Genomic DNA, 144,179 nt, shown 5'->3' on the forward strand with positions numbered 1-144,179 from the left:
ACAGATGCAGGGGACCCCGTTGTTGCAGGGAGTGGTCAGACTCGGCCCCGGCCCTCCTTGATGTCCATATGAATGTGTCGGGTCCATGTAATGTGGATTGTATCTGCGGTCACCGTCATTAGTGTGTAATGAGCACAAGTCATTCCTCCTCACTATTGTGCTGCTCAGCGTCTCCCTGCGGGGGGCTTGTCTGCTGGTCTATGATATACTGTGGACCTCAATCAGCCTCAAGTTACTAAAGACCTGACCACCCGGCGGGAGGTAACCAACAACACACAGGAACCAGGACTATATGGATAGACTGTGTATAGATTTATTTAAAAAAAATAAAATAAACAGCCACACCGGAAGAGAAAACTGAAATAAATGCTTGTTGCAGCCCTTATGGTCATCATTTCCCCGGTCCTCTTTTCTTTTCCACCTTCACAACCTTTTATTTTATTTTTTTCTCTTGTGAATCTGACATTAAAAATGAAGCAACATTGCAAAAGGTCTTCCATCAGTTTTGTATCTTCCATCAGTTTTGTGTCTTCCGTCAGTTTTGTGTCTTCCGTCAGTTTTGTGTCTTCCGTCAGTTTTGTGTCTTCCGTCAGTTTTGTGTCTTCCGTCAGTTTTGTGTCTTCCGTCAGTTTTGTGTCTTCAGCTCGTGTACAGACCGATGTATAAGGGCAAACACATTCTGGGATGTAGTAAGAGAAGCCTGGAGTCAGGATCACGTGAGGTCATCAACGTCCTCTCCTCCTCCTCCTCCTCGGTGAGGCCTCTTCTGGAATCCTGGGTCCAGTTCTGGGCACCACGTTATATAAAACACAAAGAAGAGTGACCAGGATGGGGGGCAGCATACTGGTGTCCGGACCCCTCTAGTCTTTATTCCAGGTGCACTAACAGCTCGGCGTTACATTGAATTGGTGGAACCTGTGGTGCGGCCATTTCTCCAAAGTGTAGCAGGAGCCGTCTCCAGGCCGTGTGTGGCTGGTGCCACTTTCAGCCTAAACGTGCCATGATACAGAATAAATCGAGATATTTAAAAAATGTTTTTTATCCTTCTTGGTGTTGCAATTTCTTTATTTTTTTTTATAGAGCGCTAACATATTCAGCGCTTTACAGTTTGCACATATTTTCATCACTGTCCCCAATGGGGCTCACAATTCCCTATCAGTATGTCTTAGGAGTGTGGGAGGAAACCAGAGAACCCGGAGTAAACCCACGCAAACATGGGGAGAACATATAAACTCCTTGCAGATGTTGTCCTTGGTGGGATTCGAACCCAGGACTCCAGCACTGCAAGGCTGCAGTGCTAACCACTGAGCCACCGTGCCGCCCACAATTTCAACAGAAACTATTGGCTACCAAAAATCGGACATGTCGGATCCTTCACTTCCCTACAATCAGTTTTCCGAGGCTCCCATACTTATTGGACTGATAGGTGACAGCATGAATTGGTCACATTCTGTCTGTGCAGTTGTGTTGGTGAATATCCTGGTGTGAACAGTGATCACTTCCAGCTGAGATATTTGCACTTTGTCGGAAGCCCCTCCATTCTCCCGAGGGGCCATCACTGTCAACGCAAAGAAGATACTGAAGGAAAAAAATGCAGAAAGCATTGTAGGAAGTTTATACTGTATTACCGGTGGACTGGACGAGACTGACAGCTGATCAGCGATGGAGCTGGCTGTTTCTCCAACCCGTCCGATACTGATGACCTGTCTGAGTGTTGGGTCATCAATGTAATTTGGCCAGAGATGCCCTTTAGTTTTCTCACCTACTATGATAAGTCTTTCTTGGCTTTCTTTGCATATAATGCCCTCCTCTACATACACAATATGATCACCATAGAGTGACCTCCAGCGCATTGTATGATGTCCCCACAACCCCCTATACAAACTATGATGTCCCCACATCCCCCTATCCACAGTATAATGGTCTACATCCCCCACCTTTCCAATGCATGATGGCCTACAACCCCCCCTATACACAGTATGATGTCCCCACATCCCCCTATACACAGTATAATGGTCTACATCCCCCACCTACACAAAGTATGATGGCCTACAGCCCCCTGTACAAATTATGTCCCCACAAGCCCTTATTCACAGTATATTGGTCTACATTCCCCACATTTCCAATGTATGATGGCGTAAAATCCCCCTATGCAAAGTATGATGGCCCCACAACCCCCCTATACCTAGTATGATGGCCTCCTACCCCTCTATACAAAGTGTTATGACCTCCAGCCCACATATACAAAGTATGATGTCCCCCACATGCCCCTATACACAGTATAATGGTCTACATCCCCCACCTACACAAAGTATGATGCTCTCCAGCCCCCCTATACAAAAAGTATGCAGGCCTCCAAACCCTCTATACAAAGTGTTATGACCTCCAGCCCCCTATACACAATATAATGGTCTACATCCCCCACCTACACAAAGTATGATGGCCTCCAGCCCTCCCTATACAAAATAATAATTTTAAAGGAAAATAAAACTAAAATAAAGCGGTTGTATAAGTGTGAGCACCCTCTTATCACTAGGGATGTGGTTGTGTTCAGAATTATCCAATCACATTTACACTCATGTTTCTCTTTCTAATACCTTGGAAATGTTTTTTGTCCTCTTTTCCTGACATAACTTTCAACAATGAGACCCTTTGCTGTGTTGTCAGCTCTTTATGGACTAGAAAATGTCAGGGAAATCCTCCGTAGGGTTAATCAGAATCACTGTAAATGACGGCGGCCGAGCGCTGACTACTATGAAACATGAGGATAAACGTGATTGGCTAATTCTAAAATAAAAACACATCCCCAGTTATAAGAGGGTGTTCACACATATGCAACCACACTATTTTACTTGTGTTATATATATTTTTTCCGCCACAAAATTCTTTCACTTTTTTTTTCTCAATGGATTTTTACAGATTATGGGAGACAATAAATAAGGATTTTTTTTTACATGACAAAAACATGGAATTTTAAGGGTGTGTAGACTTTTTACATCCTCTCTGTATGTATCTATCTATCCATTTCGCTATCAAATGTAATATATCATACTATATTATAGGCCACGTACCTATGTTAATAAATTTGGAGCACGTTGCACCGTTTTAACTGATTATACCCAGTACACCGTCTGTAGCAGGTGGCGACTGTGTAAAGCTACAATGGCCGCTATCAATGACAACTCCGATTCTCGAAGTTTAAACAGTTATCTAAAATTTTCTAAAAAATAAGAAACAATATCAAATCCAAAAGAAAAAAAAAACTAAAAAAAAAAAAAAACAACTGACACATCCGGGTGTCCCTTCATCAGCTGGGAACTCTTGATCTCAGCACTTAGGTCCTTTCCATGGTGCGATGTTTCAGCTCCGCATATTTGGGTGTTTGCTTTGTGACACTTCCTATCCTTTCGTGTGTTAAATCCCCCATATGGAGGAGGAGAGCTCCCCCGATTTCCCCAAACTCAGGAACAATCAGTCCAAATCCACAAAAACGCCTTCAAGGCAGCACTTAAACACTAAGGGTGTGTGCACACGCTGCAGATTTTGCTGCGGTTCCGCAGCGGCTTTGGCCGCTGCAGACCCGCAGCAGTTTCTGCTGCGGTGTACAGTACAATGATTCCCTATGGGAATCAAAAACCGCAGTGCAGACGGTGCGGAATTTTCCGCGCGGATTATCTGCGGTTTTCAATCCGCAGAAAGAATTGACATGTCAATTCTTTCTGCGGATTCTCCTGCGGTTTGCCATCTCCTCCATTGAGGAGATGAAAAACCGCAGGGCAAAACCGCAGAGCAATCCGCAGGTAAAACCGCAGGTCTTTTGACCTGCGGTTTAACCTGCGGATTTTACAAAATCCGCGCGGATGAATCCGCACCTAATCCGCAGCGTGTGCACACAGCCTAAAAGCACCAAGAGAAAACTAGTTGCATATATTATTATATATATTACATCATATTATAACACATTATATACTTTCATTATGTTATATTGCATCAGATAGATAATAGATAGATGATAGATAAATCATAAATGATAGATAGATAAATAGATTAATAGATAGATGATAGATAGATAGATAGAGAGATGATAGATAAACCATAAATGATAGATAATAGATGATAGATATATCATAAATGATAGATAATAGATAGATGATAGATAAATCATAAATGATAGATAGATAGATAGATTAATAGATAGATGATAGATAGATAAAAAATAGAGATAGAGAAATAATAGATGGATAATAGATAGATGATAGATAAATGATAGATAATAGATGATAGATAAATGATAGATAGATAATAGATAGATAGATAGATGATAAATAGATGATAGATAATAGATAGATAGATAGATAGATATATATAGATGATAGATAGTTGATAGATAGATAGGATGTTACATTTTTATGGTATGTGATGTTACATTTAATGTTTTATGACATGATAGGAGATTACTAGGGATGAGCGAACCCAAACTGTAAAGTTTGAGATCCGTACTGAACCCTGAATACAGACTTTTGACAGGATGTCCGGTTTACTGTTCGGGATCAGAAGCCTAATAAAGTTTGTTGAAAGACTGCAGAACAGCCAATCAACAAGCTGTTAGGCTGCGAGCACGTCAGCTAATGGCATGACTCGGACTGTATAAATGCCAGATCACGGGTGAATCATAGAATCATAGAATCGTAGAGTTGGAAGGGACCTCCTGGGCCATCTGGTCCAACCCCCTGCTCAAAGCAGGATTCGCTAAATCATCCCAGTCAGATGTCTGTCCAGCCTGTTTGAAGACTTCCATTGAAGGAGAACTCACCACTTCTCGTGGCAGCCTGTTCCACTCATTGATCACTCTAACAGTCAAAAAGTTTTTTCTAATATCTAATCTGTGTCTCCTCCCATTCAGTTTCATCCCATTGCTTCTAGTCTTTCCTTGTGCAAATGAGAATAAAGTTGATCCTTCTACAATGTGACAGCCCTTTAGATATTTGTAGACAGCTATTAAGTCTCCTCTCAGTCTTCTCTTTTGCAAACTAAACATTCCCAAATCCTGCACCATTCTGCTTTGCTCAGTGTAAGGACAGGATGCAGCTGGAGTGAGGGACAGTTTTAGGTAGCGCACGCTGCTACAAATCCACTGTGTGAGCTCAGTCACCAGTGGTTCTCAGCCGGGACGGTCCAGGTTGAAAACTATTCATGCCCCCCAGACATTGATTACGGCGTGTGACAGAACGACGGACAGATATGGTATATTGTTGTTTTTTATTTTAGTTTTATTACAGGAGACAAGGGCTTCGGTGGAATTAGGAGTTTGGTGAGGATAAATGTGTTTCTTATTTTTAAATAAGGATGGAAAACTGTGCTTTGTTTTATTTCCAATAAAAGACTTTATTCTGGCTGTGTCTTTATTTACCATGTACCTATAGGATTAGTAATGGATAGGTGTCTTATAGAAGCCTCTCCATTACTAAGCCATAGGTTTGATGTCACCTGACAATAGAAAGGTGACCTCAGCCCCACAAACATGAATCTCACTTGCCACCGCTACAGGGCAAGTGGGAAGAGCCGGGCAAAGCGCCAGAATTGTCGCATCTAACGGATGTGTCTTTTCTGGGCGGCTGCGGGCTGCTATTTTTAGGCTGGGGGTCAATATCCATGGCACCTTACGAGCCTGAGAATACCGGGTCCCAGCTGTCTGCTTTAGCAAGGCAGGTTGTCAAAAATGGGGATCCCATGCCGTTTATAAAAATGATTTATTTAGCTGTAGTCCCATCAGCTGACGCCAGTGACTGGAGGTAAACGTCATCCCTCCAATCACAGCTGCAGTCTCACACTGTCATTTGACAGCATGGGAAAAGGCCGGCGGTGACAGCACAACAAACACCCGGTGTTCAGGGGCCGAATTCGAACAGTAACAAGGACTTCTTGGTGAAGTTTGTGTTCGGTGTTCGTGCCCGAACAGTAGGTGTTCGGTATGAACGTCGAAGTTTACTGTTCAGGTTCGCCCATCTCTAATGAGGAGTACTCGCCCTCTTTTAACCACTTAGATACCGCTGTTGCAATTGACAGCAGCATTTAAGGGGTTTATCGGCATTGATGGGTTCCAGAACCATTCAGAGTTGATGCAGCAGTCAACATTAATTTCCAATCCCCCAAAAAATCTGACGGCATCGGTCTCTTAAAAGATGATCATAATAATAATAATAATAATAAATGTTATTTTTATAGCGCCGACATATTCTGCAGCACTTTACATTTCAGAGGGGATTTGTACAGACAATAGACATTACAGCATAACAATAATCACATACAGTAGATTATAACACATACCAAGAGGAATGAGGGCCCTGCTCGCAAGCTTACAGTCTATGAGGAAAGAGGGAGACACGAAAGGTGGGTGGTAACAGTTACCCTGAATTGTATGGACCAGCCATAATGTTAAGTGTGTAACAGTACAGACACAGAGGGCTAATGGATGCATAAAGCATGTGGGAACATGATGCGGGGAACCTGGTTATGGTAAAACTTTTGGCTCTGCCACACAGGGATAGATTAGGTTAATGTGTTGGGGTGGTAGGCCAGTCTGAATAAATGCGTTTTCAGGACACGCTTAAAATTGTGGGGATTGGGGACTAATCGTATTGACCTGGGAAGTGCATTCCAAAGAATTGGCGCGGCACGTGTAAAGTCTTGGAGACGGGAGTGGGAGGTTCTGACTATTGAGGATGCTAATCTCAGGTCATCAGCAGAACGGAGGGCGCGGGTAGGGTGGTATACTGAAACAAGGGAGGAGATGTAGGGTGGTGCTGAGCCATGGAGGGCTTTGTGAGTGAGGGTAATAAGTTTATACTGAATTCTGGAGTGGATGGGTAGCCAGTGTAATGACTGGCACAAGGTAGAGGCATCAGTGTAACGATTGGTGAGGAATATGATCCTGGCTGCAGCATTCAAGACAGATTGGAGGGGGGAGAGTTTGGTAAGAGGGAGACCGATTAGAAGAGAGTTACAATAGTCGAGATGAGAATGAATAAGAGAAACAGTAAGAGTTTTTGCAGAGTCAAAGGTAAGAAAAGGTCGAATTCTAGAAATGTTTTTGAGGTGCAGATGACAAGAGCGAGCCAGTGATCGAATGTGGGGGGCAAAGGAAAGCTCGGAATCAAGTATGACCCCAAGACAGCGGGCCTGTTGCTGGGGAGTAATAGTGGAACCACACACAGAAATGGCAATGTCGGGTATAGGTACATTAGTAGCGGGAGGAAACACCAGGAGTTCAGTCTTTGACAGGTTCAGTTTCAGATATAGTGAGGACATGATATTAGACACAGCGTTTAGACAATCGCCGGTGTTTTCTAGAAAGGCTGGCGTGATGTCAGAAGAAGAAGCGTATAATTGGGTGTCATCAGCATAGAGATGGTACTGGAAACCAAATCTACTGATTGTTTGACCAATAGGGGCAGTGTACAAGGAGAAGAGGAGGGGACCTACAACCGATCCTTGGGGGACCCCAACAGTAAGGGGAAAATGAGAGGAGGAGGAACCGGCAAAAGATACAGTAAAGGAGCGGTCGGAGAGATAGGAGGAGAACCAGGAGAGAACGGTATCCTTGAGGCCAATGGAACGGAGCATAGTGAGGAGGAGCTGATGATCCACAGTGTCGAATGCTGCAGAGAGATCCAAGAGAATTAGCATGGAGTAATGACCATTTGATTTAGCTGTTAGCAGATCATTAGAGACTTTAGTGAGGGCAGTTTCAGTGGAGTGTAAAGAGCGGAAACCGGATTGGAGAGGGTCGAGAAGAGAGTTTTCTGAGAGATAGCGGATAAGACGGGAGTGGACCAGGCGTTCCAGGAGTTTAGAGATGAAGGGAAGATTAGAGACAGGTCTATAGTTAGCGGCACAGTTTTGGTCGAGGGATGGTTTTTTAAGTAGTGGATGTATGATGGCATGCTTAAATGAGAAGGGAAAATACCAGAAGAGAGAGGTTAAATATTTTAGTTAGGTGAGGGGTGACAGCAGGGGAAAGGGACTGAAGGAGCTGTGACGGAAATGGGTCACTGGTGCAAGTAGTTGGGCGAGAAGATGCAAGGAGCCTGCTTACTTCTTCTTCTGTGACTGGTTCAAAATCAGAGAGTGAGTTAGATGCAGTGGGGGAGGGAGGACGGTGCATGGTATGAGGGGATTGGGAGATAATTTCCTGTCGGATCTGGTCAATTTTTTCTTTGAAGTAATTGACCAGATCGTCAGCTCGGAGCTCCGTGGTTGGGGCCTGTACTCTTGGATTGAGTAGAGAATGAAAAGTGTCAAAGAGACGTTTCGGGTTATTGGACAGTGAGGTGATGAGGGTGTTGAAATAGGTTTGTTTGGAGAGGTGAAGGGCAGTGTTGTATGTTCTAAGCATAAACTTAAAATGGATGAAATCTTCGTGTAGATTGGATTTTCTCCACAGACGTTCGGCACTCCTGGAGCACCGCTGCAGGAAACGTGTTTGCACCGTGTGCCAGGGTTGTCGCCGTCTGCGTTGTGGTGTTCTATTTATAGGGGGTGCAAATTCATCCAGGGCACTTTGAAGTGTTTCATTGTAATGCTTCAATGCAGAATCAGGACATGAGAGGGAGGAGATAGGGGCCAATGAAGACTGCAAGTTCTTCAGAAGTTTCTGGGTGTTAATGGCCTGTATGTTTCTATAAGTATGGACAGTGGGGGTGACCTGAGCAGTTCTTGATAGAGAATGAAAGAAGATTGTGGTCAGAGAGCGGGAGAGGGGAGTTTGCAAAATCATCCACTGCACAAAGCCGAGAGAAGACCAAGTCGAGGGAGTTTCCGTCTTCATGCGTTGGAGAATTAGTAAGCTGCGAAAGGCCAAATGAGGAGGTTAGAGATAAAAGGTGAGTAGCAGATGGGGAGAGGGGAAGAGCAATGGGGATGTTGAAATAACCCATGATGAGGGTAGGGATGTCACAGGAGAGAAAATGTGGAAGCCAAGTGGCAAAATGATCCAGGAACTGATGGGAGGAGCCAGGAGGACGATACACCACCGCCACTCGCATGGAGAAGGGGGTGTAGAGTCTGACGGCATGGACCTCAAAAGAAGGGAAGACAAGTGTGGGTACTTGAGGGATAACCTGAAAGGTACATTTTGGTGATAGGAGCAGACCAACGCCTCCACCAGCTCTATTGTCTGATCTTGGGGTATGAGAGAAGTGAAGCCCCCCGTATGAAAGAGCAGCAGCAGCGGTAGTGTCTGACTGCTGGATCCAGGTTTCAGTAAGAGCCAGGAGGTTAAGAGAATTAGAAAGGAAAAGAGGAAAATAATAATAAGAGAGAGCTGAGATCTTCATCCTGTGCGTCTCCTCTGTGCTCGCTACTGAACTTCCTGGTTCATGAATTTTGCGCAAAGTATAAAACAGTCTTTTTCCTGCCAATAATCATTTTTGCTACTTTTTCAAAATGACAAAAAAAATAAAAAATTGGTCTTTTTGCTCGACGCTAACAAAATCACTGCGGGTGGATGGGATGGGGGGGGAAGGGGGCTAAGGTGGAGTGTCGGCAAACTTTGGGATTTTTAAAAAAGTTGCAAGAAAAGAATCGGACGAAAACACACGGAGTCACTAACCTTCACCCACAAGGACTAAAGAGGGAAAAAAAAAGTCAAACCAGGTGAGTACATACAAAATAGGCTTTAGAAAAGGTGCAAATAGAATAATGAATTGATTGCAAAACTAGACAAATAACAGACACAAAGGCGACAATGCTCAAAGCAAATGGCAGTGTGGGTGTTAGATAATCTAGGGACTGAGAATATACAAGGGTGAACTTCATGGAACAAGGGCTTTTTTTTCCCAAACTGTGTATCTACTGTATATAGTAAAAATAAACCGTGCAAAATGACAACTCAATGCAGAATAAAGCAGCTGATATAAAGCTGTGGCAGCAGAAAGATAAAAAAAATAATATGACTCTTAGGCCAGGGTCACACTAGCGAGAAATACGGACGAGTGAAAGGCGTAAAAACCACGAATTTCACACGGACCAATGATTCTCTATGGGGCAGCTCCCATCAGCCGTATATTTCTCGCGCGTATTTTACGGTCCGTGCCAATCGCAGCATGCTGCGATTGTCAGCGTACTACACCCGTAGTACACCAATGCAAGTCTATGGGTGCGCAAAAAATACGGATTACACACGGACCACACATGTGACTTGCGAGAAATACGCAGGTCTTTGGCTGGTGACAGGAAATGGGACAATCCATCATCAGGAAGCCGAGACATGCTAATTAGCTCAAAAAGCGCTCCAGACATCCCGGAAGTACGCCTCCACGGAGTACAGCAGCGTCATGGCACCCTACTACCTCAATGTGGAGATGCTTATTGTCTTAGTGCAGGAGCGCCCGGAAATCTGGGACCAACGTGATGCCCATTATGCCAACCGGGCAAGAAAGGAGGCGTCATGGAGGCGCATATGTCGCCAGATGTTCCACGATTTTGGTGATCGGCCACGTGAGGAGCAGCAGAAACTGAGTAAGTACAACCCAAAAACTGTTTAAAATTACCTCACATCCAAAAAGGCATTTGGAATAAGGCCCACCCCTTCCTTCCTGTGCTTCGCCTTTTTGCCTCATGAGGCGGGTAGAATTTTATTTGAACCATTGTTTTACACTGACATAATTTGTCCCTGTCCACAAGCTCCTCATCCTCCTAGGCAACCAAGTTAAGTGTAGTTACTTGACCCCTGAACTATTGTGACCCTGTGTATCTGGCCTGGATGCCCCAATTATATATGCCACCCTGGGTAGAAAGCACACCCGAGAAGGCCACATGCCTAGGCCACTGGTAGCAAATTTTATATATCAAATATGTGAAATTGATAATATTTCCTGTCACATTGCAGTGGAAGATGTGAGGAGACGCTGGCGCAGCATCCGCGACCAATACGGGCGGGAACGTCAGCAGCGGTCCAGGAGTGGTGATGCGGGCCGCAAACATATATATTACGACCGCCTCTCCTTCCTGGCTCCTATTCTGGATCTGAGACCTTAAGTAGATACCTCACACCACATTACACAGATATTTTACATGGACCAAACTAATGTTCTGAATTTTGGCTCTGTTCTATTTCATAACAGAACTCAGTCAAACCTTACGGAAAGGGAAACTGGCTCAGATACCGAGCTCATCATTGATCCTGTGGCTGGAGGAGAAGAGGTGGCTGGCCCATCTTCTCCCCCTCCAAGAAGCATGGGTGAAGTTTCCTCTCCTGAAAGCCCAGCGCCTGTACCACAAACCCCACCACCAGGAGCACATCCACAAGCTGGACCGTCTGCTGCAGCACCATCCGCCATACAGGAGGAGCAGGGCAACATGAGCAGCAGCCCAACTGCCCAGATACGGGGCTCCCCACAGCCTGCTGGACCATTCCGGCGAGGAAGAAGAAGGCGCCATATCCCTGCCCAAGATACCCGTACCAATGTTGACACGGGTACTGAACTATCTGGCTCGAGTCAATAATGATGATGGGGAGGAGGCATACTCACGCAGCCTGGCCCGTTATCTTCGGGCCCTTTCCCGTGAGGTGAGGCTACAAATTAGAGGATGTTTTCAGATCCTGCTTGATGCAAGCACACACCCCAATACCCCATATGAGTTATTTGAATATCTGGAGAGGTGGCAACTTTCCCCAAGGAATCTGATGCACCTTAGACACCTCACACACATGCTTGCTCAAGCAGGCTCTGAGGATCCTCAAACACGTGGGCCTACACCTCACCCCCTTCCTCCCCCTACCCAACCTTGCCCACAGCAGCCACATATGTCTGCCTCTAGCCAACCTCACCAATATGGCCACTTGTTCCCACACAGTGTTGGAGACTGGTCCCAACCTGGTTGGGGACGACATGGCTATTTTGGTGGGTATGAGCCACGGGCCTACCAGCCCCAACAAGAGGCCCCTCTCCAATTTCAGTCAGCCAAGTACCCACCACAATCACCCACAATCACAGGAGGCAGTACACTACCCACATCATGGGCAACAGTATGCCCCCACACGGGGCGATGGCCAAGTTGGGCAAATTAGCCAGCAGCAAACACAGGCTGGTCTTCCGCCTTCTCCTCCCCCAACCTACCAACATTTGTAATGTTGGAATATTGTTCTTGCATGATTGTGTTTTTTTTGGGGGGGGGTCCTGAAAATGTGTTGGTTGTAACTTTGCAAATCTGCAAAAAGGCCATTTTGGGCCATTGCCACATTTACCATATGGCAATAATATGTGTTTTAAAAAAACAAAAAAAGGCAAAAGCAAAAATTTGTCTACCAAATTTTACGTCTCTGTCTCAATTATGAAAAAAGTTATCAGCACACTAACACACTTACCAATGCAATTACACAGTGAATCATAAGGGGTTGAAATATATATATTTACACAGACAGAAATCAAAAATTTATAACAGACACAGCATGCTCTGACCAAGAAGTTTCCCCCTCAGGTGACAAAGTAATTTGTGACAATATCACGCACTTTGAGCCCAGAGAGCGGTCTACGTTGAGGGTTGATAGGTGGTCTCACCCTACGCACATTGTCCGACCCACGCACAACACCAGCAGAGGAGGAACAATCATGTATCTTGGTGAAGTTATGAAGAACCACACAGGTTTTAACAACTTCATTCACATTTTGTTCACTCAGCTGAATGGCAGACTGGAGTACCCGCCATTTGGCACAAAGAATGCCAAAGGAACACTCCACCTGTCGCCGAGCACGTGATAGGCGCAAGTTAAAAATTCTGCGCCGGTGGTCCAGGTTGCGCCGGGGATATGGCCTCATGACATTGCACGTTAACTGAAAAGCCTCATCTGCCAAAAGGACATAAGGGACTGATTCTTGAGTGGAGCCTGGTAGCTGACGTGGTGGGGGTAGATCCAACTGGTTGGTGCGTAGCCGCCGAGCCATAATGGAAGTATTGAAGACTCGAGAGTCTCCCGTCCTTCCATAGGCCCCAATGTCAACAATTATAAACTTGTATTGAGGGTCGGCCAGAGCCAACAATACAACAGAAAAGTATTGTTTATAATTGAAGAATTGGGAGCCAGAGTTCGGCGGCTTACGCACCGGGATATGTTTGCCATCAAGGGCCCCAATACAATTAGGAAAATGGCATTCCTCCTCAAAGTCCCTTGATATCCTCAACCAGTCTTCCATCCTGGGCTCGGGCATGACGAGTTGATGGAGTCTTGTCCAGATTTCACTACATGTCGACCTGACTATGCCAGAAATGGTAGATCTTCCAATGAGGTACTCATGGTGGAGGGCGGCATAAGACAGGCCAGTGGACAGGAAGCTGAAGAACAACAGAAATGGAGCATTTTAGAAGGCAAAAATTAAACAAATACCAGGTACATACATACCAAACTTTTTATTGTTTCATATCTACTAACACATTTTTTCTAGCATAATGACTAAGTGATTTTCAGTACATATTACACATAATATTCTGGTATGTAAGTTTTAATATATCTGGAATAAGATGAGGGCAAAAAAATTAGTCCAAACATAAAAATACATACTTTGGGCAACACATCATGAACATAGAGAATGTGGTTGTGTAGTACATACCGTATTGTGAGTAGAAGTCGCTCCTCTGCAGATATAGCTTTGCGCATCCTTGTGTCCTGAAAGGTTATCCCAGGGCGCACTGTCTCCAAGAGGAGATCAAATGTTGCAAGGCTCATGCCACAGTATTGGTAGAATTTAGCTGAATGCTCCCGCAGAGAAGAATAGAGGCGGTGAAAATGACCTCTTGTGAGTCGTTGCCTCAAAAGTGGATGTACCCACATGCGTCTCCTCCTCCGCGGATCCACTATCACTGGGTATGGGTGACCAAAGCGGCGTGACAAAAGCCAGTTGAAGAGAACACGGTCAGTTGTGTTGAAACTCAGACTGTCTGCCATGTTGCACATACAACACCAACACACCTAGTGAAGGCAAGGTGACAAATGGACAGAATGGAGGCAGCCACCTGTTCCTGAGGCAATAAATAGGGTGCAGGCTAATGATTTAAATAGTTAGCAGGCCTCAAAACCGTTAAATGTCCATTTTGCAAGGCTGCGAAAAAATCTCACCTTACGGATTACATACGGATGCTGACATGCGCAAAATACGCGACCACACCTTGCTTACGGATGACATGCGGAGCACTATTTAGGGGACATTTCTCCGTATTACGCCTGTAAAATACGTATTTTGCGCCGGTTAGTGTGACCCCGGCCTTAGAAAACGATACTACCAACAAATGAACTGAAGCATATGCCAAGTAAAAATTCAAGGGTTTTTTATTTAACAGATATTGACACAAAATTTTTAAAAAAGGATTCAGTGGATAAATACACACATATATGGACCTGAAAACACAGGAATTAATATACCCACATAAGAATATTCAAAAAATGGATAAACATCCAGAGCATATGAAAAAATATAATTTTTTTTTATTTTTAAATAGGGTTCCTCAGAAAAGGCTACCTTATGTATGGAGCTAAGCTTTTTTGAATGTTAATTAATGTCATATAATTCAATATATTTCTCTTTGCAATCAGTGCTTTTGGACTTATATTGAATACCAAATTTGTCTGACATATCACATTCACAAATATAAAATTTTATATTTTTTTCATATGCTCTGGATATTTATCCATTTTTTTGAATATTCTTATGGCGTGGGTATATTAATTCCTGTGTTTTCAGGTCCATATATGTGTGTATTTATCCACTGAATCCTTTTTTAAAAATTGTGTGTCAATATTTGTTAAATAAAAAAAAAACCTTGAATTTTTACTTGGCACATGCTTCAGTTCATTTGTAGGTAGTATGTTATTTTGGAAGTGCCTTTTGTAACTAGGTCATTTCTTTTTTGGTTCTCTTAAACTAGTTTCATACTAGCGTTTATTCCACGCAGCGCACGGCACCGCTAAGCCCCTCCCCCTGCCGGCTCCCTGCCCGCCCCATCCGGTCATCACCGCCTACTATCACACATGGACGCTTGCGATTTGCGCACCCTATCTTTAGCATAGGGTGCGCAGATCGTGCGCTAGTAGGATTTTGGCGTGCGCTGCGCACTTTTGAAGGTGCGCCCGTGCGCGCCGAACACAGCATGTTGCATTTCGGCACGCACGGCGCACCTTCAAAAGTGCGCAGCGCACGCCAAAATCCTACTAGCGCATGGCCAGCGCACCCTATGCTAAAGATAGGGTGCGCAAATCGCAAGCGTCCATGTGCGATAGTAGGCGGCGATGACCGGATGGGGCGGGCAGGGGGCCGGCAGGGGGAGGGGCTTAGCGGCGCCGTGCGCTGCGTGGAATAAATGCTAGTGTGAAACTAGCCTTAGAGAAAGAGTTGTGTCACACTGTATCATACATTATCTAATATTATGGGATGTTTGATTATATTACCTATTATTTTATTTGACTTATTTGTATCTGAATTTCCCTGTACACCGATGTGATGTAGGTGAAGACATGGCGGCCGCGACACGTCGCTCTGATGTGCAGATCGGTGACCTGAGAGAGTCGGAATCCACATCCACCTTCTTCAGGTGGAGGAAGGGAAATTCATGCCTGGAAGTCAGACACAGGATGGAAGCACCTGCAACCTCTAATCTCAGGCTCCTTAGCAAATCACTGTCCCTCCCCCCATAACAGAAGCCTCTGTCCCTGTTTACAGGGGGCTGCACAGAGGGAGGATATTTCCACATCTGAAACCAGGATGCCCCTAATGCAGACGGTTATCACATCTACGAGCCGGTGCTGGCTGGAGAAAATTCAGCATGCAAACCTTCCCTCAATGTCTTCCCGAAAATCTCCAAATCCTACAAATAATTAATATCCGGATAATTTGTGAAGTTGCTGTAGAGTGCAAGAAAATAGTGATGAGCGAATGTGCTGGGATAAGGTGTTATCTGAGCATGCTCAAGTGATAACAGAGTGGCTTTGCCGTGCTCGAAAAATATGTTCGAGTCCCTGCGGCTGCATGTCTCGTGGCTGTTCAACATCTAGGGATTACCTAACAAACAGGCAGTCCCTGCGTGTGTTACGGCTGTCGAACAACGGCGAGACATGCAGTCGCGGGGACTTGAACATACTTTTCGAGCACACTGAAGACACTCGGGTAGCACCAGGGCATGCTCAGATAACACCTCATCCCATCACTAGTAGAAAATATAATGAGAATTCACATTTTTTTATTAATACTTTTGTTTTGTCATTTTAACTTTTTGTTTCTTATCCCCTTCACATCATTTCCCATTTTATTTATTTTTTTTTTTTTTATTTTCTCCCCTTCTTCCAAGAGCCATAACTTTTTTTTTTTATTTTTCTGTCCACATCACCGTATTAGGTCTTTATCTTCTGCGGGACGAGTTTTACTTTTGAATGACACCATTCGTTTTACCATATAGTGTACTGGATAATAATATTAATAATAATAATAATATTAAATTTTATTTCTATAGCGCTGACATATTCCACAGCACTTTATAATGGTACTATAGCGCTATCTATTAATGTCATATCTATTATAGTTATAATTGGGCCCACCTCCCAAAAAAAAGAAAATAAAATAAAGAATAATATGCGGCGCTGTATGTGTCATATATCTTATATCTATATCAATCTCTTACGGATATTTTCATATCGTAGCTCTCTGTCTATCCGTTTTTTCTTACCTCTATCTGTTCATCCATCATCTGTTTTATGTATACTATTATTTTTCTGTATTTCATTTTAAATCCCTGAAAATAAAATATAGCATAAGGCTGACCATGTTTGGACATTTCCTGCTCTCTAAAACTTTTGGGATGAGCAGGGATGACATGTGTATTGAGACTCCCTTATCATCTGTTAGTTCCCCGGCAGGATACAATGACTTTTCTGGCCCTTTACAATGCCGTCTACTCTGTATTCAGAACCTATGCATCACTTTTACACCTGCAGGGCAATCTCACACCTGAGCACTTTGATCACTGGGACCGCCTATTAAGCCTTTGCTATAAAAGGTGAGCTGGATGGACTTGAGCCAAAATTAGACCTGAGGAACCCTCAACTTCTCCCAAGCCTTAGTGGCCAAGCTTGGGCTGAAATAATGGAACAAGAGCAGAATTATCAGCAAATATCTTCAAATGGTAGGTGGCATTTCTACATCTGAAAGTCCTCTTGAGGAATTTCTAATGTCTTCTTTGACCATCATGTATGTTACATCGCAATATCTAATCAATGTTGTAAATGTTCTTGTAGGAAATGTCTTCTCTTCTGACAACCATAAACCTAGTCAATCGCCACAACCCAACAGCGTGAGCCGTCCTCTACAACGGGTAGCGGCGTCGGCGAGCCAGCGACGGAAGAGGATAGTCTACTCTCCAGAACAGTTGGACGCTCTTGAGAGCCATTTCAAGAATAATATGTATCCTGACATCTACAGTCGGGAACGGCTGGCCAGGGACATGTTACTGCCGGAGTCAAGGGTCCAGGTATGAGAATTTTCCTCTTGAAATCATTTATACATATTGAATTCTCAATGCAATGGTCAACTTCTTCTGGTACCTCAGCGTGTCAATGTGGCTGGTAGCCTTGAATTTGCAAGCAGCGATCCAAAAAAGTTCTCGGATCACACAGCTGAAAAATCAAAAACAAATCTTTATTTCACACTGTAATAATGTGTAGATGGTCACATTCTTATGCGTTTCTGGCTATCAGCCTTTAGTCATAGAATGACTTTTTGACGGGTAGAAAATGTTTGCAGCATGGCGTTTTGATCCAATATTGGTTTCGGCTACATTAATGTCTTGACCTGGTGTCTGTTATATCAAGTTCCGAGGAAGAAAAACTTACTTTTTTTTTTTTTTTCTTTTGAGGTTGTCAAATTTTTTATTCCATATTTTTCTCTTTTTAAAATAGACTTGGGAGCATGATATTTAGTAGCCCTCTTCCATGGGTAAATTTGATCATACTTATAGTCCATACGGTCTCTCAAATACTTCTTTTTCTTTATTACCATGATGATCTGCTCCAGTTTAGCAATGTTATTTTTTAAGAGCATTAGTCAGACCATCAAAATTCAAATCAGAAGCAAATTTCGAGACAGACTCTGAGCTGGTCTATTTCCTCTTTTAAACTTTTCTAATTTGCCTTCTTCCTCTTTGATGATTAATTTCATTAGCTCCAAGGAGCATTTTGAAAGAATCTTCTATTCTGTGAGGAACTCATCTGAATTTTTTTTTTTTTTTTTTTTTCTCCCATACTATCATCAACAGTCCATCAGATAAGGGATATTTTGTTTCCAACCATGGCCATCCTCCTGGTTCAGGGTACCATACTGTAATACCAACTGTATCTTCCAGTCTATAACCCACTGACTATCATAATCCTAGAAGCATTTCTTATTTGTCTTCACCCATTTTGCCAAACTCTGTCCTGAAATCCAATATCTTACTAGTACAACTTTTTTTGTATTTGTTGGAATTATTATATAGGTTGTACTTAATGAACATCTCCTCCTTCCCTTACAGGTCTGGTTCCAAAATCGAAGAGCAAAGGCAAGAAGAAAAGGAATCGTGTCCACTGTTCACCATTTTAGAAGCACATTAGAAGACCATTATGTGCAGCCTTTGCCATCTGCTCCTCATCCTCCTCCCATGGTCAATCAGCAGTCAATGGCTCCTTTGCAGCAGATTCAACCGATCGGGATCGACCAGCAAGATTTCTTTAACCAATCTGGGAACACCTTAACGCATCAACATTACTCACATCTGGTGTCAAGACAGAGGCCCATCACAAAATCGTCTTCTAGTTCTTACCACCAGAGTGTCCACAATGGCTCAATTGGGAACGAATATTTGTATAATAACATGGTTCAAAATAACCAGACTATGGACTTAGGAGGACAAATTCAAAACAACCATGCCATGCAATACAATGGCTTCCCACCCAACAGGAGGTTCCCGATGCAGATGAATGGGAATACATGGCACATTCAGGCCTCCACTGCCAATTCTTCAGCCGGAGTCAAAGACTTATAGTGGTCGGCTGGGCAGCCTGTCTCCTGTAAATATAGACTGGATTGATAAAGTGGATTATATTTCTGGATGGCACTTTACTCATTGGTCTAACTTTTTTTTTTGAGCGTTGCCCACTTTTATATTATCTGGTTTTTGGGCTACAACCAGTGTGCTGGCACCTATCCTTTACTCTGAAGTTGGTTTTGCAATACACCTTTTATATAATTGCCTAAAATTATCCGTCATCCACTTCTGTCTGGATGTCCTCTAATCCCACAATCCACCGCACCGGAAGTACACCGACCGCCATATTGGAATACCCAAGTGATGGGTATTCCAATATGGCACCCGCTGATGGTACCAGGCCCTTCCGCAGAACCACCAGTGGACACCCACGCCGGATCCCCTGCCACTGGACCAGCTGCCTGACTGCATGTGCCGGATCCCACCGCTGCCTGCCTTCCCACCCACATCTGTGCAGTCACAGCTGGCAGGAAAGACCATGGCTTGCAGCCTGTGCTGGAGATGGGTTGTGGGCACCCTCTGGTGCTGCACCCCATCTCCAGCACAGGCCACAAACCACCGTCTTTCCTGCTGGCTGTGACTGCACGGAGGTGGGTGGACAGCCAGCGGTGGGATCCGGCACGTGTAGTCAGGCGGCGGGGCACGCCCCACACACACTGCCCTCCCGATGCAATCGCATCGGGCTCACCTCTAGTATGTAATATACCACAAATGGCTTCAGCGTAAAGGATAGATGCTAGCACACTGGTTGTAGCCCAAAAGCCGGATAGATATTAGAATATATAGTTTTTGTTTGCCAACATTAATTTTACAAAAAAATCAAGTATAAATGATTTCTATTTTTTTTGTATAGACTTTGTTTTTACACATCAGGCATTTTAGTATTTCTCTTGCAGTATAAAAAAAAAATAATAAAATAAAACAAAGTAAACATTTTTACACAATTTGCAACCCAAAGAAGGAAAAGTAGAGGAATTAAATTATGTGCAAATAATTAAATTTTAACTAAATTTTCAAAATGTCTCGACTTATTATGAGCAGAAATCCCCCACATTTATATGCCTTGTCAGGTACTGTTTATTAAAAAAAAAAAAAAAAGCCTAAGCTGCTGGTCCACCTGCATCCAAGATGTTTGGCACAGTACCTTGGGGAGCAGTGCGCCTCTACTGCAAAACAGGGACCTCTTACTATTGCTCCCCCCCCCCCCCCCCCATGCCACTGCAGCTGCCAGTCTCACTGGAGGAGGCAGCAAGAAGTAAGTGGCAGGTATGGCGACCATTACAACTCTAGAGTCACTGCCCACTGCTGGGGAAAGTCCAAAGCATTTTAATCAGTGACAAACGTTGAAAAATCGACCAAAAATGCCACGTATGGGGCGTGTGTGGTGGAATTAACCAGTTCAAAGCTGGACCATTTACCCCCCCCCCCCCCCCCAATCCTGACCAGGCAAAAAAAATAAAAAAATTCTTACCATACATGTAGTTTAAAGAGCTATATAAAAAAAAAAAAAATAACTTGTGTGGATATTCAAGCATTTTTTTTTTTTCCACTTAATGATCACTGTGTCTTTTTACTGACATGAGATATGAATAGCACCCCCCCCCCGATGGGTGACAATCCTGTAGTTGTTGGGTGTACACTTTAGCTGACAATTTGCCTCATCAGCCACGGTCAGTGTCGTCACCAGGTATGGCTGTTTAACCCCTTAGATGCTGATGTCAATAGCGTCTACAGCATCTAAATGGGTTAAGTGCGGGGGGGGGGGGGGCTCCTCTTTAACCCTATAGGCAAATTGAGATTACGATTGTGTGGTCTTCATGTTTACCGTGTCAATTCACGGCCTTAATCCCCCATCACACATAGCGAAGCACCAGCAATCCCAATAACGATATGAACTGGTCAGGATCGCTGGTGTGTCGCCATATGATCGCTGGTGAGCTGTCACACAGGCAGCTTCACCAGCGATCAGGACACAGTGTGACTCAGCAGCGATCTCGCTGTGTGTGTGATGGGGGCTTTAGAGCTCGCCGGTTGTAGAGGCCTGTTCAGAGGTTAGTGACATTTGGGTGGCAAAAATAATATTCTTACCCATCATGCAACTTTGCATTAATTCCTGAAATGCACCTGACGGGTTTTGAATGTGTTGGGGGTGGTGATGTTTTTAAAATGTTATCACTTCTGGGAGTTTTCCAATATATAGGACCCCCAGAGAGTCACTTCAAAATGGAATAGGTCCCTGAAAAATAAGTCTAATAAGTTTCCTTGGAAAAAAAAAAAAAAACTGACTACTACACTTTAAACCTTTTAAAAATGCTAACAAATATAAAAATTTTTTGCAGATGTAAAGCACACATGAAGGAAAGGTTATTTGTTAATGTTTTGTGTTGTGTGACTATCTGGATTAAAGGAATAATCATTAAAAGATTGAAATTTGATAAAACATCAATCTAAGGGTCCCGTCACACACAGCGATATCGCTGTGTATGACATACCAGAAACCAGCCCCCCCTGCCGGGTATCGCTGATCGTCCTGGGCCATTTTTTTTGATCGTTGACCAGCACGCAGCGGGAGACCAACGATCAGCGACGCTGGTTTCCAACGTAAACATCGGGTAACTAAGAGCCGTGTGGCTCTTAATTACCCGATGTTTACATTGGATACCAGCTTGCTCGCTGGTCCTGATCGCTGGAGGGGCTGTCTATATGACAGGTCACCAGCGATCAGCCTAACGATGTCCCAGCGATCCCATCCACGTCGTATCGTTGGTGGGGTCGCTGGGACATCGTTATGTGTAACGGGGCAGAAAAAATCACTGGGATCTAGAGAAGCGTTCCAGAGGTATTGGGTCGCCCTCCCAGGGCTGTGGGGGTAGTCGGTACCGGGCCAGTCCTTCAGAGGGGAATGTCACAGCAGCGGTGACCTGGTCCATGGCCCTGGGCGCCCATGTAAAAGGGGATTGAGTGATGGGAATAAAGTTTATAAGTGATTCGTTACGCCACCTGTGGTGTTCGGCAATGAAGATGTTAAGCCGACGCTGCAGACAGATCCTCTGGGACAGATGGTGTGGTGCAGCAGTGATGTTATAGCCCTCCACAGGCAGGGCTGTAGTCCCAGGGCAGTGTAGATAGGTGTTGGCAGTGCAGTGTACGGCACAGGGATGTAGCAGTGCCGGAGAGTTTGTAGGAAGAAGGCAAGGACACAACAGGGTGCAGTTTCTTTACCTTTACTTGGCAAATGCAGTCCAGGGTCTCGATTACAGATGGCACAGGAGCAGGATAGCCTGGAAGTGTGGCGCCCATGAGGCTTCAGTTGCCACAGAGGTACTGCACCTCCTCCTGAGGTGTGGTGCCCCACCATCCAGCTAAGGTGGGAACTCCTTACCACGTTCCAACACCTGCACCCCTCACCACAAAGTAGTGTAGCAAAGCCACATTGCGGCTCCTTGCTTAGAGAGTAGCAGAACACCTTTGGTGGTTCCCTGCTTGGAAACACGAAACGTGCTGGGAGGTGGGTGGAGTTTAGAATACATAAGAGTGGGAAGGTATAGGACTTAAGGTCAAGTCAGTCGGGGAGTCACTCAGAGGAGTGAGGAGAGAAGATCCCTAAGAGAGGGATGGAGGAAGGAGGTGCTGCAGCAGATCTCAGTGACCTGGGTCTGCTGGCATGGGAAAGGAAAGAAGGAGAAAGACATTGAACTGAAGCCTGAGCTTCCATAAGAAGGAGAGACTAGTACGGAACGTAGGAGTAAAAGGGGACAGAGGACGTGGGTTAGGAGAGAACCCTGCCTAGAAGTTCTAAGCGCAAGGCCGGGGCCCGGTCCCCGAGGTTGTATGGACACTAATGGTTCTGCAGCAGACACCGGTGGAGTAGTGGGCTGTAAATGCACTACTCCCATCTAAGGCTTGGGACCCAACAGCAACTTGGATAGTGAGCTGGGACTCAGGAGTAAGGAGTCCCCGAAGCAGGCTACAGCTGTCTGCTGTACAAGAAGAGTTCTTGGGAACATCTGTCAGGAGGCACTCAAGTGTAACTCAGTACTAGGAGTACTTCACTTAAAGGCGCTATAGAGGAGACGTTCGGAAAGGTACATGTTGGCGGAGTGTTGGAAGGGAGCATCCTATCTTGCCTGGAGGTTGACTGAGCCAAGGACCCGGAGGACACAGCACGGAGGCAGGCATCTGTGTGAACTGCAGACTGTGAGTAAAGCATTGGAACTGCATGCCCTGGTGTCCTCCACTTATTCCCGCACCACTACACCCCGCACTACTACATCTGGGTACCAGTCTCTACACCGCCTGTGCCTCTCCTCCATTGCTACATCTTCACTGCCCTGGGACTACAGCTCCACCTGTGGGGAGCTTCACCATCTTGGCTGCAACCTACCACCAGTCCCAGAGGATCTGCATGCAGCGTCGGCCTAACACCTCACTTGCCGAACACCACAGGTGGCGTCACGAACTATACATAAACTCTATTTCATTGTTCATTCATCCCCCTTTTTGCCATGGAGCCCCAGGGCCACGGACCGGGTCACAGCTTCCGTGACAACTCCCATTGAGATCAACGGGCCCGGTACCGAGTACCGCGTTAGGCCCTGGTGGGGCGCTCCAGAAGCAACTCAGGAATCTCTCTCTCAGATGGGTTGTGTAGTCTCCTTCCTAGCGCTTAGTTGAGGTACATGCAGCACTGTGTAACACTGAAGTTCCTCCTTCTTATCTTCTTTTAGAACTACCTCATATGGCAGACAGCTGTAGCCCTCTATCTCTCTTGGCCCACCCGTTGCTGTTGTGCCTCTGAGTCTTAGGTGGGAATAGAGCATTTACAGCTTCCTACTCCTCTGGTTTCTGTTGCAGGACCTTCAGTATCCATACAACACTGGAGACCAGGCTCCAGATCATGCGCTGTCACTGGGAGGGAGCTCTCTATCCTCAGCTCAACCTCCAGCTTCTCTCCACACGTCTACACTCGTTGCCCTCCTCACACTAACCGACTATATCCCTTCCTGGCCCTCAGAGAGCACGCCTCCCCCAATTCTGGTTCAGAGCTCCCTCTGCTGGCCTGGAGTGAGAACTGTGTTGCATGACATGGTTAACTGCTAGAGAGACCCTTCATTGCCTCCAAGCCTGACATCACCCTCCCTAGAGGAAGGCAATGCCACTGTGGCGACCATACTCCTGGGGGCGCCACAGTATTACCACAGAATGGAGACACTGGTCAGATTTAAAAAATTTGGCCTTGTCACTAAGGGGTTAAGTCACGGTCATATTCTCATGTTGCATTGGACTCTATTTATGTCACTGCCAAAATTGTCTGCAGTATTGGTGGAAATTAAGGGAAACAAGGTTCTTAGTCCCCATTTTTCTTACTGACCACATAGGACAATTAAAATACATTTAAGAATTAGTTCCCCATTCTGTAACAAATATTTTTATAGGAGCTAGGCTAGCAGCAGTGATTTGGACTGACAATAGTACTTTTATTTTTATTTATTTTTACACATTGTGCCCTTCCATGAAGTCACAAGACCGTGGATGGGACATTGAAATATTTCAATTTTCTCTTATTTCTCTTGTTACCGGGCTGGTGTATTTGCCCCAGTTACAGAGGAAATGCAGCGTCCAGGTGTTCTAAGACCCAGCAGCTCCTGCTCCCTCCTTATATGCAGCGATCACACACTGCTGTGCATGGACGAGGAAACGCTGTCAGCGATTATTACCACATACATAGAGCTTCTTGAATGCCGTGTATACAGTGATGGAGAAGGCAGAGACAGTAATAAGACATTTGTGCCTTCTCTATGGGGATTCTGGCTGTGACAGTCGGATACCCGCTTCTACCGATACACAATCACATGTAGCCGCACTCCTATACAGCAACATTTAGAACATCACTGCAGGAGTGGGAGTGGGAGCGGGACCAGCCAATGAAAGTCTATGGGTGGTCTGGAAGCCATTAATGAGTCTTCACCACCCATAGCAACCAATCACAGAGCAGCTTCCATTATACAAGAGCAGAATATGAAATGAAAGCTGCGTTATGATTGGTTGCTATGGGCAACAAAGACACATTTCTCAATGTCCCGTTTCTCATAAGATCAGATCGTCCTGCCGTGAATTTTGGAGCCATATGTCTGATATCTTCCCTTATTACGGCTCATGGGAGGAGAAGGATTTTCCCATAAAATATCCCCCATTATTAATAAATGCTGGGAAATGTTGGGATCTCTAGGGTGCCAACCTCCACGCTAGGTAGGGATAAGTATAGTCTAGGGTAAATGTAGGGATATTACCCCCAATTTGTGATTTATTTTGCCACCTCTGTGGCGTCCGCCTTTCTTTGAGGATTTGTCGTGTCACGTACCCCCCTTCCTTTTTTTATATAGGCATCACTATATTAGATATGTTCTATGTGGATTGTGTCTGTGCCTCCTCCATTGGTGACAGCTTATGTGATGGTGCCTGTTATGAATACAGTGCTAAGCTTTATAAGCCACGAACAGAATATTGATCTTCTTACTTCTGTTCAGTACTTGCGTCCATTTAGCGATTCACTTTAGGAGCAAGTCGCACTAGCTTATGATGATGATGAGCGGGAGTTGGTAACCTCCAGGAGAAAAAGCAAGCATTGAAAATGTGGGCGAGTGTGTGGGGAAGGGGACTTGACGGACAGACATGACTGGAAGTAGGAGGGGACGATGTGTGCACTGTAGACAGGGATTGGCAATGACAGAAAGGTAATACGGCATCTTCCGCGGCAGGCCTGCACCTGCAGGACCCAAAAGGACTTGAGCTGCCCACCTGTGGATTACAAATTTGAGACTCGGTTCAGGATCCGGGGCAGTACCAGAAGCCGGACAACATGGCTATGATACTTCAACGTTGAGAAGAGGCCCAGGTGTTTGCCGCTGCTTTGGATGAACTGGGGCTGTCTCAAATTCACCCTTGGGGGAAGCGGTGTAGACTGGAGACCGCCGCCCCCTCATACTGGACCTGGGAAGATGGGTGAAAAAGCCGACCATCGCCCCACCCAGGAGCGAGGGTGGCCCAAGTGGGAAGGCCGGCTGTGGCTGTTTGGCGCCATTCGACTGCTGTACACCGGACGGGGTGCGACGCTGCAGCTGCCGTGGCCTTGGACGCCTGGAATGGCGGCGGCGTCAAGAGGTCGAGTCTCGCTGGGAGACCTGCTTTCTGGAGCCATTGACAGCCCCCCAGACATCGAGCGGAGAGGAGGAGCGACGGTGGGCCCTGCGGGAGCAGCCACCAAGGACATAGTCTGGGAGCCTCTCCGCGGGACCCACGAGCCTGGAGGCTAACCCTGTCGGACGGCGGGGTGAAGATCGGAGGTTGCGGGAGGAGCCGTGGGGTGGCCTGTCGGAGGCCGCGGCGCCGGGGAAGGTGAGAGGTCCCCCGGCTCAGCCTCTAGCCCCCTCCACCCCGCCTCCTGCGTTCCTGTGGGCCCGGCTGCAGAGGGCTCTGCGGCGCCTCTGTTCACGTCCCCGAGCCGCCACGTCTGGTGTCGCTGGTGCGGAACCCACCGGTGGCCGTCCCTGCTACATTCCATCTTGCGGCGGTGGCCTATCCACCGCAGCCTGCCGCCGCTCTGGTCCCATCTACGACTCCGGTTGCGGCCTGCCCCGTGGCCACATCTATGTCACCCCCGGAGTCGGCTGCAGCCTGCTTGTCGGGCTCTGCGGCCTACCTGCTGGGAACCACTACTGCTCCTGCCCGTCCCCAGCGGCTGCTGGGATCTGCGGCCACCTCTGCCCTGCTCTCAACCCCGGCCGTGTCCCGCCCACTGGACTCCGAGGCCTACACCGGACCCTCCGTCTAGATCGCGGAGATCATACAGAAGAAAAAGGCCAGGGAGGGAGGTCTGGAACCTGCTCTATGAGAGAGGGGAGGCTGGCATGATGGCTTCACGATCTACGGGGCGACTTGTGTACACCAACCTGGAGAAGGGACACGGGTTCATTCGGGACCTCACAACCGGCCAGAAGGTATACATCAACGTGACTTCCATCCGTCACAGCCAACCTTTGCGGGAGGGGAACTTGGTGTCGTACTACAAGGAGTACTGTCCCCGCGGCTACTACGCGGTAGCCGTAATCGCTGAACCTGAAGGCCACTCCCTGCATCCCGGGAGCTCCACGGCTGTGGGGCCCCTTGCTACTGGCTGTCAGGAGATGGCCCGGACTGTCAGGATTTCGCTGCACTGTTGTTTGACCTTTTCTCCTGACATAGCGGAGATGTGGGGGAGGAAGTACTAATGCTAAAGGAAGGGGGAGTAGTTATATTCTGTTTTAAAGCTGCTGTGAGAAAATGTTATGTTGAACGAAAAGGGGAAAAAAAAAAAAATGAGGGGGGTTACTTCGGTTGAGTAACTCCTATTGTTATTAACCCCTTAAGCCCCAAGGGTGGTTTGCACGTTCATGACCGAGCCAATTTTTACAATTCTGACCACTGTCCCTTTATGAGGTTATAACTCTGGAAAGCTTCCATGGATCCCGGTGATTCTGACATTGTTTTCTCGTGACATATTGTACTTCATGTTAGTGGTAAAATTTTATTTATATAACTTGCGTTTGTGAAAAAAAACAGAAATTTGGTGAAAATTTTGAAAATTTGGCAATTTTCCAAACTTGAATTTTTATGCCTTTAAATCAGAGATACGGCACACAAAAAACTTAATAAGTAACATTTCCCACATGTTTACTTTACATCAGCACGATTTTGGAACCAAAATTTTTTTTGTTAGGAAGTTATAAGGGTAAAAAATTGATCAGCGATTTCTCATTTTTACAACACCATTTTATTTTTATGGACCACATCACATTTGAAGCCATTTTGAGGGGTCTATATGATAGAAAATACCCAAAAGTGACACCATTCTAAAAACTGCACCCCTTAAGGTGCACAAAACCACATTCAAGAAGTTTATTAACCCTTTAGGTGCTTCACAGGAATTTTTAGTATATTTAAAAAAAAAAAAAAAAATGAACATTTAACTTTTTTTTCACAAAAAAAATACTTCAGGTTCAATTTTTTTTATTTTACCAAGGGTAACAGGAGAAATTGGACTGCAAAAGTTATTGTGCAATTTGTCCTGATTACGCTGATACCTGATATGTGGGGGGAACCACTGTTTCAGCGAATGGCAGACCTCAGAAGGGAAGGAGCGCCATTTGACTTTTTCAATGCAAAATTGTCTGGAATTCAGATCGGACGCCATGTCGCGTTTGGAGAGCCTAAACAGTGGAAACCCCCCACAAGTGACCCCATTTTGGAAACTAGACCCCCCCAAAGGAACTTATCTAGATATGTGCTGAGAACTTTGAACCCACAAGGGCTTCACAGAAGTTTATAACACACAGTCGTACAATTAAAAAATCATATTTTTTCCACAAAAATGATCTTTTCACCCTCAATTGTTATTTTTCCAAGGGTAACAGGACCCTAAAAGATATTGTGCAATTTGTCCTGAGTGTGCTGATACCCCACATGTGGGGGTAAACCACTATTTGGGCGCATGGCAGAGCTCGGAAGGGAAGCAGCGCCATTTGACGTTTTTGGCTGGAATTGAGATCGGACACCATGTCGCGTTTGGAAAGCCCCTGATGTACCAAAACAATGGAAACCCCCCACAAATGACACCATTTTGGAAACTAGACCCCCCAAGGAACTTATCTAGATGTGTGGTGAGCACTTTCAACCCTCAAGTGCTTCACAGAAGTTTATAACGACTGGGCGTGAAAATATAAATATCGTATTTTTTCAACAAACATCATCTTTTAGTCCCCTTTTTTTTTTTTCGCCAAGGGTACCAGGAGAAATTGGACCCCAAAAGTTGTTGTCCAATTTGTCCTGAGTATGCTGATACCCCATATGTGGGAGAAAACTACTGTATGGGCACACATTGGGGCTCGGAAGGGAAGTAGTGACGTTTTGGAATGAAGACTTTGATGGAATGGTCTGCAGGTGTCATGTTGCCTTTGGAGAGCCCCTAATGTACCTAAACTATTGAAACTCCCCACAAGTGACCCCATTTTGGAAACTAGACCCCCCACGGAACTTATCTAGATGTGTGGTGAGCACTTTGAACCCCCAAGTGCTTCACAGAAGTTTATAACGCCTGGGTGTGAAAATAAAATTTTTTTTTTCCACAAAAATGATATTTTTGCCCCCAATTTTTTATTTTCCTAAGGGTAACAGGAGAAATTGGACCCCAAAAGTTGTTTTGCAATTTGTCCTGAGTATGCTGATACCCTATATGTGGGGGTAAAACACTGTTTGGGCGCATGGCAGAGCTTGGAAGGGAAGGAGCACCATTTGACTTTTTCAACGCAGAATTGGCTGGAATTGAGATCAGATGCCATGTTGTATTTGGAGAGCCCCTGATGTGCCCAAACAGTGGAAACCCCCCAATTCTAACTCCAACCCTAACCCAACACACCCCTAACCCTAATCTCAGCCCTAACCCTAGCCCTAACCCTAATCTCAGCCCTAACCCTAATCTCAGCCCTAACCCTAGCCCTAACGGGAAAATGGAATTAAATACTTTTTTTTATTTTATTATTTTTCCCTAATTAAGGGGGTGATAACGGGGGGTTTGATTTACTATTTATGGCGGTTTTTATTTTTGGCAGCTCTCGCACGCTAAAAGACGCTTTTTAATTGTAAAAATAGTTTTTGCATCACCACATATTGTGAGCTATAATTTTTCCGTATTTTGACCCACCGAGTCATGTGAGGTCTTATTTTTTGCGGGACGAGTTGACGTTTTTATTGGTACCATTTTCGGGCACGTGACTTTTTTGATCGCTTTTTATTCCGATTTTTGGGACGCAGAATGAACAAAAACCTGCGTTTCAAGAATTTCTTTTGGGGGGAGTGCGTTTACACCGTTCCGCATGCGGTAAAATTGATAAAGCGGTTTCATTCTTCGGGTCAGTACGGTTACAGCGATACCTCATGTAGGTTTTTTCATGTTTTACATAGTTATTAAGGTTGAAGGGAGACTTTAAGTCCATCTAGTTCAACCCATATCCTATCCTAACTTGCCCTAACATGTTGATCCAGAGGAAGGCAAAAAAAAACCCATGTGGCAACAGTAAGCTTCACATTGGGGAAAAAAATTCCTTCCCAACTCCACATACGGCAATCAGACTAGCTCCCTGGATCAACGCAATATTGAGGAAACTAGTGTATATACCCTGTAATATTATACTTTCCAAGAAAGGCATCCAGGCCCTTCTTAAATTTTAGTAGGGAATCACTCATTACAACATCATATGGCAGAGAGCTCCATAGTCTCACTGCTCTTACAGTAAAGAATCCGCGTCTGTGAGTATGCTTAAACCTTCTTTCCTCCAGACGTAGAGGATGCCCCCTTGTCCCCGTCACAGGTCTAAGAGTAAAAAGATCATTAGAAAGGTCTTTGTACTGTCCCCGCATATATTTATACATTGTAATAAGATCACCCCTAAGCCTTCGATTCTCCAAACTAAATAACCCCAAGTGTAATAACCTGTCTTGGTATTGCAGACCCCCCAGTTCCCTAATAACCTTGGTCGCTCTTCTCTGCACCCGCTCCAGTTCAGCTATGTCTTTCTTATACACCGGAGACCAGAACTGTACACAGTATTCTAAGTGTGGTCGCACTAGTGACTTATATAGAGGTAAAATTATGTTCTCCTCATCAGCATCTATGCCTCTTTTAATGCATCCCATTATTTTATTTGCCTTTGCAGCAGCTGCCTGACACTGGCCACTAAATGTGAGTTTGTCGTCCACCCATACACCCTGGTCTTTTTCAGTGACTGTTTTGCCCAGTGTTTTACAATTAAGCAATGAAAACCATTTTATATAAAAAATAATTATTTTTGCATCACTTTATTCTGCGAGCTATAAATTTTATTCTTTTGCGGATGACTCTGTATGGTGGCTTGATTTTTGCGGGACAAGCTGACGTTTTCAGCGATACCATGGATATTTATATGCGTCTTTTTGATCGCGCGTTATTGCACCATTTGTTCAGTGGTATGATAATCATCATTTTTTGCTTCATTTTTTAAGGGGTTCGCTAAAGGGGTTAACTAATGGGACAGTTTTATAGGGCGGGTTGTTACGGACGCAGCGATACCTAATGTGCACTTTTGTTATTTTTTTATTTTCAAAAAAATGAATTTATTGGGGAATATTTTTTTTATTTACCAATTTAGCGATTTTTTTTAAAATTATTTTTACACTTTTTTTTAACTTTATTACATTGTCCCAGGTGGGACATCACTGTCCTGTGACAGATTGCTGATCTGTCACATCACAGATCACTGTGCCGGGTGTCAGCTGTGATAATCAGTTGACACCCGGCTGCGATCAGCGGCGCTCACCACATGGGCGCCGCTGATCGCTATGACGTACTATCCCATCCCTGGGAATTAAGTCCCAGGGCACATTGACGGGATAGTACGTCTCATGGCAAAAAGGGGTTAAAGTAGTGGTAATCATATATACGGTATGTTAAAAGTTGATTTAATGAGTAGTGTGTGTAACAAAAAAAACAAAAACAAAAAAAAGTGCGTGTGTAACAGGTCCCGGGTACGAGGTAGATGTGACGAAGACGCCGACCATGACTCTTAAGTGAAGGACGAAGAGACGAAGAACATTGAACCAGACAGTGGTCCGTCAGTCAGGTCCCCGACACCACGGACACCCCAAAAGGATGGGCGGGCACCAGCGATGACCTGGTAGGCGAAAGGCCTCAGTCATGGCGTTCCGTACAGTAGAGGGTAACAGAAGGGGAGATACATGCCGTAGAGTAGTCCGGGTGGACCTCGCCAACCTGAAAGAAGTGATCACGTGGCGTGCACGCAGGCAAGTAGCAATAGGCTGCTCGGAACATGGTGCTCCCGGTTTGGTTCAGCCCCCGTGGGCGGTGGGTTTGGCCCAACGACCGGTCCGACAACAGACTGTGGACAAGCTTTAGGACGACGTAGGTAAGGGAGTACGATTGTCGGGATGACAATGGACAAAGGAAGGGGGAGTGTGGGGAAGGTGACTTGATGGACAGACTTGACTGGAAGTAGGAGGGGACGATGTGTGCACTGTAGACAGGGATTGGCAATGACAGAAAGGCAACAGCAGGGAAAGACAGAAAAGGGAGTGCAGTACCGAGATTTGACCACAAGATGGCAGGGGGAGTGTAGTTCAGAACTTAACATCAGCTTACGCTATAGAAACTGCTTAGTCATGGGGGGCGGGCAGATAGGAACCCAGGAGGGAAATTCCCAGTGAGAGGGCATAAATAGGACTGGTTGGGGCTCCAGAGGTTAGGTTAGTCCCGGGAGGAGCTCAGCAGAGGAAGACTCAGGACAGAAAACGGAGAACGGTGAAGAGCTCGACCAGGGGACTGACAGGGGAAGACAGTCAGGGGGGGTGGCCCTGACATGACATACCGCAGGACAGACGAGGCCCTGGGGGTACCGATTGGACAACGACCTCGGGCAGGTGAAGCGCTGGCGGTAGATTGGTCTAGGACAGCCCCAGCGAAAGATCCATGAGAGACGTCATCAAGACTAAAGGAAAGGTGAAAGGTACCCAGGCCTGGAAGCAGAGAGCTGTAAAGGAACTGCGGTGCATGGCTAAGGTCGTCAGGAGGACGGCCAATAAACCCGGATCTGTTACAACTGAATTCTGCCTCCGTCTCGTCTTTGCATCGTCCGGTCGTGGTAAGCAGTGGACCACCCCCCAGTCCGGGCCCCTACTACAAGTGCACCAGAAGTGACGCGTGTGTGTCGGCGCCAGTTATACTGTATGCGCTCCAGCAACCGGAAGCAGAGTTTAATCCCGGCTGTGCTTTCCATTCACCGGAAGTGAAGTGCATGCTTCTTCTGAGGAGAGCGCCATTAAAAATGGAAGCAGCCTAATGTAGCACCTCAGCAGCCCTGCATACACACACCTTGGTGCGGCTCCCCTGATGAGTCTTAACTGACGAAACACATCGGGATGGAGGCTATGGCCATCAGATGGTGAATGGCGAGCTGGGTGGAAAACCACCATGGTTACTTACCGGTAGCCGGTTTTTCCGGAACCCATGACAGCACCACCTGAGAGAGGGATCCGCCCCGCCAGGACAGGAACCTAATGAGACATAAGGGGCAGCACCTCTCCCCCGCTTCAGTTGGGTAAGGCTAGTTTCACACTAGCGTTTAAACGACGCGCGCACGGCGCCGCTAAGCCACGCCCCCTGCCGGCTCCCTGCCCGCCCCTTCCTGTCAGCGCCTCCTCCGAGCGCACAGGGCTGCATGCGTTATGCGCACCCTATCTTTAGTATAGGGTGCGCAGGCCGTGCGCAACTATGAATGTAGCGTGTGCTGCGCATTTTTGAATGTGCGCCGTGCGCGCCAAAATGCAACATGCTGCGTTCGGCGCACCTCCAAAAATGCGCAGCGCACGCTACATTCATAGTTGCGCACGGCCTGCGCACCCTATGCTAAAGATAGGGTGCGCATAACGCATGCAGCCCTGTGCGCTCGGAGGAGGCGCTGACAGGAAGGGGCGGGCAGGGAGCCGGCAGGGGGCGTGGCTTAGCGGCGCCGTGCGCGCGTCGTTTAAACGCTAGTGTGAAACTAGCCTTACAGAGCATTGAGAGGACTTCCCGGTTAGTTACATGTTTAATCCAACACCACAACACTCAAAACACCCTACTAATTGTGCACACCCATATAGTGAAAAAGGGGGGGAATGTACGGGTGCTGTCATGGGTTCCGGAAAAACCGGCTACCGGTAAGTAACCATGGTGGTTTTCCCTTCACCCATGACAGCACCACCTGAGAGATTTTTGGAGATTTCGAAACACCTTAGGGAGGGACCACCGCTTGCAGCACCCTTCTACCAAAGGTTAAGTCAGCAGAGGAGGATAGATTTAATCTATAGTGCTTAAAGAAGGTTGAAGGTGAAGCCCAGGTAGCGGCCTTACAAATCTGTTCGATTGATACCTCTGCCTTTTCAGCCCAGGAGGTCGCCACGGCTCTGGTGGAATGAGCCTTGATGCCGTCAGGAATCGGGATACCACTAGCTGAATAGGCTACACTAATGGCTTCCCTAATCCATCTAGCAATAGTCCCTTTTGAAACCCCATAGCCTTTCCTGGCACCCTGAAAAGCTACGAATAGGGACTGTGACCTCCTCCACTGGCTAGTGGCAGATATGTATTCTACAAGAGCTCTCTTAACATCTAGATTATGGAATTTTTCCTCCCCCAGATTTTTTGGATTTTCGCAAAAGGATGGAAGGACAATTTCCTGACCCCGATGGAAATCTGATACTACCTTGGGCAGATAACTGGGGTCTGTTCTTAACACTACCCTATCCTGAAAGACTTGCGTATAAGGAGGATTTACTGAGAGAGCCTGTAAGTCGCTTATCCTGCGGGCTGATGTGAGGGCTACTAACAGGATCGTTTTTAGGGTCAAAAACTTTAGGGGTAGCTGATGTAATGGCTCATACAGATCTTTTGTAAGGGCTTCTAACACCAGGTTTAAATCCCAGGGGGCTATTCTTGGTATTGGAATAGGCCTAGTTCTATGGCAGGATTTAATAAATCTGGCTATCCACCTATCTGATGCCAGTTTGCAATTGTAGAGCGCCCCTAGTGCCGACACCTGAACCTTAAGTGTGTTTACTGCTAACCCCATCTGCAACCCAGATTGTAAGAACTCTAGGATGGCACTAATCGGGGGTTCTTTTCCTAACGGCTTACCCAAGAACTGTAGGAACTTATCCCATGTTCTGCTGTAGATGTTAGTAGTCACCGGTTTCCTGCTTTTTAGCAGAGTGGCCACCAGCCCAGGGGAGAACCCCCTATCCATTAAAAGCGACCTTTCAAATTCCACGCCGTCAGATGGAATCCTTTGACCTGAGCATGCAATATTGGACCCTGAGCTAGTAGGTCCGGGATTTCTGGCAGAACCCATGGATCGGAGAGGGACATCTTCCATAGCAGAGCGAACCAGGGCCTTTTTGGCCAAAATGGAGCTATTAGAATCACCCTGGCTTGATCGTTTCTGATTTTTCTTACCACAGTTGGGATCAGAGCTACTGGAGGGGGGGGGGAACGCGTAAGCCAGACTGAAGTTCCACTGGATGTGCAACGAGTCCACTGCCCATGGATTTTCCCTCGGGTTTAGAGAGCAGAACCTTTCTGTTTGCCTGTTGTGCTTGTTTGCAAAGAGGTCTATCACCGGTTCCCCCCAAAGCTGAATTATCTTTTGAAAAATGGACCGGTTTAGCGTCCATTCTCCTTGCCTCAGGGTATTGCGACTCAGGAAATCTGCCTCTATGTTTTCTGCCCCTTTTATGTGTAGGGCTGTCACAGAGTGTAGGTGTTCCTCTGCACTGCTCAGAATGTCTGTTGCTGCTTCCATTAAGGAGTGTGATCTTGTCCCTCCTTGGTGGTTGATGTATGCCACTGCTACCTTGTTGTCTGACATGATGCGTACATCTCGACCCTGGAGTAGCGGAATGAAGTGGCTTAGGGCCTTGCCCACTGCCCACAGTTCTCTCAGGTTGGAGGATGCCTTCCTTTCTTGAGGTGTCCAGGAACCCTGACCTATGAGGCCCCTTAGGTGTGCCCCCCACCCCGAGGAGCTTGCATCTGTTAAAATTATATCTGTCGCCTGTCTGTCCCATGGTATTCCTAAGGTCAGGTTTGTCTCGTTCAACCACCAGTTGAGAGAGTCTCTGGTTTTTAAGGAAAGCTCCAGCTTTCCTTCCAAACGCCCTCTTAGCGATCTTTGTGCTCTTAGTATCTCCCCCTGGAGTTGCCGGGTGTGAAACTGAGCCCACCTGACCGCCGGAATACAGGATGTTAGGGTACCTAGTAGGGACATTGCTTTTCTTAATGTCATACATGGTTGGTTTCGGCCCGCCAAGGCCAGATTTTGCACCTTCTCTATCTTGGACTCTGGGAGCAGACACTCTTGCCTTTCTGAGTCCAGTATAAATCCTAGGAAGGTCTGTTTCTTTAGCGGTTGTAATTTTGATTTTTTGAAATTGACTATCCACCCCAACTCTTGCAAGGTGTTGATCACCTGAGTCAACTGTGCTGTACAGTGGTCCTCTGAACTGCCCACTATAAGAAAATCGTCCAGGTATGGTATTATGACCGTATCGTGAATCCGGAGAAAAGCTGTCACTTCCGCTATGACCTTGGTGAAGACCCTCGGGGCTATGGATATGCCAAACGGAAGAGCCCTGAACTGAAAGTGCCTTAGTGTGCCCTGAATATAAAGCGCTACCCTCAGGTATTTCTGGTAATCTGGATGGATAGGGATGTGATAATACGCATCCTTTAAATCGACTACGGCCATGAAGCAATCTTGATGTAGCAGCTTCACTGCCGTAGTTACTGATTCCATCTTGAAGGTCGGGTTCCTTATCCATAGATTGAGGCGTCTGAGATTTAGGATTGTCCTGAACGACTGATCCGGTTTTTTTATTAGAAAAAGGGGTGAATAAAACCCCTTTCCTTCCTGTAAGCGTGGCACCACGGACAGTACCCGCTTGTCCATCAGGCTCAGGATTTCTGTTTCTAAGGCCAGTTGTTCCTCGGTTATCTTCCTGATAGGTGTGATGACGACCACAGGTTTTGGCTGACGAATAAAGGGGACTTTCAGGCCTTCTTTTAGGATGCTCAGAATCCAGGTATTGGAGGAGATCTTTTCCCAGGCCTGGAAAAAGAGTGCCAATCTCCCTCCTACTGGAATACTGGCGTCATTGTGGTGACTTTTTTGAGGTGGAGGTGCCTCCACCAAACATAAACCCCGATTCTTTCTTCCTTTTATCCTCCCATCTTCTTCTGTCAGCGGGAGGACGCCCTCTATTGAATCTCCCCCTCCGAAAGGGCTGTCTCCTCTGATCCATAGGGAATCTGGGGAAGCCTTTTTTCTTATCGCCTGCTTTCTCCAGAATATCGTCCAAGTTCTTGCCGAACAGGAATCGACCATCGCAGGGGAGAGAGCACAATTTGGCCTTGGACTGAAGGTCACCTTGACAGCCCTTAAGCCATAACGCATGTCTAGCAGCATTTGATAGTGACGCTGCTCTGGCTGTCAATCGCATAGAGTCCGCCGAGGTATCTGCCAAAAAAGCCGCTGCCCCGTGCAAGAGATACATGTCTGATAAGATCTTCTCTCTTGGGACCCTTGACGCCAGCTTCTCTTCTAACTGCTGCAGCCAGATCATGAGGGAGCGTGCCATGCAGGTGCCCGCTATCGCCGGCTTTAGACCTCCTGCTGTCGCTTCCCATGCGTGCCTCAAATATGAGTCCGCTTTTTTGTCCAGCGGGTCTCTAAGAACCCCTGCGTCTTCCAAGGGCAGGGCAGACCTTTTGGAAGACCTGGACACCGCTGCATCTATTTTTGGGACTTTGTCCCATGTCTCCGTATCCTTGTATTCAAAGGGGTATCGTCTCTTAGAGGCGGATGGAAGGGCCCCCGATTTTTCAGGCTTTTTCCACTCTCTCAATGAGCGCCTGGATTTTCGCGTTTACTGGAAAGGTTCGTTTTTTCCTCTCCTGAAGCCCCCCAAACATGACGTCCTCTAGGGTTTTAGCCGCCCTTTCTTCCTGTAGGCCCATTGTGGTTCTAATGGCCTTTAGGAGGGCATCTGTATCTTCTACAGGGAAACATGGCTTACCCCCTGTGTCACTATCTGAGGAGTCTGAGGAGGATGATTTTTCCGCCTGAGATGATACTGACGAGGAATCTGAGGGGGAATTAGGGAAATCCTTCCTGCTTTTTTTCCTTTTTTTCAATAAGGACTTAATTGAGCCTTCCATTTCTGACCTGAGGGCAGATATTAGATTGGCTGCGAAACTAGGCACTTCCTCCGCCATAGTCCGCTGAATGCACGAAGCACAGAGATCTTTTTGCCAGTCTCTTGCCGTGGGAGATTTACATATAGCACAATCCCTATTGTTCTTCTTGCTTCCCGCTTTTCTGGGCCTTTCCTACAGGGTGAAGCATACAATAGAAAACCCCTATTAATATACTGCTAACATTCACGAAGATCACTCACCACCCGTAATCAAGGGTACCGGACTTGGAGACAGCGTCGGAGCACGTGACCCGCGCTCTTTGGACTTTGAGGAGTGCCCCGACCTGCGGCTGGGGCGACTGCTGCTTGAATGGCTTCCATGCTTTCTGCCAGAGGGCTGTGAGGGAGGCAGGGACGCTGAACGTTCCTGCTCGGACTCCATTTTGCACCACCGATCTACAGCTGTCTTCCTCCTTTTAAATTGCATGCCTCCGCCTGGTGAGCGTCTTCCTCCCCTCCCCCCTGCGACCGCCGGCCCAGCGCTTCAGAAAGCCGGCCGGCGTCGCACCCGGCGCCATTACACCGTCGCCTTCTGCTGACGTCAGCCGGTGCACCCAGCATTCCAAGCGCCGCTGACGTCAGCAGCCGGAAGACGCCAGCGTCTCTCCCCTACCACGGGGATCGAGATGCGGCGTGCGCGAGGGGAGGGCGGCGCGGTGGGGGATTCCCGGAGCCACCGGGATCCCATCCACGCCCGCACGAACCCGGAGCCCCAGGGACCCCGGGGACTGCGCTTCCAGGACCTGACGGCCGGCGCTACAGGTATGCTACCTGTTCTTCCCGCGCCGGGACGGGCCTGGGTCTCTATCTTTTCTCTTCGCCCATGACAGGCACTGCTACAGTGGGATTCCTTCCAGGACAGGAACCCAACTGAAGCGGGGGAGAGGTGCCGCCCCTTATGTCTCAGTAGGTTCCTGTCCTGGCGGGGCGGATCCCTCTCTCAGGTGGTGCTGTCATGGGTGAAGGGAAAAGGTAAATTCCCCTTATACCCGGTGAGAGCGTTCCATTTATTACTATTCTGACTTTAATATTACACTATATGTGATATACATGCATTTTCTGTTTGCTGTAATGATCTACAAATGAAAGGGATTATAAAAACTTAATTCCAGCTCAGCAAGTTGTACTATGCTCATCCACCTGGGCTCAGACACCGGCCTCACATCAAGGAGAATAGAAAAAAAAATAAATAATGGAGGTCGGCTCAACAGGACTGGATTATCTCTTTTTCCAAAAGAATTTATAGCGCATATAAAAGAAAAAGTTTCATGGTTGACATGACTCAGTCGATGCGTTTCGACTACACTAAGCAGTCCTAGTCATGAGTAAGACTGCTTAGTGCAGTCGAAACGCATCAACTGGGTCATGTCAACCATGAGAATGTTTTTTTTTATGCAATATAATTTCTTTTGAAAAATGAAAAGGAAAAAAGGAAAATCCAGTCCTGTTGAGCCAGACTCCAATTTTTTTCTATTCTCTTAAATGAAAGGGATACCAGTGGCGCTAAGATCTGAATACCTGTGTTAGGTGCAAATGTGTTTTCTGGTGATATGAGGAATATAGCACCTGAATATGCAGCGGTCCCCTCATTGCACTTCCAGGCTGGGCCTGCATGAAAGCTATTCGGTATCATTTATGTGAGCATCGAGAATAGGCCTGCTAGATTAAATAGTAAAACCACTATTAGATGCATCAATCCAAGTCTTTGTGTATAAGGGTAAGGTCATTTTGATATAAGGACCGAACAGGCATTCATTCAAAAAGCTGTGCTGTAATTAAAACAAGAGTATACGCTTTTTTCTGAAAGCAAACCCACACACTGATTTGGGTTAAAAAGTTGCATTTTTTTTTTGCACATTAATCACTGGCACTTTATGAGGTCATTTTGTAGTTTTTTTTATTGCATAACTAAATAAAAAGTTATATTTTACCTCTTCCCCATTTCCTAATATTTTGGGGGTACACGTTCTAGCTAAACTAACGTTAGTGGGGCTGAACTGTGATAATCTGCAGGTCGTGTGGAACTGCTTTGGAAGAAGAGTGGTTGTTTTTGCATCCACACTTCCTGCATAACCTTAGAAAGCGAAAAAAATCCACAGCTTTTGCCCAGTTACTTGCATTTATTTGCTGCAGATTTCACACCATAGAACATATAAAGACACAAATCCACTACTACTAATTATCCAAAGTAGATTATTAAACAATATATCCAAAAACATTTATATGCATAAAAAGATATGAGAAAAACAAATGGGGAGCCACATAGTAAATATTGTGAGTGTAACTTCAAATGTGGGTCAAAAAGCTACTGCAATTGGGGGGGGGGGGGGAGGTAGTAGTGTCTGAATGGCATCCTCTTGGCACTGTGTTCCTCTGAGAAACACGATTTTCCATTTTACATTAATACCAAAATCTCAACCTGCGGACACTGTGTACAGTCACCTTTATTAAAATGATGTTAAATCTACACCTAACCAATTACATACTATTATGTAATAAATGAATAGCCCAAGTTAGAAATGTTAAAACTTAGCATTTAAAAAAATTCCTCCCCCCCCCCCCCCCATTACATTTCCTAGAATGAGTTTCTTATGGATCCAGCAGTCCATCGCCAAGATCAGATGGTGGCAGGGTTTCTTAGGTTTCCTGATGGAACCTTGTCGTTAGTCAGTAGGCTGGTCACTAATGCCCAAATCTGAGGTGAAGGAGCTTGGCTTGTAGATGTCATTGGGGTCTAGTTTGGAGCGAGTATATACACATTGTGTTTATTAGAAGACTTCTGGTCTATAGTGACTGTGGATCCAGGGGCTCCATCACTGTCCCAACCCCTGACTATATCCTGTTTATCCCAAATGAGACTTTCCCAACTGAGAAGACCCTCCGGTCAAGTCAATGGTCTCCATACCAATTACGTCATTGTAGACTTGTTTTTGCACCACCATGTTTGTGCCATAAGACACATTTTGCCAATAGACATTACTGGATCGATTCTGAACCTGGAGTGATGGATAAGGAATATGGACGATAACACATGGAAGGCGGTAGAGGAAGAAAACGTGACTCTGTTCAAGATCTTCATTTTCTTGGCTACCATTGTTGGCTGCTGTAAAATGTTCTAATGTTGTTGTACATCTTTGTCTTCAGAAACATTCTATTAATGGTGAAGGTTTCCTCTCTGAAATCACATTTCGAAGCCTCGCTTTTGCCCTCAGATTTTGAAACCAGACCTATAAAAAGGCAAAAAAAAAAAAACAAGTCAAAGAGAAGAGTGTATGCAGATTAGCAGGGGTGGATTCAGCAGTCTCAGCAGGAGAGGGACCAAGATCTGTAAATAAGTGCCCAGTATCGCTACTCTGGGTTCTCCATCTCTAGGCATCATCAGGAGCAGGATCCGGATGCTGTCTGAAGTGTAAACTGGTAGGAAGGGCTTGAAAGTGAGGAGCAGCAAGTTAATATTGGGGGAAGAAGAGAGGGATTTGGTCACTCTGAGGCAGACATTTGCCATAGAGCCCAGCTAGAGTTGAGGAAAAAGATTCCTACTGCCCTGGTCCAGTCCATCCCAGCAGTTTTCACTCCCGAGGTAAGAGGACCCAGGATGCCGGCAACAGAAATTAACTGGTCCAACAGCCATGGAGACCTTGACTGGACAACAGACCAATGGAAATGTTTTTGCAGTATCTAGAAGTAAAGAAAATCAAGGAGTGGCGATACCAGATATCCTCTGTTGACCCATAGCAGGTCCTCATCTCTAGGCCCAGCAGTATCTAATTATTACCCTCTGACTCTTTGGATGGGAATGGTGATATCACTAACTGGAGCCAGTTGCAGTACAATCTTTGGCCAATTCAATCAACTTTGGCCTAGCATACACATGACTTGACCAACAATGCCTCCATTTTGAAGTCCACTGGTCAACTTCCAACCTCTTGTATGGGCTAAGAAATAAACACATAGAGTTCACCCCAAGCTCATTTCCCACTCCTGCAGCTCTTTATTGGAGGTAACGTACCTGGACCTTTGGTTCACAGATGCAGACGTTTTGCCAGCTCCTCATGGTAAAGAGAAGTTGGATACTTGTTGGCTTGAAATTACAGCTCTAAAGTGTCAGCTGTGCTTGGGTGTAGGGTGTCCTCTTTCTCCGCAGTGAGACCTCACAATTCCGGCCTTGGATTTGATTTTGTCGTCCATTCCTGCCCATTTAAGCATCAGTGATCACCAGAGATTGTGACTTCAGCTCATCTAGAGAAATAGAATAATAGATCAAGAGTAGTGGTGCACATTTATTAGGAGTGACACAAGAATTAATCATTGCCAGTAATTAAAGGCTTCGGCCATAACCTGTGTACACGTTTTGAGCCACTTTTTTAGTGAAAGTTGCTGTTCATGGAGTGCCTCCAACTTGTGAGCTAGATACATTACACTCCCTCTCCCAAAGCAGCATTGAATACACAACTATATACAAAAAGGGATGTTTATAAGGCAGTGTTCACATGGTGCACCCCCTGCAGAGGGGAATAGACAAGCTTGCATATAACACGAGAGGCCCCTTTACATTTAACGATGCACCAGCGATCCTGACCACGATATGACCCGGTCAGGATCACTGGTGCATCGCTAGTGAGCTGCCAAACCGGCAGATTTCACTAGCGATGCAGCGATCGTTACTTACCATTCAGACGCGGCGACCATGACGTCCTCCCGCCCGCGTCGCTCGTCGGCAGGAAGCGCCCGACGAGAAATGGAGCTGCGCAATCAGCGACAGACAGCGGGGGAGCCAGTCGGAGGCAAGTATCACACATAGCGATATTGCTAGCAATATCGCTATGTGTAAAACCCCCTTAAGTGATATTGCAAACTCTTGCTCCCATTCATGGCCGCACTTGCAATCCCAGCTTTAGTCAATAGCATCAAACTATTTATGGATATACTAATTGACCATGCAAACCAAGCTCCTGGCCAAACCCAGCCATGTCTGATTCCTCCACTGCATCAAGATGCTCTGATCATCTCCAGGTTGAACCCTTTTATATGGATATGAGGGCAGTGATTGGCTGCAGACAGAGGAGGAGCTCACTGATCTCAGGTAACATAGAATAGGGTGCGCTACAATATACGCAAGACAAAAAGGGTGCAGCATAATGCATGAGGTCATGTGAAGCAAACTAGAGAGAAGGAAAGGTCAATGCATATACAATGTGCACACCAGTTATACAAGAAAGAAAAGAAAAAAAGCAATTTTATTGACACCAAAAAAAATAAATAAATAAATAAAAAAAAAAAAAAAAGGAAAAAAAAAAAACCCCATGTATCCACATCCCTGGGTGCATGATGGTCTGGATAGCAAAGCATGTAAACGTGTATAATACAATGACACAATCATGGAAAATAAAAGGGAGCAGCGTGAATGGAATTGTAGGCAATGAAAATAGGAAAAATGGATGATCACCCATGAGAGAGGTACCTCAGAAAGAACAATAAACCAAAGATGGGCATTCTCCATAGTTGGTATAGTGACCAAACAAACCACAATAAGCCCTCAGACTACAGCACATGCATGATAAAAACCACATGGGAACGGGGTCACCAATTATAAAATCGCATCTCAAAAGTAAACCTCTGGAGGAGGCACAATGGGAAGGCATGTTCAAAAAGCTAGGATGCAAGAGGACAATCCCTGCAGTGGGTGAGAAGAAAAAGGATGAGGGGATATGGGTAGATAAAGTGCCCAAACACATGACACGGTCATCCCAATGAGAGAACGTAGGCCTATCAAAAGGTCAGAGCGAATGATACCATAGTAAGCGGTAGCTCCGGAGACCAGGTAAGTGGGGAGAGCACCACGAGTATCGCCGCGAGCACCGCTTCATCAGGGGAAATGTGCTAGTCGGAGTTAGCAACACATGGGGCTGGAGTTTATGCATTCTCTCCACACTTTTCATGAGGGCACTATATATGGGTCCATTTGCAGTCCATGCTCTACCCAAGCAACACCGCACCCCATTGGACTATGCGGTGTTTTAGTATTTTTGTGATATTTCCTCTGGTAACCTCCCACAGACCGCTTTCTTCTGCCATGGCTGCACCCCACACGACATACCGGTAGTTCATTATTAATCTGGGCTGACATTCATACATGTGTTGCCGACACCGGCTAGCACGTTAGTCCAGATTAATAAATGATTACCGGTGTGTCCTGTAGTGTGCAGCCGTGGCGGAAGCAAGCCGTCTGTGGGAGGTTATCAGAGGATCAGCTGATTTTTGATGACACACGGTCGGAGTCAGCAGGTGCGCTGAAGAACAGCTGTACAGCGGATACCAAATGACGTGCAGTCGGGGTCAGCACATGCGCCATAAGCAAGGGACTTGTGTCTGGGATGAGCATAGCCAACAAGCAACGGATATATGAAAGCCACTTGTCAAGCATCTGGCCACCCTGCTGTAATGGATGTTGTAGACAGGTGTATGCGAGACAAAGCGGTACCCTTGAGTGCAAAGGAATAAAATGAAGTAATAATCCTAATGATCACGTTACCCTAAAGTAAGTATATATGTTGTGTAAGGGGACAATGATTCCAGACAGATGGAGGCCAATTGAGCTGGAAGCCCAGTATGGGCCCCACATAGATCCGGTAACTGGTTAGTCCCCAAAGGGAAGAAAAGGAACCTAGAAATATCAAAGCCAAACCAAATGTTTTATAGGTCAACTACACCAGAGCAGATCCAATAAGCAAGAGACCCGAAAATCATAAGTACCAAAGAAATAGGAACATGAATAAGAAAAAAAAAAAAAAAAAATCAATTCTCCTAACTTGTGGGTCACAACTTTGAGGTGCTGGAGATGGAATAACAAACATACAATGAAAGTTGACAGTCCAATGGAGGAAGATCAACGATGGAGATGGATCCTCATAGTCACAATGGTCCAAGTTAGCTAGTCCAGGAACCCCGTGAATAGAAGTTCTTCATTGAGTCCAGAGGGAGCAACAGAGTGTAGATAGAAAATCCATCTTGACTCCACTTGTAGCAATTGTTTGCGGCAACTATCACCTCTCCCGTTGCCAACGATCCTTTGTAGACCAAAAGAGATTTATTAGTGGATTTACCACCATGTTTGGTCAGGAAGTGGACAGCAACAGGGGATAAGGTCTTACCCTTCTTGACATCCAAGGCTGCCAAATGGATGGTTGATAGATGCTTTAGGGCTCGTTTTCTCAGTTCCTGGGAAGTTTGGCTAATATACAACCTGTGGCAAGGACAAATAATCGCATAGATTACATTTCTCTTCTTACCCACTCAAGTCATACAATAATTGTATTATGCTCGCTCAAACTCCCTATACTAGCCTCAATTGGGTGACCAGGTGGTATCGGTGTTCTTATGAACTTTAGGCAGCAAGTAGAAAGTTGGTGTTCTAGTGTTTTCCGCCTATATGTACTTTTTTCATTTGCCAAAATGATCCCCAGAAGATGGGTGTGGGATCAGAGGGCAGCCTGGCATAAAATCTCAGGTTATCAAGCGGTCTCTGAGCTTCCTCCAAGTACATGTGGGTGGGAGCAGTGTGCATGGAAAGTAAGCAGCAATGAAACCAAGAAGAAAAAATAAATAAATAAATAAATAAATAAATGGTTGATCACCCATGAGAAAGGTACCTCAGAAAGAATATTTAAACAAAGATGGCCGTCTTCAGTGTGGAACTGGAGCAGCTTGGCCCCAGCAGAGAACATCAGTCTTGGGGCCCACTGTGTAGCTACATAGAAATAAGTACAAGACCATGAATTGTGCTGTAAAACACGCTAATATCAGAGTATAATACAAGGTAGTACACCTCTTCATGATAGAGCAGGGGTTGGGGTAGCCCCTCTCATAGAATATACGACAGCCCCCCACATAGTATTGGCCTGCATTATATTCTATAGTATTATGGCCACCACGTACTCACGCGCTCACAGATATGGTCTGAAAAATATGGTATAAGACGCACCTAGACTTTAGAGGAGAAAAATGGGAAAAAAAAATTGAAGCAAAAAAAAAAAAAAAAAAAAAGTGGTCAATTCTGTACCGATATTCCCCCATTCTGAGAATCTCTCTCCTGCTAAGCGTGGCCCCCTCATGCCCCATACTGCTAAGCGTGACCCCTATCCTGCCAAGCATGGCCCCCCCCCAAAAAAAAAAAAAAAAAAAAAAAAGAAACTAATACCATTCTACTTCCTTTCCCTTAGCTTCCTCACAGCGTCCTGTTCTGATGCCTGCAGCTGATTTCAGCTTGTAAGCAGCGCCTGAGCGTAATGTCGTGCAATGCTTACAAGCTGAGGACAGCTGCTGGAATTTTCATTGCTCCCCAAATCCGAGACTATAGGAGTGGAGAGCAGTGAATATTCATTTAACTTCAATAGCGGGCAGTGATCGCTGCAGCCACAGGCTTCCTGGTGCTGAGTGATCACATGTGTCCGCTACTAAAGAGAGTGAATATTCACTGCTCTCCATGGACATGGGAAGCAGTGAACATTCATTTCTCTTTAGCAGTGGGCACAGGCTTTAGCCACAGCAGCTGGTTCCTGCCCCGTCACCCACTGCTCCGCTGGCACTGGGTGGCCTCCTTGACTCACGGACCCCATAGCAGCTATGGTGTGCCACCATTAGCAACACGCCACTGGCTGGGGACCCCAAGCAGCTGCCGGCCCTGTATGCCAGCAGATGTCAGTGCTTGGGCCTTACGGAGAATTCTCCGCTTCTCTGGTGTGCCTGGGCATAGCCATAGTTGGTATAGAGACCAAACAAACCACAATAAGACCTCAGACTACAGCACATGCATGAAAAAAAAAAAAAGTATGTAAATGGAGTCACCAATTATAAATCGCTTAAATGTAAACCTTTGGAGGAGGCACAATGGGACGGCATATATGGGTAGATAAAGTGCCCAAACTCATGACAGTCATCCCAATGAGAGAACGCACGCATACCTAAAAGGTCAGAGTGAAGGATACCTTAGTAAGCGGTAGCTTCGTAGACCAGGGGAGTGGGGAGAGCCACATGTGTATCACCGCAAGTGTAGCTTCGTCAGGGGAAATGCACAAGCCGGTGTCAGCAACACATGTACAAATATTAGTCCAGATTATTAATTGATTGCAGGTGTCCTGTAGCGTGCAGCCGTGGCAGAAGCACGCGGTCTGTGTAAGATTACCAGAGGAAATATCACAAAATGCAAAAACACTGCATAGACCATTAATGGGGTGCAGTGTTGCTGAGGTAGAGCATGGACAGCAAATGGACCCATATACAGAAAAAAAAACAAACAAAATCATCCGCAAGCATCCATATGAAAAGTGGAGAGCATGCATGAATGCCAGTCCCATGTGTTGGCACCTTTCCCCTGATGAAGCTGCGCTCGCGGCGATACAAGTGGTGCTCTCCCTACTCCCCTGGTCTCCAGAGCTACCGCTTATGGTATCATTCACTCTGACCGTTTGATAGGCCTATATTCTCTCATTGGGACGACCGTGTCATGTGTTTGGGCACTTTACCCATATCTCCTCCTTCTCTCCTACTGCAGGGATCATCCTCCTACAGAGATTTAATTCTGTGCATGGGAGGGGGGGGGGGGGGGGACAAAAAAAAACCCACATTATAATGCGGTTTCATCTTTATGAGTTTAAAGCTGCACATAGAAGCTTATTGAGAAATAAAAGCAAAACCACAGAGTCTTTAGACCAGGGGCGTATCTAGGGGGGGGGGGGCAGTCAAGGCATGTGCCCCGGCAGGTGGCACATTTGGGCCACCTATTGCGGTGGTCCGCAGTGTCTCCCCGGTAGCTGCATTCTTCTGCCCCCAGACTGGAAGTCGGTTGTTCTCTGTGTCGAGCTGACAGCCGGCACACAGAAGCTGCAGCACACCGGCTGCCAGTGTTGAATAATGTGGTGTTTGCAGGTACGCAGGATGCAGTGACGAGTCGTGAGACAATTTGGTGCTTTCTATAATAACGTTTATAAGACTAGAGGGAACTTTCCTCAGTCACGGCCAGATCACCAAAATGGATAACACGTTGCCCTCGCAGGGGCTCTATACAAGCAAACACAAACGGGTAGAACACGACTACTTCCGGCAATAGCCGGTCACTATAGGGCCGCGGTATGGCCGACTACGGGTCCTTGAATATATAGTCAGCTTAGCCGTACAGACGTCCCTCGTCGTTCGGGATGGTGGTCTTTCGACATAGTAGTTACTAGGCCCAGTTGCTGAGGCGTTGACGAAGTCTTTGCGTGCTCCACGCGCTGATGACACTGGAGCCCCACAGGCCCCGGCGGAGTCCTTGGACGGATGGGCTGCAGCCCCCGGACTGGGGCAAGCGGCAGCGATGTGTGGTGGTGAATGACAGGCCACCTGCGCAGCTAACGGCTGCGACGGGGAGTCCGGGGTCAGCAGAGGCCCGGCGTCTGCTGCGGACCGGAGCGCGACAGTGGTGGCCGCCGATGGCACTGTACTTGCCGCGGCCACTGGTGAGAGCAGGGCTGCTGCAGGTGTGGAGAACAGGACGCAGCCGCGGGCTGGAGCAAGACGGCAGATGGCAGCGGCCGTGGGCTGAGGGGAGGTGGCAGCGGCCGCGGGTTGAACTGTGGCCACGGGCTGGAGCGGGGCAGCAAGTCTCGGATGATCGCCTTGGCACAGTCCTTCTGGAGTCCTCGGTGAGCATCTTCCCTGGCACTGGTAAGTCGCTCTAGCTCTCAGTCGCTCCCACGGTCTCCTGCTTCCTCTGTCCCGGTCTGCTGACTCGTCGTCCCGGAAATTCCACGCCTCCTTTATACTGGTCCCTCCCCCAGCCCTTCTGTCTGTCACACCTGTCCATCCCCAAATTCTGTCCCCTGGGGACAGTTTCCCCCCGGAACCCAGATGACAGCTCCCTTGGTTCCGGCTCGGACACTTGATGGGGGCCGTTCCTCCCACACCCCCCCGCCCTGTATGCTCGCCAGTCCTCAGGAGAGGGTTTTTGTAGACTTGGGTTAGTTTTTTGGGACGACAGTCCTTGTCGCCATACGAACTGGTCCTGTTTGTAACGTTCAGGGGGTTTGCCAGCTGTTGACCGCTCAGAGTCGAAGCTCGGGTGTAGTGGAGTCTTCTGGGGTGGTGGAGGGTGGTCGAATAGTTGGTTCTGGTGGGATTTCCGGGTCTACTGTAATGCCACTACTGGGGCAACCCGCAGATGCGACGGGGAAGTCCTCTTAGTCATCCAGGTCCCAGACCGTGGGCAGGTGGTCGGGGACCTGGAGGGTTGGTACGAGCCGCGGGGGTTCGGTAGACGTACAAGGTCGTAACATGTTACGGTGCACAACCCGAGTGAGAGGCGCATTGTTCCCTTCAGATTGTATTTCGTACACAGGCCCGTCGGGGCTTATTCAGCGCAACACTTGGTAAGGGTTCACCTCCCACCGTGGTTCTAACTTATTTTGGGGACGTTGATCAAGTAAGAGTACCCGATCCCCAGTCTGAAAGTCAATGGGTGGGGGCAGTGCTCCCCCCCTGGTGTTCTAGATCCTGGAGCTTCGTATGGACGATACGGTGGAGGGTCTGCAGCCGGTGCTGGTGGTTTCGGACCCACGAGGATACCACGGTCCAGGGTTGGGGTTCCTCCGGGTTCAATTCCACCTCCGTAATCCCTTTGCCTTCCTGTCCGAACAACAATGAGTAGGGGGTGTAACCAGTCTCTCGATGCACCCGATTGTTATATACCCACAGCAGCTCGGGGACATATTCAGGCAAGCGGGCTTTGCGGTCGCTCTCCAGGGTGCGCAGCATTTGGATTAGCGTATGGTTGAATTGCTCGCAGGCTCCGTTTCCCTGCGGGTGGTACGGCGTAGTCCGCAATTTATTGATACCGTAAAGATTGTGTAGCTCTTCCATGACTTTTCCTAGGAAGCCCCCTCCTTGGCCCGAATGTATTAGTTGTGGACAGCCGTACACTTGAATAAAGTTCTTACAAATCGCATAGGCGGCCGACTCCACTGTTTGGTCTCGGGTGGGGGTGACCACGGCAAACTTGGTGAAGTGGTCCACCATAACGAGACAATGTTCATACCCCTGATAGGCAGGACCTATGGTCAGGTAGTCAACCGTAAGAAGCTCCAGAGGGGCTGATGTTACAATAGTTTGCACCGAGGCTCGTTGCGCGGGGGGGGTTAGAGAGCTCGCACGGGCGGCAGGTTCGACAAACTTCCTCTACAGCAGTGTGCAAGCGGGGGTGGTACACCATCTGCTGCAACCATTGCAAAGTCTTTTGAGCACCAAAATGAGCCCCCTTCTCATGGGCTTCCCGGGCCAGTTGGTTGAGATGGGCTCCGGGCACAATCACCTGCCATATCGTAGCTGACGTGGTTCGTGACATGGCTTTTCGATATAAAAGTCCTTTTGATGACTAGTTTTTCCCACTGGCGCAACATCAGCAACATATTTTGGGTCAAAGTCGGTCTCTGTGAGCCCCGGGGCAATTTACCGGTGACCACCCTTCGGCGCAGGAGTCCAATTTCTGTTTCTTCTTGTTGCTGCTGGACCCAGTTGTCGCGGGGCTGTTCCAGCATCCCTCCTGGGAGCCCCGGATGAGGCGCTTCTTGCGTGTTGACTGTAGGCGCGGCGGCGGTGAGGGCGAACGGCGTCTCGTCTGCTTCTAATTCGTCGTCTCGACTTGTCCCTGGGGTGGTGTGTCGGATTCTGGAGAGCGCGCCAGCGTGCACGTTTTCAGCTCCCCGTTTGTAGATGATCTTAGAATTGAATTTGGCCATCCGAGCCGCCCACCGCTGCTCAAGGGCCCCCAGTTTGGCATTCTCCAAATGGGCTAACGGGTTGTTATCGGTCCGCACTACTACTCAGGAGCCCGCCAGATACTCTGCGAATCGCTCCGTCATTGCCCACACTACCGCAAGGAGCTCGAACTTAAAGGAGCTGTAATTGTCCGGCTGCAGCGACCGGCTACCGTAGGTGATCACTTTCTCCAGGCTGTCCTGCACTTGTGACAACACAGCTCCTAGAGGCTGGAGGCTCCCGTCGGTATGCAGGATGAACGGTTGCGAAAAATCCACATATGCCAATACCGGGGCGTCCGAGAGAGCAGCTTTGAGATCTTGAAACGCAGCCTCTTGCGGTTGCTGCCACTGGATCTTCCGTCCATTCGCCCCAGCGGGAGCCCCCTTCAGCAGGTCTTGCAGGGCTCGAGCTCGGCGTGCAAAATTCTTCACGAACCGACCGTAGTAGCCGGCCAACCCCAAGAAGGCCCGCACGTCCTTCACCCTCTCGGGGGTAGGCCACCAGTGGATGGCAGCGACCTTTTCCAGGAATGGTCGGATGCCCTCTGCCGAGACTGTATGCCCCAGGTACTCGATCTGGGTGTGGAACAGGTGGCATTTCTGGGGCTTTACCTTTAACCTGTACTTCTGCAGCCGGCCAAGCACCTTCCCCAAGTGGTCCTCAAATGTGGCGGAATAGAGGATATCGTCCAGGTATATCAACGTGGCTTCAAAGTTGAGGTCTCCTAGACACTGCTCCATCAACCGCTGGAAGGCTCCTGGGGTGTTGGCCAGCCCAAACGGCATCCGATTAAACTCAAACAGTCCCATGGGAAGGATGAATGCCCTTTTTTCTCTGTCTTCCTCAGACATCGGCACCTGCCAGTACCCACTGGCCAGGTCAAGGGTTGAAAAGTATGTCGCGTTCCCCAGGGCGGACAGACTCTTCTATGCGGGGCAGTGGATACGAATCCTTGATGGTGCAGGTGTTCAACTTCTGATAATCCACGCAAAAACGCAGAGTGCCATCTTTTTTCCGAACCAGGACAATAGGGGCCGCCCAAGGGCTTTGGCTTTCTCGTATGACCCCCTTCTGAAGCATTTGGGCTAATAGGGGTTTCACTTCCTGGTATAGCTGCGGTGGTATTTGCCGATATCGCTCCCGGATGGGGGCCGCTCCTGCCGTGGCGATCCCATGCGTGATGGCCGTGGTACATCCGAAGTCGTCCTCGTGGCTGGCGAAGGCACTGTAAAATTGTCCAAGAAGTGTCTCTACTTGGAGAAGCTGGGCTGGCGCTAGGCTAGAAAGTTCAGCCCGCATTCTCTCCAGAATGACTAGATCTTTTTCTTGGGCCACAGATGCCGCAGCCTGTTGGGTTCGTACCATTACTGCCCAGGGATCTTCAGGTTGCACCCTCAACTGGACTGCGGGGTCCGGCAGCATCTCCTCCAATGGCCTTACAAGTTTGGCCATTTCGGCCAGGGGCTTCAGGGCGATATCCTGATCTTCCAGGTTGACACAACGTACCAAGACGGTCCCCTCCCGCACTGTGGCCAGGGAGCGGGCCACCAGGATGCCAGGGTGCAGGCGCTCCAAGTAACATGGTTCCACCTGCACCTCCACGCCCTCCAGTGGTATCGGGGCACGGATCAGTAGAGCCACCACTGTCTGCCCCGGAGGAAGCACGAGCGGGGGGGCTGCCGGCGTGATGACCTTGCCCAGTGCCTCACCTTCCTGACACTCCTGGAGCACTCGCACCTCCCGCACCAACCACTGGAAGACCTGCCCCTGGGCCGTGCGAGAACCCCACTGACTTATGGTCTCCTGCGTGGAATTGTTGAGGAGTAGATTGCCGAACTCCTGCCGTATGTTCATGCCCAAGATGATCGGATGACGGTCGTTAGCCTCTCATTGGGTTAGGACCACTCCCCGGCGGCCGAGGGATTTGCCACACAATGTCATCTGAAGCCACACCAATCCGGCGACAGGTACCGGCAGTTGGTTTGCAGCCACTAGTCGTATCATGGGCCCCCACTGGGGCCTTGCCGCTTCCGGGAAATGCTGCCGAGTCCCAGTTATCTACAGCTATTGACATCAGTACAGTGAGCCAGGACAGCAGCTAATATGTGGCGACTCATTGCTTGGGCGGACACTCTTGGTCTTGGATGGGCTGGCTGAGGAACAGAAGGATGTTGTAGCTTCACAGGGAGCAGTACAGATGGGTTGGATGCTTTTCCAGAGGCAACTAAACCAGGTGGCTGATTATTTCAAGTCTGGGGCAAAGAGGCACAAGGAATTGTCATCATGGCAAGGTTAGGCCAGGAAGAAGCTGGGAAGCAGTCTAAGATACTCCGATCCAGGTACGTGCCATGTGGGAGTTTCAGCAAAGTAGGGAAAGCTGAGGAAGCTTGTAAAGATGGATGTGTTATCAATGATGTGCCAACTGTGAATATATGGTGTGAAGTTGTCAGTAAAGAAACCGCTCAAGTTACCATGGACTGTGTCTCAGTTATTGGGAGTCGCCTTGGAAAGGGGCCATTGCCACTTGGGAAGTGCCCAGAGGGACCCGAACATGGGGACTCAGGTACGCCAAGTAGTGGACTCTACTTTTTTGTGAAGGAAGGCCTGGGCACTGATGCTTTAGTGTTTATGGCCACGACTATAGTCCTGGCCGACCCTTACAATACACCTCCACTTTAGACACCCTGAAGGCAGAGATTTCATGAAATCAAATCCCACTTTGCTTGGACATTTAGGCAGTGTTCACATGTGGTGTAAATGCTGTGGGGGTTTTTTTTTTTTTTTTTTTAAAAAAGCAGAAAATCGTAGTTACTTACCGATAACGGTATTTCTCTGATCCCATGACGGCACCACGGAGAGAGGGATCCGCCCTCAGGGTCAGGAAACCTACAGATGAAAAAGGCGGTACCTCTCTCCCACATCAGTTGGTTTACAGAGCATTACACAGAACTTTCAGCTGCAACTCAAATGGTTATAAAAATCCAAAATTAGTCAAATTACACAACTTAAACTTAATAGAGGCACCGTGTGGCTAAGTACTAAAGCTAACTACCTCACTCTAATGTGCACACCTGTGTGTGAAAGGGAGGGGATGTACGGGTGCCGTCATGGGATCAGAGAAATACCGTTATCGGTAAGTAACTACGATTTTCTCTTTCCCCCATGACAGCACCATGGAGAGAATTACAAAGATTGTACATCTAGGGAGGGACCACCGCCTCCAGAACCCTTTTCCCAAAGGTGAGATCTGAAGAGGAGGTCAAGTCTAGACGGTAATGTCTGAAAAAATGTAGAGGGGGAAGACCAAGTGGCAGCTCTACATATCTGGTCTATTGAAGCGCCAGCTTTCTCTGCCCAGGATGATGCCACTGCCCTGGTTGAGTGGGCCCTTACATTCTCCGGGATGGACGCCCCGCAGGATGAGTAGGATCCGGGATGGCCTCTTATCCACCTCGCCAGTGTGGCCTTTGATGCCTTTTGACCTTTTTGAGGACCCTGAAAACAGACAAACAGAGCCCTATCCTTCCTAAACTCCCTTGTGGTTGTCAAATATTGGGCCAGGCATCTTTTTACGTCTAAAGTGTGTAATACCTCCTCTGTTTTGTTTTTTGGGATTGGTACAGAGAGAGGGTAGGGAGATTTCCTGGGTCCTATGAAACTGAGAAGGCACCTTGGGGAGATATGCTGGGTCAGTCCTAAGGATTACCCTATCATCCAGAACTTGCATGAAGGGTGAGTGGGCAGACAAGGCCTGTATATCACTAATGCGGCGGCAGAAGTTAAGGCTACAAGGAGGGAGGTCTTAAGGGACAATATTTTTAATGGAACCTCCGCTAGGGGTTCGAAGGGAGATTTAGTTAGCGCATTTAGCACCAAGTTTTAGATCCCGGGGGGGGTGCGTAGGGGGATCAGCCTAGATCTACTTGAGGCTGTAATAAATCTCCTAACCCATCTATTTTTGGCTAGGTCATAGTTATAGAAAGCTCCCAGGGCCACCACCTGTAATTTTAAGGTGCTTGTAGCTAACCCTTTTTCCAACCCCCTTTGTAGGAATTTCAGAATTTTGTCTACATGGATTTCGCCCGTTGGGTCAGAGCCTGACACTGACATGAATTTCTTCCACACTTTGCCGTATGCTTTAGTGGTTACTGGCTTTCCGCTTTGTAATAGTGTGGTTACCAAGTTCGACGAGAAGCCCTTGTTACTTAGGAGCTCCCTCTCAAAAGCCAAGCTGTCATGTGTAGGTTTTTTATGTGGGGGTGATACACCGGTCCCTGGGATAGTAGGTCTGGAGTTTCTGGTAGGACCCAGGGATCCGTTACAGACATCCTTCTCAGCCAGGAAAACCATATTCTCCGTGGTCAGAAGGGCGCTATTACTACTACTACTGTCGCCTTGTCTCCCCGTGTTTTCCTCAGTACTAAGGGGATGAGAGATATTGGGGGGGGGGGAGGCGTAGGCCAGATGATAATCCCAGGGTATCGTGAAAGAGTCTAGGGCTACTGGGATTGAGCAGAAGGCTTTCAACTTCAGATTCTGGCTGTTCGCAAACAATTCTATTTCTGGCCAGGCCCAGAGTTTCGCAATCTGGTTGAAAACTGGTTTAGTTCCCACTCCCCCTATTTTAGACATGTCCTGCTCAGAAAAACTGCTGTTTGATTTTCTGAACCCTTTATGTGAAGGGCTGTCAGGGATTCCAGATTGTGTTCTACCAGGTGGAAGATGGACTTTGTTACCTCCCTCAGTGCCCAAGATCTGGTGCCCCCCTGGTGGTTTAGATATGCTACCACTACCTGGTTGTCTGAGAAGACTCCTGTGTGATGGGAACTAAGAGAATTTATAAAATGAATGAGAGCTAGTTTTACTGCCAGCAGCTCCTTCATATTTGAGGAAGCAGACTCTCTTCCCTGGTCCCAGGGCCCTTGCGCCACCTGATTATCTAGATGTGCACCCCATCCCCAGGGGCTTGCATCCGTGGTCAGGATCTTTGTCGCAGGTAACGCCCAAGGGACCCCCCGGCTAGGTTGGCTGGAACTGTCCACCATATTAAGGAATGTATTGTCTCTGGTGAGATGTTTAATTGCATGTCTAAATTGCCGTGTAGGGAAACCTCTGCATCTAATATTTCCCATTGTAAGCTTCGCGTGTGGCTCTGTGCCCACTGAAATGTTGGTATGCAGGCTGTCATCGACCCCACTAGTGACATTGCCTTTCTTAGGGTAGTGGTCGGGGAGGCCATCTGTCATTTTTTGCACCTTCGTCTGCGGAAGATAACATTTCTGTTTAATTGAGTCCATTGTTATCCCCAAGTACTCTTGTACCTGACTTGGTATGAGCTTGGACTTGGGTAAGTTCAGCATCCACCCTAGACTTAGTAGAGACCTCATGACCATGTCCACTTGTTCTTTGCAGTGGTGAAAGGTGACTCCTATTATTAAGAGATCGTCCCGGTACGGGACTATCAGAATGTTTTGCTCTCTTATGTGGGCCATTACCTCCGCCATTACCTTTGTAAACACCCTTGGAGCAATGGCTAGCCCGAAGGGGAGGGCTCTGAACTGATAATGTTTCATCTCCCCCTGGATTGTCACCGCCACCCTGAGGTATTTCCTGTGGTCTCTGTGAATAGGCACATGGTAGTATGCATCTCTTAGGTCTAATACGGCCATGAAGCAGCTGGGGGAAGCATTTTTATACAAGATTTTATCGCTTCCATTTTGAAGTGCTGAACCTCTAGGAATTTGTTCAGATCTGGAGAAAAGTAGGATAATTTTCCCCCCGACACGGGGAGTACCTTCATTGTGGCTTCTTGTTGTCAGGGGGTTTGTTAAACATAAAGCCTTTATTCTTGTTCCTTCTATCCTCCCATCCTTTTTTGTTCCCTTTTTTTGGGGGCTTCCGCCGCATAAACCTTCTGTTCCGAAAAGGTCATTTGTATGACTGGCTGGGGGACCTGGGAAAGGATTTCTTCTTGTCCCCGGCTTTGTCTAAGATGTCGTCCAGTGTTGGGCCAAACAAGAATTCCCCTTCACACAGGATCGCGCACAACTTGGCTTTTGTCTGTAAATCTCCCGGCCAGCACTTCAGCCATAAGGCGAGTCTTGCGGAATTTGAGAAGGCCGCTGTCCTGGCTGCCCGTCTGGTTGAGTCTACCGACGTATCCGCCAGCAACGCTGCTGCCCCCCTCATTACCGAAACTATCGTTTCTCTTGGGACTTTCCCTTTTATCTGAGCATCTAAATGGTCTAGCCAGCCCATTAGGGCGCGTGCTGTACACGTAGCTGCTATGGCTGGTTTTAGCCCCCCTCCTGCCGCTTCCCAAGTGTTTAAGAAGGTTTCCGCTTTCTTATCCATTGGGTCCTTTAGGGTACCCATCTTCAAAAAGCAGGGCAAACTTTTTAGAAGCTTTTGCGACCGCTACATCTAATTTAGGTTCTTTGCTCCAACAGGAGCAGGCCGGGTTGTCAAAGGGGTATTTCCTTTTTGGTGTTAGGAGGACTTTTTTGTCTGGCTTTTTACACTCTCGCTTGATGAGGGAGTGGATTTTCTCATTAATCAGGAAAGCCCTCCGTTTTTTTTTTTTCTGCTCTAGCCCTCCAAACATTATATCTTGGGCCATTTTCTTAGGGCGTTCGTTTACCAGTCCCATAGTTGTCCTCACAGCTTTTACTAGGGTGTCCGTCTCCTCAATGGGGAAGCAGCTGCAACCCCCTTCTGAGGATGATGAAGAGGACTGGGAGGATGATGAATCACTTGAGTCAGATAGCTCGCTTTCCGACTCACTGACACTCGACTCCGGAGATCTATGCTTGGACCGGCGGTTCTTCTTTGAGGTTCTGGCACCTTTAAGGGCGTCTTCGACCTGGGTTTTTATTAATGTTTTCAGGTCTGATGCAAACCTCGGACACTCCTCGTCTTGTCTGTTCTATGCAAGTCGCACAGAGCTTTTTCTCCCACCTAGGGGGTAGCTCCTCCGTGCCTATAGCACACCTCATGTGCTTAGACTTGGTAGTGCATTTACGCCCCTGAAAGAGAAAGATTAATAGTCGCAAATTAGCGAACGGGCATTCACAGAGATCACTCACCCTCTTGTGGAATGAACGATACAGGTTCGGGCGTGAGGATTATCTCCACTGCTGAATCCACTTCTGGCTCTGCCACCATGGTGGAGCTTTGGCTGCGTCACGACCCTGCATGACCACTGCTGCTGCGCTGCTGGGAAGAGTCGCACTGGTGCTGTAGGTGCCGTTCCTGCGTTTGCTGAGGTCCCTGCTTCGGGGACCGCTGCAGTGTCTCCTTCTCCCTCTGCGGTTTCCCACTCATGGTGACCGCTCCTTCTACTTCAGCTTGCTTTTTTAAGCCTATCTCAAAAATTTTTTTTTTTTTTTTTTTTTTTTAATTTGAATTTGGCGCCGCCGCCCTCTCCCAGGGATCCCTGCGGCGCCCGGAAACCTCGCGCTCCGCCGGAAGTCTCGTCGCCGCGAGATTACCCAGCGGTGCACCGCTCCTCCCTCTATAAGGGAGCTGTAATGACGCGCACGACCTACCGCCACATTGCGCGTTCGGCGCCGGTTTCCTGCGCCCCCCCGGGGCTGTGCCCGTGGCTGGTGGCCACCGCCGCCCCTGCTCTGCGCCGCCAGAGGCCTGCCCGCATCACGGCTCCCGGTGGCCGCTGCCGCCTCCCCCGCTCTGAAATATGGCAGGCTCCGGCCTGTGCTCCTGGTGACCGCCAACACCTGCACCTGATGCCTTGCAATTCGGCGGGGCTCTCCTGTAGTGACCGCCGTCACTATACTGCAGGAGGCCCTCTTTTTTTCTTCCTTTTTCTGGGATCGGCAGACCTCCTGGTCTCTTCACTGTCTCTCCCCACTCACCCTCAAGGCCCGCCGACCTCGGTGGTGGTGCTTCAGGGGGAAGCCCGTTTGAGGCCTCGACCCGGCCGAGGCAGGGCGCCCCGCTGCCTTCACCGGAGTGGATTAGTCCCCGGAATCCTGCGACGATCCGTCAGGTACGTGCTGTAGGTTCCCCGTCAGGGACAGGAAACCAACTGATGTGGGAGAGAGGTACCGCCTTTTTCATCTGTAGGTTTCCTGTCCCTGAGGGCGGATCCCTCTCTCCGTGGTGCCGTCGTGGGGGAAAGAGAAATACCGCTTTAACTGTCCAAACAAAGCAGTTGTGATTTCAAGACAACTGCCCCCCCAATGTTCTGTCCCCACATGAGGCAAATGGAGATGTGATTGATTGGGGCTGGGAGAGATTCCTACCTCCATTTCCTCAATGCAGAGTAGACAGGACTATTGTTGCTGTTCAGCATCCGGAGAGATGATGCATACCAGGGATTGTGCAGTCCAGACTTCCTTATTTGGAAATCTGGACATACAGCATATGATTGGTAATACAGTACTTCTCCAGAAATGCAGGCGTAACAACCGAGGTGGTACAGCAAAGTGGTCGAAAACTGAAGCCTTTCACAGCTCGGTACAAGCGTGTCTCTCCCAAAGAAAGAGGCCAAAAATGAAATGGCTGCAAGGAGGAAGACAACGACGTGACCCCCTGAACCGGAAGTGGAAGGCACACCATAAGAATTAATTTGCTACAGGCTGCTATACAGAAAAGGCCATTAGGTGTCAGCAGAGCAGCATGTAAGAACATTACAGTGTAAAACATGACAAATACAATACATAGAAATATAACTTACATGGAACAGCACACCCGATGCGTCTAACGACTACACCGAACCCTGCAGTTTGATTTGTTTTCTCTAAAAGGCTTCTACATGGAGCCTAAAAAAACCCATCTTTTCCAATCTCTGCTCTGAATCCACTCCTGTGTGTCTCCATTCAATGTCAGCAAGCAGTTAATCCTGAATGCTATCTATGTGTTTTCAACTATGCAAGCTTATATCTGGTATATAGTTTTTTCAACTTACTCTGCTTGTCCCCTTATGTTGTGAGGTCAAGAAACTTTTCAAAGTGCTTTATGATCTATGTAGTGCTGGTCATGTGTTTATTTGACCACAACATTTTATTGGGTCCTGGTGTCTCAATTTAGTGTGATTGATTAACGAGAGAAGAGAGCAAAAAAAATAAAAAATCTTAGCCTTAACCTCCTATATATTCAGACATAGCTAGGGGGAGCATTTATGCAGGGGGCATTTATGCACATGTAATCCAAGTACATGTATCAAAGTACTACTGGCAGTTATAACATGATAGTTAGACAGGGCAGGAGACAGGCAAGACCTTTATATACATCTAATCCCTGTACATTTGGAGTACATCAAATATATACCATATGCATTTGTGCAATTTATATCCTGGCCGCTGCATTCACACACATCCACCGCCCTAGCATTAACTCTCTACACACCATCCATATCGGGCCCTCGCTTCTTTCCTCTCCTATGTATAGCACTCACGCTCTTTTCACTTTGCTAAATTGCACAGATCCATTCAGTCCCACCATTCAACATCAGAGACGCTCTCACAAATCACTTAACCATCTGCTCACTCTTTCTATCCTCCTTCTCCTAGTCGCAGGAGACATTGCTCCCAACCCTGGTCCCGCATGTTATAGAAAGTCAAACCCCCCCGACTGCTACCCTCAGAAACCCCTCTAATCTTATTAATATTCCCTGCATGCCATCTGTCTCTCTTAATTGTGCACTTTGGAATTCTCGCTCAGTGTGTAACAAACTCGCCTTCATTCATGACTTTTTCCTTTCTAATTCTCTTAACCTCCTGGCTCTTACTGAAACCTGGATCCAGCAGTCAGACACTACCGCTGCTGCTGCGCTTTCATACGGGGGACTACACTTCTCTCATACCCCAAGATCAGACAATAGAGCTGGTGGAGGCGTTGGTCTGCTCCTATCACCAAAATGTACATTTCAGGCTATCCCTCAAGTACCCTCACTTGTCTTCCCTTCTTTTGAGGTCCATGCCGTCAGACTCTACACCCCCTTCTCCATGCGAGTGGCGGTGGTATATCGTCCTCCCGGCCCCTCCCATCAGTTCCTGTATCATTTTGCCACTTGGCTTCCACATTTTCTCTCCTGTGACATCCCTACCCTCATCATGGGCGATTTCAACATCCCCATTGCTCTTCCCCTCTCCCCATCTGCTACTCATCTTTTATCTCTAACCTCCTCGTTTGGCCTTTCGCAGCTTAGTAATTCTCCAACGCATGAAGACAGAAACTCCCTCGACTTGGTCTTCTCTCGGCTTTGTGCAGTGGATGATTTTGCAAACTCCCCTCTCCCGCTCTGACCACAATCTTCTTTCATTCTCTATAAAGAACTGCCAGGCTGCTCAGGTCACCCCCACTGTCCAGACTTATAGAAACATACAGGCCATTAACACCCAGAAACTTCTGAAGAACTTGCAGTCTTCATTGGCCCCTATCTCCTCCCTCTCATGTCCTGATTCTGCATTGAAGCATTACAATGAAACACTTCAAAGTGCCCTGGATGAATTTGCACCACCTATAAATAGAACACCACAACGCAGACGGCGACAACCCTGGCACACGGTGCAAACACGTTTCCTGCAGCGGTGCTCCAGGTGCGCCGAATGTCTGTGGAGAAAATCCAATCTACACGAAGATTTCATCCATTTTAAGTTAATGCTTAGAACATACAACACTGCCCTTCACCTCTCCAAACAAACCTATTTCAACACCCTCATCACCTCACTGTCCAATAACCCTAAACGTCTCTTTGACACTTTTCATTCTCTACTCAACCCAAGAGTACAGGCCTCAACCACGGAGCTCCGAGCTGACGATCTGGCCAATTACTTCAAAGAAAAAAATTGACCAGATTCAACAGGAAATTATCTCCCAATCACCTCATACCATGCACTGTCCTCCCTCCCCCACTGCATCTAGCTCACTCTCTGATTTTGAACCAGTCACAGAAGTAGTAAGCAGGCTCCTTGCATCTTCTCGCCCAACCACTTGCACCAGCGACCCATTTCCGTCAAATCTCCTCCAGTCCCTTTCCCCTGCTGTCACCCCTCACCTAACTAAAATATTTAACCTCTCTCTCTTCTGGTATTTTTCCCTCCTCATTTAAGCATGCCATCATACATCCACTACTTAAAAAACCATCCCTCGACCAAAACTGTGCCACTAACTATAGACCTGTCTCTAATCTTCCCTTCATCTCTAAACTCCTGGAACGCCTGGTCCACTCCAGTCTTATCCGCTATCTCTCAGAAAACTCTGTTCTCAACCCACTGAAACTGCCCTCACTAAAGTCTCTAAAGATCTGCTAACCGCTAAATCAAATGGTCATTACTCCATGCTAATTCTCTTGGATCTCTCTGCTGCATTCGACATTGTGGATCATCAGCTCCTCCTCACTATGCTCCGTTCCATTGGCCTCAAGGACACCGTTCTCTCCTGGTTCTCCTCCTCTCTCTGACCGCTCCTTTACTGTATCTTTTGCCGGTTCCTCCTCCTCTCACCTTCCCCTTACTGTTGGGGTCCCTCAAGGATCAGTTCTAGGCCCCCTCCTCTTCTCCTTGTACACTGCCCCTATTGGTCAAACAATCAGTAGATTTGGTTTCCAGTACCATCTCTATGCTGATGACACCCAATTATACGCTTCTTCTCCTGACATCACACCAGCCTTTCTAGAAAACACCGGCGATTGTCTAAACGCTGTGTCTAACATGTCCTCACTATATCTGAAACTGAACCTGTCAAAGACTGAACTCCCGGTGTTTCCTCCCTCTACTAATGTACCTCTACCCGACATTGCCATTTCTGTGTGTGGTTCCACTATTACTCCCCAGCAACAGGCCCGCAGTCTTGGGGTCATACTTGACTCTGAGCTTTCCTTTGCCCCCCACATTCGATCACTGGCTCGCTCTTGTCATCTGCACCTCAAAAACATTTCTAGAATTTGACCTTTTCTTACTTTTGACTCTGCAAAAACTCTTACTGTTTCTCTTATTCATTCTCGTCTGGACTATTGTAACTCTCTTCTAATCGGTCTCCCTCTTACCAAACTCTCCCCTCTCCAATCTGTCTTGAATGCTGCAGCCAGGATCATATTCCTCACCAATCGTTACACCGATGCCTCTACCTTGTGCCAGTCATTACACTGGCTACCCATCCACTCCAGAATTCAGTATAAACTTATTACCCTCACCCACAAAGCCCTCCATAGCTCAGCACCACCTTACATCTCCTCCCTTGTTTCAGTATACCACCCTACCCGCGCCCTCCGTTCTGCTGATGACCTGAGGTTAGCATCCTCAATAGTCAGAACCTCCCACTCCCGTCTCCAAGACTTTACACGTGCTGCGCTAATTCTTTGGAATGCACTTCCCAGGTCAATAAGATTAGTCCCCAATCCCCACAATTTTAAGCGTGCCCTGAAAACACATTTATTCAGACTGGCCTATCGCCTCAACACATTAACCTAATCTATCCCTGTGTGGCACAGCCAAAAGTTTTACCATAACCAGGTTCCCCGCATCACGTTCCCACATGCTTTATGCATCCATTAGCCCTCTGTGTCTGTACTGTTACACCCTTAACATTATGGCTGGTCCATACAATCAGGGTAACTGTTACCACCCACCTTTCGTGTCTACCTCTTTCCTCAGACTGTAAGCTTGCGAGCAGGGCCCTCACTCCTCTTGGTATTTGTTATAATCTACTGTATGTGATTATTGTTATGCTGTAATGTCTATTGTCTGTACAAATCCCCTCTGAAATGTAAAGTGCTGCAGTCATCATCATCATCATCACCCAAGTGACAAATCAAATCTTTTCTATACTGTATAAAAAAAAATTAAAAAAAAAAAACACACTAAAAACGCAACTTCACATCTGCACCAGAAATGCATCAAATAAGGGGGTAAAGGCCTAAAAAAGAAAAAAATATGCAGCATTAATCTAATATAGTTATTGTGTAGTTTGGTGTGGACCTCTACCAAAAACTAAAAGAAAAAAAAACAAAAAAAAAAAAAACATTTATGCTACGAGTGAACATGGCCTTACAGACACAAAGAACTGGATGTCATAGTGAAAATGAGCAAGTTCTGGCAGTCCCGACTGAATGAAGGAGCAAAAAATAATCTACAGGTCCCAACTAGAGATGAGCAGGATGCACAGGTGACGTTGCACTGGCTGACTAGTCAAAGCTGCGCTGGGGACCCTGGATGGCAAGAGATTCATGGCCTCCCGACCAGCCGGCAGGGACCACTTATAGACGCTGGACCCCAACTGCCAGCGCCCCTCTGACAACTCCTCCTGCTGAGCGAAAAGAAATGGTAAGTGGATGTGGGTGATGGAGTGGTCAAAATCTGCCGCCATGCGCTGTGCACGCCACAGATTCAAAAGGGATTTCCATTTTGAATTGCAAGTCGCATAATCGCAGGAAAATCTCTCGCTGGGCACTTGCCAATTTTTGCCCATTGTTTTTTTGCAAACAAATTAGATGCATGAGACGGAGAACATGACATGTCACACGTGGAAAGAAAAACAGACTGATTTATCAGGACGTGCCCAGTGCATCAGGTTTTACCATCAGTATGTCTGCAGCAAAGGCAAGGAGAAAAAAAACAAAAAAAAACAACTTTATCCATTACTATATTAACAAAACTGCACTCTGATTACACATGGAGTCATGGACGCTGATGTTTGCTGTCTGAGTTTTTCCACCGACCCCTTGACTTGTATGGGTAGTTTTGATCCATGGAGCTGATCAAAAATGGACAATTTATTTTTTTTTGCAGACAGTCCTCAAAAACACAGCTATTTGGAAGGCCCCATAAATTACAATGTGGACCTTATTTATCCATGAAAATCAATTATCTGAACGAGACCTTAATTAGCTGCCATTATGTCTCTACCACCAATCAGCTGCCATATAATCATTACTGCATGGTGACAGTCGCAAGAGATCAGAAACGCAGCAAATTTTTGTAGTCTTGAGTCCGATCAAAAAGTCTTTCCAAGGAGTTATCGGCCCCCGCAGGACGCCATGAATGATTGACTTAGTTACTCGCTGTTTACCTTGGATAACCAGCTCCCAGCACGAGCACGCTGACCAGGTCATAACGTTGTCGGGATCGCTGGTGCGTCGCTTAGTGTAACGGGGCCCTTAGAGCGCAAAACTATGACTTTGATTTATCTTTGACAACTTTTTACAATTGTCTTGTATTTTGCTGCTAGAAACTTTTGTGCACTTTAGAAGCGCCACTGTACCCTTTATTTTCTATTTTGTGTGTCACTTTTTTCAGCCGGCAGCAGTGCATTACTATGGGCGACCTTAGATCTGACAAAAGACCGTATATTAAATATACAAAGATTTTTTGACTGAGCACAGAAGCAAGCCCCACCAATTTCTAGAAAAGATAGTATTGATAAATTAAGGGAATCCCTCAAAACCCTGGAAAACTTACTCATTAAGGAAGTGACGGATCTCTGGCAGATGGCCACACTTGAGAGGCATCTAGCATATGATTATAGACAGTCAAACCCTTAAGGATACAAAGACTTGTCTGGTGATACTGGTGACACTACCACACAGTCTGAGTGGAACTCTATGTTCAAAAAGTTCTCCAGACAGACGGTTCCTTTCATCATTGATAAGAGCAAAAAACACCTTTTGGAGAGTAAAGAAAACGTAAAGACTTTGAAATTCAACCTTTTGAAAATCATCCTGAGATTATTCACCTCTCTAACAATATCCGTAAAAGGATTTTAGTAAAAGAACAGGAAATAGTTGACAAACGGAAAAAGTTTGGTAGGGACGCTACTCCAGGTAATACTATACACCATCAGAATTCTGAACAAATATTCAAAGTTATTGGTAAAGTAAATGGGAGTCTGTCTGATAATGCCAACTAAGAAGACAGATTTTCCATTAATCCAGTCTCAGATGAGGAATTATGCTCTACTCCTCCACTCGGTACCGGACCCGTTAACTTAAATGGGAAATGTCACAGTGGCAGTGACCCGGTCCATGGCCTCAGGCGTTCATGTAAAAGGGGTAGAATTGGATGGGGATAAAGTTTATGTAGTGATTCGTGACGCCAGTTGGAGTGTTCGACTGTAGGATAGCCGGCACTGCAGATGATCCCTCAGGGAGTAGATGGTGTTGGCAGTGCAGATGTTAAACCCTCTCCAACCAGGGCAGGACCCCCAGAGATTGTAATGCAAGTAGAAGGCACAGAGTAATAAGGCAGGAGACAAGAAAAGTCACTATCGTTTACTGTAGTTCAGGTGCAGTTCAGAGGAGATATTACAACTCTCACCAGGTTACAGTCTGTTCTGCAGAATCGGAGTTATCTTTCCCTGCTGTGACTCAGTGTAAGCTTCCTGCTATTCTAATCCCTTCTGGGACCAAGGCTTCCCAGAGTTTAGAACTTCCCAGTATAGCCTCTACTCACTGTATTTCACCCTCAGCAACTTGCAGCGTGATTCCTGTGTGAAGCAGATCAAGTTCCCACTTGCACTATCCTTCACTGATCCTAGGTTATTGCAGTATTTCCGAGGGAAAACCCTTTTCTGCTGGTCGTATCATCCCACGCAGTCTCTCAGCTTACCACCCTGCTCTGAAAGCATGGATGGTCTAGGGGCTGACACCCTGATGCTTGTTTAGCCCTCACTCCTGGATCAAGCACATGTCTTAACATGGCCTCCAAGAGTTCTTCCTCCTTCACACCAGAACAACTCGGCCCCTCCCCCTCCCAGTTAGGGCATGTCTGCAAAGCTCTTAGCTTCAGACAAGTGAGCGAGTGAGGCAGTGTATGTGTGTGTGTTGTGGTCCCTAGCAGAGAAAGCATAACTCCCATTGCTCACAAAACACATGCAGAACAGTACATATTTAACCCTTTTGTGGCGGTAAAGATGTAGGGTGTGGCGCCCCTGAGGCTTAGTCACCACAGAGGTACTGCACCTTCTCCTAAGGTGTAGTGGCCCACCATCCAGGTAAGTTGGAGACTCCTGACCACGCTCCAACACTCGCACCCCACACCATAGGGTAGTTCAGCAAAACCACATTGCGGCTCCTTGCTTAGAGAGAAGCAGAGCACCTTTGGTGGTTCCCTGGTTGGAACACTAAACATGCTGGGAGGTGGGTGGAGTTGAGAATACATAAAAGAGCGGGAAGGTTTTAGGATTGAGGTTCAGTCAGACGGGGGAGTCAGAGGAAGCCACTCAGAGGAGTGGGGATCCCTGGAAGAGGGATGGAGGAAGAAGTGCTGCAGCTGCCTCAGTGATCTGAGCCAGCTGGCACGGGAAAGGAAAGAAGGAGAAAGACATTGAACCGAAGCCTGAGCTTCCATAGGAGGGAAAGACAAGTACGGAACGTAGGAGTGAAAGGGAACACAGAGGACGTGGGTAAGAGGAAGAACCCCGCCTATAAGTTCTAAGCGCAAGGCCGGGGCCCGGTCCCCGAGGTTGTATGGACACTAATGGTTCTGCAGCAGACACCGGTGGAGTAGTGGGCTGTAAATGCACTACTCCCATCTAAGGCTTGGGGGCGCAACAGCAAGTTGGATAGAGAGCCGGGACTCAGGAGTAGAGAGTCCCCGGAGCAGGCTACAGCTGTCTGCTGTACAAGTAGAGTTCTTGGGAACATGTCAGGAGGAACTCCAGTGTAACTCAGTACTAGGAGATCTTCACACTTAAAAGGCGCTATAAGAAGAGACGTTCAGAAAAGGCACATAAGTTGGCGGAGTGTTGGAAGGGAGCATTTCATCTTGCCTGGAGGTTGACTGAGTCCCTGACCCAGAGGACACGGCACAGAAGCGGGCACTACAGACTGAGTAAAGCTTTGGAACTACATGCCCTGGTGTCCTCCATTCCTTCCTGCGTCCGTCCGCCTGGCACTGCTACATCCCCTGCGCCAAACGCTACACCATCTAAGTGTCTCTTCACCTATCCTGCCCTGGGACAACAGCCCTGCCTGTGGAGGGCTATATCATTGCTGCACCACACCATCTGTCCCGGAGGATCTGTCTGCAGCGTCGGCTTAACACCTCCCTTGCCGAACACCACAGGTGGCATCACAAACTATTCATCTAACTACATTCCACCATTCACATCTTCCTATTACTTGGGCGCCCAGGGCCACGGTCCAGGTCACCGCTGCTGGGACACATCCCACTGATACCGGCCCGGTACAGAGTACCCCACAGCCCTGTGAGGGCGACCCATAGGGCACCACATTTCCTTAATGATATGAGTACACAATCCTCAGCTACACAAGTCTAAGACAATCCCATCTGGCATTATTTTCTATCCCTGGTCCGATATGTCCTCTAGCCTTAGTGAATAGTTACATACAGTATAGACTTGGGTTTTTTTTTTTATCCTATGCCGATTGAAACTGGAATTTTGTGAGGGGGAGGGACAGTCTCTTCTTTGTAAGGCTCTGTTGTTGCTAGCTTTGCTAGATATAGATATATCAGACCAGATTTATTGCTTTAGTAATATAGTTTGCTTCCTAGATGGTTCCAGACCTACAGTATGGATTCACGGTCACATATTTTCTGGGCAACCCAAAGGGCGGAGAGTCATTCAGGAGGAAGAGGACTTGTTTTTCGGGGTCTGGAGGTGTTTGGGTAAGACTTGAGGCCAAGTTAAACCTCGAAGTTCACACAGGTCGCCTCTTCTCCTGTCATCCTGATCATCCATGCAGGTGGGAACAACCTCTGCTGCTTTCATCTGGCAGAGCGCTTTACGATGATGTGGTCTGACGTGACAAGTTCCACGTTTTTCTCAGACACAAGCTCTGGTTTTGTCGGAGGTCATTCCTTGGGTTGCTTGGCAGGGTGCCAGGGAGGCAGCGGCAGCAGTCAAGCGTTTGACGGACTCTCAATGCTCGGATGTCTCGATTCGTATATTTCACAGGTGGCATTGTTGTTAGACTGTAAAGGGGTGACTAGACGAGTCACATGCCTCCCAGCGTGTGTGTGTTGTGTCTATGTACCATACCATGTTATATGTAATGATTATTGTGCTAGGGACTAAGATAGGGACAGTTAGTAGCATAGAGCATAGTTAGGTCTAATCTGTAGGATAGCACGGGTTTAGTGCTCGGGACACTAGGGGGCACTCTACAGTACAAATAGGAGATAGCGATAGTTAAATGTAGAGGACCAATAGGGTGGTTGATGGGCGGAGTTCGGAGAATTACACTGGGAAGGCAGTTCAGAGTGGAGTGTGGAAAGGTCTGGAGAGAAGTGTGCTTCGGTTAGGACTAAAGAGGAAAGGCATCTGGAACGAATCTTGTCATAGTATCTCAGGTAACCTCCCGCAGTGTTCGGGACCAACGGTCCATACAGTAGCTGCAAGCGGCAACTGGACATTCGCTCAGGATGAGGAATATGAACAGGGAGCACTTGGAGATAGCTAGCAGGAAGATTCGGGAAGCTTCGGGCTTGGACACCAGGATGCAGGAGAAGAAGCTAATGGGGCAGACCAGGGAGAGTGCAGGATATGAGATACTGATGTATAAAGAAAGCAGATTGACTGTTACTATTCTGAAGAAACCTGAACTCAGTAAAGTTTATTTGAAAAAGAACCAGGACTCTGAGCTTGTTTGTGTGTGCATCCAAAAGGACTGAGGTGCCGCAGTGTGAGAAGATCCCTGACCAGCAGGTGGGTATGTGGCGCCCCTGAGGGTTCAGTCGCCACAGAGCTACTGCACCTCCTCCTGAAGTGTGGTGCCCCACCATTCAGGTAAGGTGGAGACACCTGACCACGCTCCAACACCTGCAACCCACACAACACAGTAGTGTAGCAAAGCACCCTTTGGTGGCTCCCTGCTTGGAACACGAAGAGTGCTGGGAGGCGGGTGGAGTTTAGTTATCAAAAGAGCGGGAAGAGTTTAGGATTTGGTCAGTTAGTCAGGGAGTCAGAGAGAAGCTCCCCTGAGTGGGATGGATGAAGGAAGTGCTGCAGCCGACCTCAGTGACCTGGGTCCGCTGGCACAGGAAAGGAACATTGATAGAAAGCCCGACTCTCTCCATAAGAAAGAAGGATTTGTAAGGAACGTGAGGAGAGGAGGACTAAGGATTAGGGTTAGAGGAGAACCCTTCTCAAGTTCACAGCGCAAGGCCGGGGTCCGGTCCCCAAGGTTGTATGGATACTAATGGTCCTGCAGCAGACACTGGAGGAATAGAAGTTGTCACCACTTTATTCCCACACAAGACTTGGGGGCACAAGAGCAACGTGAGTGAGCCGGGACTTAGTAGCAAGGAGTCCCCGAAGCAGGCTACAGCTGTCTGCCGTACAAGTAGAGTTCATAGGAACATCTGACAGGAGGAACTCCAGTGTAACTCAGTACTGTGAGGACTTCACTAAAGGCGCTAAGAGGGAGACGTTCAGAAAAGGCACAAATGTTGGTGGAGTGTTGGAAAGGAGTACTTCATCTTGCCTGGAAGTTGGCTGAGCCCCTGACACGGAGGACAAGGCACCGAGGCGGGCACCTGTACCTGCAACAGACTGAGTAAAGCTTTGGAACTACATGCCCTGGTGTCCTCCACTTATTCCTGCGTCAACACACCCAGCACTGCTACATCCTTGTGCCTAGCCCTGCACCATTTACGTCTCTCCCCCATCTCTTCATCTACACTGCCCTGGGACTACAGCCCTGCCTGTGGAGAGGTACACCATCATTGCTGAACCACACCATCTGTCCCAGAGGATCTGTCTGCAGTGTCGGCTTAACATCTTCCTTGCCAAATACCACAGGTGGCGTCACGAATCATCCACTCACAAACTTTATTCCATCACTCAACATTCCCCCCTTTTACAATGGACGCCCAGGGCCACGGACCGGGTCACTGCCACTGTGACAACCCCCATTGAAATCCACCGGGCCCGGCTCAGAGTACCCCATCGACCTGGCGAGACCCTGGGGGCGCTCCAGGTGCAGCACCGCACACACACACACACACACCACAAGAAGAGCACCCTATTTTTGTAGTAGCGGAGTGCCCGGGTGTGGAAGATTTAAAGCCACACGACATTGCCAACTTAAAGGAGGATAATTTTCGGTTCACGATACCCAACGACGTGCACTTCAGATATCGGCTTGGACATTTTTCCTGTCTGGCCTTCAGGATGGTATCGAGCAGGCTTTATTGTTAATGGCTGGGGATGGAGCACAGTTTAGTTGCTATGCCCCCATCTTGGCGGTCTTTTTAAAATTACGTTTTTTTCCCCCCTGTAAGAAGGACTGATGATCTCGGGGAGTCCAGCTGTTAGCAAACGATTTGCACTAATGTCATACCAGGCCAAGATGTGCCTTACGTTGATAGACTTCATGCTGTGACCGGCCTCCATCCATTAAAAGGAAAATAGTTAAGGTTATTGATTTATTTTTTATTTATGCATGGGAATGTTATTTGTTTTGGTATGTTCGGGTCACAGTCATTATGTGCTTTTTTTGCAGCTTTTTGATTGTACAGTGCCTTGTTTGGAGCAGATTCCATCAGGATCCGTTTCAAGGAAGAGACATGAACTTACTCTTTTCTTACCAGGCGCATTTCAAAACCTGAAATTGAATGAAATGCTTAAAATACTCAATATATGAACAACGTGGTTTTACAAAACTGAGTCTGAAAACAAAATGACTGGCTACACTGAGCGCTTGTGCTTGGTTTGAACAAATATTTAGGGCACAGTCAAACAGCCGTAGTACTCATGCAAGAATCACATTGCAATCCTTGGACTGGCCAGCAGCTCTCCTGATCTGAGCATGTCAGCATGCGTTTCTATGCAGCCGTCACACTCGGGGTCAGGAGAGCTGCCGGCCACTCCGAGGATTGCAATGTGATATTCACATGATTATTACAGCCGTATGACTGCACCCTCAAGTGCACCTGTGGCGCCCCTGAGGGTCAAGCCACCACAGAGGTACTGCACCTCACCCAGAGGTGTGGTATCCCACGACCAGGTAAGGTGGACCAGACTCCAACACCCACCAGTAGTGTAGCAGAGCACCCTTTATGGCTCCCTGCTTGGAACACGAAGAGTGCTGGGAGGTGGGTGGAGTGTAGCTTAGAGTGGGAGAAAGATAGAAAGCAAGGTCAGATCCCTCTGAGGAAGGGAAGGAGGAGGATGTGTCTGCAGCAGCTCTTGTAATCAGAGGCTGCTGGACAGATTGGATTACAGAAAGCTCCCGAAGGGAAAGAAGGTTCTTTTGGGACACGGCTGGAGCGAACTCCCCATGGATCCCTTCTCCACGCTGATTACAGATCAGGTGGAGGGAGAAACTGGTCGCAAAGGGACCGGCCCCTTGCCTAGTTAGTGTACCTCTGGGCACCACTAGCAAGCCGATAGCTTTGGTTACTTTATGGACCATCGCCCCTACCACGGTTAGTCCGACTGGAAAGGTATCTATATAGAGTCACAGGAACGGAAGGAGCACACATTGTCTGAACAGGATTCGCAGCTGCTGGCCCAGAACGATAACTGTCGTGCTGGACAGGAAGGAAGGAGTTAAAGCAGCATATTGTGTGGAGACGGCCAAGGAAGGTGCATACTGATTGGGAAAGCTGGAAGGGTGTACTTCATCTTATCTGGAAGTTGTCTGGACCCCTTGCCTGGAGGACGCAGCACTGAAGCGGGTATCTGTATCGCGAACAGAACTGTGAGTAAAGCCCATTGGAACTACATGCAATTGTGTCCTCTACATTATTCCTGCGTCTTCAACTCAGCAATGCTACATCACCCACTCCACACTACCTTACCAGCTACAAACTCATCTCAACTGCCCTGGGACTACAGCTCTACTTGTGGAGAGCTTCTATAACACTGCTGCATCATAACATCTGTCCCAGAGAAGCAACACTGCAGCGCTGGTCACTCTGACCAGAAACCACACGTGGGGTCACAAGTCTCTACATAAACTTTATTCCTAATCAATACACCCATTTTACATGACCACCTGGGGCCACGCACCGGGTCACTGCCACTGTGACATATCCCTTTACGACGACCGGCCCGGTACAGAGTATCCCACAGCCCCTGGGGCACGTCACACCTTCCTACCTACTTCACCATGTTTCAAATTATTATGGAAATTGTTTAAGTGTCAGTGTTTTTTTTTTTTTAATGAAACTCATGGATGGTATTGTGTCTCAAAACTCTTTGGGATCATTGAAATCAATCTCAGATACCTGTGATAGTTTTCCATGTGAGCCCAATAAAAGGAAAACTGCATGCTCCACACTATTGAGCAGGCCACAGTTTTCAAGTAACATGGGAAAGAAAAGCTCTCTGCTGCGGAAAAGCACCAAATAGTGCAATGCCTTGATCAAGGGATGAAATAGCTTACTCACCGATAACGGTATTTCTCGGAACCCATGACAGCACCACGGAGAGAGGGGGTCCGCTCATCAAGGACAGGAACCTACAGATAAAAAGGCGGCACCTCTCCTCTGCCCCCAGTTGGTTACAGAGCATCAGAGGGTCTCCCGGTTAGTTAACAACAAAAGTATATACATAACATTATAATATTGCATATTATGGAGAAGCCCCGTGTCTAACAAAAACACTTTATATACATTAACTCGTGCTCACCGCACACGTGAAGGGGGGGAATAAGCGGGTGCTGTCATGGGTTCCAAGAAACACCGTTAATCGGTGAGTAACCAAGCTATTCTCTCACCCATGACAGCACCACGGAGAGAATTTCAGATATTGGTAGCTGAGGGAGGGACCACCGCCTGAAGGACCCTTCTCCCGAAAGTAAGGTCAGGTCAGACGTAGAGGCTAGATCTAGGCGATAGTGTTTGAAAAAGGTAGAACGTGTTGACCAGGTGGCCGCCTTACAGATCTGCTCTATTGATACCTCTGATCTTTCTGCCCATGAGGTCGCCATTGCTCTTGTAGAGTGGGCTTTTAAACCTTCCGGGATGGTATTCCCACTGGATGAGTATGCCAGGGCAATCGCATTCCTTATCCATCTTGCCAGGGTACTTTTGGATGCCTTGAGCCCCTTCCGAGGTTCCTGGAAACACACAAAGAGAGACTCTTCCTTCCTACATCCCTTGGTGGCCTCTAGGTACTGCACTAGGCACCTATTCACATCTAGTGTGTGAAATTTTTCCTCTCCCCTATTCCTAGGGTTTGGGCAGAAGGAAGGAAGGACTACCTCCTGTGATCTATGAAAGTGTGTTGACACCTTAGGTAAATATGCTGGGTCAGGTTTCAATATAATTCTATCATCCATGATTTTTGTGAATGGGGGTATCGCCGATAAGGCTTGAATGTCACTCACTCTGCGAGCGGATGTTAGGGCCACTAATAGTATAGTTTTTAATGATAGTTTTTAATGGAGCTGACTGAATGGGCTCGAATGGGGGTCTTATTAGGGCCGACAACACTAGGTTCAGATCCCATGATGGTATCTTCTGGGTGGTTATCGGTCTAGACCTGGCTGCGGCCCTCATAAATTGTGCTACCCAAGGGTCTCCTGCCACATCCTGATTATAGAGGGCGCCTAGAGCCGCTACCTGTACCTTCAGTGTATTAGTTGCTAGCCCCTGTTCTAACCCCTTTTGTAGGAATTCAAGGATTTTATCAATTTGTATTCCGTCCTGAACCCTAGCCCCGGAGCTGGATAGAAATTTCCTCCAGGTTCTACCATAGGCCCTGGTTGTGATTGGTTTCCTACTTTTTTATAACGTGGAAACCAGATTTTCTGAGAACCCTTTCCCCCTCAGCAGTGCCCTTTCAAATTCCATGCTGTTAAAAGGAGGTTCACTGCTAGAGGGTGTAGCACGGGACCTCGAGACAGAAGGTCAGGGAGATCTGGTAGAACCCAGGGGTCGGTTACTGACATCATTCTCAGCCATGAAAACCATGTTCTTTTGGCCAAAAGGGGGCTATTAATATTATTCGTGCCCTGTCTTCCCTGACTTTCCTTATTACTGCCGGGATGAGAATGGCCAGTGGAGAGGCATACATTAGTCCTTGTGTCCACGGAAGCATAAACGCATCCAGGGTCCGAGGATTCCCCCTGGGATCTAGGGAACAGAATGCTTCCACTTTTTTGTTTTTGTGGTCGGCGAACAAATCTATGTCCGGGGTCCCCCACATTTTCACAATCTTCTGAAAAATGGACTGTTTTAGAACCCATTCCCCTTGATGTAGTTGGGTGCGACTCAGAAAGTCTGCTGTCTGGTTCTCTGCTCCCCGTATGTGTAATGCCGATAGGGATAGTAGATTTTCCTCGGCTAGCGTGAATATTTCGGAGGATGCGTTCATTAGTGTTCTGGACTTGGTTCCCCCCCGGTGGTTTATGTAGGCCACCGTCACTCGATTGTCCGAAAATATGCGGACATGCCGGCCTCTTAATGCTGGTAAAAAGTGTTTTAGTGCATAGCCTACTGCCAGCAGTTCTTTTTGGTTCGAGGAGGCTTTTAGCTCCTGTCCTCCCCATTCCCCCTGAGCCACCTTGTTGCTCATGTGTGCTCCCCATCCCACGGGACTGGCATCTGTGGTGATTATATGTGTGATTTTTGTCACCCAGGGAATCCCTTTGGACAGGTTGTCTGTTCCCCACCAAGCTAGGGAACGAATAGTTTGAGTTTAGAGTAATATGGCCTTCCAAGTGGTCTCCTAAAACCGACCGGTTGCTCAAGACATCCCATTGAAGATCTCTCGTGTGTATCTGCGCCCACTGGACCGCCGGCAAGCATGTGGAGAGGGACCCTAACAGACATTGCTTTTCTTAGTGTCATGGAAGGGTTCTGCATTGCTCTTTCTATCATGTGAGCGATCCTCTCCTTTTTGTGATCTGGCAGGTAACACACCTGGGTGTTTGAATCCAGTGTCAGGCCTAGGAACTCCTGGGCTCCAGCCTTGATTTTTTCAGGTTTAGGAGCCACCCGAGGATTTTTAGAGTGCCCATCACTCTGTCCCTCTGTTCCCTGCATCTTTGAGCTGAGTCGCTCGCTATTAAAAAGTCGTCCAAATATAGGACTATTAGAACATCTTGTTCTTTTAGGTGAGCCATCATCTCTGCCACCAATTTCGTGAAGACCCGTGGGGCAACCGAGATCCCAAATGGCAGGGCCCTGTACTGGAATTCCCTTATTTCGCCTGCTATAGAGACCGCCAGTCTGAGGTATTGTCTGGAGTCTTTGTGGATGTGGACATGGTAGTAGGCATCGCTGAGGTCTAAAACCACCATAAAGCAGTGTGAAAAGAGAATTTTGATGGTCGATTTGATAGACTCCATTTTGAATTTTTCGTTTTTGACGTAATAATTCAGTCTTTTTAAATTTATAATTGTCCGGTAGGTACCGTCCGGTTTGGTTATTAGGAAGAGAGGCGAGTAGAACCCTCTGCCTTTCTCCCGCGGGGGAACCTCCTGTAGGACCTTTTTGTTCAACAGGCTTAGGACCTCTTTTTCGAGGGCTTCTTGTTCTTTCTTTGAGGATCTTATTGGGGTCACTATATATTTTTGAGGTGGGAGAGAAAAAAAAAGTCATCCTTAATCCTGATCTTATGAGATTTATCAACCAGGGGTTGTTTGATATTTTCTTCCAGGCTGGGAGAAAAAAAGCTTAGCCTCCATCCCACCCTGGGCAAACAGTCACTTGGAGGGCTTTTGTCCCAGGACGAATTACCAAAGAAGAACCCCGTCCCTTCTTCTGTCGTCCAATTTCTGTTCTCTCGGGGGCCTCCTCTGAAAGAATTTGTTACGAAAGGACCGTTTAAAGCCTGTGGGGCCTATTGGGCCTAGGTTTGGGAATCCATTTTTGTCGCCCGTCTTTTCAAGGATGTCATCCAAGGTCTCCCCGAACAAGAATTTCCCTTCACTGGGGATGGCGCATAATTTCATTTTAGTTTGCAAATCTCCAGGCCAACATTTTAACCACAGCGTTCTTCTGGCTGCGTTTGATAGGGCTGCCATTTTGGATGACAACCTTACCGAATCAGCCGAAGAGTCAGCTAAGAAGGCCGCTGCCCCCCTTATCATAGGAATGGATTCTAGGATCTTTTCCCTGGGAGTACCTTCCCTTAGCTGCTTCTCTAGTTGGTCTACCCACACCATGAGGGCTCTGGAGGTACAGGTTGCCGCTACAGCTGGCCTAATGTTTCCTCCTGCTGATTCCCAGGTGCCCTTGAGTAGGGTATCCGCCTTTTTGTCTAATGGGTCCTTCAGAGTACCCATATCCTCAAAGGGGAGTGCAAATTTCTTTGAAGCCTTGGCGACCGCCACGTCCAGCTTGGGGGCTTTATCCCAGGACGTGGATGCTTCCTCAAACGGGTATTTCCTTTTAATGGATGGAACCGTAGAGTTCTTCCTATCTGGTCTCTCCCATTCTCTGTTTATGAGGCCCTGGACATTCTCATTTAATGGAAATACCCTCCGTTTCTTTTGACGCAGTCCCCCGAACATAATGTCTTGGACCTGTCTATCGGGCCGTGGATCTTCCACTCCCATGGTGGATCTTACCGCCTTTACTAATGCATCCACCTCATCCAGGGGGAAACAATGACGACCCTCTGTCTCCTCATCAGAGGATGACGAGTCGGTGTTTGAAGTATAGGAGGTGACTTCCCCTGATGTTGAGCTTTCCGATCGGGATTCTATTACCGTGTCCCTCTTTCTTCCCTTCCCTTTCCGTTTTATGGATGAAAGGGCACTAAGAACCTCCGAACGGATTACTGCCCTTAGATCTGAGGCGTTATCCGGGGTTTCGTCGCAGAGAACTTTCTGTATGTAGGAGTCACATAATTTTTTATCCCAGGCTGCTGGTAATGGCCTTTTACAGGTGGGGCTTTCCCTGTTTTGTTTTTTCTTTCTTCTTTCCCTAATAGGGGAAAGAAGTCTATGAAAATGGGGAACATTCACATAGATCACTTACCCCATATGCGCGGTTGCAGGTACCGGTTCTGGAGGTGGATTTAAATCCTCACTGGGCAATCCACGGCAGGTGACTTGCGCCTTGCAGTCGATTTACTCTGCTGCGTGGAGTGACTACTGGACCAGCTCTCCCGCCCGTCCTTGTCTTTTTTCCAGCGCTGGTGGTGTTGCCTATGTTGCTGCTGCTTAGGCTGCTGTACTGCCTGCTGCTCGCTGTCCTCCATGTTCACAGAACGCTTCCAGCATAGAGGCAGCTTCAGCGTTCTTTTTTCAAATCTCCCATGCTGACGTCACCTGTTACTCCCGGCCTGCACCGCTGTGCCTCGGGGAGCGCGCACCGTGCATGCGCTGACCGCGGGACCCGGAAGTTGTCATTTTCATTTCTGGGGCAGCGCCATCTTGGTACACCTCTGTACCATGGCACTGCCCGCGCGTGCCAGTGTCCCCCAGCCCCATTCTCCTCTCCGGAGTGGCGGCTTGGTCCTCCCCCGCCCACTCACCCTGAACAGCCCATCAGCTGCAGCGGTGGCGGCTTCAGGGACCGACCCCGCCGCGACAGGGGCCTCCCCGCTGCCGGAGTGCGAACGGGACGGTCCTGGACTCCTTCAGGTAAGCTGCTGCTGGTTCCGTGGGTCACCCATCAAGGACAGGAACCCAACTGGGGTTGGAGGAGAGGTGCCGCCTTTTTATCTGTAGGTTCCTGTCCTTGATGGGCAGACCCCCTCTCTCCGTGGTGCTGTCATGGGTGAGAGAAGAGATTTCTCAAAAACAGTACGATGATCACACTTAAAGTTGAGATTTGTGGCCAATTCTGAGCACAGATGTGTTCGTGCAGATAAAGACAAAATGAGGAAGGTTTCTGCCAGGCAGGTTCATCACATTAAGAGCGCAGCTGCTTAAAAGCCATTAGAAACCAGCAAACAGATATTTGAAGCTGCTGGTGCCTTTGGAGTCCCTCAAACCTCAAGGTGTAGGATCCTTCACAGGCTTGCTGTGGTGCATAAACCTACTATTTGGCTACCCCTAAATAGTGCTCACAAGCAGAAATGGTTGCAGTGGGCCCAGACATACATGGTCTAATTTTCAAACTGTCTTGTTTACTGATGAGTGTCGAGCAACCCTGGATGGTCCAGATGGATGGAGTAGTGAATGGTCACCATGTCCCAACAAGGCTGCGACGTCAGCAAGGAGGAGGAGTCATGTTTTGGGACGGAATCATGGGGAAACAGCTGGTAGAGCCCTTTAAGGTTCCTGAAGGTGTGAACATGACCTCTGCAAAGTATAAAGCGTTTGACTGACAACTTTCTTCCATGGTATAAAAAGCAGAAACGTGCCTTCAGGAGCAAAATCTTCATGCATGACAATGCCCCATCTCATGCTGCAATTAGACCTCTGAGTCATTGGCTGCTATGGGCGTAAAAGGAGATAAACTCATGGTGTGGCCACCATCTTCCCCTGACATCAATCCTATAGAGAACCTTTGGAGTATCATCAAGCAAAAGATCTTTGAGGGTAGGAGGCAGTTCACATCAAAACAGCAGCTCTGGGAGGCTATTCTGACATCATGCAAAGAAATACAAGCCGAAACTGTCCAAAAGCTCACAAGTTCAATGGATGCAAGAATTGTGAAGGTGATATCAAAGAAGGGTTCCTATGTTAACATGTAACTTGGCCTGTTAGGAGGTTTTGGAGTTAAATAGCTTTTTTGTTCAGTGAATGTGACCTCCTAATGCTGCAAATTCCACAAATGAACATTTTCAGTTCTTTAAAACAGATCAAATGTTTAGAAATTCTACTGTGCCTAATAATTTGGAACAGTGCAATTTGAGCTTTTATTCATTTTGGAGATTATACTGTTATCATTGGGAGGTTTCTTCAATAAAATTCGATGTATACTCTAACGGGTGATGACTAAGGCCGGTTTCACATTAGCGCATTTTATGCGCACGCACGGCCGGGGGTAGCTCCGCCCCCGATCCAGCTCTCTGCCCGGCGTGCCCGCCCCTTGCCTGTAGCGCCGCCTCCTAGCGGACGGCGGCGCCTGCGATCGGCGCACCCTATCTTTAGCATAGGGTGCGCCGATCGTGCGCAGGTCGTGCACTAGTTGCGCTTTGACCTGCGCTGCGCACTTATGACGGTGCGCCGTGCGCGCCAAAATCCGAAAAGTTGGATTTTGGCGCGCACGGCGCACCGTCAAAAGTGCGCAGCGCAGGTCAAAGCGCAACTAGCGCACGACCTGCGCACGATCGGCGCACCCTATGCTAAAGATAGGGTGCGCCGATCGCAGGCGCCGCTGTCCGCTAGGAGGCGGCGCTACAAGGAAGGGGCGGGCACGCCGGGCAGAGAGCCGGCTCGGGGGCGGAGCTACCCCCGGCCGTGCGCGCGCTGAAAATGCGCTAATGTGAAACCGGCCTTAGACTGACTCATTTGCACCGACCATTTAGGAAAACCAGAGAAAAATATAATTTGCATAGTTTGGAACATGGTGTTTTTCATCTATTTCTGCCCCATCTCCTATAATGCAAGAGGGAGGGTGCCAAAAAATGGAACACAAGTCCTTCTGATCAGAACAGCATCAGTTTCTTGGAAGTGGAGAAAAATAAAAAAAAGTCTCCACCTTCTCCAGTCAGTTCATAAAAATTGGACCACATTGGGAGGTCATCTAAGTGTGGTCCGATTTGTTTCATGGACCCGTAAACCTGCATTGCCGATATGGATCCACCACTGAGGAAGAAAACCAGACATGTCTCTAATTTTTTCCACTGATCATTTGGTCTGAGGAAGAAAACCAGGATGTGCTCAGCCCCACAGAATATCATGGGTGCGACTGCTATATGTGAAAACCATGGCTCTTATCTGTACATCTATCTGGTGCACCCCATTTTCAAAGGTATCATTTTTTAATACAGGTGTTACAGAAAAGTTAGCTATATTGCAAATTTTCATTTTGCATTTCAGAGTACCAGAATAATCAGATTTCAGAAATCTCATCTCATGTACCCACACCTTTTATTTCCCGACTTGTCAAAGAGCTGCGGAAAATGCAGCATGTCACTGAGCGTTTTTCATCCATTGTAGTACAAAAAAAATGCTCAAAGAAAACACAGCTGCCAAAAGCGGATGAAGCTGAACTAATATATATATATATATATATATATATATATATATATTCTATATATCATAGAATCATAGAGTTGGAAGGGACCTCCTGGGCCATCTGGTCCAACCCCTGCTCAAAGCAGGATTCGCTAAATCATCCCAGACAGATGTGTGTCCAGCCTCTGTTTGAAGACTTCCATTGAAGGAGAACTCACCACTTCTCGTGGCAGCTTGTTCCACTCATTGATCACTCTGTCAAAAAGTTTTTTCTAATATCTAATCTGTGTCTCCTCCCCTTCAGTTTCACATACTCCCCTTTCAGAGAGATATATATATATATATATAGATATATATACACACACACAAACAAACAAACTAACATGGACAAGAGACTGTACCCTGACAAAAATGCAACGAAAACTGCTTTTTGTAAGAAGCAAAAAATTTGCATAAGAAAAAGCAAAAATCGCAGTGTGAACATAGCCAAAGGGGTTGTCCAATACCTACTTGAACTAAAAAATGTTTGGCCCTTGTAAAAAAAAACAAAAAAAAAAAAAAACCTTAGCTACTCTTTGAGAACCAGCGCCCCTCCTGACCACAGGTTGCGTCTGGTATTACAAGTCATTGAGGCGAATGGAGCAGATCTACGATATCAGGTGCAACCAGATAAGCAAAGCCCACTAGAGGTACAAGAATCCAATCCAAGTAGGGGCGAGCAGGATCAGAGCTCTGATAAGATATAACTTCATGTTTCAACATGAAACTATGGGCAGCCGATACCTCGCAGTGACATGTACAGACATTACAGCGATGACATGACCAGTGCTCAATTACAAAAAATGGTTGGATCTTACCATTAGAGGTTTTCACTCAGCAAAAACATCAGGAGAAAAGGGAAATCAAGTCACAGGTAAAACTACACTCCCTGTCGTGCCCAGTGCAGTGTCTCCCGTCCTGACAAGGACAGTGCCCGGGTGTGACTCCGTCCCTCTAAGGGTACGTGCTGAAGATCCGGAAGCGGCAGCACTTTGGACGCAGCGCATGTATAAATGAACACATTTTATGCATACACTTCTCCCCTACCTCCAAGGAACTTGAACCTCGGATCGCTCTTATGTGCTGCAATCAGCTACATGATGACGACGCTCACCACGGCCACAGGAGGCAGAATAAGATGTAAGGCTTTTTTTTCACCACTGTCTGAGGCAGTGTCTTTTTTATCTATTGCTATGGAACACGGATTACATGTATGGATGCTGATGTTTTCTGTACGTGATTCATGTATGTACTTCTATGGATAATTTTGATCCATGATGTGGATCAAAAATGGATGTCTATATTCTTTTGCACGATCCTCAAAAAAACACAACCACACGTCTGACTGAGGCCCTAATTAGCCGCCATTATGTTTTTAGCTCATCTTTCCTCCCTCCCCATGTCCTAAATAGAGATTAGAAAATGGGTTCGGAAAACATTTGCCAATTTCAAATGCGGCACGGACATAACACATTTCAGATTAATGTTCGCTTTCATGAGCATTTTTACTCAGTCTGCAAAATTCGGTCACCGTTCGGTAAATCGGTGTTCCCACTAATACTTTTGTTATTACTTTGGTTAGGATAGTGGTGCTGTATGATGAACAGGGGGACGTGTTTGATGAGGGGAGTGTGTGTGTAGAGGGCCCTGCCCGCAAGCTTACAGTCTATGGCTAACCGCAATCAGGCAGGGTTTACATTAATATGCCTTGGAGATCGCAGTCACACAGCTCAATAGTTGTGGGCAGGTATCCAGGCAAAGTTAGAGCATGGCTGTCTCCACTAAACCTGGAGCCAGGGAAGGCCGTGTGTGATAACAGTACACACCTGATGGCAGCCCTACTCCGTGGCAACCTCACACGTGCCTTGCATGGCTCACATCCTCATCTTGGTGGTACAGCAATTTTTCTGCCACTATCCTGACCTGCATGCACTGCTGCGGAAAGCACAGTTGCTGTGTGCTCACATCTGATGATCGCATCCTGCAGGTCATCGACTTGCATCACTACAGAGGTCTTTCGGCCTACAGGTTAACAGTTTGATTAGCAATGTTCCAACACCGTGGAATTCCACTATGCACATGTGGGGAAGGTGACTTGACGGACAGACGTGACTGGTAGTAGGAGGGGACGGTTTGTGCACGAGAGACGGAGATTGACAGGATAGAAGGGTGACAGCAGGGAAAGGTGGATAGGAGGGTGTAGTACCATGAAATGACCACAAGATGGTAAGGGAGAGTAGTTCAGAACTGAACATCAGCTTACGGCTCAAGAAAACGCTTAGTCATGGGGGGCGGGGAGACAGGAACCCAGGAGGGGAATTCCCCAGTGAGAGAGGGGATAAATAGAACTGGTTGGGGTTCCAGGTAGAGGAGTCCTGGGAGGAGCTCAGCAGAGGAAGACGCAGGACAGAAGACAGACTGCTGAGGAGCTCGGCCAGGGGACTGAGAGAAGAGACAGACAGGGGGTGGCCCCTGACCCGACAGACCGCAGGACAGACGGAACCTAGGACAGCCCCAGTGAAAGATCCGCGAGGGACGTTACTGCGACTGGAGCTAGGGAGCAGGTACCCAGGCCTGGAGACAGAGTGGTGTAAAGAAGCTGCGGTGCGTGTTTGGTGGTCATCAGTAGGACGACAAATAAAATCCAGAACTGTTACAAGTGAAATCTGTCTCCGCCTTGTCCTTGAATCGCCTGGTGTCTGCGTCATCCGGACAGGGTAAGCAGTGGTCCACCCCCCAATCCCAGCCCCTACCACACACATGTTGCAGGGGCTGGGCAGCAGCGACAAGCCCTGGAGTAGTATGTCCTTTTGCATAGCCTAGGCCAATGCAGTTGGGTTGTGGTGCAAATGACACTTGCTGAGTGGGACAGGTGAATGACCTCTTCACCCTTCGGCAGTTTTAAAATGGCTACCAAGATAGTTTGCTCTGACTATTTCATCATCAGCATTACCATTCCAGTCAGCTACATGCTAGAGCACACTTTGAATAGTCTGTGTGAAGAGGTGATGGTCCCAGAGGAAGAGGTGGAAGAGAAGGATGTGGAACGAATATCTGAAGTTTCCAGACTGTTGTCGTGCAGGTGCCATGAGAGGGTGGCTTACAGCGATCACGGGGGGCTCGAAGTACCAGACAAACTGTTAGCGAAGGTGCAGTAGCCGAGGAACAAATTGAGGACGAGGTGATGTAAATGCAACAGTCAGGAGATGAAGAGGCTAATAATCCGCCGCTCTGTTGTCTATGGTTGGCATGAAAGGATGGAAGAAGCAACGTTAAGTGTTTCCCCACCAACACACCATGGACTTGGACCTCATGGAAGCGCCCAACACATGAGCTCCTTCTTGCTGAGCCATCTTAAACACGATGCCTGTATTCTTGGGGTAAGGGCTCATACTCACTTGCGAGAGACTCTCACAATTCATGCATTTCTATGCAGCCACACGCTCCGGTCCAAGTGCAGTCGGCAGTGCCAGGTTTTCATGTGAGAGACTCGCACGATTCTCTCGCGAGTATGAGCTCTTAGAAATTGTACTGACTACTGGGTTGCCACTCTGCTAGATCCACAGTACAGATGTAAATTTAGCCAGATGCTTTCCCCCCCTGGAAAAGAATGCACATGGCTGGAGTATCAAGCAAGCTGGTAGACAATCTTAAGAGTGGTTTTCCCAACAAGACAACAGCGAGGCAGTGTGCATCCCAGTTGTGGATGTCCAACCCTGGGAACATCAAGGTGTCATCACAAAAACCAGCGTAAGTGACATAATGTCTGAGTCATTTCACACATTTAGACCAAGTTGGGTCTCCATCTGGTGGGTTGCCTGCGTAAGTAGGGCTCTCAGACTAGCAGGCCTGCACTCAGTCAGCTACCTGTGTTACTTTCCTTACATTTTTGTACAAATAAAACTGAAAGAAACTGATGTTTTTGCCATCTGAATGTGGCCGAGTGTTGCATGAGGCATCAGGTCTACCAGCTAGGAAGGCTTACACCACTCCCTTAACAACCAGGTCCTCATCAAAACTTCAATTCCAAGCTGGAAATACTGGGACAGACCCAGGGGCGTAACTACCGGGGTAGCAGCCGAAGCGGTTGCTTAGAGGCCCGGCCCATATAGGGGCCCGGGTCCCCGGCTCCAATCGGCGCTACCCGGGTAGTGCAATATTAACTACACAACTTGAACTCCTCCTAGCATCATAGCATGTGATGTGACATGTCTCTTGCAGCCCCGGGCCCCGTACTTATTATCTCCATCTTCAGTTCTCACCGGCGTCAGCACAGCTGTCCTTCCAGCTTTCAGTGTCCGCTCATTACCTATGAGCGGCACTGGCGGCTCCCTGGCTGGCTGTCTCCAGCAGTGGCGGCTCCTGACTCACTGTCAGTGTCTGGTCTCACGTGACGCACTGACGCCGGTGAGTCACTCTCCTGGGCCCTGACCGCCGTGTGACCTGGTCCTTCTCTACTGTCTGCAGTGGTTTGTGCGGGCGGTGAGTCACCGTCCCGGTCCCGCATTTCTTTCCTCTCCTGTAGCAATCCTGCTGTGCTGCTGCTCCCGCTCCTGTCCTACAGTCCTAGTGTCCTGTGTTTGACTCTGTTACCGTACCGCTGCCGCATCCCTGAGCCGTGACTGAGCACTCCTGTCAGCGGGTCCAGTGAGTACCGTGAGTGAGTCACACTACTAGCATAATACACACTGCCACTGGCTGCGATGGGGCAGCATTATAAAACCGCAGATAAACGGATATAATGGAGCAGCAGCAGCTGCGGAGTGTATTTACAGAATTATCAGCTTATAACGGGGCAGTCACCTGTAATATCAGCTCATGAGTCTCATGTCATTACAGCGCTATTTGTTATGAATGAGTCACCGTAGGAGGCAAAAACAGAAATACTAGCTAAGTCCAGAAAACCAGAGAAGTTGGCAGCTATCGGATTGCAGACCCCTGAACCTATCAACAACAACTAGCAGTAGCAGTGGGGGGTTCCTACGGTGCCCTAGACCCCTCGATCACAGCTGGAGAACTACATATCCTAAAGACAGAAAGGGAAATCTAAACTGCCCAGAGCAGACCCCAAAGCAATAGGCAGCCCCCAACATATAATGACGGTGAAGCAAGATGAAAAAACACTCACACAGATAGAAAGATAGGCTGAGCAAACGATGGGGCCCAAGCTAACTACATAGGACAGGATAGAAAAGCTGCTGTCTGTAATCCGCCAAAACCCTATCAAAACAAGAGCCAACAGACTGATAGGGAAAAAAAGCCCTGAAGACGCTAGGCTTCAAAAAGACTATCAGTAGTCAGGTATTTTCTGAAGACAGAGCAAAAAGGAATTCAGCACACCCCAGCAGGGAATGGCAGAAATCCAGAAAAACAAGGAAAAAAAAACAAAAAAAAAAAAAAAAAAAACACAAAACACAAATGCAAAAAACAGAGCAGAAAACTTAGCTTTTGAGGAGCAGGAATCAGACTGGTCTCCTAGAATCCCTCAGAGAGATCACCAGCAAGGCAGAAGGGCATCGGCTGCCTTATATCCAGTCAGCAATTCCAGTCACCCAATCATCATCATCCTGCCCAGATGTTTGGTAATCAGCCTCACTACCTTCCTTCCCCAGAAGAGGGAGTTCATCAGACCTCTATGGTGAAGGGGAAAATGAACTCAACAGCTATGAACAACAGTGCAGCGGCCTGCGGATTATATCTCTGTATATTATTTCTCTATAGATTATATCTCTGTGGATTGTTTCTCTGACACTAGTGACTAGTCAGTGTCAGTCGATCAATGTATAAAATAGCAGGGCAGGGGAAAGGGTCCAGCTCCAGCAGTGGACACCTGGGCCGGGAGACAGTCACAAAGTGACACAGACTAGTCCAATGTCCTCAGCTGATGGCTGTGTGTGGTGGGTGGGAGACTCTCTGCTCTGCCGGCTGTGTGGTGGTGGACTCTCTGCCAGGCTCCCTGTCTGACTCCTGCAGCCCTGCGGCCTGCTCAGTGCGTCCAGTGTCCTCCTCGGTCATGCAGCTCTGCCGGCTCCCGACTACCGCTGTCCTGCAGTGCCGGCCTGGCTGTGTGGTGGTGTGTGATTGTGTGCTCTCCGCCGGGCTCCCTCTGTCTGACTCCTGCCCTGTGACCTGCCCTGTGTAGAGCTGGCTAGCCTGGTGTGGCGAGCTGCTCTGCACCCCACCTGGTGATGGGGCCCCAATGAGAGGAAAAATAGGTTTCTGGGGCCCCACGCAACGGTGGTCGCCCGTATGCTGTGTTAATAGTAAGTCACCATCCTCCCTGGAAGTGCCGGCTACCTGATGGGGTCCCACTGAGGAAAAATAGCTTTCTGGGGGCCCATGGTTGTCGCCTACGCAGTTTAATAGTATATCATTCTCATCACCATGCTCGCTGGAAGCTGTGCCAGAGCAGGGAAGGCCATAATGTGCTGCATGGAGGAGCAGGGGAGGCCATAATGTGCTGCATGGAGGAGCAGGGGAGGCCATAATGTGCTGCATGGAGGAGCAGGGGAGGCCATAATGTGCTACAAAGAGGAGCAGGGGGCCCATAATACTCTATGGAGGAGCATTATATGGGGCACATAATACTGTATGGTGGACTATGAGGTGCCCATAATACTGTATGGTGGTCTATGAGGTGCCCATAATACTGTATTCTGGACTATGAGGTGCCCATAATAATCTTAATCAGAATAATCTTAATCCTAATAATCTTTCTGCAGTGGTGTTTGGTATGTTAACAAATCTATTGAGTTCTAGAGGTGGGTGAATGTAATAGAAAGGACATGCCATGTCCTTTCTTTGAGCTGTTTCACACGGGTGATTTTACTGAAGGGGCTTGTGTTGCTGGTATTTTACAGAAATATCTCGGCTTCTAGTGGTTTAATATAAACTGGGTGGTGTTAGACTGTTGGCACCTAGTGATATTATGGATCTGTTTATATGTGGTACTTTATTTTTGCAGACAAAGTGCAAAAGTCACACAAGATCACTCACTATGTCAACGTATCACCATCTGAGTGGTGCTCAAAAGCGTAAAAAGAAAATGGAAGAGGGTTTGAAAAGTCAAAAAATGACTAAAATTAGTAGTTTTTTTCGACCCCTAAAGTTGTGGGTGAAAGCTCTAATACCCCGACCACTGTGGTATCTGTTGCAGAAGAGACAAGTTCAGAACGTTGCGATCCTATTGTTAATGTGGAAAGCCAGGTGGCGGAGTTTGCCAGCACTAGGCAGTCTGCTGTGGATGAGCCTCACTTAGTAGATGAAGATAGTGAAAGTGTATGTGATAGTGATATGAGCCTATTACAGGTCATCATCCCCACCTCAGATGAGCCGATGCATACCAGCGCCACCAGTGAAACTGCAAGCACATCTACCGGTAACATTTTAGATGCTGCTGTTTCTGAGAAGTATGCAACTGATAGGGATAATTATCCTGTAACAATTTTTGACCCCACTGTAAAGATTCATTATTTCCCAGGGTCCCTGTAGGCCTTCTGGTCCTTTTTCCAGAGATCTTGATTCAGATAAAAGATGTTTTTCTGAAAAATATTATGAAAGAATCACACAAACAGGACTTAAAATTCCTGTCATGTGGCTGTGTTATTCTTCTAAAAACTCAATGCCGCTTATTGTGAACCATGCTGGTTATTTGGGGATCGCAAAAAGCAAGGTTTTGAACCAGCCTGGGCAAAAAGGTATTAATAAATGGAAAAATTTAACATAAAAAATTCAGACCCATGAGAGCTCAAACGCTCACATTGAAGCATGTATGGTGTATGACCAGTGGAGGAAACAGGGAACTATAGATGAGGAAAATGAGAAGCTAATCAGGCGGGAAAAGAGCTATAGGAGGCAAGTTCTCCAAAGAATTATAAATGACATTAACTATGGCAATGTCAAATTTACCATTTCACGGTCATCGAGAGCATTTAGGTGAAATGAATAATGGGAATTTTCTCTCCATAGTTCAGCTTCTTGCAGAGTATGATCCGGTTCTAAAAGAACTTGTTCAAAAGCCCCAGAGATCAATAAAATATCTGAGCCCAAAAATCCAAAATGAGATCATCCAAATTCTTTCACAACAAGTACAGAAGGAAGTAGTCACAGATATTAAACAGGCACAATTTTACTCTGCTATCATGGATACTACACAGGACATATCAAAAGTCGATCAGCTAAGCCAGGTTTTCCGCTATGTTTCTAAAGCCAGAGATGCAAACAGAAGAGCAACCGGTGAGAAAATTAATGAAGTATTTCTGGGTTTTCATGCTGCGAAAGATCAGAGTGCCGCAGGCATAGAAAATGACATCATTGGCTGTATAGAGAGTAAAGGCCTATCGTTAAAAAAGTGTCATGGCCAGGGATATGATGGAGCTGCCACAATGAGTGGCATATACTCAGGAGTTCAGGCCAGAATTTCTGAAAAAGAACAAAATGCTCTTTATGTGCACTGTGCAGCACATAATCTTAATCTGGTACTGCAAGATTCAAGGGCAAATATGAGAGAAATTGCAATTTTCTTTGACGTTGTGCAGAATTTGTACTCATTTTTTGGTGACAGTATAAGACGGTGGGAAATGCTTTCCTCTTTTGCAACTAAATCGAGCTTTACTTTAAAAAAGTTATGACCCACTCGTTGGTCGTCATGCCATGACTCCCTGTTAGCCTTACGTTTCCTATTTATGAATGTATTGCAAGCACTATCAAAGATCATGCTTACCTCAACCAAACCCTGTCTTATGAGGAAAGGTTGCAGGATTTGGGAATGTTTAGTTTGCAAAAGAGAAGACTGAGAGGAGACTTAATAGCTGTCTACAAATATCTAAAGGGCTGTCACATTGTAGAAGGATCAACTTTATTCTCATTTGCACAAGGAAAGACTAGAAGCAATGGGATGAAGCTGAATGGGAGGAGACACAGATTAGATATTAGAAAAAACTTTTTGACAGTTAGAGTGATCAATGAGTGGAACAGGCTGCCACGAGAAGTGGTGAGTTCTCCTTCAATGGAAGTCTTCAAACAGAGGCTGGACAGACATCTGACTGGGATGATTTAGCGAATCCTGCTTTGAGCAGGGGGTTGGACCAGATGGCCCAGGAGGTCCCTTCCAACTCTACCATTCTATGATTCTATGATTCAAAACAAAAGAAAGAGAAAAGAGGCAGCGTCGCTAAAAAAAAAAAAAAAAAAAAAAATGGAATCATTTGAGTTTATATTTTTAGTTGTTGTTCAAACAAAGATTTTGGAAAATATAGATGCAGTTTCAAAAGTTTAGCAAACAAAAAAAAAAAAAACTTTGATTTGTCAAATGCATCCAAACTAAAAAAATGTGCTAGACAATTTAAGTGACTACAGAAATCAGTTCGAGGAAGCAAAACAGACTGCAGGAATACTTGCACAACAGTGGGGAATATCATCACAATTTGGAAAGAAACGGATCCCAAAAGTCAAACGTCATTTTGATGAGATGGCAGTTGATGAGAGGTTAAGTGATGCCGAAAAACATTTTAAAGTTAGGATTTTTTTCCATGTATAGACATTATAACATCTCAGCTTCAAAACAGGTTTAGGAGACTTGATCAGATTCTAAGTCGATTTGGTATAATTCAGCCTGAAATGCTTTCGTCTGCATCTGATGATTTTCTATTCAAAGCCGCAGCAAATCTGCAGGAAATCTACAAACAAGATTTAGCGCTTGATTTTCCTGGTCAACTACTCGGTTTTCACTCTGCATTAAGGGAAGAGATCCAAAAGTCCTCTTCTGTCAGTGACCTTGCTCATCTCCTTTTGGTAGACAACAATGCCCTTTCATCCACATTGCCAGATGTGTGTGTAGCCTATTTTTAACACTACCTGTTACAGTAGCCATTGCTGAAAGATCGTTTTCTAAACTAAAAATTAATAAAAAAAACTACATGCGGAGTACCATGTCGGAGCAAAGACTTTCTGGCCTTGCGATTCTGAGCATTGAAAATGAGAGGGCTGGGAAACTAGACATAGACAGCATAGTGGACACCTTTGCTGAAGTGAAGGCACACAGGCGTGTGTTGTTAGAAACAATGGTCTTCTGCGTAAGTGTAAAGTTCTTTGGGAGTTGGGAAGGTTTTGACTACTAATCGTAGAACCAGTGCAGGTTTTTGTTGAACTAACAGTTTTACTAACAAAGTTTCAAGTTAAAGTTCTATTCCATGTTTGGTTTTAAGTTACACCCCAGAAGGGAATTATTGACCATTTACTGGTCTTTACAGTGTCTAAAAACATAATATTATTCATGTTAGTTACTTTTTTTTTTTTAAGTTGATTCATCTTTTTATAGTTCTATTGGAGTTCAAGTTTTGTTAATGCAAGTATGGAATTTAAGTTTTAACAGTAGTATTGTAACAAAAATATATAGAACTTATTTATAGAACTATAAATGTATAAAACAGAAATGTACATATAGATTGCTTAAATTTCGTTCTTTGGCCTTTAGGTTCCCTCATTTTGAAACTTAGACATTTTATAAGTTGGAATACACTTTCAAATTGCAATTGCACATCTTTTCAAGAGATGAAAACAAGTTATTTCTCCTAGAGTTTCAAGTGAGTTTTGTTGACTTACATTTAGGTTTAAAAATAAGTACATTTTAACTGAATGTTATACTGATATTTTAGTTTACTTTATGAGACATTTTATGACAGTTTAATAATGGTCTTCTATTGGCTAAAGGTTGTACTTATACATTTTAGAAGTTAGAACCGGTTATTAAGCAAGAAGAGATAGAAACTTGCCATGTCCACGGTAGTAATTCAAATTTCAGGTAAGTGTTTAATGAGCAATTGTGTATTTGTATTTACATAATTTTATATTTTAGGTTGCTCACTTATCAATGCTTAACTTGATTGTATTGACCGAGTTACAGGATTAGGAATGGGTGCATCTCAAAGGGGGTCCCGTTTAAAAGTTTGCTATGGGGCCCAACCAGTTCTAGTTACGCCCCTGCATAACAGTACAGGCACAGAGCATGTGCCAGGAGGCACAACAGAGCACGAGTCAGAATACAGGAACAGAGCATGTGCCAGGAGTCACAACAGAGCACAAGGCAGAGGACCCGAATACAGTGCACAGCCAGGCAAGGACAAAGCAGACCAGGCCAGGAAGCACAACAATAATCAGGCATCTCCCATATAGAGGTAGCCTGATATAGCACATGATCACTTGGGACGCCTGGGTCAGGTCCTCCAGGACCATAGAGAGAACAGCTGCAGGCAGAACAGACAGGCGTGCACATGTGCTGGGCATAAGCGCCCAGCCAAATGATCCAGTATAGGATGTGCACGTGCGCACTCGAGAGGACCCCCGAAGCGGCTGCGGCATCAGAAGTGGCGACGATGGACCCGGAGTCCCGCCCCCAGGTGAGCAGCGTGACACTTAGCAACATCCGTTTTTTGTCTAAAGTCTTTACTGCTGTTTTTTTGGGGGGTGCAATGTATCTAGATAACAAGTTGAATTCACTCCATGTACAGCAACTTCCACAAAAAAATAAAATAAAAAAAAAGGGACTAAAAACCAGTAACATGTAACAGACAACTCATGGGTAGGTGTGGTGTCCATTATTGGGGAGGGGGGGGGATGGACTTTAAGGATTTATTAAAGCCTTTAATTATTAGCATTGATTAAAGTCTTATGACACTCCTGATAAATGTGCACCACTAGTGATGGATAATTCGATTTCTCTCTAGATGACCTGAAGTCACAATCTGGTGACCACAGATGCTCAAATGGGCAAAAATGGATGACAGAAAGTCAAATCCAAGGCCAGAATTGTGGGGTCTCACAGCACAGAAAGAGGTCACACTACACCCAAGCACAGCTGAACACTTTAGAGCTGTTCTTTCACTCCAACAAGCATCCGGCTTTTCATCACCGTGAGGAGCTGGCAAAAAGTCTGTATCTGCAAATCAAGGGTCCAGGTACATTACCTCCAATAAAGAGCTGCAGGATTGTGAAATTAGCTTGGGGTAAACTCTATGGATGGCAGCTCTCTCCAGGTACTGATATCACCAGTCCCATCCAAGGAGCCAGAGGGTAATGGATTATGCTGGGCCTAGAGTTGAGGACCTGCTATGGGTCAATAGAGGATACCCGGTTTCACTACTCATTCATTTTCTTTACTTCTAGGTACAGCAAAAAGATTTCCATTGGTCTATTGTCCAGTCCTAGTCTCCATGGCTGCTGAACAAGTTCTTTTCTGCTGCTGGCATCCTGGGTCCTCTTACCTCAGGAGTGAAAACTGCTGTGGTGGACTGGACCAGGGCTGTAGAAATTTTTCCTCAACTCACAAAACTAGTCAGCATCAGGATCCGATGCCAAGAGATGGAGAACCAAGAGTAGTGATACTGGTTATTATTCTGACTCATGGATATGTAGAACGTATGGTGCCTGGATAGACCTCTCTTTCTGGGCCCCTTCCGTATCGACCTGTACTCACGTTCATACCGTTTAATCAGACAGCTTAACTCAGCCACGATCTCATGTAAGAAGACTCCAGGAAAAGAGGGATGCTTTAATTGAAATTCTTGTATTATGATGAAAGCAGCAGGTAAAGAGGAATATTCTTCAGAGGACATGTAACAGGATGCATACAGATGGAGGGACGATCACAAAATGGAGAATGAAGGAGGGAACAAACATACATCACAGGACTACAGGGAGAGAGTTGGAACAAAATACATGGAAAGGCAAACTTCTGCCTAGCAACAGATGATGCAACACAAACAATGCAAATAAATGATTTCCCAAGTCGTGGGACATGACACTCCCCATCTGAAATCCTTGGATTTCACAATGTCCGTAATTCTTCGAAGTCGTTCGAACCTGAAAAACAAAAGAAAAAAGAGAAAAACATGTATGCAATAATAAACAAACATTTTTAAAGTCCAACTCGTTGTTGTTGACCCGTAGATCACACCGGAAGATAAGTCCAAGACTATAAACCCATCTTCGGATTGGGGAAGCCGGAAACATGCCAACTCTTCCACCAACCCAGCAATCCAATGGAAAACGTCAATGTTCAATAAAAAACTGGGGAATGAGGAGGAATGCTCCCCGCCGTGAGCAACGTCCAGGAGCAATGTTCAGTTCATGTGACGTCCTCCTTTGGCAGTAGCAGCACGAGATCGGTGACCGGACGGAGGAAGGTTCGGGTAGAGCCCCCTTTTGTCACCTTAACTTCTGTCTTACGAGTCTTTCCGTCCTCGCTGGGCATGACCTTGGTGATAAGACCCATTGGCCAGTCGTTACGATGAGCCACTTTGTCTTTTAAGAGAACAAGGTCTCCTTCTTGGAGATTGGGACTGGGTGTCTGCCATTTGTGTCTGCCATTTGTGCAAGTATTCGGTCTTCCAACGGTGCCAAAACACGTTGGCTATGTGTTGTACTTGCTTCCACTGACGTTTGTAAATGTCCTTGTTATCGAAATTCCCAGGAGGAACTGTAGCAGCTCCAATCTTCTGTGTAAGAATCATTGGAGAATAACAACGTGGGACTTGGAGTTGCTCTAAGAACTTCAAGGACTCCTTCCATGTCTCCCACCTTTGCTGTTTCTGAGTCGGAAGCGGGGTGTCCCAATCAGTGTTCTCGGCAGTGAGCTGTCTTAACCCCTTCCTGACATCAGACGTACTATCCCGTCCATGGGACCCGGGCCCCTATGCCCATGGACGGGATAGTACGTCTAGCGCGATCAGCGGCACCCACGTGGTGAGCGCCGCTGATGGCGGCCGGGTGTCAGCTGATTATCACAGCTGACACCCGGCACTATGTGTCAGGGGCGGTCACGGACCGCCCCCGACACGTTAACCCCTTGCACACCGCGATCAAACATGATCGCGGTGTACCGGGAGTTAAAGGGAAGCATCTCTCAGGGAGGGGGCTCCCTCCGTGCTTCCCTGAGCCCCCCACGGCAGCGCAATGTGCAGCGCTGCTGCGGGGGACTCCTTTCCTCCAGGCCCCCCGGATCCAAGATGGCGACGGGGGCCTTCGGGGGCCTGGAGGAAGCTGGCTTCCTCAGTGCCTGCAAAGCGCAGGCATGAGGAAGCCTTGTGCACTGCCTGTGACAGATTGCTGATCTGTCACAGTGATCTGTGATGTGACAGATCAGCGATCTGTCACAGGACAGTGATGTCCCACCTGGGACTATGTAATAAAGTAAAAAAAAAAAAAATAAATAAAAAAAATAAAAAAAAATTGCCAAATAAATTAGAAAAAAAAAAAAAAAAAAAAAAAAAAACAATTTTCCCCAATAAATTCTTTTGAAAATCAAAAACCAAAACAATAAAAGTACACATATTAGGTATCGCCGCGTCCGTAACGACCCGCCCTATAAAACTGTCCCATTAGTTAACCCCTTTAGCGAACCCCTAAAAAATTAAAAATAAAAAACGAAGCAAAAAATAATGATTTATTATCATACCGCCAAACAAAAAGTGTAATAACGCGCGATCAAAAAGGCGGATATAAATATCCATGGTACCACTGAAAACATCATCTTGTCCCGCAAAAAACGAGCCGCCACACAGCATCATCAGCAAAAAAATAAAAAAGTTATAGCTCGCAGAATAAAGCGATGCAAAAATAATTTTTTTTATATAAAATAGTTTTCATTGCATAAAACCGACAAAACATTAAAAAACGACCTAAATGAGGTATCGCTGTAACCGTACTGACCCGAAGAATAAAACCGCTTTATCAATTTTACCGCACGCGGAACGGTGTAAACGCACTCCCCCAAAAGAAATTCATGAAACGCTGGTTTTTGTTCATTCTGCGTCCCAAAAATCGGAATAAAAAGCGATCAAAAAATGTCACGTGCCCAAAAATGGTACCAATAAAAACGTCAACTCGTCCCGCAAAAAATAAGGCCTCACATGACTCGGTGGGTCAAAATACGGAAAAATTATAGCTCTCAATATGTGGTGATGCAAAAACTATTTTTACAATAAAAAGCGTCTTTTAGCGTGCGACAGCTGCCAAAAATAAAAACCGCCATAAATAGTAAATCAAACCCCCCGTTATCACCCCCTTAGTTAGGGAAAAATAATAAAATTAAAAAAATGTATTTATTTCCATTTTTCGGTTAGGGCTAGGGTTAGGGCTAGGGGTGTGTTGGGGTTCGGGTTGGAGTTAGAATTGGGGGTTTCCACTGTTTGGGCACATCAGGGGCTCTCCAAATGCAACATTGCGTCTGATCTCAATTCCAGCCAATTCTGAGTTGAAAAAGTCCTATGGTGCTCCTTCCCCTCCAAGCTCTGCCATGCGCCCAAACAGTGTTTTACCCCCACATGTAGGGTATCAGCCTACTCAGGACAAATTGCAAAACAATTTTTGGGGTCCAATTTCTCCTGTTACCCTTAGGAAAATAAAAAATTGGGGGCAAAAATATCATTTTTGTGGAAAAAAATGATTTTATTTTCACGTCCGAGCGTTATAAACTTCTGTGAAGCACTTGGGGGTTCAAAGTGCTCACCACACATCTAGATAAGTTCCGTGGGGGGGTCTAGTGTCCAAAATGGGGTCACTTGTTGGGAGTTTCAATAATTTAGGTACATCAGGGGCTCTCCAAACGCACATGACACCCGCAGACCATTCCATCAAAGTCTGCATTCCAAAACGTCACTACTTCCCTTCCGAGACCCGACGTGTGCCCATACAGTAGTTTTCTCCCACATATGGGGTGTCAGCTTACTCAGGACAAATTGGACAACTTTTGGGGTTCAATTTCTCCTGTTACCCTTGGGAAAATAAAAAAATTGGGGAATAATTGATCATGTTTGTGGAAAAAATACAATTTTTTTATTTTCATGCCCTGGCATTATAAACTTCTGTGAAGCCCTTGGGGGTTCAAAGTGCTCACCTCACATCTAGATAAGTTCCTTAGGGGGTCTAGTTTTCAAAATGGGGTCATTTGTGGGGAGTTTCCACTGTTTAGGTACATTAGGGGCTCTCCAAAGGCAACATGACACCCGCAGACCATTCCATCAATGTCTGCATTCCAAAACGTCACTACTTCCCTTCCGATCCCCGACGTGTGCCCATACAGTAGTTTTCTCCCACATATGGGGTATCAGCATACTCAGGACAAATTGGACAACAACTTTTGGGGTCCAATTTCTCCTGTTACCCTTGGGAAAATAAAAAAATGGTGACTAAAAGATCATGTTTGTGGAAAAAATACGAATTTTTTTTATTTTCACGCCCGGGCGTTATAAACTTCTGTGAAGCACTGGGGGGTTCAAAGTTCTCACCACACATCTAGATAAGTTCCTTAGGGGGTCTAGTTTCCAAAATGGTGTCATTTGTGGGGGGTTTCCACTGTTTTGGTACATCAGGGGTTTTCCAATCGCGACATGATGTCCGATCTCAATTCCAGCCAAAAACGTCAAATGGCGCTGCTTCCCTTCCGAGCTCTGCCATGCGCCCAAATAGTGGTTTACCCCCAAATGTGGGGTATTCGCATACTCAGGACAAATTGCACAATAACTTTTAGGGTCCTGTTACCCTTGGGAAAATAAAAATTGGGGTGAAAAGATCATTTTTTGTGGAAAAAATATGATTTTTTAATTGTACCGCTGTACGTTATAAACATCTGTAAAGCCCTTGTGGGTTCAAAGTTCTCACCACATATCTAGATAAGTTCCTTGGGGGGGTCTAGTTTCCAAAATGGGGTCACTTGTAGGGGGTTTCCACTGTTTAGGTACATCAGGGACTCTCCAAACGTGACATGGCATCCGATCTGAATTCCAGCCAATTTTGCATTGAAAAAGTCAAACGGCGCTCCTTCCATTCTGAGCTCTGCCATGCGCCGAAACAGTCGTTCCCCCCCACAAATCAGGTATCAGCGTACTCAGGACAAATTGCACAATAACTTTTGCAGTCCAATTTCTCCTGTTACCCTTGGTAAAATAAAAAAATTGAACCTGAAGTATTTTTTTTTTTGAAAAAAAAGTTAGATGTTCATTTTTTTTTTTTTAAATATTCAAAAAAATTCCTGTGACGCACCTAAAGGGTTAATAAACTTCTTGAATGTGGTTTTGAGCACCTTAAGGGGTGCAGTTTTTAGAATGGTGTCACTTTTGGGTATTTTCTATCATATAGACCCCTCAAAGTGGCTTCAAATGTGATGTGGTCCTAAAAATAAAATGGTGTTGTAAAAATGAGAAATCGCTGGTCAACTTTTAACCCTTATAACTTCCTAACAAAAAAAAAAAAAATTTTGGTTCCAAAATTGTGCTGATGTAAAGTAAACATGTGGGAAATGTTAGTTATCAAGTTTTTTGTGTGCCGTATCTCTGTGATTTAAGGGCATAAAAATTCAAAGTTGGAAAATTGCGAAATTTTTCAAAATTTTCGCCAAATTTCCGTTTTTTTCACAAATAAATGCAAGTTATTTGAATGAAATTTTACCACTAACATGAAGTACAATATGTCATGAGAAAACAATGTCAGAATCACCGGGATCAATAGAAGCGTTCCAGAGTTATTACCTCATAAAAGGTACAGTGGTCAGAATTGTAAAAATTGGCCCGGTCATGAACGTGCAAACCACCCTTGGGGGTGAAGGGGTTAACAGTATCTTGCCTTGAATAGTGATGGATGCTACAAACCCGAGAGGATCGTAGATGCTGTTTATGACAGATAGGACTCCTCGTTTGGTAAAGGGTTTATCACAGGGCGACACTTGGAAGGTGAAGGTGTCCTGTTTGATATCCCACAGTAGACCAAGGCTGCGCTGTGTGGGAGGAACATCAGAACCTAGGTTGAGGTCCTTTAGGTTCGTGGCATGGTCCTCAGATGGAAACGCGCTCATTACTTCTTGACTGTTAGAGATGATCTTGTGGAGTCTGAGGTTTGATGTGGATAGCATTTCCTGTGTCCTGGAGAGTAGGTCAATTGCCTCTTCACTTGTGGGCAAGGACTTGAGCCAGTCTACGTAGAAGTTCTTCTCTACGAATTGACGAGCATCGGATCCGCACTCTCACCTTCCTGGGCTGTCCGTCTCAGTCCGTAGATCGCCACAGCAGGTAAAGGACTGTTGCCGAAGACACGGACCTTCATCCGGTAGTCTATGACTTGATTGTTGACATTGTTGTCTTTGTGCCATAGGAACCTAAGATTGCTTCATCATGAAGGAAGACAGCAGAAACTATGAAACATCTGCTGAATGTCGGCCATTATAGCAACAGGTTCTTGTCTGAAGCGGATCAATACTCCAAGGAGGCTGTTGTTCAGGTTGGGTCCAGTTAGTAGCAGGTTGTTGAGAGAGAGGCCTTCATACTGAGCGCTGGAGTCAAACACCACTCTGATCTGGTTAGGCTTGCGAGGATGATAGACACCAAAGGATGGAAGGTACCAACATTCTTCTCCTTCCTTCAGTCGTGGCGCAGGTTCAGCATGATCTTTGTCAAAGATGTTCTGCATAAAGTCAATGAAATGCTTCTCCATTTCTGGTTTCCTCTTTAGGGTACGTTTTAAGGATGAGAACCTTACAGTTGCTTGCTGCAGGTTGTTTGGCAACCTCGCTCATGGGAAACGAAAGGGTAAAGGAGCTACCCAACTGTTGGAGTCATCTTGAACAAATTCTGTGTCCATAACCTTTATGAATTCTTTATCTTCCCTTGTGGGTGCCAACTTGTTGTCTTCACTTGTGGAATCGAACACTGTTGACCCGAGGTTTTCGTCCCAGGGCTGGAGCATGTTCATGTTGTTGAAGGATTCCTGTTGCCTCTTGGTGTTGCTCACTTTCTCTTTCACCCAGTAATGATGTGGGCATGGCTGAAAATGAGTGCTGCGACCATTTGGCAAGATGTGTGTTTTGTAAGAGATGTTATTAGGTCTCTTCATCTTGTGTATGCAAACATCGCCCATAATTACCCAGCCTAGATCAAAGCGTTGGGCAAATGGTGCGTCGTGTGGTCTGTTAATTTGCTGACGTACCTTGTGCAGCCGGAGAATGTCTCTGCCAAGCAGAATCAGGATATCTGCGCTGTTGTTGAGGGCTGGTATCTTGTTTGCTATCCCCTTGAGATGTGGGTGATGAAGAGCAGCCTCTGGCGTTGGGATCTCTTCTCGATTGGATGGAATCTGGTTGCACTCGACAAGTGTGGGTAAGGGTATCTCCACGGTGTTGTCGAGGGATGTCGCTATAAGACCACTGGCCCTTCTCCCAGAGACCTCTGTAACACCGCTGCAGGTACCTAAGGTGTAAGGGTAAGCATTTCCCTTTAAGTTAAACATATCAAAGAGTTCTGACCTTGCAAGTGATCGGTTGCTCTGATCATCCAAGAGGACGTACACCTTCGCGGCTTTCTCTGGGTGACCGTTGGGATATACGTTCACCAGGCAAATCTTCGCACAGGACTTGTCCCAGAGACCTTCTCCGCAGACTTCTGTGCATGAAGAAGATATTGTGGTATGACTTGCAGTTTGAGCTGCGTCCTCCCCGCCATGGCTCGTGGTGGGGGGGAAGGAGTACCTGTAGAGTCAGGACGGTATGGGTGGAGTGCTTGTACGTGATCCTCACTGTCACACTCCATACACTTAATTGTAGTTTTACAGTCTTTAGCAAGGTGTTCAGTAGAAGCACAACATCTGTAGCATACCCCGAACTTCTTTAGAAGTTCCTTGCATTCTTGGAGCGGTTTCTTCCTGAAGCAGATGCACTTTAAGGGATGTGGCTTCTTGTGGATGGGACACTCACGATTTGGGTTCTCTATCTTTTCACCCTTGTTGCTCTTGCCTGGGGCTGATGTTGGTAAGGGAAGAATATCCGTCTTCTTCACTGACACTGGACCCCTGCGGTTTCTGTCATTCGAGCGTGTGCTCACGTATTTAGAGGGAGGTGAAGCTGGGCCACTGGATTCTCCGTAGGAAAAGCTTGGGTCGTTCTTACGCTCTGCAATGTCTTTTATAAACTCACAGAAGTAGGAGAACGGAGGAAATGACACTTGATGGTCTTTCTTGTATTTTGACCCTATTGCAGTCCACTTCTCTTGTACATTGTATGGTAGCTTGGAGATAATGGGGTTTACTCCACGAGCAGTGTCCAGGTAGCTAAGGCCAGGTAGGTGGGTGTCTGCCTTGGCCAGCTGGAGCTCTAACAGCAGGTCACTGAGCTCTAGGAACTTTGAACTGTCCTTGCTGGATATCTTTGGAAAACTCTGTAGTCGCTTGAACAGTGCATCCTCTATGGCTTCTGGACTGCCAAAGTTTCTCTCTAGTCTTTCCAATGCAGCCATGAGACCAGCCGTTGGATTACTGATATGTACAGACCTGAGTCTCTTGACACGCTCTGTGGATTGTGGTCCTAACCATTTGATCAACAGGTCCAGCTCTTCCGCAGCAGTGATGCAGAGGTCACCAGTTACGGTTCTAAAGGCACTTTTCCAACCTCTGTAATTTTCAGGTTGGTCGTCGAACCTTGTGAGACCAGTTTTAGTAAGTTCACGGCGAATCATGTACCTTGCGAAGTCGGACATGTCTGTTCTTTCTGACTTAGGATGCACAATTGTAGGCTGAGCGGTGTTGTACATAGAGGTGGAGACGTCTTGGCCTTGAAACATGGGGAAGTATGGAGTGGCATATGCATTTAGTCCAGCAACTGGTTTGGTGGGTATAGTTTCTGCTACATGTGGAGGTGGCACTGTGTGGTTGTCGACGGTATAATGACCTTGAATGCAGGATTCTGTAAGTGGATAGGCATCCTGGTGCTCTGGAGAAGCGTCAGCACCATCAAGAGTGTTAGTGATGATCTGCGGTTCGCCATCTTGGCTTAGCACGTAGTCTCTTGTGCGTTCAATAGGGTCTTCTGCCTCCATTTCACACAAACTGACGCTGTCTCTTTGACTCCCACTGACAGCCTGCTCGAGTACCTTTAATTCTGCCATGGCTGTTGCATGCTCACATTCCTTCTCTAGAGCTTCCTTTTCCGCTTTCACGCGTGCCGCTTCTGCATCCATTTCTGCTCTCTTTTGTGCAACAGCTGCATCCATTTCTGCTCTCTTTTGTGCAACAGCTGCGTCCATTTCTGCTCTCTTTTGTGCAAAGGCAGCTTGTACCTTAGTAGTTTCAGCCTTAGCACGTGCTCTTATAAGCTGCTCAGTAAGAGTAGAATATTTTGATGAACTTGACCTAGATGAACGTTTTGAGTGCTTACACGATTTGGATGAGCGAGTTGATGCATCTGGTGTTCGTGCGATTCTAGCCTCTATCTTGGCTTTAATGTCACGTACAGTGCAGTCTTTCAGAATTAAGCTGCTGGAAACCTTGCAATTCGTTTAAAGTCTCTGGGAGATTCAGTTTCTTCAGGAGAATAATGTATTGGTCACTCTTCTCCATATACATTTGGTATGCTGTGCATAATTGTTCTAGGACTCCCTCTGGTGGTAACTCATGAGAAGCAGGCCTTGATGCAGTGTCTATATGACTCAGCACTTTCTTCCATACTGAAGACACATCACTATATAATTCACATTTTGCAGTCTCTAAATTCTCCATGACTTTCCATGTGGGTTTGACTGTACGTTTTCCCCTTTCGCTAGATGGTGGATAGGGGTCTGGGTCTCTTTCCTGTGCTTGTAAGTCTGGTAGGGACATTGTATTCCTTGCTTCAGACATGATTAGATTGAAGGCAGGAAGAGTTGATGATGGGGGTTATACTTCCCACTGTTCAGCAACAGGAAATACACAGAGACTCTGCACAGAGTTGATACTTTGTATCTAATGCTGGAGCAGCTGCAGGGTCCTGTGTAATGATGGGAGTTATATTCCTCTCTGTTCAGCTGCAGTGTGGCTTCTATGCGCGCTGGGGTCTGGCTGGAACTGGGTTAGAGTCTATCTGGGAAATGTCCTTTTCCACTGAGATTTAGCACAGACCTTGAGTTACTGTCTCTGAAGGCAGGTTATTCCTTTTTACTATTCTGACTCATGGATATGTAGAACGTATGGTGCCTGGATAGACCTCTCTTTCTGGGCCCCTTCCGTATCGACCTGTACTCACGTTCATACCAATCAGAAAGCTTAACTCAGCCACGATCTCATGTAAGAAGACTCCAGGAAAAGAGGGATGCTTTAACTGAAATTCTTGTATTATGATGAAACCAGCAGGTAAAAAGGAATATTCAGAGGACATGTAACAGGATGCATACAGATGGAGGGACGATCACAAAATGGAGAATGAAGGAGGGAACAAACATACATCACAGGACTACAGGGAGAGAGTTGGAACAAAATACAGGGAAAGGCAAACTTCTGCCTAGCAACAGATGATGCAACACAAACAATGCAAATATTAAATGATTTCCCAAGTCGTGGGACATGACAGTTATTTATTGGATTTTATCAGATCTTAGTCCTTCCTTGCATTGACCTCTGAATCTGTGGCGCCACTGAGGGTTCAGTCGCCACAGAGGTACTGCACCTCACCCAGAGGTGTAGTATCCCACAACCAGGTAAGATGGAGACACCTGACCACATTCCACACACCCGTAGAATAGAAGTGCACCCTTTACGGCCCCTGCTTGGTACACGAAGGGTATTGGGAAGTGGGCGGAGTTTAGTTGGAAGAGTGGGAGAATTGTAGGTTGTGAGGAGCGTTCCCTCAGAGGGAGGGAAGGAGAAGGATGTGTTCTGTGCAGCTCTTAGCAATAGAAGCTCCTGAACAGATTGGCTATTACAGAAAGCTCCTTGGAAGGGAAAGTGGTTCTTCTGGACGCACGGGTGGAGGGTACTCCCCGTGGCCTCATTCCAGGCTGACAGAGGTCAGGTGGGAGAAGAACCAGGTCGCAAAAGGGACTCGTCCCCTAGCCTAGTGGAGTGGACGTCGAACTCAACTAGCAAGCTGACAGTTGTGGTCACTTTATGGGTCACAGCAACTTACCAGAGTCATTCCCACCAGAAAGGCAGCTATATAGGATCAAAGAAACAGAGGGTACACGTTGTCGGACAGGATTCGCAGCTGCTGGCCTGGGACGCTAACTGAGGTGCCAGCAAGTGCAAAGCAGCATTGTGGAGACAGCCAGGGGAAGTTACATACTGTCAGGGAGTGCTGGAAGGGTGTACTTCATTTTACCTGGAAGTTGGCTGGACCCCACACCTGGAGCACATAGCACTGAAGTGGGCATCTGTACTGCAGACAGAACTGTAAGTAAAGCCTTGGAACTGCATGCAACTGTGTCATCTGCCTTCATTCTGCGCCTCTCACCCAGCACTGCTACATCCTCCACACCACACCACACCACACCACACCACACCACCATCTTCAAACTCATCTCAACTGCCCTGGGACTACAGCTCTGTCTGTGGAGAGCTAGTACACCTCAGCTGCATCATACATCAGTCTCAGAGGATCTATACAGCAGCGCTGGTCACCACTGACCAGATACCACAGGTGGCGTCACGAATTTAAACAAGCTTTATTCCTAAACAATTCCACCTATTGTACAAGAACGCCTGGGGCCACGGACCAGGTCACTGCCACCACGACACTTCCTCGGAATAGAGTCACCTCCGGCCCCTGGGGCGCTGCAAATCCACCCCTATTTATATATATACACACACACACACACCTCTGACTCTTTGCCCTTTTATAGGTCTGGATTCCAGGGCAAGAGCGAGACATCAGAATGGAATTTCATAGAGGAAACATTCACCATTACTAGAATATTTTCCTGAAGACAAATCTTTACAACATCAGAACAGGTTACAGCAACAAACAATGGTAGCAAATAAAGTGAAGATCTTAAACGCAGTCACAGTTTCTTTCTCTGCCACCGTCTATTTTACTACCCATCACCCCAGAGTCAGTATCTAGCCCGTAGTGCCGATTGCCAAAATGTCTTACGGCACAAACATGGTGGTGCTCCAGCAAGTCTACAACAGATTGATTTGGACACCACTGACTTCAAAGGGTATTCGTATCCCCCAAATCTTGATAAGGTTTCTGCCAAATGGCTTTCCCATCTGAGAGGACTGCAGAATCCACCCCGCTTATCTACCCACTTTCCACTGTCTGACTGCCTTTTTTTTTTTATATAGGTATAGTTTCAAAACAGAAGAGCGAAGGCAAACCGTCTGAATGCGACTTCAAAGAGGAAACCTGCACCATTACTGGAACATTTTCCTGATGACAAACCTTAAGATCTGAACATGTTACACCAACCAAAAGCTAAAATGTGTTGTGGCACAAACATGGCGTTGCTCCAACAAGTCTACAACGTGACTGATCTACTGTAGAGAGCATTGACTTGACCAGAGGGTCTCCTCATTTCCCAAACGCATGATTATAAGGTTTCTGCCAAATGAGATTCTCATCTGAGATAAGTGATGGAGCCCCTGAACCCACATTCATCATAGACTAGAAATCTAATAAATGCAACATGTATGTACTCACTCCAAACCAGATCCCCAGTGACTTCTACAAGCCAAGCTCTATCACCTCAGATTTAAGCACTAGTGACCAGCCCACAGACTTGGCAAGTTGCTGCAAATCAGGAAACTTAAGGAACCTTGGTACCATCTGAGCTTGGAAATGGATTTCTGGTTCCATAAGAAACACATTCTAGGAATTTGGAAAAAATGTTGACACTGCAAACCCTTCATCCACAGGGATTGAATGAGGACCTCAATTTTGCCCAGTTTCTGTGATCACTGGACTGCTGTAGGACACATGCCATGTTCCATATACTCATGGTTTTATTCATTGCGTAGTTATTTTATTTGTGATGTCTTATTACTATTTTTGGGTTCTTTTTTTCTGCACCAGATTCCATTGTGATTACTTTGCAACTTTCTACGTCATCTTGATGTTGCCTCCCTTGCCATACCATCATATACCTCTAATGGTCGTTGATGACATCATGACTATAAATACAGTCTATACAAAATCTATGTACATTTCCTCATGTATTCATATGCTTGTGCTTTAGTGTACACTAGATACTTGATAGGTTGCCTGCAATTACTCGTATGCATCTATTGGTAGCCAACTATTCTCTGATATATATGATCCCATCACCTTTTCTTTTACACATGGTTGAATGATGTACCATAATGTTTATATGTATTGATACAATGTTGATTTGCATGCATTTGTGATATATTCCACTCTATTATCTACGCATTGTACCTGTGAAGCTTTTTGTGCGTTATATTATAAATCACTTTTTCAATAGTGTCCGAATACCTTTTGGTAGCTCATCCACACTTGCCTGAACATCCCCATCTGTATTCGGTACATACAAGTTATTACATGTCACGCGTATTCTATTCAGTGCCACGGGCCAGCGTGCCCCGTCACCCGCCCCATGACGGACGCCGGCCTTGCAGCTGCCATGGCAATGGATGCCTCATTTGCGGTCCATGATAAATTTAGTTTCCGGTGCTCATCTGCTTTTAAACCCCAGTTCACTACAACTCTATGCCCCGACGAAGGTTTGGTTTCCGATACGCACATTGGGGTGGACACAGGCAGTGAGCCCCTGCTTTATTGGTGTGAGCTTGCAGGTTTAGCACTTATCTATTCCCTGCGACCATGGTGTTACCTGTGGCTACAATGCTATTTTAGCGCCACTTACTTTATATCTGCCCTCCATTTGTGACTATCATTCATGCCCACATGCAATATCTGACACCATACCACTTGGTTTCCAGTGCAGGGTTATGTTACATATCTCGCTATATATGTTCTATTCTTCATACCCCATCATTGAGGCATGTCATAGCTCCTTGCTCTATGTCCATGCACACACTATGTATTGTGTATCCACATTCATTCCAACCTGTTATAACAAATCTTAAATATTGGTAGATATTATTACTCTATATGGGACTCTTGGATCATCTTTTTCTTCTTCCCCCCACTCATTGTCTATTAGCAACCAACAACGGTAGCAAATGAAGGGAAGATCTTAAACGCAGTCACGCTTTCTTCCTCTGCCACCTTCCATGCGTTATAATTAATATTTCTACCCATCACCCCAGGCTTTGCCTTAACATGCCATACAAGCCCTCAGATACAGCGCTGCTAAATTGAACCCTTTCTCTGTTATCTTTCATCTCCTCGCTTTCAAACCCTTCCTACCAATTGGCACAACCAAACAGCATCCAAACCCTTTTTTGTGGTGGTGCCTAGAGATGGAGAACCAAGGGTAGCAATACTAGGTATTGATTGGATTTTATCCATTGACGTTTAGCAGATCTTGGTCCCTCACCTGTAGAGACCGCTGAATCCACCCTGCTTATCTGCACACACTTCTGTTATGAATGGGTCACCGAGGAGGATGGCAGGAACAGGCTAAGCCACCAGAAAACCAGAGGAGGTTGGTAACTAAGTGGATTGCAGACCCCTGATCCTATCCACAACTAACAGTAGCCGTGGGGGGTTCTTACGATGCCCTAGACCCCTCGATCACAGCCGGAGAACTAAATAGGCCTAAAGAAAGGGGAAATCTAAACTGCCCCAGAGCAGAGCCCAAAGCAATAGGCAGCCCCCAACATAATGACGGTGAAGCAAGATGAAAACACAAACACAGACAGAAAGATAAAGGACAGGAAAGAAAAGCTGCTGTCTGCAATCCGCAAAAAACCCTACCAAAAAATGTCCCAACCGTCTGATAGGAAAAACAGGCCCTGAAGTCGCTAAGACTTCAAAATGACTACATCAGCACTCAGGTAAATTCTGAAGACAGAGCAAAGAGACAAACTGATTAGAGACAAAAATGGAACTCAGCACACCCCCGACCGGGGCTGAACTCCAAAAAACAAGGTAAAACAAAACTAATAAGTTCAATAGCAGAGCAAAGACTTATCTTTGGGAAGCAGGAATCAGACTGGTCTCCAAGAATCCAGCAGAGAAATCACCAGCGACTCAGAAGGGCGTCGGCTGCCTTATATCCAGTCAGCAGTTCCTGTTACCCAGTCATCATCTACCAGATCAGGTGTTTGGTAATCAGCCTCACTACCTTCTTTCACAAGAAGAGGGAGTTCACCGTCGATGTTTGATGAAGGGGAAAATGAACTCACAACATAAGCCTAAAGCGTGAAAGGTGAAAGGTGAAAGGTGAAACGTGAACTGCCCCGGAGCAGATCACCAAAGGAATAGACAGCCCCCAAACATTGTCGGTGAGACAAGATGAGACACAAACACAGGCAGTGAACAGACTGAGCAAACGGTGGGGCCCAAGCCGTCTAGACAGGATAGAAAAGATACTGTCTGCAATCATGCACAAAACCCTAAAAATATCCAAACACATCTGATATACAAAAAAACTGAGGCCACACGACCTCACCCCCGCTAGATCAGCACTCTGGTATGAACTGGAAGCAAACCAAAAGATACTAACATAACAGGGGACTGAACAAACTGACACAAGCTGTAACATGAGCGTGGCCCAGCGCTGCCCCCAGCAGGGAGTACGCTGAACCCTAGCAAAAAAGCAGAAAGCAAAAAAAGCACAACCAGATTAGATGCAAAGGATTAGCAAAAGAATCACTTAGCTGAACCATGCAGATCAGGCAGGAGACAAAAAGAACTCCAAATACTCAAGGAGGAAATCACCAGCAACCACCAAGGGAAGCCTGCTCAATTATATGCTCCCAGCCAGTAATCCCAGATTCTGAATTATCGTCATCAGGTGGCAAACTTCCATCAACCTGGTCAGCTCCACTACTCCCAGTAACCACCAGAGGGAGCTCCGGCTCAGAAGTCCGAGCAAGGGAATTCACAACACACTTCCCTCTGTCTGACTTTCTGCCTTTTTATAGGTTTGGTTTCAGAACAGAAGACTGAAGGCAAACTGCCTGAATGCGACTTCAAAGAGGAAACTTGCACCATTAAAGGAACATTTTCCTGATGACAAACCTTTACAATGTCTGAACATGTTACACCAACCAAAAATGGTGGCCAACCAAGCGGTGACCCTAAACTCGCAGTCGCATTTCCTTCCTCTGCCATCTTCCAGGTATTATCATCCATACTCATGCACATCGTCCCAGGCTCAGAATGTACGCAGAAATGACTATTGGCAAAATGTGTCTTATGGCACAAACAAGTCTAAAACATGATTGATAGAGACTTGACCAGAGGATCTCCTCATTTTCCCAACTCTTGATTATAAGGTTTCTGCAGAATGAGATGTTCCCATCTGGAGTGGTGGAGCCCCTGGTCCCTGCTAAAGTGGTTAATTCCTGTTCCCTAAAATTGAGTAAAATACAAGAAAAATAGGTTGATGACCTAGTTATCTGTCTACGTTGTAACATTCTTATGGCTAGAGGTAATTTCCAACCATTGCCAGAAATCTTGAAGGACATGTTATTGTTTCCAGATTTAAGGGAGATGGTCTGCAACCATCCAAAAACATCTTTTTAGCCAAAAGAACACAAACTCCTGAACTGTTAAACTAGAACACATTGACATAAGGAAAGCACCCCCGTATTCCTGTCATGAATGTCATTTAATTTTATCTTGTGTCCCAGGATTTGGTTGACAACTCATTATAACCTATATTTTTATGCCAACAATTGTGTAAACTCCCTATTCTTTTTGCCACTAATTGTTATGTAACCTTCATTTCTTCCTGATGTTGTACTATAAAAGACCACACTGTCAATAAACTTTAGAGACCATTTGGAAAGACAATGAGCAGTCACTATGGAACAGAAGTCTAACACAACGGAGTCAGAGTCCATTTTGGTGGAGGTGAAGTCTGTATTAAATGGACCAACTCCTAAAATATATACTGCTTAAAAAAATAAAGGGAACACTTAACCAGAATTCAATTCCAAGTAAATCAAACTTTTGTGAAATCAAACTGTCCACTTAGGAACAACACTGATTGACAATTTCACATGCTGCAGTGCAAATGGAATAGACAGATGGAAATTGGCAATTATCACACACCCTCAATAAAGGAGTGGTTCTGCAGGAGGGGACCACATCTCAGTACCAATGCTTTCTGGCTGATGTTTTGGTCACTTTTGAATGTTGGTTGTGCTTTCACACTTGTGGTAGCATGAGATGGACTCTACAACCCACACAAGTGGCTCAGGTAGTGCAGCTCATCCAAGAAGGCACATCAATGAGAGCTGTGGCAAGAAGGTTTGCTGTGTCTGTCAGTGTAGTGTCCAGAGGTTGGAGGCACTACCAGGAGATGTGGAGGGGCTGTAGAAGGGCAACAACCCAGCAGCAGCACCGCTACCTCCACCTTTGTGCAAGGAGGAAAAGGAGCACTGCAATATGACCTCCAGCAGGCCACAAATGTGCATGTGTCTGCACAAACTGTTAGACTATCCTCATGGAGTCTGTTTCTGAGGGCCAGATGTCCACAGATGGGGGTTGTGCTCACAGCCCTACACTGAGCAGGACGCTTGGCATTTGCCACAGAACGCCAGGATTGGCAAATTCGTCACTAGCGCCCTGTGCTCTTCACAGATGAATGCAGGTTCACACTGAGCACATGTGACAGATGTGACAGTCTGGAGACACCGCAGAGAGTGATCTGCTGCCTGCAACATCCTTCAGCATGACTGGTTTGGCAGTGGGTCAGTAATGGTGTGGGGTGGCATTTCTTTGGAGGGCAGCACAGCCCTCCATGTGCTCGCCAGAGGTAGCCTGACTGACAATAGGTACCGAGAAGAGATCCTCAGACCCCTTTGTGAGACCATATGCTGGTGCAGTTGGCCCTAGGTTCCTCCTAATGCAGGACAAAGCCAGACCTCATTTAGCTGAAGTGTGTCAGCAGTTCCAGCAAGATGAAGGCACTGAAGCCATGGACTGGCCCGTCCATTCCCCAGACCTGAATCTGAGAGCGAGACATGATGTGCTCAATCCACCAACGTCACTTTGTACCACAGACTGTCCAGGAGTTGGCAGATGCTTTAGTCCAGGTCTGGGAGGAGATCCCTCAGGTGACCATCCGCCACCTCATCAGGAACATGCCCAGGCATTGTACAGTAGGGGAGGTCATACAGGCACGTGGAGGCCACACACAATACTGAGCATCTTTTCCTTGTCATGAGGCATTTCCACCGAAGTTGGATCAGCCTGTAATTTGATTATCCACTTTGATTTGGAGTATCATTCCAAATCCAGACCTCCATGGGATATTCATTTTGATTTACATTGATAATTAGGTTTTATTGTTCTGAACACATTCCACTATGCAATGAATAAAAATTTGCAACTGGAATGTTTCATTCAGAGATATCTAGGATGTGGTATTTTAGTGTTCCCTTTATTTTTTTTGAGCAGTGTATAATAAATTGGGTACAGTAGTTCAATGCAGTTTGTGGGGAATATTTTTTTCATAAGAATTTGGGAAAGTTATGAAATATCCTATAAATGTCTGTCCTATTCCTGATCTAAGGTCTAGACTTTTATACGAGATGAATCTGTGCTGCAGTTTATGTTCATGCTAAGTAGTGAAGCGCCTCCTCTACAAATAAGGGGAAAATAAACACAAGGAAGGAAAGCCTACATTCACCTCATCTCAATTTCTGGAGTGAACAGGAAAGTGGGATTAAAAGAAGGAAAGTACTTCTTAAAGCATATCTAAACTTTCAATAAACTGTGCATAAATCAATAGTCCAGTATATGTTGTCTTTGTATGCTTGACATTTTAGTTTGTTTTTCCTCTTAGCTCATGTTTGGAGAAATTAGCTGCTCTGATGACTTATATACACTATACATAGAATAAGGGGAAAAAAAAAAATGTTTCCCCAACATCTCAAATTTGGAAATACAGTAACAGGATCGATGAGTACATGCGTGTGCGAGTTCTGGAATGTGATTCAGCACAAACATGCTCTCCTCCTCTTCATAGGCTGAAGAAATAGGGTACAGCTCACTAAATGCTTCACATGAGGAGACAAGCCTGACATTGAAAGTTCAGAGTTAAGGCCCTGTCACACTTAGCGATGTACCAGCGATCCCGACCAGTGATATGACGCGGTCAGGATCGCTGGTGCATCGCTAAGTGGTCGCTAGTGAGCTGCCACACAGGCAGATCTCACCAGCGACATCGCTGGGGACGGGGGTCGCTACTTACCTGTCACACCAGGTGATCCTGCGTACTCCCGCCCGGCTCCACACGTCGCTCGTCCTCACAGCAGGAAGCGCCGCAGGAAGCTGACGACGAGAAACAGTCCTGAACGTTCTCGCGCGATCAGCGATAACCAGCAGGGGAGCCGGTCGTAGGTAAGTATCACACATAGCGATATCGCTAGCAATATCGCTATAACGTCACAAGTTATAGCGATATTGCTAGCGATATCTTAGTGTGACAGGCCCTTAAAGCCATTTAACACCACATTTTACAACTTTATACTTATCTGTCCTATTGATTTATGCTAAGGTTGTTTTATTTCTATCCCAAATTATACAGTGCATGATGCCCTATTCTTGCAAGAATTACAATACACTTTTTACAGGACAAAATTTTGAGAGCGAATTTACATATTACAAAATGTCTAAGAAGCATCTTATGAAACCAGCTGTATTTGAGCATTTCACAGTGACGCAAGATAAACTGTGTCAGTGTATAAGTGACCCAGATGAAAACAAATGCTGTGATGCCAGAATCAGGGCATTCTCAGGCAGTGATAAAAATGCTCCTTCAAGAGCTTTTAATCTAAAAAGACATTTACAAAACTGCTACCCAGATGTTTACAAAGCTGTGACTGAAAGATCACAGCAGCACCAAGAAACCAGCGCCCATCACTTCCTGCCAGGGAAAGGAGGAGAAAAGAGCATCTCAAACAGAGCTTGGTACACTGTCCTTCACAACATTATTATTTGCACAGCCAGCTTTTACAGCTCTTAGTGGAGAAATGGCTCGCAAACTTCCTGTTTCTCTAGAAAGAAAAAGTATTAGAAAATTAGTAATTGAAGAAGCCCTTAACCAAAAGGAAGATCTTAAAAAAAAAAAAAAAAAAGGACTCAAGAAATGCTTTGTATTTCTTAAAATGGATGCCTGCACACAGAGTGAACTATTTTGCTATCAGCGTTTGATACTAAGACACTGGCAGTAAAAGATACTACAGCTCATCACAGCAGCCAGTTTCTCCAGACCTTAGTGGAAAAAGTTCTGCAAGATTATGAACTCAAGAGCTGGTTCTTGTCATGTTTGACGCATTATCAGTAACAATAAGTACAATTAAACTGATGAATGAGAATGAAGGTGAACAGCAGCTAGAACATTTCACATTCAGAATGTTGGAGATGGAAGGCCACAGTCCTGTTCTCACAACGGATGAACAAACAGATATTACTACAGAAGAACAGCAAAATTATTCTTTACAATTAGATGATCTTGTTGAAGCTGCTTCACACCTCTTTCCTAGTAATCACATGCGCTGTGTTATGCACACACTGCAGCTGACAATAAGATAGTCTGCAAGAGTGAAGGAAAATTGGCTATTGCTGCCAGAACCCCTAAAATTGATTCAGTCTTGAAGAGATGTGCTGGAAAAGGGGCAATTGTGGATCAAGCCACTTGGTGGGGCAGCACCTATTTAATGATTGAGCGATTGCTTGAGCTGAAACCCTTCCTTGAGAGCCACATGACTACTGCACATGCCCAAGACTCCCATCCCCGCAGTGTGAATAAGTCATAAGCTACTGCGGGGCGGGATCGGTGGCCGCGCGATATGAAGGCCGGGATGTGATCTGAGAGCCCGGGCAGAGCATGCCAAAGAAGATATAGTACAGCGCAGGCACCGCATTTCAAAGGAAAACTGAGGAGGCGGTGCCAAATACAAAATGAGTAATGGATGCGAGGCGTCTTGAGCTATTTTATAAAAGATTTCTGCGGTGGAACGGAAGCTAAGTAACAGAGCCACCTTGACAGAATGCAGCACTAGTGCTGCACAAGGTGGTGCTTTCACTTGAAACTGCCGGGGGGGGGGGGGTGACAGGTTCCCTTTAAACAAGAGCCATGTATGAGGGAGTCGGTGTCATGGGAATTGAGCCGTCAGAGTCAGAGGTTTGGCTTACCGACTCCACAGCCCTGCGTGTATATACACACTCCAAACCTGAACCCCAATTACATCTACAAGCCAAGCTCCTTCACCTCAGATTTGAGCATTAGTGAGCAGCCTACAGACTAACAAGTTAAATTGACTATGGCTGGGAGTGTAAGGTGCAGCCATGAATAGACAGTTTCTAAAATAGTTTGACATATGAAAGCTTGTATCTATTCCCCTCTGCAGGGGGTGCACCATGTGAACACTGCCTTCGTGGGACGACTCTTGGAGTGGACCCTCTGGGTTGTGGCACCAACCTTCCCAGGGTGAGTTGACCTAGTGAGAACCACCCCCTATACAGGGAGTGTCAGGGGCAAGCCCAAGGGTTGCAAGGTACCACGACTGCTGGCACCAGGTGGCCGGCTCACAGGAGACACGAGTGTGTCTGCAGGAACGAGCAAAGCCTTGACACAGGGACATGCAGGGTACAGGACCAGTGTACAGAGGCATGGGGAGTACAGGAGAATACAAGGCGTGTACATGGGAGTGCGCTAGATACAGGATAGTGCAAGGCGGATACACGAGAGCACGTATGGCATACACATACAAATGTGTCACCCCCGCTGGCTTCACCCAGGGCTGTGGGCCACTCGGTACCGGGCCGGTGTCAGGGGGATGATGTGTCACAGCAGCGGTGACCCAGTCCGTGGCCCTGGGTCCCAATATCAATGGCGGTGGTGTTTGGTTGTAATGTAAAGTTCGTGACGCCACCCGTGTTATTTGGCAAGTAAGATGGTAAGCCAACGCTGCTTGCAGATTTACTGGGACTGATGGTGTGATGCAGCTAAGATGGTGTAGCTCCCCACAGGTGGAGCTGTAATCCCAGGGCAGTGTATAGGTGCGATGGAGGAGTAGGGGCACAGAATGGTGTAGATGTTGATACCCCCAACCAATGTAGCGGTGCTGATGCGGGAATGAATGGAGGACACCAGGGCTTGCAGTTTCAAAGCTTTACTCACAGTTCGTAGTGCACACAGGTGCCAGCTTCGGTACAGTGTCCTCCGGGACAGAGGCCCTGCCAACCTCCAGGCAAGATAGGGCTCTCCCCGCCAGCACCCCTCCAACATGTGCCTTTGCTGAACGACTCCTTTATAGCACCTATTGGTGTGAAGAGCTCCAGCACCGTGGTTCTCTGAAGTTCCTCCTGTCAGATGTTCCCAACAACTCTCACTTGTATGACAGACAGCTGTAGCCTGCTTCAGGGACTCCCTTCTCCTGAATCCCGGCTCTCCGTTTCACTGTTGTGTCCCAAGTCTTGGATGGGAGTAGTGCATTTACAGCCAACTACTCCACCGGTGTCTGCTGCAGAACCATAAGTGTCCATACAACCTCGGGGACCGGGCCCCGGCCGTGCGCTGAGAACCTACAGGCAGGGTTCCTATCCAGCCCACTCCTCCTCTGTTCTCCTTCCATTTCGTTCCATACTTGTCTTTCTCTCTTATGGAAATGCAGGTTACAGTTCTACGTCTCTCTTTCCTGTGCCAGCTGGCTCAGGTCACTGAGGTAGCTGCAGCACTCTTTCTTCTCTCTTTCTTCCAGGGACCATCACTCCTGTCTGAGTGGCTTCCGTCCCGACTGACCTGTCAGCCTGTCCTAATTCTCTGACGGCCCTCTAAGGGACTGACCTCGACTCCCCTCTGGGAGACTGACCTATAATTCTACCTTTCCCAGTCTTTTTATACTAACTCTACCCACCTCCCAGCACATTTCGTGTTACGAAGCAGGGTTCCACGAAGGTTGCTCTGCTACCACCAGCCTGAAGCTGCTAGGTGTCCCTGCTGAACTATCTTGTGTGTGGGATGCAGGTGCTGGAGTGTGGCAGGGAGTTCCCACCTTACCTGGATGGTGGGGCACTACACCTTAGGAGATGGTGCAGTACCTCTGTGGCGACCGAGCCTCAGGGGCGCCACACAAGCACGCCCGGGTGCAAGCAAAGGCGCACGTCAGTACAGAGTTAGACAGAACGTGCACAGAGAAGCATGTCAAAGTGCAAGGCAGAAGGTGTGCCAGGAGGCATAACAGTACAGGAACAGAGCATGTGCCAGGAGGCACAACAGAGCACAAGGCAGAGGACCCAAATACAGTGCACAGCCAGGCAAGGACAAAGCAGACCAGGCCATGAAGCACAATAAAAAGGCATCTCCCATATAGAGGTAGCCTGATATAGCACATAACTTGGGACTCCAGGGTCAGGTCCTCCAGGACTATGGAGAGGACTTCCAGGTTAGGTCCTCCAGGACCATAGAGAGAATGGCTGCAGGCAGAGCAGAGACAGGCGTGCACACGTGCTGGGCATAAGCGCCCAGCCAAATTATCCAGTATAGGATGTGCACGTGCGCACTCGAGAGGACCCCCCAGAGCGACCGCGGCATCGGAAGTGGCAACGATGGACCCGGAGTCCTGCCCCCAGGTGAGCGGCGTGACACTTAGCAACATCCGTTTTTTGTCTAAAGTCTTTACTGCTGTTTTTTTTGGGGGGTGCAATGTATCTAGATAACAAGTTGGATTCACTCCATGTACAGCAACTTCCACAAAAAAAATAAAATAAAAAAAAGGACTAAAAACCAGTAACATGTGTAGTACTGCAATGCCAAACAGACAACTCATGAGTAGGTGTGGTGTCCATTATTGGGGGGGCGTGGGGGAATAGGCTAGGGATTTATTAAAGCCTTTAATTATTGGCATTGATTAAAGAAAGTCTTAGGACACTCCTGATAAATGTGCACCACTACTAGTGATGGATTATTCGATTTCTCTCTAGATGACCTGAAGTCACAATCTGGTGACCACAGATGCTCAAATGGGCAAGAATGGATGACAGAAAGTCAAATCCAAGGCCAGAATTGTGGGGTCTCACAGCACAGAAAGAGGACACACTACACCCAAGCACAGCTCAACACTTTAGAGCTGTTCTTTCAATCCAACAAGTATCCGGCTTTTCATCACCGTGAGGAGCTGGCAAAAAGTCTGTATCTGCAAATCAAGGGTCCAGGTACATTACCTCCAATAAAGAGCTGCAGGATTGTGAAATTAGCTTGGGATGAACTCTATGGATGGCAGCTCTCTCCAGGTACTGATATCACCAGTCCCATCCAAGGAGCCAGAGGGTAATTGATTATGCTGGCCCTGGAGTTGAGGACCTGCTATGGGTCAATAGAGGATACCCAGTATCACTACTCCTTCATTTTCTTTACTTCTAGGTACAGCAAAGAGATTTCCATTGGTCTATTGTCCAGTCCTAGTCTCCATGGCTGCTGAACAAGTTCTTTTCTGCTGCCGGCATCCTGGGTGGATTTTATCAGATCTTAGTCCTTCCTTGCATTGACCTCTGAATCTGTGGCGCCGCTGAGGGTTCAGTCGCCACAGAGGTACTGCACCTCACCCAGAGGTGTAGTATCCCACAACCAGGTAAGATGGAGACACCTGACCACATTCCACACACCCGTAGAATAGAAGTGCACCCTTTATGGCCCCTGCTTGGTACACGAAGGGTATTGGGAAGTGGGCGGAGTTTAGTTGGAAGAGTGGGAGAATTGTAGGTTGTGAGGAGCGTTCCCTCAGAGGGAGGGAAGGAGAAGGATGTGTTCTGTGCAGCTCTTAGCAATAGAAGCTGCTGAACAGATTGGCTATTACAGAAAGCTCCTTGGAAGGAAAAGTGGTTCCAGGCTGACAGACGTCAGGTGGGAGAAGAACCAGGTCGCAAAAGGGACTCAGCCCCTAGCCTAGTGGAGTGGACGTCTAAACACAACTAGCAAGCTGACAGTTGTGGTCACTTTATGGGCCACAGCAACTTACCAGAGTCATTCCCACCAGAAAGGCAGCTATATAGGATCAAAGAAACAGAGGGTACACGTTGTCTGACAGGATTCGCAGCTGCTGGCCTGGGACGCCAACTGAGGTGCTAGCAAGTGGAAAGCAGCATTGTGGAGACGGCCAGGGGAAGCTACATACTGTCAGGGAGTGCTGGAAGGGTGTACTTCATTTTACCTGGAAGTTGGCTGGACCCCTCACCTGGAGAACATAGCACTGAAGTGGGCATCTGTAATGCAGACAGAACTGTAAGTAAAGCCTTGGAACTGCATGCAACTGTGTCATCTGCCTTCATTCTGCACCTCTCACCCTGCACTGCTACATCCTCCACACTACATCTTCAAACTCATCTCAACTGCCCTGGGACTACAGCACTGTCTGTGGAGAGCTAGTACACCTCAGCTGCATCATACATCAGTCTCAGAGGATCTATACAGCAGCGCTGGTCACCACTGACCAGATACCACAGGTGGCGTCACGAATTTAAACAAACTTTATTCCTAAACAATTCCACATATTGTACAAGAATGCCTGGGGCCACGGACCGGGTCACTGCCACCACGACACTTCCCCGGTACAGAATCACCTCCGGCCCCTGGGGCGCTGCAAATCCACCCCTATTTATATACACACACACACCTCTGTCTCTTTACCCTTTTATAGGTCTGGATTCAAGGGCAAGAGCGAGACATCAGAATGGGATTTCATAGAGGAAACATTCACCATTACTAGAATATTTTCCTGAAGACAAATCTTTACAACATCAGAACAGGTTACAGCAACAAACAATGGTAGCAAATAAAGTGAAGATCTTACACGCAGTCACAGTTTCTCTCTCTGCCACCGTCTATTTTACTACCCATCACACCAGATTCAGTATCTAGCCAGTAGTGTTGATTGCCAAAACGTCTTATGGCACAAACATGGCGGTGCTCCAGCAAGTCTACAACAGATTGATTTGGACACCACTGACTTCAGAGGGTATTTGTATCCCCCCAAATCTTGATAAGGTTTCTGCCAAATTGCTTTCCCATCTGAGATGACCACAGAATCCACCCCGCTTATCTACCCACTGTGACTGCCTTTTTTATAAGATTGAATATATATATAGTTTCAAAACAGAAGAGCGAAGCCAAACCGTCTGAATGCGACTTCAAAGAGGAAACCTGCACCATTACTGGAACATTTTCCTGATGACAAACCTTTACAAGATCTGAACATGTTACACCAAAAGCTAAAATGTGTTGTGGCACAAACATGGCGTTGCTCCAACAAGTCTACAATGTGATTGATCTAGTGAGCATTGACTTGACCAGAGGGTCTCCTCATTTCCGAAACGCTTGATTATAAGGTTTCTGCCAAATGAGATATTCTTATCTGAGAAGTGATGGAGCCCCCGAACTCACTTTCATCATAGACTAGAAATCTAATAAATGAAACATGTATGTACTCACTCCAAACCAGATCACCAGTGACTTCTACAAGCCAAGCTCTATCACCTCAGATTCAAGCATTAGTGACCAGTCCACAGACTTGGCAAGTTGCTGCAAATCAGGAAACTTAAGGAACCTTGGTACCATCTGAGCTTGGAAATGGACTTCTGGTTCCATAAGAAACACATTCTAGGAATTTGGAAAACATTTTGACACTGCAAACCCTTCATCCACAGGGATTGAATGAGGACCTCAATTTTGCCCAGTTTCTGTGATCACTGGACTGCTGTAGGACACACGCCATGTTCCATATACTTATGGTTTTATTCATTGCGTAGTTATTTTATTTGTGATGTCTTATTACTATTTTTGGGTTCTTTTTTTCTGCACCAGATTCCATTGTGATTACTTTGCAACTTTCTATGTCGTCTTGATGTTGCCTCCCTTGCCATACCATCATATACTTCTTAGAGTTGAGCGAAACGGGTCGAAAAATTTCAAAAGTCGCCGACTTTTGGCAAAGTCGGGTTTCATGAAACGAAACCCGACCCTAGGATGAGGTCGGCCACGAGGTCGGCGACTTACGCGCCAAAGTCGCGTTTCAAAAGTTTGTTTAGCGCTCTTTTTCAGCCAATCAGGATCCACGGACACTGTGGGCAACGTGATGACATAGGCAGGGGTCACCACCATCTTTCAGAAGGGCATGCAAGTGATTGGCTTGCTTTGGTGGGCGTCACAGGGGGTATAAAAGGGCGTGCACGCCGACCGCCATCTTACTTCTGCCGATCTCAGTATAGGGAGAGGTTGCTGCTGATTCTGTAGGGAGAGCGTTAGGCAGGGAAGAAGACAAAAAACTGCTTCTGCTGCTAGCGATTTGGCCTGCACAACACACCAGTCACTGTGTGTGCAATGCAAGGGGAGGCTATATAGTGGTGTATCAGTGGTGTTGGTTGTTGGGCTGCCTTCTAAGGCTTCCTGACATTCCTGCATTGCCGTTTACCCACTGCTCTGCAAACTGCTTTTTTAAAAGCAATCCCAATTTTTTTTTTTTGTCCTGCTGAGAAGAAAAAAAAACTGCTTCTGCTGCTAGCGATTTGGCCTGCACAACACACCAGTCACTGTGTGTGCAGTGCAAGGGGAGGCTATATTGTGATTTATCAGTGGTGTTGGTTGTTGGGCTGCCTTTTAAGGCTTCCTGACAGGCTGGCATTGCTGTTTACCCACTGCTCTGCAAACTGCTTTTTTAAAAGCAATCCAATCTCCCTTATCCTCTAGTCACTTTGGTCACAGCTGTGCTATCGAGCCTGTGACATAGCACTCAGATATCAGTGGGCCTCACACAATCCAAAAGTGTCCAGTGTCCACAAGCGTGTGCAGAAATTCAAAATCTCCCTTATCCTCTCGTCACTTTTGTCACAGCTGTGCCATCGCGCCTGTGACATAGCGCTCAGATATCAGTGGGCCTCACACAATCCAAAAGTGTCCACAAGTGTCTGCAGTAATTCAAAATCTCCCCTGTCCTATAGACACCTTGTACCTTGTTTTACATTACTATATAGTTTGTTGGATTTTGTCTACATTTCTACCAAAAATGAGGAAGGCTGGTGGAAGAGGCAGTGGAATTGGGCGGGGGTTGGCAGCTGGTAATGATGGTGTTGGTGGTGGATCTGATGGTAGTGGCAAGAGCAAAATAGGACCAAATGCAGGAGGTGCTGACCCTGCGTCATCGTCTGGCTACATAAGGCCTCGAACGCTTAGTTTTCTAGGAGTTGGCAAACCGCTTTTAAAGCCAGAGCATCAGGAAAAAGTTTTGTCTTACATTGCTGACTCAGCCTCCAGCTCTATCGCCTCCTCTTCTGAAGTTGTAAAAAGTAAAAGCACTGAGTCGTCATTGGAGGCTCATGTTCATGAACCACACCTTTCCTTGTGTCCTTCACCCCAACCAAGATTGAAGGATGACGCAGGCCATACTACTGATTACTCCATGGAGCTGTTTTCACATACCATGCCTGGATTATCAAGTCAAATGGTGAATTACCCAGGCCAAGATGAATCTGACATGGAGTGCACTGATGCACAGCCGCTGATGGATGATTCTGCTGGTACATTCACTCAGAGCACTACATTGTCCTCGCAGTGTACAGAGCCAGATTCTGACCCTGATGAGACTCAGGTGCCCCTTCCCGCACACTATACCACCATACACGGTGACACAGAGGAAGGTGCACATAACATAGAAGAGGAGGTGATGGATGACCCAGATTGGCATCCATTGGGGGGAAGAGGGTGCTGCTTCCAATAGCTCAGATGAGGAGCATCCACAGCAGACATCGACATCGCAACAGCTGTTATCTGGCAGGCCCGGAGCACTCCAAAGACAGGTTCCAAAAATCAAAAGAGTTGCTGGACAGCTTGTCCAGAGGGTCAAAAGATCACAGCGTGCTAGGCCGCAAAATGTCTGCCAAAGTAGGAAGAGTGCAGTGTGGCACTTTTTTGAACAAAATCCTCATGATCAGGCCAAGGTTATCTGTAAGAAGTGCGCAAAGACCTTTAGCCGAGGGAAAAATCTGAAAAATTTGAATACCAGTTGCATGCTTAGACATTTAACCAGCATGCACTTGCAAGCGTGGACACAACACCAAACCTCAAGTGCCACATGTGCAATTGATCACAACGAAGGTAGTCAGCAACGCTACATTGGTTCCCCCACTGTAAGCCCACCGGTTAGCACAGCAGCAAATGTTGAGGTGTTGTTGCAAGGCCACAGCAGTCAGGGAATCCCACTGTTATATCAACGAAAGACTGATTCTAGGCCATCAGAAAGAACACCAACTCCATCACCATCATCAACCCTCTCTCAGTCCGCCCTGTCCACCGCTACTTCCACCATATGCAGCTCTCAAGTCCAGCTCACCCTCCCAGACACTATGAGTAGGTCAAGAAAGTACTCAGTCTCTCATCCGCGTACACTGGGTTTGAACGCCCACATTGCCAAACTAATCTCGTTTGAGATGATGCCCTTTCGGTTGGTGGAAAGCACAGCTTTCCGCGAACTCATGGCCTATGCAGTACCACGCTATGACCTACCCAGTTGCCACTTCTCTCGCAAAGCCATCCCAGCCCTCCACCATCATGTGAAAGACCGCATTGTCCATGCACTCAAGCAGTCAGTGAGCGGAAAGGTGCACCTCACAACTGATGCATGGTCCAGTCGGCATGGCCAGGGCCGTTACGTGTCCATCACTGCGCACTGGGTTAATGTGGTTGATGCAGGGTCCACAGGGGACAGCGGTGGTGGGACAGTGCTGCCTAGCCCACGGTATAGGAAACAGTTGGCTGTAGGCGTTCGACCCTCCTCCTCCTCCAGAAGCGAAAGCTCGTCCACAGAGCGCAGTCGTACGAGCACTCCATCTGCAGCTGCCACTGTTGCACACGATGTGTCCCCCTATCGAGCAGCTAGTGGAAAGCGTCAGCAGGCTGTGTTGCAGATGATGTGTTTGGGCAACAGACACACCGCCGAGGTGCTGGCCGAGTACTTGAAGCGACAAACTGAGTCATGGCTGGGCAGTGTACATCTTGAGGCAGGCAAGGTAGTTAGTGATAACGGCCGTAATTTTGTGGCAGCCATAGCCCTTTCAAAACTCAGCCATATACCTTGCTTGGCTCACACCTTGAACCTGGTGGTGCAGTGCTTCCTCAAAAATTATCCGGAGTTAACAGCCCTGCTCCAGAAGGTGCGAAGACTGTGCGCGCACATCCGCCGGTCGCCTGTACACTCCGTTCGTATGCAGAAGCTGCAGCGATTGCTCCACCTTCCCAACCACCGCCTCATTATCGACATTGCAACAAGGTGGAACTCCACCCTGCACATGGTGGAGCGGCTGTGCGAGCAGAGGCAGGCCATAATGCATTTGTGGGAGGATACACGGCCAGGCACTTTGAGAGCAGACATGGAGTTGACAGGTGTGCAGTGGTCGAAGCTGAAAGACATCTGTAAAGTCCTTCAGTGTTTTGAGGAATGCACACGGCTGGTAAGCGCAGACGACGCCATCCTAAGCATGAGCATCCCACTTATGCGTCTGCTCATGCAAACTTTGACGCACCTTAAGGAGCAGGTGTCTGCAGCCAATGTTGATGAGGAGGAAGAGGAGGAGGGAATCCTTGATGACATTCAGCCATTGTCTGCTCAGGGACCTCTCCTGGACGAGGTGGAGGAAGAAGAAGAGGAGGAGGAGGAGGAGGAGGAGGAGGAGGAGGAGGAGGAGGAGGATGATGGGGATGATTACTTAGGGGAGGAGGATGCATCTCGTGGGGCAAGTGAAAATATTGGCGTGGCAAGGTCTGGTACAGGGTTTGTGCGTGACTGGAGGGATGTGGATTTGCCAGAAAGTGCTCCTCCAACCAGCACTCGCAGTGCATCATTGACACCAGGAACATTGGCCCACATGTCAGATTATGCCTTGCAGATCGTAAAAAGGGACCCACGCATTGCCAAAATGATGAACGATGATGACTACTGGTTGGCCAGCATCCTGGATCCACGCTATAAAGGCAAATTACAAAACATCATGCCACAGGAGAACCTTGACCTAATATTGGCTAATAAACAAGCAACTCTGGTAAATCGGTTGCTTGAGGCATTCCCAGCACACAGCAGCGGTGATGGTTCTCACACGAGCCGTACGGGCCGGGGGCAGCTTGGCAGAGGTGTTCGTGGTGCACACAGCAGAAGTGGCGTTGGAGACAGGGGTTTCATGACAATGTTGTGGACCGATTTTTCAAGTACCGCTCACACAACTGGTAATACTGCATCGATGGAAAGTGACAGGAGACAGCAGTTGTCAACTATGGTTACAAACTACTTTTCCTCCCATATCGATGTTCTCCCACACAGGTCATTCCCCTTTGACTATTGGGCCGCTAAACTGGACACCTGGCCTGAATTGACACAATATGCCTTACAGGAGCTCGCTTGCCCAGCTGCAAGTGTGCTATCGGAAAGAGTCTTCAGTGCAGCTGGATCAATCCTGACAGAAAAAAGGACCCGTCTGTCAACCCAAAATGTGGATGATCTAACCTTCATTAAAATGAACCACGCATGGGTTTCCAAGGATTTTGTCCCACCTTCCTCTGATGACACATAGGGTGACAGAAAAATGGCATGCTTTGGTCAACCTCTTCCTGGGACTTGACCTATTTCACCTTTTGCATCAGCTGAATGTCCAACATCAACATATGCCACTTTCTAAAACTCCCTAACAGTGCTGCCTCCCCCCCCCCCCCATGGCCGGGGTCACCACCTAGCGCACGACACCGTGCGAGTGCCGTTGCCCTGGACAGGTGGGTAGGCCGACTCTTGGGCGCGGGCACTGGTACAGGGTCCTTCATAGTGCAATCAAGTGTCTCTGACGGTGGTGGTGCACACCCGCCGTCAGACACACCGCCGTACTATGAGGGGCCCAGTGCCAGTACCGACGCCCACGAGTGGGCCCCCCTTGCTTGGCCAGGGCCCCAGCATTTGCAATCTTTACCTCTCCCTGCTCCTCCGCTGTGTAGTCTGGGCCGTCAAATCCATACTGTGCCTGACACCGTCTGAGCCTGCCTCCTAATGTATAGACATATATTTTGAATGTGTACGCTATCCATACATGTTATCCGGGGAAACGGTACCCTTTCTAACCTTTGTGCAATCACGTTCAATCCATACTGGGCCTAACACCGTCTGAGCCTGCCTCCTGATGTATAGACATATATTTTGAATGTGTACGCTATCCATACATGTTATCTGGGGATACGGTACCCTTTCTCACCTTTGTGCAATCACGTGTAATCCATACTGGGCGTGAGAACGGCTGGCGAGCTGTTAAGCAAGCTACAGCACCTGTGGTTTGCACACGCAAGTTTTTCATTTTTTCAGGAATGACGGTTAGGCCTAATTCCGGAACTGCGGTTGACCTGCACTTACTGGGAAATCATTGTTCGCGGGTAATAATTGTAATCAGTGATCCCCATCACTAACGTTGTTCAGCGGGTTATCTGCACCTGTAAGCGACAAACGCTGGTCTTTTCAGTGTAGCGCACATGCAGCCACGGACATGTAAGGGCATGACACACCAGTTATTGGCCAATCTCATGTGCCAGAGCCTCACGTGTCCCTCTAGTAAGCCGGACTCGGACCGCGGGGCATGACGGAGTCTCGTTCGTTAACGGAATTAAGCTTGCAATGTGTGCATCTTTTCTGTAGCTGGCATGGTTGAGGTTTCCCAGGTGGAGTCGAATTTAACCGTAGGCTCCACTCCTGCTGGTGCCCTTCTGGACATTCCTTTAAGGTTCAGCTTTGCAACCATACTGCCCACGTAAAACAAACACTTTGCCTTCATGAACGCTGTTTGGAGGGTCATGACTCGTGGGAATAACGCCGCCCAATCAGTTAACCTGCTAGAGAGATCGTTCGTTGCTCCCAAGCATGACATCACACTCCCTAGGAAGAAGGTAATGCCACTGTGGCGACCGTACTCCTGGGGGCGACACAAGTGCACTGATGCCCAGCCACTGCTCGATGAATCTGCTGGTACATTGACCCAGACCACTTCATTCCCCTCGCACGCTACACGACCTTAATCTGACCCTGATGAAACTCAGGTTACCCTTCCCATATACAGTTCCATCTTACACGGTGACAAAGAGGAAGCTGCAGATGAAAGCGCAGGTTCGGCCCACCCGCCATCAGACACACCACCGTACTATCAGGGGCCCTGTGCCAGTGCCGTCGCCAACGAGTGGGCCCCCCCTGCTTGCTCAGGATCACAGCACTTGCAAAGTTGAAATACTGTGCAGTGAGATGGAAGATGGGGACGACGAGGAGTCCAGACTAGTACAGGGATTCCCTTGCGAGGAGACTTATTTGATTGTTTTCAATGTTGGGACAGCAATTTTTGGGGAGCACTATACTCTGGAGAATGATAGATGGGGCCCACCATACACTGGAACATTCCAAAGGTGGACATCAGACACTGGAGCAGCATTTACAGGGCCCATTATACACTAGAGCATTAGAAATGGGGCCCATTATGTTTGGAGCATTATTTGGGCCCATAAGACAGTGGAGCTTCATCCATGGGGACCAACATATACTGTAGCATTATGTGGAGCTCATCATATACTGTTTCAAACATTATATGGGACCAATGATTCTGTATGGAGAAATAGATGGGCCTCGTCATGAGATGTAAAAAGTGAAGTATTTTTCATTGTACTATACCGCTATTTCTCTGCCGTATCGGAGCATGATGAGTTGTGGTATGTGTTAAAGGGGCGCTCTTTCGCCCAGGGCACATGAAAACCTGCAGCCAGCCCTTCCCCCCCACAACTTTAGCCAAATAACCCCCATTTTTCAGTGCGTAACTTGTATTATGAAGTTAATTAAGGTTGACAAGCTTAAGTAAGAAGAATTGATGCTTTTGGCATTCAAATGGGCACTGTAGGTGTGTTTCCTGTCCTCCTCTCACTGCCGACTTTTATTCCCCATTGACTTACATTGGGTTTTGTGTTTCGGGACGACCCCAACTTTTCCCTATAATCGGACAATCTTGCTCGACCCGACTTTTGGAAAATTCGGGTTTCACGAAACGAAACGCGACCCTAAAAAACCAAAAGTCGCTCAACTCTAATACCTCTAATGGTCGTTGATGACATGAACATAAATACAGTGTATACAAAATTTACTTACATTTCCTCATGTATTCATATGCTTGTGCATTTGCTTTAGTGTACACTAGATACCTGATATATGTTGCCTGCAATTATGTATCTATTGGTAGCCAACTATTCTCTGATACAGTGGGGCAAAAAAGTATTTAGTCAGTCAGCAATAGTGCAAGTTCCACCACTTAACAAGATGAGAGGCGTCTGTAATTTACATCATAGGTAGACCTCAACTATGGGAGACAAACTGAGAAAAAAAAAATCCAGAAAGTCACATTGTCTGTTTTTTTTTCATTTTATTTGCATATTATGGTGGAAAATAAGTATTTGGTCAGAAACAAGCAATCAAGATTTCTGGCTCTCACAGACCTGTAACTTCTTCTTTAAGAGTCTCCTCTTTCCTCCACTCATTACCTGTAGTAATGGCACCTGTTTAAACTTGTTATCAGTATAAAAAGACACCTGTGCACACCCTCAAACAGTCTGACTCCAAACTCCACTATGGTGGAGCTGTCAAAGGACACCAGAAACAAAATTGTAGCCCTGCACCAGGCTGGGAAGACTGAATCTGCAATAGCCAACCAGCTTGGAGTGAAGAAATCAACTGTGGGAGCAATAATTAGAAAATGGAAGACATACAAGACCACTGATAATCTCCCTCGATCTGGTGCTCCACGCAAAATCCCACCCCGTGGGGTCAGAATGATCACAAGAACGGTGAGCAAAAATCCCAGAACCACGCGGGGGGACCTAGTGAATGAACTGCAGAGAGCTGGGACCAATGTAACAAGGCCTACCATAAGTAACACACTACGCCACCATGGACTCAGATCCTGCAGTGCCAGACGTGTCCCACTGCTTAAGCCTGTACATGTCCGGGCCCGTCTGAAGTTTGCTAGAGAGCATTTGGATGATCCAGAGGAGTTTTGGGAGAATGTCCTATGGTCTGATGAAACCAAACTGGAACTGTTTGGTAGAAACACAACTTGTGTTTGGAGGAAAAAGAATACTGAGTTGCATCCATCAAACACCATACCTACTGTAAAGCATGGTGGTGGAAACATCATGCTTTGGGGCTGTTTCTCTGCAAAGGGGCCCGGACGACTGATCCGGGTACATGAAAGAATGAATGGGGCCATGTATCGTGAGATTTTGAGTGCAAACCTCCTTCCATCAGCAAGGGCATTGAAGATGAAACATGGCTGGGTCTTTCAACATGATATATAGGTATGGCTTCAAAACTGAAGAGCGAAGGCAAACCGTCTGAATGAGACTTCAAAGAGGAAACCTGCACAATTACTGGAACATTTTTCTGATGACAAACCTTTACAAGATCTGAACATGTTACACCAACCAAAAGCTAAAATGTGTTGTGGCACAAACATGGCGTTGCTCCAACAAGTCTACAACGTGATTGATCTAGAGAGCATTGACTTATCCAGAGGGTCTCCTCATTTCCCAAACGCTTGATTATAAGGTTTCTGCCAAACGAGATATTCTCATCTGAGATAAGTGATGGAGCCCCCCGAACCCACATTCATCATAGACTAGAAATCTAATAAATGCAATGTGTATGTACTCACTCCAAACCAGATCCCCAGTGACTTCTACGAGCCAAGCTCTATCACCTCAGATTTAAGCATTAGTGACCAGCCCACAGACTTGGCAGCTTGCTGCAAATCAGGAAACTTAAGGAACCTTGGTACCATCTGAGCTTGGAAATGGACTTCTGGTTCCATAAGAAACGCATTCTAGGAATTTGGAAAAAATTTTGACACTGCAAACCCTTCATCCACAGGGATTGAATGAGGACCTCAATTTTGCCCAGTTTCTGTGATCACTGGACTGCTGTAGGACACATGCCATGTTCCATATACTCATGGTTTTATTCATTGTGTAGTTATTTTATTTGTGATGTCTTATTACTATTTTTGGGTTCTTTTTTTCTGCACCAGATTCCATTGTGGTTACTTTGCAACTTTCTATGTCATCTTGATGTTGCCTCCCTTGCCATACCATCATATACCTCTAATGGTCGTTGATGCCATCATGAACATAAATACAGTGTATACAAAATTTACTTACATTTCCTCATGTATTCATATGCTTGTGCTTTAGTGTACACTAGATACCTGATATATGTTGCCTGCAATTATGTATCTATTGGTAGCCAACTATTCTCTGATATATATGATCCCATCACCTTTTCTTTTATACACATGGTTGAATGATGTACCACAATGTATCAATACATATAACCAATGTTGATTTGCATGCATTTGTGATATATTCCACTATTATCTACGCATTGTACCTGTGAAGCTTTTTGTGCGTTCTATTATAAATCACTTTTTCAGTAGTGTCCGAATACCTTTTGGTAGCTCATCCACACTTGCCTGAACATCCCCATCTGTATTCGGTACATACAAGTTATTACATGTCACGCGTATTCTATTCAGTGCCATGGGCCAGCATGCCCTGTCACCCGCCCCATGACGGACGTCGGCCGGCATTGCAGCTGCCATGGCAATGGATGCCTCATTTCCGGTCCGTGATAAATTTAGTTTCCGGTGCTCATCTGCTTTTAAACCCCAGTTCACTACAACTCTATGCCCCGACAAAGGTTTGGTTTCCGAAACGCACATTGGGGTGGACACAGGCAGTGAGCCCCTACATTATTGGTGTCAGCTTGCAGGTTTAGCACTTATCTATTCCCTGTGACCATGGTGTTACCTTTGGCTACAAAGCTATTTTAGCGCCATTTACTTTATATCTGCCCTCCATTTGTGACTATTGTTCATGCCCACATGCAATGTCTGACACCATACCACTTGGTTTCCAGTGCAGGGTTAATAGTCTTTCATGTTACATATCTCGCTATATATAAGTTCTATTCTTCATACCCCATCACTGAGGCATGTCATAGCTCCTTGCTCTATGTCCATGCACACACTATATGTATTGTGTATCCACGTTCATTCCAACCGGTTATAACAAATCTTAAATATTGGTAGATATTACTCTATATGGGACTCTTGGATGATCTTTTTCTTCTTCCCCCCACTCATTGTCTATTAGCAACCAACAATGGTAGCAAACGAAGGGAAGATCTTTAACGCAGTCACGCTTTCTTCTTCTACCACCTTCCATGCGTTATTGTCCATATTTCTACCCATCACCCCAGGCTTTGCCTTAACATGCCATACAATCCCTTAGATACAGCGCTGCTAAATTGAACCCTTCCTCTGCTATCTTTCTGCTCCTCGCTTTCAAACCCTTCCTACCAATTGGCACAACCAAACAGCATCCAAACCCTTTTTTGTGGTGGTGCCTAGAGATGGAGAACCAAGGGTAGCAATACTACAGGTATTGAATGGATTTTATCCATTGACGTTTAGCAGATCTTGGTCCCTCCCCTGTACAGACCGCCGAATCCACCCCGCTTATCTGCACACACTTCTGTTATGAATGGGTCACCGAGCAGGATGGCACGAACAGGCTAAGCCACCAGAAAACCAGAGAGGTTGGTAACTAAGCGGATTGCAGACCCCTGATCCTATCAACACAACTAGCAGTAGCCGTGGAGCATTCCTACGATGCCCTAGACGTCTCGGCACAGCCGGAGAACTAACTAAGCCTAAAGCCAGAAAGGTGAAAGCTAAACTGCCCCAGAGCAGATCCCCAAAGGAATAGACAGCCCCAAACATTGTTGGTGAGACAAGATGAGACACAAACACAGGCAGTGAACAGACTGAGCAAACGGTGGGACCCAAGCTGTCTAGACAGGACAGAAGATACTGTCTGCAATCAAGCACTAATCCCTAAAAAAACCAACACATCTGATATACAAAAAACCTGAGGCCACACAACCTCACCCCTGCTAGATCAGCACTCTGGTATGAACTGGAAGCAAAGCAAAAGATACTAACATAACAGGGGACTGAACAAACTGACAAAAGCTGTAACATATGAGCGGGGCCCAGCACTGCCCCCAGCAGGGAGTACGCTGAACCCTAGCAACAAAGCAGAAAGCAAAAAAAGCACAACCAGATTAGATGCAAAGGATTAGCAAAAGAATCACTTAGCTGAACCATGCAGATCAGGCAGGAGACAAAAAGAACTCCAAATGCACAATGAGGAAATCACCAGCAACCACCAAGGGAAGCCTGCTCAATTATATGCTCCCAGCCAGAAATCCCAGATTCCCAATTATCGTCATCAGGTGGCAAACTTCCATCAACCTTGCTAGCTCCACTACTCCCAGTAACCACCAGAGGGAGCTCCGGCTCAGATGTCCGAGCAAGGGAATTCACAACACGCTTCCCTCTGTCTGACTTTCTGCCTTTTTATAGGTTTGGTTTCAGAACAGAAGAGCGAAGGCAAACCGCCTGAATGCGACTTCAAAGAGGAAACCTGCACCATTAATGGAACATTTTCCTGATGACAAACCTTTACAATGTCTGAACATGTTATACCAACCAAAAATAGTGGCCAACCAAGCGGTTCAGGTATCATCATCCATACTCATGCACATCGTCCCAGGCTCAGAATGTACGCAGTAATGACTATTGGCAAAATGTGTCTTATGGCACCAACAAGTCTAAAACATGATTGATGGAGACTTGACCAGAGGATCTCCTCATTTTTCCCAACTCTTGATTATAAGGTTTCTGCAAAATGAGATGTTCCCATCTGAAGTGAAGGAGCCCCTGAACCCTGCTAAAGTGGTTAATTCCTGTTCCCCAAAATTGAGTAAAATACAAGAAAAATAGTATGACGACCTAGTTATCTGTCTATGTGGTAACATTCTTATGGCTAGTGGTAATTTACAACCATTGCCAGAAATCGTGAAGGACATGTTATGGTTTCCAGATTTAAGCGAGATGGTCTGCAACCATCCAAAAACATCTTTTTAGCCAAAAGAACACGAACTCACGAACTGTTAAACTAGAACACATTGACATAAGGAATGCACCCCTGTATTCCTGTCATGAATGTCATTTAATTTTATCTTGTGTCCCAGGATTTGGTTGACAACTCATTATAACCTATATTTTTATGCCAACAATTGTGTAAACTCCCTATTCTTTTTGCCAATAATTACGTAATCTTCATTTCCTCCTGATGTTGTATTATAAAAGACCACACTGTCAATAAACTTTAGAGACCATTTGGAAAGACAATGAGCAGTCACTATGGAACAGAAGTCTAACACAACGGAGTCAGAGTCCATTTGGGTGGAGTTGGAGTCTGTATAAAATGGACCGACTCCTAAAACATACACTGCTAAAAAAAAGCAAACAATTAACCAGAATTCAATTCCAAGTAAACCAAACTTCTGTGAAATCAAACTGTCCACTTAGGAAGCAACACTGATTGACAGTTTCACATGCTGTAGTGCAAATGGAATAGACAGATGAAAGTTGGCAATTATCACACACCCTCAATAAAAGGAGTGGTGGGGACCACAGACCACATCTCAGTACAAGTGCTTTCTGGCTGAGGTTTTGGTCACTTTGGAATGTTGGTTGTCCTTTCACACTTGTGGTAGTATGAGACGGACTCTACAACCCACACAAGTGGCTCAGGTAGTGCAGCTCATCCAGGATGGCACATCAATGAGAGCTGTGGCAAGAAGGTTTGCTGTGTCTGTCAGTGTAGTGTCCAGAGGTTGGAGGCACTACCAGGAGATGTGGAGGGGGGCTGTAGGAGGGCAACAACCCAGCAGCAGCACCGCTACCTCCACCTTAGCTCTGGTTGGGATAGCACGCGTGCGGGCTCACGCGTGCAACAGATATTAAGTGCAACGGGATCAAGTGTTTTGCAGTTAGACAATGCATTGAAGCTGATGTTCCTCTCTTCTTCTTCACACAGGTATTTCATTCCATCATCCATGTATGCTGTCTGACAAGTGTGAACTGCATCATATATTGCCAGATATTTTTATGGTATTTCATTCCATCATCCATGTATGCTGTCTGACAAGTGTGAACTGCATCATATATTGCCAGATATTTGTATGGTATTTCATTCCATCATCCATGTATGCTGTCTGACAAGTGTGAACTGCATCATATATTGCCAGATATTTGTATGGTATTTCATTCCATCACTCCTGTGGTGGGTCTTTATTTTTTTTTTTTTTTTTTAACTATTTGGTTTCTGCTTTGAAGTGTAGAAAGGTTTTTTTTGTCCCTTTCTCGGTTTGATGGCCTTGTCCAGCGTTAGTTATTTACCCTGCATAGTAATGCCTGCTCTGGCCTTGTGCTAATTGGTTAATTACTGATTGTGGCCTTTTTGGTGGGTGAAGCTAGCAGACATTTCATTTCATATATATTTAGCTCTGGTTGGGATAGCACGCGTGCGGGCTCACGCGTGCAACAGATATTAAGTGCAACGGGATCAAGTGTTTTGCAGTTAGACAATGCAGTTGGGCAGGAGACAGGTAAGGTGCATAAGTTTTTCATGCACGCATGCTTCTTGGTCAGTCGTAATACATATGCATTGATCATATCAACCTGCTGCTTTTTTGTCTTCACCTCTGCTTTCTAACAACTCGCCTGCCCTTTTACACATTCTGTGCACTCTCTGCATATCCACCCCTCTCTTTTCCCCTCTCCCATGTATAACTGAGGCTCTATTGACATTTCTTACCCACACCAAACCATCCAAAACCACCATGCAGCACTCAAAACGTTCATACAAATCATCCCACCACCTGCTTTTTCTGTTTTTTCTCCTTTTAATAGTTGCAGGTGACATCTCCCCCAACCCTGGGCCTCCCTCCACCAGCATACGTTACTCTCCTCCATCTGCATATAGAAACCCTGCTAATCTTATTAACATTCAGTGCATGCCTTCTCCTCTCACTTTCCAATGTGCTCTCTGGAATGCACGGTCTGTGTGTAACAAACTGACTTACATTCACGATCTTTTTCTCTCTAATTCCCTTAACCTTCTGGCTATTACAGAAACCTGGATCCAGCATTCAGACACCACCGCTGCTGCCGCTCTCTCGTTTGGTGGGCTAAAATTTTCACATACCCCCAGACCTGAGAACAGACAGGGTGGAGGTGTTGGTTTGCTCCTTTCATCACAATGTGCTTTCCAGGTCATCCCCCCGGTTCCCTCACTTACATTTCCTTCCTTTGAAGTCCACGCCGTCAGACTCTTTAAGCCCTTCTCCTTACGAGTGGCGGTCGTTTATCGCCCTCCAGGCTCCTCCCGCCAGTTTCTAGACCACTTCACCACCTGGCTTACTCACTTTCTATCCTGTGACATCCCCACCCTCATCATGGGAGACTTTAACATCCCCATCAATGATCCGCTTTCCCAGTCTGCCTCTCATCTTCTTTCTCTAACTTCTTCATTCGGCCTCTCACAGTTTACTAATTCTCCTACACATGAGGACGGGAATACTCTGGACCTGGTTTTCTCCCGTCCCGGCTCGCTGCACGACTTTACTAATTCACCCCTCCCGCTCTCGGACCACAACCTTCTTTCCTTCTCTGTCAAGAATTGTCTCCTCACCCGGAACACCCCCACTTACCACACTTATCGGAATACACGTACCATTAATACCCAACAGCTTAGGGACAATCTCCACACATCTTTAGCCCCCATCTCCACCCTCTCCTGTCCAGACATAGCATTGTCACACTTCAATAATACACTGAAGAATGCCCTAGATGAAGCAGCACCTTCTATACGCAGAAAGACCCGACACAGACAACGGCAGCCCTGGCACACAACGCAAACACGCTTTCTTCAGCGCTGCTCGAGGTGTGCAGAGCGGCAGTGGAGAAAATCTCTCTTAGCAGAAGACTTCATCCACTATAAGTTCATGCTCAAAACCTATAACTCTGCCCTTCATCTGGCCAAACAATCCTACTTCACCACCCTCATCACCTCACTATCCAACAACCCAAGACGACTTTTTGAAACCTTAAACTCCCTCCTGAAACCTAAAGTACAGGCCCCCATAACCAACCTCAGCGGTGAGGATCTGGCCACTTATTTCCTAGAAAAAATCAACCACATCCATCAGGATATCTCAGCCCTATCTCCTCAGTGCCTGGATCCCCTTCCCTGCCGCACCTCAAGCTCACTAGACATCTTTGAGCCTGTTTCAGAAGAAGAAGTTTCCAAGCTCCTCGCTTCTGCTCGGCCTACAACCTGCAACAGTGACCCTATTCCTTCACAGCTCCTGCAGTCTCTCTCACCAGTGGTCACCACTCACCTGACTAAAATATTTAACCTCTCTCTTTCTTCAGGTATATTTCCCTCCTCATTTAAACATGCCATCATAACCCCTTTACTTAAAAAGCCATCCCTGGACCAGAACTGCACTGCTAACTACAGACCTGTCTCTAACCTTCCCTTCATCTCTAAACTCCTGGAACGCCTGGTCCACTCCCGTCTAATCCGCTATCTCTCGGATAACTCTTCTCGACCCCTTACAATCTGGTTTCCGCTCTTTACACTCTACTGAAACTGCCCTCACTAAAGTCTCTAATGATTTAATAACAGCTAAATCGAAAGGTCATTGCTCCCTGCTGATTCTCCTGGATCTCTCTGCCGCATTTGACACTGTGGATCACCAGCTCCTCCTCACTATGCTCCGCTCTATAGGCCTCAAGGACACGGCCCTCTCCTGGTTCTCCTCCTACCTCTCTGACCGCTCCTTCACTGTATCTTTTTCCGGCTCCTCTTCCTCTTCTCGTCCCCTTACTATCGGGGTCCCGCAGGGCTCAGTCCTAGGCCCCCTCCTCTTCTCTTTATACACTGCCCCTATTGGACAAACAATCAGCAGATTTGGGTTCCAGTATCATCTCTATGCTGATGACACCCAATTATACACTTCTTCCCCTGACATCACCCCTACCCTAATTCAAAATACCAAGGATTGTCTGTCTGCTGTCTCTAGCATCATGTCCTCCCTCTATCTGAAACTAAATCTCTCTAAAACTGAACTTCTTGTGTTTCTCCCCTCTACTAACCTCACTCTACCTAACATCGAAATAACCCTGGAGGGTTCAACCATAACTCCCAAGCAGCATGCACGCTGTCTTGGGGTCTTATTCGACACTGAACTTTCCTTTACTCCGTACATCCGATCACTCAGTCGCTCTTGTCACCTGCATCTTAAAAACATCTCCAGAATCCGACCTTTTCTCACCTTTGAAACTGCTAAGACTCTTACTGTCGCTCTTATTCATTCTCGTCTGGACTACTGCAACTCTCTTCTGATCGGTCTCCCTCTTACCAAACTTTCTCCTCTCCAATCCATCTTGAATGCGGCAGCCAGGGTCATATTTCTGTCCAGCCGCTTCACCGATGCCTCCATCTTGTGCCAGTCATTACACTGGCTACCTATTCGCTACAGGGTCCAGTATAAACTCATCTCTCTCACCCACAAAGCTCTCCACTGTTCTGCACCGCCTTATATCTCCTCTCTCATCTCTGTCTATCGCCCTACACGTGCCCTCCGTTCTACAAATGACCTAAGACTAACATCCCCCGTAATCCGAACCTCGCACCTCCGCCTCCAAGACTTCTCTCGTGCTGCTCCAGCTCTCTGGAATGCACTTCCCCAGGCGATCAGACTGATACCTAGCCCTGACCTATTCAAGCGCGCTTTGAAAACCCATCTCTTCAAACAAGCCTACCACATCAACTACCCAGCAAGCTAACTTTGCCCTGTTCCCTCCTTCCAAATATTATTCTGAATCTGCACCCTACTATTCATCTGTCTCCACACCCTTCATGCACATGATAACTGCACTTGATACTTGTCTATTGCACTTAAACACACGGGCTGATGACCGGATCATACAGCTTTATATGAAAATCCCTATTATAATTGCCAGACCAGAATTAACAAGCATTTTTCACCTACTGTGTCCCCCCATTTCCTTGTAGATTGTAAGCTTGCGAGCAGGGACCTCACTCCTAATGTCACTGTTTGAATTGTCTTAACTTGTATTGAATTTATTGTCTGTACATGTCCCCGCTTAATTGTAAAGTGCTGCGGAATATGTTGGCGCTATATAAATAAAAATTATTATTATATTATTATTATTATTATTATTATTATTATTTAGAAGGAGCACTGCCAGAGCCTTGCAATATGACCTCCAGCAGGCCACAAATGTGCATGTGTCTGCACAAACGGTTAGAAACAGACTCCATGAGGATAGTCTGAGGGCCAGATGTCCACAGATGGGGGTTGTGCTCACAGCCCTACACTGAGCAGGACGCTTGACATTTGCCACAGAACGCCAGGATAGGCAAATTCGCCACTGGCGCCCTGTGCCCTTCACAGATGAAAGCAGGTTCACACTGAGCACATGCGACAGTCTGGAGACGCCGTGGAGAGTGATCTGCTGCCAGCAACATCCTTCAGCATGAATGGTTTGGCAGTGGGTCAGTAATGGTGTGGGGTGGCATTTCTTTGGAGGGCCGCACAGCCCTCCATGTGCTCGCCAGAGGTAGCCTGACTGCCATTAGGTACCGAGATGAGATCCTCAGACCCCTTGTGAGACTGTTGAGTTGATCCTCCCTTTCACCTTTGATGTCTGATGAACTCCCTCTGCTGGTGAAGAGAGGTAGTGAAATTGATTGGGATGGGAAGAACCTGTCATTTGAATAGGCGGAGTGTGATTGGACATCTGGAATTTGAGTGGATATAAGGCAGCCGACGCCCTGCAGGGCTGCTGGTGATCCTTTCTGCTCTGAGCTCTTGCTTCCAGTTTAGTTCCGGTCTACTAAAAGCTAAGTTTTTGCCCTGCTATTATTCCATGAGATTTTGTCTGGTTTCCTTAGTGTTTGTATTCAGCCAGTCCTGGTTGGGACTGGCTGAATTCCATTTTTGTCTCTGATCAGTTGATCTTTGCTCTGTTTTCAGAATATACCTGAGTGCTGATATAGTGATTTTGAAGTCTAGCGACTTCAGGGCCTTTTTCCCCCCATCAGACGGTTGGGACATTTTTCGTAGGGTTTTTTGCAGATTACAGCCAGCATCTTTTCTGTCCTGTCCTATCTAGTTAGTTGGGCCCCATCGTTTGCTCAGCGTGTCTGTGTTTTCATTTGTATTTCACCGACAATACATGTTGGGGGCTGTATTGCTTTGGGGTCTGCTCTGGGGCAGTTTAGATTTCCCCTTTCCTTCTTTACGCTTATGTAGTTCTCCGGCTGTGACGAGGGGTCTAGGGCACCGTAGGAACGCCCCACGGCTACTGTTAGTTGTGGTGTATAGGATCAGGGGTCTGCAATCCGATAGTTACCAACCTCTCCGGTTTTCAGGACTTCGCTTGTATTTTTGTTTTCTCCTCCTCTGGTGACTCATTCATAACAGAATCACCAGCCATACCGCAGATTCTAGGGTACTCAATAGCAGGAAAGAATTACAAAAAAAAAAAAAAGTCAGAATTTCTCTTTTGTGTGTATATTTTTTCCTCTATTTCTCTGAGGCCATAGGGGGAATATTTTCCCAATGGAGATTAAGCAATTGAATGATCGTGTGGAGCAGCTTACTGCTGAAGTGCGGGGAATTTCTGCCTATCTTGCTCATTCACATGCTGCTGAACCAAAGATCCCTACTCCTGATGTGCTTTTTGGGGATCGGTCTAAATTTCTGACTTAAGAATTATAAATTATTTTTTGCCTTGAAGCCCAACTCATCGGGGAGCTCCACACAGCAGGTTAAAATTGTCATCTCTTCGCTGCTCGGCGATCCCCAGGATTGGGCGTTTTCTTTGAAACCTGATGATCCTATTCTGACTGATGTGAACGCATTTTTTCAGGCCTTGGGGTTGTTGTATGATGAACCTAATGCTATTGATCAGGCTGAAAAGGCCCTGTTGGCTTTGAGCCAGGGTCAGGATTCTGCAGAGTTGTACAGTCAAAAATTCCAAAAGTGGGCGGTCCTTACTACCTGGAATGATGGTGCCTTGGCAGCTCTCTTTCGGAAGGGTTTGTCAGAAACTGTAAAAGATACTATGGTGGGATTTCCTGTTCCCTCTGGTCATGACGATTCTATGTCATTAGCCATTCAGGTGATCGGCGTTTGCCTGAACGCAAAACTGCACGAGAAGTGTTGCCACCTGTTGAACAAATGTCTGAACCTATGTAATGTGATAGAGTTTTATCTAGGGCGCAACGTCAGGAGTTCAGAAGTCGTAATAAGCTGTGTTTTTTCTGTGGAGATGCCTCGCTTATTATTTCTGTCTGCCCTAAACGAGAGAAACGTTTTGCACACACATTTGCTGTGGGTGGTGTTCAACCTAAGTTTCTTCTGGCAATTACTCTGATCTGCTCCCTGTCCACATTTTCCGCTAAGGCTTTTGTGGATTCAGGAGCAGCTCTGAACCTGATGGACTTGGATTTTGCTAAATGTTGTGGATTTCCGATGACACCTCTGCGGACGCCTATCCCTTTGGGGGGTATTGATGCTACTCCTTTGGCGAAGAATAAACCTCAGTTTTGGACCCAGGTGGTAATGCGGGTCGCCCCAGACCAATCAAGAGAATTGCAGATTTTTGGTGTTGCATGATACCATTGTTCTGGGGTTTCCCTGGTTGCAAATCCATAATCCAGTTTTGGATTATAAATCTGTCTGTGGTGAGTTGGGGGTTGTCGGTGTGCCCTTAGTGACACTCCCATTTTCTCCACCTCTCCCCAGTCGCATGATGTTCCTGACTATTTGGCGGATTTTTATAATGTATTTAGTGAGAATGAGTCTGCGTCTTTGCCTCCGCATAGGAGTTATGACTGTGCAATTGAGCTGAGCCCTGGGTGTAAATTTCCCAAGGGTCGACTTTTCAATTTATCTGTACCCGAGCACGAGGCTATGCGATCCTATATTAAGGAGTCATTGGAGAAGGGTCATATTAGACCATCCTCTTCACCCTTAGGTGCTGGGTTTTTTTTGTGGCCAAGAAAGATGGTTCATTAAGGCCTTGTATTGACCATCGTTCCCTCAACAAAATTACTGTTAAATATCAGTATCCGTTATCCCTGATTTCTGATCTATTCTCCAGAGTTAAAGGTGCTTGCTGGTTTACCAAGCTTGACCTCAGGGGGCGTATAATCTTATTCGCATTAAGCATGGGGATGAATGGAAGACGGCATTTAATACTCGGAGGGACATTTTGAGTACCTGGTGATGCCTTTTGGGCTCACTAATGCCCCTTCTGTCTTCCAGTGCTTCATGAATGATATTTTCCGTGACTTGGTGGATAAATTTTTGATCATCTATCTGGATGATATTTTGATCTTTTCCAAGGATTGGGACTCTCATGTGGAACATGGTCGGACTGTGTTCCGGATTTTGAGGGAGAATTCCCTGTATGTCAAGGGATCGAAATGCCTTTAGTGTACAGAGGATTTAATTTTTGGGATTTATTTTGTCTCCGTCAACTATTGAAATGGACCCGGCCAAGGTACAGGCCATTTATGATTGGGTTCAGCCCACTTCTTTGAAGGCCCTCCAGAAGTTTTGGGGTTTTGCTAATTTTTATCATAAATTTATAGCTAATTTTTCTGGTATTGCCAATGCATTGACTGATTTGACTAAGAAGGGGGCTGATGTGCTGAATTGGTCTCCGGAGGCTGTTTCTTCCTTTCAGAAGCTGAAGCGAAGATTCACTTCTGCTCTGGTTTTGCGGCAACCTGATGTCTCACTCCCGTTTCAGGTAGAGGTGGACGCTTCAGAGATTGGTGCAGGAGCTGTTTTGTCCCAAAAAGATCCTGTAACATCTAAAATGAATCCCTGTGCTTTCTTTTCCCGAAAGTTCTCCCCATCCGAACGTAACTATGATGTGGGGAATCGGGAACTGTTAGCCATGATGTGGGCAATTGAGGAGTGGAGACATTGGTTGGAGGGAGCTAAACATCAAGTCGTGGTCCTAACTGACCACAAGAATTTGATTTACCTGGAGTAGGCCAAACGCTTGAATCCTAGACAGGCTAGGTGGGCCTTGTTTTTCACACGTTTTGATTTTGTAGTCTCTTTTCTTCCGGGCACTAAGAATGTCAAGGCTGATGCCCTCTCTAGGAGCTTCTTTGCTGATTCTCCTATTGTGACCAAGCCTGCTACCATCTTAGGTGAGGGGGTAGTTCTTTCTGCCATCTCGCCTGATTTGAGACGTGTTCTCGAAGAGTTTTAGGAGGACAAACCTGAGCGTTGTCCCATTGGAAAATTGTACGTTCCTGACCAGTGGAGGAAGAGAGTGATGTCTGAGGTTCATTGCTCCGCATTGGCTGGTCATCCAGGTATTTTTGGTACTAGAGATTTGGCGAGTCGGTCTTTTTGGTGGCCCGCCTTGTCTCGTGATGTCAGGAATTTTGTGCAGTCCTGTGGGACTTGCTCCCGGTCTAAGCCTTGTTCTCGCTCTAGTGGGTTGTTTATGCCTTTGCCGTTGCCCCGGAGGCCATGGACCCATATTTCAATGGATTTTATCTCCGATATGCCGGTCTCTCAGAGAATGACTTATTTGGGTGATTTGTGATAGATTCTCTAAGATGGTCCATCTTGTACCATTCCCTAAGTTGCTATCTTCATCAGAGTCGGTGCCCTTATTTTTGCAACAGGTGGTTCGCTTGCACGGGATTCCTGAGAACATTGTATCTGACAGAGGAGTCCAGTTTGTGTCTAGATTTTGGAGGACTTTCTGTTCCAAGCTGGGAATTCAGTTGTCCTTCTCCTCTGCGTTTCACCCTCAGACCAATGGGCAGACGGAGAGAACAAACCAGACTTTGGAGTCATATTTGAGATGTTTTATTTCTGCTGATCAGGATGATTGGGTTTCATTTTTGCCCTTGGCCGAATTTGCTTTAAATAGAGCTAGTTCTGCCACTTTGATGTCACCTTTTTGGTAACTTTGGGTTTCATCCTCGATTCTCTTCAGGGCAGGTGGAGTCTTCTGCCTGCCCAGGTGTTGACACTGTGGTGGAGAGAATAAACCAGATCTGGGACCAAGTGGTGGATAAGTTGTCTCTCTCCCAGGAAAAGGCCCAGCGGTTTTCCAACCGGCATAGGACCATTGGTCCCCGGTTTAAGGTGGGTGATATGGTTTGGTTGTCAAAAAAATCTCTATGAAGGTGGCTTCTCCAAAGTTTAAACCTAGATTTATTGTACCTTACAAGATTTTGGAGATTATTAAACCGGTCTCTTTTCGATTGGCTCTTCCTGTTACATTCAAGATCCATAACGTGTTTCATAAGTCTCTGTTAAAGAGGTTTGTTGAGCCAGTAGTTCCTGTGGTGGCACCTCCTGACCCTGTATTGGTTGAAGGTAATGTGTAATATGAGGTTGAGAAGATACTGGATTCTCGCCTGGCTAGACGGAGACTCCAGTATTTGGTTAAATGGAAGGGTTATGGCCAGGAGGATAATTCTTGGGTCCCTGCATCAGATATTCATGCCAAAAGATTGGTTCGTGCTTTTCATCGGGCCCATCCTGATCGTCCTGGTGGCGTGGATGAGGGTTCGGTGACCCCTCCTCAAGGGGGAGGTACTGTTGTGAGTTCATTCTCCCCTTCACCTTTGATGTCCAATGAACTCCATCTGCTGGTGAAGAGAGGTAGTGAAATTGATTGGGATGGGAAGAACCTGTCATCTGAACAGGTGGAGTGTGATTGGACATCTGGAATTTGAGTGGATATAAGGCAGCTGACGCCCTGCAGGGCTGCTGGTGATCCTTTCTGCTCTGAGCTCTTGCATCCAGTTTAGTTCCTGTCTACTAAAAGCTAAGTTTTTGCCCTGCTATTATTCCATGAGATTTTGTCTGGTTTCCTTAGAGTTTGTATTCAGCCAGTCCTGGTTGGGACTGGCTTAATTCCATTTTTGTCTCTGATCAGTTGATCTCTTTGCTCTGTTTTAAGAATATACCTGAGTGCTGATTTTGAAGTCTAGCAACTAGACAGGGCCTTTTTCCCTATCAGACGGTTGGGACATTTTTGGTAGGGTTTATTGCGGATTGCAGCCAGCATCTTTTCTGTCCTATCTAGTTAGTTGGTCTCCATCGTTTGCTCAGCCTGTCTGTGTGTTCATCTGTATTTCACCGACAATACATGTTGGGGGCTGTCTATTCTGGGGCAGTTTAGATTTCCCCCTTTCCTTCTTTAGGCTTATGTAGTTCTCTGGCTATGACGAGGGGTCTAGGGCACCGTGGGAGCCCCCCACGGCTACTGTTGGTTGTGGTGTATATGATCAGGGGTCTGCAGTCCGATAGCTACCAACCTCTTCGGTTTTCTGGACTTAGCTTGTATTTTTGTTTTCTCCTCCTCCGGTGACTCATTCATAACAGCAAGCACTAATCAAAGATCATGCTTACCTCAACCAAAACAAAAGAGGCAGTGTCGCTAAAAAAAAAAAAAAAAAAAAAAAAAAAATTGAATCATTTTAGTTTATATTTTTAGTTGTTATTCAAACAAAGATTTTGGAAAATATAGATGCAGTTTCAAAAGTTTTGCAAACAAAAAACATTGATTTTTCAAATGCATCCAAACTAATTAAAAATGTGCTAGATAATTTAAGTGACTACAGAAGTCAGTTCGAGGAAGCAAAACAGACTGCAGGAATACTTGCACAACAGTGGGGAATATCATCACAATTTGGAAAGAAACAGATCCCAAAAGTCAAACGTCATTTTGATGAGATGGCAGTTGATGAGAGGTTAAGTGATGCCGAAAAACATTTTAAAGTTAGTCTTTTTTCCATGTTTAGACATTATAACATCTCAGCTTCAAAACAGGTTTAGGGGTCTTGATCAGATTCTAAGTCGATTTGGTATAATTCAGCCTGAAATGCTTTCGTCTGCATCTGATGATGTTCTATTCAAAGCCGCAGCAAATCTGCAGGAAATCTACCAACAAGATTTAGCGCTTGATTTTCCTGGTCAACTACTCGGTTTTCACTCTGCATTAAGGGAAGAGATCCAAAAGTCCTCTTCTGTCAGTGACCTTGCCCATCTCCTTTTGGTAGACAATGCCCTTTCATCCACATTGCCAGGTGTGTTTAGCCTTTCTGCTATTTTTAACACTACCCGTTACAGTAGCCATTGCTGAAAGATCGTTTTCTAAACTAAAAATAAACAAACTACATGCGGAGTACCATGTCAGAGCAAAGACTTTCTGGCCTTGCGATTCGGAGCATTGAAAATGAGAGGGCTCGGAAACTAGACATAGACAGCATTGTGGACACCTTTGCTGAAGTGAAGGCACACAGGCGTGTGTTGTAAGAAACAATGGTCTTCTGCTTAAGTGTAAAGTTCTTTGGGAGTTGGGAAGGTTTTGACTACTAATCGTAGAACCAGTGCAGGTTTTTGTTGAACTAACAGTTTTACTAACAAAGTTTCAAGTTAAAGTTCTATTGCATGTTTGGTTTTAAGTCAAACCTCAGAAAGGAATTATTGACCATTTACTGGTCTTTACAGTGTCTAAAAACATAATAGAAAAATATTC

The 144,179-nt window shown here is 46.7% G+C and overlaps 1 protein-coding gene and 1 long non-coding RNA gene across 2 annotated transcripts; one reads left to right on the forward strand and one right to left on the reverse strand.

Moving 5' to 3' along the window:
• Window positions 1-17,024: 17,024 nt before the first annotated feature.
• On the forward strand, window positions 17,025-20,081 carry LOC141060105 (homeobox protein Mix.2-like). The gene is made up of 3 exons (XM_073556386.1): window positions 17,025-17,166; window positions 17,279-17,511; window positions 18,550-20,081. The coding sequence occupies exons 1-3, from the start codon at window positions 17,127-17,129 to the stop codon at window positions 19,057-19,059; spliced, it is 783 nt and encodes a 260-aa protein (XP_073412487.1). The 5' UTR covers window positions 17,025-17,126; the 3' UTR covers window positions 19,060-20,081.
• Window positions 20,082-40,035: 19,954 nt separating this feature from the next.
• LOC141060106 (uncharacterized) lies at window positions 40,036-46,067 on the reverse strand. The gene is made up of 4 exons (XR_012222663.1): window positions 45,087-46,067; window positions 44,792-45,002; window positions 41,945-42,174; window positions 40,036-41,162 (listed from the first exon to the last, which is right to left on the reverse strand). It is a non-coding gene; the product is annotated as an uncharacterized lncRNA (long non-coding RNA).
• Window positions 46,068-144,179: the final 98,112 nt, after the last annotated feature.

The sequence above is a fragment of the Dendrobates tinctorius genome, unplaced genomic scaffold, assembly GCF_039654945.1.
Source record: "Dendrobates tinctorius isolate UK_male_01 unplaced genomic scaffold, ASM3965494v1 ptg000232l, whole genome shotgun sequence".
In the NCBI taxonomy this organism is placed as follows: Eukaryota; Metazoa; Chordata; class Amphibia; order Anura; family Dendrobatidae; genus Dendrobates; species Dendrobates tinctorius.

What these genes read in the sequence shown, in the direction of transcription:
- LOC141060105 (XM_073556386.1), top strand. Translation starts at nt 17,127, where the DNA reads ATGGAACAAGAGCAGAATTATCAGCAAATATCTTCAAATG. An exon ending in TCAGCAAATATCTTCAAATG is followed by an intron (nt 17,167 to 17,278) that starts GTAGGTGGCATT and finishes ATGTTCTTGTAG; the next exon opens with GAAATGTCTTCTCTTCTGAC. An exon ending in TGCCGGAGTCAAGGGTCCAG is followed by an intron (nt 17,512 to 18,549) that starts GTATGAGAATTT and finishes CTTCCCTTACAG; the next exon opens with GTCTGGTTCCAAAATCGAAG.